At 47.1% G+C, this 143,777-nt stretch overlaps 1 protein-coding gene across 6 annotated transcripts; it reads left to right on the plus strand.

Moving 5' to 3' along the window:
• The first annotated feature begins 11,692 nt into the window (after positions 1-11,692).
• Positions 11,693-50,026, plus strand: STX2 (syntaxin 2). Of its 6 annotated transcripts, none has more exons than XM_068562629.1 (11): positions 11,693-11,908; positions 21,790-22,028; positions 22,126-22,200; positions 24,952-25,051; positions 35,776-35,850; positions 37,199-37,272; positions 37,941-38,049; positions 39,975-40,048; positions 40,178-40,315; positions 42,455-42,565; positions 43,222-44,667. In XM_068562629.1, exons 3-11 carry the CDS (start codon positions 22,180-22,182, stop codon positions 43,426-43,428), a joined length of 909 nt encoding a protein of 302 aa, XP_068418730.1. In that variant the 5' UTR covers positions 11,693-11,908; positions 21,790-22,028; positions 22,126-22,179; the 3' UTR covers positions 43,429-44,667. The 6 variants fall into 6 exon arrangements, with proteins under 6 accessions (XP_068418730.1, XP_068418725.1, XP_068418727.1 ...); XM_068562626.1 differs by lacking the exons at positions 21,790-22,028; positions 43,222-44,667 and adding exons at positions 44,684-44,809; positions 47,946-50,026 and having other exon boundaries at positions 11,805-11,908; XM_068562627.1 differs by lacking the exons at positions 21,790-22,028; positions 43,222-44,667 and adding exons at positions 44,684-44,809; positions 45,195-47,893 and having other exon boundaries at positions 11,805-11,908.
• Positions 50,027-143,777: the final 93,751 nt, after the last annotated feature.

A 143,777-nucleotide genomic window follows, 5' to 3' on the forward strand; every position in this document is an offset into this window, starting at 1 on the left:
ACAGACAAGCAAAAGCTAAGAGAATTCAGCACCACCAAAACAGCTTTACAACAAATGCTAAAGGAACTTCTCTAGGCAGGAAACACAAGAGAAGGAAAAGACCTACAATAACAAACCCAAAACAATTAAGAAAATGGTAATAGGAACATACATATCAATAATTACCTTAAATGTAAACGGATTAAATGCTCCAACCAAAAGACATAGATTGGCTGAATAGATATAAAAATAAGACCCATATATATGCTGTCTACAAGAGACCCACTTCAGACCTAGGGACACATACAGACTGAAAGTGAGGGAATGGAAAAAGATATTCCATGCAAATGGAAATCAAAAGAAAGCTGGAGTAGCAATTCTCATATCAGACAAAATAGACTTTAAAATAAAGACTATTACAAGAGACAAAGAAGGACACTACATAATGATCAAGGGATCAATACAAGGAGAAGATATAACAATTATAAACATTTATGCACCCAACATAGGAGCACCTCAATACATAAGGCAAATGCTAACAGCCATAAAAGGGGAAACTGACAGTAACACAATAATAGTAGGGGACTTTAACACCCCACTTTCACCAATTGACAGGTCATCCAAAATGAAAATAAATAAGGAAACACAATCTTTAAATGACACATTGGACAGGATGGACTTAAATGATATTTATAGGACATTCCATCCAAAAACAACAGAATACACTTTATTCTCAAGTGCTCATGGAACATTCTCCAGGATAGATCATATCTTGGGTCACAAATCAAGCCTTGGTAAATTTAAGAAAATTGAAATCGCATCAGGTATCTTTTCCGACCACAACGCTATAAGACTAGATATCAATTACAGGAAAAAAAAAACTGTAAAAATTACAAACACATGGAGGCTAAACAATACACTACTAAATAACCAAGAGATCACTGAAGAAATCAAAGAAGAAATCAAAAAATACCCGGAAACTAATGACAATGAAAACACGACAACCCAAAACCTATGGGATGCAGCAAAAGCAGTTCTAATAGGGAAGTTTATAGCAATACGAGGCTACCTCAAGAAACAAGAAAAATCTCAAGTAAACAACCTAACCTTACACCTAAAGCAATTATAGAAAGAAGAACAACAACAAAAAAAACCCCCAAAGTTAGCAGAAGGAAAGAAATCATAACGATCAGATCAGAAATAAATGAAAAAGAAGTGAAGGAAATGATAGCAAAGATCAATAAAACTAAAAGCTGGTTCTTTGAGAAGATAAACAAAATTGATAAACCATTAGCAAGACTCATCAAGAAAAAAAGGGAAAAGACTCAAATCAATAGAATTAGAAGTGAAAAAGGAGAAGTAACCACTGACACTGCAGAAATACACAGAATCATGAGAGATTACTACAACCAACTATATGCCAATAAAATGGACAACCTGGAAGAAATGGACAAATTCTTAGAAAAGCACAACCTTCCGAGACTGAACCAGGAAGAAATAGAAAATATAAACAGACCAATTACAAGCACTGAAATTGAAACTGTGATTAAAAATGTTCCAACAACAAAAGCCTGGGACCAGATGGCTTCACAGGCGAATTCTATCAAACATTCAGAGAAGAGCTAACACCTATCCTTCTCAAACTCTTCCAAAATATAGCAGGGGGAGGAACACTCCCAAACTCATTCTATGAGGCCACCATCACCCTGATACCAAAACCAGGCAAAGATGTCACAAGAAAAGAAAACCACAGGCCAATATCACTGATGAACATAGATGCAAAAATCCTCAACAAAATACTAGCAAACAGAATCCAACAGCACATTACAAGGAACATACACCAAGATCAAGTGGGGTTTATCCCAGGAATGCAAGGATTCTTCAATATATGCAAATCAATCAATGTGATAAACCATATTAACAAATTGAAGGAGAAAAACCATATGATCATCTCAATAGATGCAGAAAAAGCTTTTGACAAAATTCAACACCCATTTATGATAAAAACCCTCCAGAAAGTAGGCATAGAGGGAACTTACCTTAACATAATAAAGGCCATGTATGACAAACCCACAGCCAACATCATTCTCAATGGTGAAAAACTGAAACCATTTCCCCTAAGATCAGGAACAAGACAAGGTTGCCCACTCTCACCACTATTATTCAACATAGTTTTGGAAGTTTTAGCCACAGCAATCAGAGAAGAAAAAAATAAATAAGTAAAAGGAAAACAAGTTGGAAAAGAAGAAGTAAAACTGTCACTGTTTGCAGATGACATGATACTATACATAGAGAATCCTAAAGATGCTACCTGAAAACTACTAGAGCTAATCAATGAATTTGGTAAAGTAGCAGGATACAAAATTAATACACAGAAATCTCTTGCATTCTTTTACACTAATGATGAAAAATCTGAAAGAGAAATTAAGGAAACACTCCCATTTACCATTGCAACAAAAAGAATAAAAAACCTAGGAATAAACCTACCTAAGGAGACAAAAGGCCTGTATGGAGAAAACTATAAGACATTGATGAAAGAAATTAAAGATGATACAAACAGATGGAGAGATATACCATGTTCTTGAATTGGAAGACTCAACATTGTGAAAATGACTATACTACCCAAAGCAATCTACAGATTCAATGCAATCCCTATCAAACTACCAATGGCATTTTCCACAGAACTAGAACAAAAAATTTCACAATTTGTATGGAAACACAAAAGACCCCGAATAGCCAAAGCAATCTTGAAAAAGAAAAACGGAGCTGGAGGAATCAGGCTCCCTGACTTCAGACTATACTACAAAGCTACAGTAATCAAGACAGTATGGTACTGGCACAAAAAGAGAAATATAGCTCAATGGAACAGGATAGAAAGCCCAGAGATAAACCCACGCACATATGGTCACCTTATCTTTGATAAAGGAGGCAAGAATATACAAATGCAAAAAGACAGCCTCTTCAATAAGTGGTGCTGGGAAAACTGGACAGCTAAATGTAAAAGAATGAAATTAGAACATTCCCTAACACCATACACAAAAATAAACTCAGAATGGATTAAAGACCTAAATGTAAGGCCAGACACTATAAAACTCTTAGAGGAAAACATAGGCAGAACACTCCATGACATAAATCACAGCAAGATCTTCTCTGACCCACCTCCTAGAGAAATGGAAATAAATGCAAAGATAAATAAATGGGACCTAATGAAACTTCAAAGCTTTTGCACAGCAAAAGAAACCATAAACAAGACAAAAAGACAACCCTCAGAATGGGAGAAAATATTTGCAAATGAAGCAACTGACAAAGGATTAATCTCCAAAACATACAAGTAGCACATGCAGCTCAATATCAAAAAAACAAACAACCCAATCCAAGAATGGGCAGAACATCTACATAGACATTTCTCCAAAGAAGATATACAGATGGCCAACAAACACATGAAAGGATGCTCAACATCACTAATCATTAGAGAAATGCAAATCAAAGCTACAATGAGGTATCACCTCACATGGGTCAGAATGGCCATCATCAAAAAATCTAGAAACAATAAATGTTGGAGAGGGTGTGGAGAAAAGGGAACCCTCTTGCCCTGTTGGTGGGAATGTAAATTGATACAGCCACTATGGAGAACAGTATGGAGGTTCCCTAAAAAACTAAAAATAGAACTATCATACGACCCAGCAATACTACTGGGCATATAGCCTGAGAAAACCATAATTCAAATTCAAATTCAAAACCACAATGTTTATTGCAGCACTATTTACAATAGCCAGGACATGGAAGCAACCTAAGTGTCCAGGACATGGAAGCAACCTAAGTGTCCAGGACATGGAAGCAACCTAAGTGTCCATCGACAGATGAATGGATAAAGAAGATGTGGCACATATATACAATGGAATATTACTCAGCCATGTAAAGAAACAAAATTGAGTTATTTGTAGTGAGGTGGATGGACCTAGAGTCTGTCATACAGAGTGAAGTAAGTCAGAAAGAGAAAAACAAATACCGTATGCTAACACATATATATGGAATCTAAAAAAAAAAAAAAAAATGTTCTGATAACCTAGGGGCAGGACCGGACTAAAGATGCAGACGTAGAGAATGGACTTGAGGACATGGAGAGGGGGAAGTGTAAGCTGGGATGAAGTGAGAGAGTGGTATGGACATATATACACTACCAAATGTAAAATAGATAGCTAGTGGGAAGCAGCCGCACAGCACAGGGAGATCAGCTCTGTGCTTTGTGTCCGCCTAGAGGGGTGGGTATAGGGAGGGTGGGAGGGAGACGCAAGAGGGAGGGGATATGGGGATATATGTATACGTATAGCTGACTCACTTTGTTATACAGCAGAAACTAACACACCATTGTAAAGCAATTATACTCCAATAAAGATGTTTAAAAAAATAAATAAATATATTAACTTAGAGTCACAAATTTTAAAATAGGCAGGAACTTTGCTAGGTTCAAATTCAAACTCTGCAGCTGGCCAGAAATTCACGAACCTGTAATTTTCCATTAAGTTTCCCACCACGGTAATAAAGTTTACTTTTGAATGAATACATGTATTAAGCAAATTTTGCAGCATAAGTTGCTCGACAAATATTTATTACACACCTCCTATGTGCTGGGCCCCATTCCAGGTGTTGGTGAGAATTGCTGAGCAAAGTGGACAAAAATCCCTGCCCTTGATGGAGTGGACTTTTCGGAGGAGAAAGACAAATAGTAAGCAGCATACAAAATAAGTGTGTATAGGACATAGTTGGTCAGCGGGTGTAGGTGTTAAGGAGAAAAAAGAACAAGGTAAGAGGGTTCAGAGTGTGAAGAAGAAATGGCAATTTTTAACAAGGTGGGGCAGGACAGGCCTCCCAGAAAAGGTGTCACTGGACCAAAGTCTTAAAGGAAGTAAGGGACCAAGCTACACAGATATCTGGGGGAAGAGCATTCAGACAAGAACAGCCAGTGCAAAGGCCCTGAGGTGACACATGGCTGGCTGGGAGTCAGTGGAGGGAAGTGCAGAGGGAAACAAGGCTCTGGAGGCCTTGGAGGATGATCAGATTGGACAGGACCTTGCAGGCCACTATAAGGACTTTAGTTTTTACTCTGAGTGAGTAATACTTTATATATATAGGGTTTATAAACGGTCCCATCAATCTGCACAGCATGTTATCAGTGTGCTGTAACCTCCAGAGTGTTGGCTTCAACTTTAGTGTACTGAAGAGTCAACCATTTCTGATGGATGAATCAGGTGGGGAAAATAAAACCGATGGTCTAGATGAAAATTCTAGGTTGCATAGGAGAAGGCTGGAGCCAATGTGCTGGGGTGTACATCACCCTTAACTGTGAGTCTCTGGCCTATGAATTGTCACATGATTCCCACCGTGATTTCAGGAGGCATTCAGTTCTGTTCTAGCTCTCTGTAGGCCCTTCTCACTCTGTGGCAACTAAAGGTATGATTTATTTATTCAGTTCATGTCAACCCAAAACATAGCTATGTGGGTAGCGAGGATAGATAGAAAGATCAGTGTGTCACCATCCTTGCCCTACTCATTCTTTCATTCATTTATTTGTAACACTCCTTGAAAAGGGACACATAATATTAAGATATATGCCCTATCTTCCAGGAGCTAAATTCCTAATTTTAGTAAATGACTATATTAGTTTTCTATTGTTGACATAACAAGTTATTGAAAACTCAGCAGCTATAAACAATATATATCTATTAGCTCACAGTTCCATAGGTCAGAAGTCTGGGTGGCTCAGCTGGGTTCTCTGCTTGGGTTTCATAAGGCTGAAATCAAAGTGTCAATGCCCAGGCCCTTATAGGGAGGTACAAGGAAGAATCGGCTTCCAAGCCCACGCAGGTTGTTGGTAGAACCCAGTTCCTTGCAGATATTGGACAGAGGGCCCCATTTCCTTGCTGGCTGTCAGCTGGTGTCCACCCTTAGGGCCTAGAAGTCTCTTGGGTCCTTGCACATGACCCTACATTTCAGAGTCAGTGATGTGGCACTGACACCTCACATTTGCAGTTTCTCTGACAGCCCCTTCTGCTGCATCTTTTTCATCTGGAGAAAGTTCTTTGCTTGCGAGGGCTCAGGTGACTAGACTGGGACCACCCCTAGTAATCCAGGAAAGTCCAAGAGCCTGCAAGGCCCCTTTTGCCATATAAGGTAACACAGTCACAGGTTCTAAGGATTAGGGTGCGGACATCTATGGGGGGCCATTATGATGCTTATCCCAGTGACTAATGGCCTTTCTCGTTGCCCCTGTTCTCTCTCCCTTCTCTCCTTTCTAAGGTGGCCTACTGTAGGAGAGGATACCTTTTCAGGCCTTGTCTAAGTCCAACTCACAATGACCCCCTTTCTTCGAGAACTACCCCCATCCATCAAGGGGGTGGTAATCAGATTCTCCTTCTTAGGAACATAGGTCTCTTTCAATCTTGATAAGTAGCTGTTTTGAACGCACTACCGTGATCTGACTGATATTTTGACCCCCAGAGACATTTGACTGCCTATGTATGTAAGTAATAAGGAAAAATTGACAAATTATGTATTAGTAGTCACACCCTCATTCTTCCCCTGGCAGGATAAGAAACTTCTGGCTGACAATTCAACATTATCCAACTGTTCCCCATATTATATGCTTTGGAATAATCTGTTGGGGGAGGGGGAGGAAAAGGCAGGGCCAATACTTATTGGAGAGAAATTAACAGTGGTGGTGGATGGATGGAAAGTGCTGACCCAGTACGAGTGCCCTGGTGGGGAAGTTTAGGGGGTGCTGAGTGAGAAAAAGAGTACTCTGGGAACTATAGGGTATAAAAGACATGAAACACTAGAAGACTGTAGAAAGGATTTAAAGAGTGATCTTGGGGGTTACAAATGAGACCTCTTCTAATATTCTTAGGGATAACTTAATAAAGATTGGACTCATTTTTAATTGCTTTGACTGTGGGACTCCATTTTTTCGAGTGAGATACCACAGAAACTGGATGTTTAGATGCCACATTCAGAATCCAGGGAACATTTATGGATAAACACATTTAGTCAAAATTGTTCTGACATCAGTAAGGATTCATTAAGAAAGTGTTTTCCAGAGGGAACCGTGTTAGGGTAAATCAATGCCTTAATTAGCGTTCTACACAGTACAATGGAAAGACCCCAACGTCTTCCTTTTTCATTTCTTGCTGGTGAGTTTATCTTCCCTGGGATGGAGTGGCATGGGGTGGTTATTCAGCCACGCAGAACCCCTTGTCCTTCTGCAGGATTCAGCCCCGTTCATTAGACCTCCATCTGCCAGTGAATTCCGGGAGAGGCATTTCCGGTCCCAGGGAGGTCACATGACCGGGTTTGACCTGTCACAGCCGCAGAGCCACCTGATTGGTGATTGGTTCGGGGGTAGACAAATGACCCCAGTTGATCCAATCAGAGTGAAGTTCGGGAATCTGAGGCTGCAACCCAGAAAAGGTGCTCTTTCTTTTCCCTGGGACTGAATCTGGCTCCCGCCAGAGCCAGAGGCCAATAAAGAGGAGTCACCTGGCGGATGAAAGCTGAGCCCTGACAGCTGTCTGAGTACCTGGATCAGACCAGCCTGTCTGAGTCACTACTCAAACCTGAGTAGTCTACTACTCAGTACACTACCCCTGTACTTTCCGCTGCCAAGAGTTTACTCATTAATCAGCTCTCCAGCATAAAACATTTATTTATTACAGCTTCTGGCATTGGAGAGTATTGGTGTGTGTGCAGATAGGTAAATAATTTTTACTCAGTGCAGTTTCTCCAGGCTTCATTTTGCACATCTAAGGTTTGTTAAGATTTGATGCTTTCATCAATTTTTAAAGAGCAAATTTTGCAGTGTGCATTTTTAGGAAGTTAATTTTATGTTAATGATTCTTTCTACGAAGCCTAATTTTTCTGAGTAAGTTTTTCTGCTGTTGCTAACCAGATATAACTTTTCAATCGGTTTTTTAAATTTGTAACAAATTTTACCATGTGTAGTTTAGATTTCTATTACGTGTTAATTGTTTCTAAGAGTAATAAGCATAAATTGATTAAACAGACATCATTCATACTCATTGTTTGCAATTAAGAGGGCAAATGAGTAGGGTGAATCAGTCTCTGGAGGCATAGTGGGGTCAAAATGGGAAAGTCACAGCCTTTCAGCTTGAAAGCTGCCTTTTCACCACTTCACAGGCAGGAAAATTGAGGCTTAGAGAAATTAGTCTTTTTGTCCTGTTAACCTGAAACAATAAAAGTCAGTTATTTTACCAGCAAAATGGGTTTATTCCTGAGCAGCAAAGAATTTCAATTTGGGATGTGCAACTACGGCAACCTACAAGCAAGTCTGGTAAAACAAAAGAAAGGAAACTCTTATAGAGGAGAAGGGGAACTTGGGAGGGGCTGTTATGAACAAAAAGTCCGTTGGAAGAAACTGGGAATTTGAAACACAGTGGCTTTCATTGGCTGAGGTGTGATGGTCTCTCATTGGCTGAGCTGTTGCCAGGCCAAGAGAAAATCTTCCTCTCGCTGGTGGTAGTAATGTCTCTTCCCACAGGGGATGTGAGGTACCATCTCTTCCTGCTGGGATCTGTATTGACATTGAGTGAGAGCGACATTGAGTGAGAGCACCCCCTCTGGCCTCTTGACTCCATTTTAGTGAGGTTTCCCTTTATCAGTTTTCACAATCCAAAGTTACACAGAGAGTAAATAGCAGAACTGGGATTCAAAGCCAGGACTGGACATCTATTATTATTATTATTATTTTTAATTTTATTGAAGTATAGTTGATTTACAATGTGTTAATTTCTGATGTACAGCAAGGTGATTCAGTTACATATATATATATATTCTTTCTCATATTCTTTTCCTTTATCACAGGATATTGAATATAGTTCCCTGTGCTATACAGTAGGTCCTTGTTACAATATACAATATAAAATTGTATATACAATCCTATATACAATAGTTTGCACCTGCTAATCCCAAACTCCCAAGCCATCCCTCTGCCACACCCCTCCCTCTTGGCAACCTCAAGTCTCTTCTCTATATCTGTGAGTCTGTTTCTGTTTCGTAGATAAGTTCATTTGTGTCATATTTCAGATTCCACATATAAGTGATATCATATGGTATTTGTCTTTCTCTCTCTGACTTACTTCACTTAGTATGATAGTCTCTAGGTCCATCCATGTTGCTGCAAATGGCATTATTTCATTATTTTTTAATGGCTGAGTAGTATTCCACTGTATATATGTACCACATCTTCTTTATCCATTCCTCTGTTGATGGACGTTTAGGTTGTTTCCATGTCTTGCCTATTGTGAATAGTGCTGCTATGAACATTGGGGTGTGTGTATCTTCTTGAATTAGAGTTTTTGAACATCTATTATTTTATTTTACAAATTGTGTATTGAGTGCCTACAATGTGCCTGACATTTTGTAGGAATCGGAGACACAATAGTGAACAAAACAGACCAAAGCCCCTATTCCCCGGGACCTTACATTTCAGAAGTAGCTTACCTCTTAGTCTGTAAATTCTCACAGCAATGTATTAGGACGTCTTCATTCTAAGTGAAAAAACTGAAAATGAAATTCATTGGCTCATGAAAGTCCTGCAGTATATTGGTTCCAAGTACTGCTTGACACAGGAGCTCAAACGCTGTGTCCAGGACCAGGTGTTTTTCTACCCTCACTCAGTTTTACCCCCTTTATATTAACTCCAGTCTCAGAAAAGCTCTGTACAATTACTGCCTCCTCACCCCCTGCTCACACCTCATTTTAATTGCTTAGTCAAAAGGGAGGATTTTTGTTCAACCCATATCCATCAAATTATTGATTTTGATTTAAATTATGAAAAACATAACAAAGTCATAAATTAAGAAGAGACAAATTTGCCCCTAGTCCACCCAAGTTTAAGCCCCTATCTTTGGTTTCTAAACTGTCTAGTCTCTGCTTCCCCTGCTCCTCTACTATAATCCAAGAACCCAGTCACGCCCAGAACCAAATCCAGAATTCCCTGCTTTTTCTGTCTAGACTATTTTCTTTTTTCTTTTTTTCTTTTTTTAAATTTTATTTATTGATTTATGGCTGTGTTGGGTCTTCGTTTCTGTGCGAGGGCTCTCTCTAGTTGCGGCAAGTGGGGGCCACTCTTCATCGCGGTGCGCGGGCCTCTCACTATCGCGGCCTCTCTTGTTGCGGAGCACAGGCTCCAGACGCGCAGGCTCAGCAATTGTGGCTCACGGGCCCAGCCGCTCCGCGGCATGTGGGATCCTCCCAGACCAGGGCTCGAACCCGTGTCCCCTGCATTGGCAGGCAGATTCTCAACCACTGCGCCACCAGGGAAGCCCTAGACTATTTTCAAATATGCTTCTTATGGCTGCTTTCTTTACCTTAGATCATAGCACAAAAGCCACCTATTCAAGGAGGTAGTAAAGAATTGAACCTTGTCCAAAAAGAAGTCTATCCTTTGCTCTCACTCCTGGAAGTAGTATTTGTTTGCCTGGGGGCCTTTGGACTAGCCAGATAGTGACAATGTGATTTAGGATGGGACTTTTGGGCTCCATGGGTACCGGTCAACCTGGAGACCTAGATCAACCAGGAGGGCAATTAATCAATCAGTCATGCCTATGCAATGGGGCCCCAATAAAAACTCAGAATTTGGTGGCTTGGGTGAGATTTCCTGGTGGGCGACTTCGTGTATATTGACACACATCAATGCTTGAAAGTAATGTGCCCTGACTGCCCAAGGAGAAGACAACAGAAGCCTCCTATCTGGTGCGACCGTGTCTCCCCCCATGCACCTCTGCCCTTCGCTGATGTTAATCTGTATCCTTCCCCTGTGATAAACCCTGTCAGCGCTGCAGTGTTTAGTGAATTCTGAGTCCCTCCAGTGAATTATTGAATTTGAGCGTGGTGGGGGAACCCCCGGAACTTGTAGTTGGTGTCAGAAGTGAGAGTGGTCTTGGGGACTGTTCCCTCTAACTTTGTTGGCCTACACTCTGGCGCCTCTCATGCCCACCTTTCTGATGTAGCCACCCCTCTTTCAGCTCTCCTCCAAGTGCATGCCCCTATTTTTTTTGCTTATTTATTTATCCGCTTCTGTATCCTCTTTCTCCACTAGAACTGCATCCCAAGGCCTGAGTCCCTGCATATCACCATCCCATGCCATTTTAAGTTATATTCTTTGTTATGTTCGTTAAGCATTATAGGACTTACTTTATCTCTTGTCCTTTATTCACACAAAAGGCTGGTATGAAGCCTTAAAGAGAAGGCCTATGTTCAGAATATGCATATGCAAAGCTGCACCCAGCTTATCTCCATAGGCTTGCTAAGTTTGTCACCAAATTTACCACGAATTTTTAAAATAAATAAAATGAATGCGAAAGCACAAAAAGGAAAGCAATCAAGAAGGGTAAAAGGTGACTCTAACTGACCGGGCTAAGAGGCCGCCAGAACGCAGCTCGGCCGGGCCCCGCCCCTCCGTGGCCTGCCCCGCCTTTTCCTCAACAGGCCCCGCCCCTCCAATTTCAGTCAGGTTCCGCCCCTTCCCCCACCAGGTCCTGTCCCTGTCCCGGCCTAAGAGGCCCCGCCTCTTTCCCCTCTCTGGCCGGCCCCTTCCCTCCCCGATAGTCCCCGCCCAGCCCGCCAAGGCTCCGCCCCTCCCCGGCGGGCCCCGCCCCTCGGGCCGCTGCATTCCCGCAGGAAGGCTCCCGCCGTCTGCGTGGGCCTGGGCGCGGCGCGGGCCGGGCGTACGCAGAGCGCGCCGGCGCGGTTGCCGTGGCAGCGCCGGCGGAGAGGACGGCGACCGGCTGGCTGAGGCGGCGGCTGGGCCACCGAGAGCCTGCGGCCGGCCGGAGGCGGCGCCGGGCAGGCCTGAGCGGCGGCGCGCGGTGCCCGGCCCGCGGGGATGCGGGACCGGCTGCCGGACCTGACGGCGGTGAGCGGCGGGCGGGCGAGCGGGCGGATAGCGGTTCGGGCCGGGAGCGCTGGGGGCGCGGGCGTGGGCCGGGGCCTGGCGGGAGGGGCTCGCGGGCCGGGCGGGGGCACGGGGGCGGGCGGGAAGGGGAGGCCAGGTCGGGGGGCGCCGGCCTGTCGGGGCGGCCTAGCGGGTGGGGTCGGGGCGGGGGCGCAGGGCTCCCCCAGCCCGCAGCGCCCCTCGTGGGTCGCCGTCCCCCAGTCTCCCGGACGCCCCGACGGCCCAGAGGCGGGCACTGTTCTGCCCTCGCTTCCGCGCGGCGGGGAAACAGCTTTTGAAAGGGCATCTCAGGCCAGCGGTCGGACTGGACCTCGAACCCTTTTTCTGAGCTGGGCTCTGCCGCTTCTCCAGCTTGATTCCTTCCCTGGAGTCACTCCATCCTGTCGCCTGGTTTGAATCCTTGCACAGCACTCAGCACGACCAGAAATTACTTGCTGAATTATGGTCCGTCCCACCCTAGTGGGTGTCAGCTCCTGGGGAGCAGGACTTGTCCCCTCGCGCCCTGTCTCGTCCGTGGGGTCTAAGACGGGACCCCGCGCGGTGGGAGTGAACGCACCTGACGCGCCTCCGGGGGGGGGGGCCTTGCAGGGCTGGATGCTGGGAGGGAGCGGCGAGGCAGGTACGGAGCGGCGCCTTTTGTTTCCCCTGTAAATGGTTTGCTTTGTGCTTGCTTACTGCCGGTAAGCCCAGCTAGTGGAGCGTGTAGGTGCTCAGTGAGTAGCGACAGCAAATTACCGACTATTTTAGTAAGAGGGCAGTGTTTTGTCCCCTTAGGCGTTGGACTCGGGTTTGATGCGTTCCACAGACAATGCTGTGAATGAGATGGAGACGCTGAAGCTGTAGTGGATGTTCATAGAGTGTGGGAGCGTTGAAAAATTTTAGGCCAACAGAATTCATTCTTTTTCTTTAAAAATATTCAATACAAGTACTAATTGTGCTGAACGTTTGCATTTTGTTTCCCAGCGCACAGAATCCCTGGCAGCCTCAGACCTGCGCTAGGCCCACTGCCCTAAGGCATCCATTGAATGTCATGAATTAACTTCTCTTCTTTGCTTCTAGAATGGATCTAGCTGTGCCCCAGGCTTAGGAAGGAGAGAGAATAGTCGGATTATTATCTGTGTTCTGTCAGCCAGATGAGGAGTCTTAGTTCAGAAAGGCAGTGAATTATTCATTCTTAAGATTGTGGAAATTATGCTTTTACAGTCATCCCCAGAAAGTTTCTTCATAGTGATTTTTCTTTCCTTCCCTTTTTGTTAACGGCCAGGTACTTTGACCTCTGCACTTTGCAGGTCAGCACCGTGTGAAACAGCAAATTACTGTTCTGTTATCTCACTCAAGGGAGTATCTTTCCTTGTTAGAATTAGAAACTCAAATATTTGTTAAATGAAGAAATGACGAATGTATCACGAGAGAATAGCCAAATTTATGAATGTTGGGGAATAGTAGAAAAGATCTGTCAGTGGAATATGTGAGCAGCTTTTCTTGGCTTGATTAGCAAAAAATAAAGAAGACAGTTATTTATCACTCTTCAGTGTATGCGTATTTCAGCTCTTATGGCAACAGTGTTGATAAGAACATCTTTTGATCTAGAATTTTAGAGCAAGAAGTGACCTTTTCTGGTCCAATTATCATCTTGCTGTAGATGAAGACTAAGCAGCTGTAGAGCAAGTTAGCAGAAGTTTCTACGTCTGGAGTTGTTGAATCTTGGGCAGAATTTTTAAGCCTCTCAGAACTTCACTTTTCCTGTTTAAAAAGTGGGGATAATAACATCTTTCTTGTCTACTCTCATGGAAGAAGCTGTGAAACATAAAATTATCTGTTGCGTGTGCCACTCTGGGAGAAGATGGGAGAGAGAAAATGGTCTGTAATTACAAGTGCTCTTAATATTTATTAGTTTTTAAAAATGTTTTCAGGAAGTTATAAAAAGGAACCTTCTCCCTGGCATAAAGTATTAAGTTAAAATTGAATTTGACATACTTAAAGTTTAATAACTTTTAAGATTTAAAAACTTGTCTGAAAATTATCAGATATAAAAGTTAATTTTTTTTTCAGGAAATGTGTCCTTTCCAGGTAGTTCTTGGAGAAGTTGACTGTCCTTTCACAACCATGTTTCTAAATGGCTGGTGTTTTTTCCTAGGTAAAGTTTAATATTTAATTTTGGTACTTAAAATGCCTGTGATGTCCACACTGACAAATATTTGTGATGCCTTCTAAAGATTCCTTTATTAGCTGCTAAGGATTCCTCCTGAGAAAAAGATTCCCACTGATAACTACTCAGAAAGGACTTAAAAGTTAGTTCGTCCAGTACAGTTTGTCAAATATAGAGTTAGCTGCTTCTAAGCAGTGATTCTCTTTTTGAGCAGCCAGTTCATCTGGGTGCAGAAAGTTTAAGTGAGTTGTCCAAGATTTCCTAAACTCTAAATCCAGAAAGATGTTTCTGGTTTACAGAAAAATAAAAGGACTACCCATTCAACAGGCACTTGAGTGCCAGTTCTCTACGAGGTAATGTGCTAGGTGCAGGGGACACAGAAATGAACTGGGTGTGTGCGGTGGGTGTGCACAGCCCGGGGAAGGAAGAGTGGAGAAGCAGAAGGAAATACTGTTTAGGAAATAAGTCAATCAGGACGGAATTGCTGTCCTGTAAGATAATGGCCCCAAATATATGTTGATTACCTTTAAGAAAAGTTTGCAAATGCAAATGACTATATTTATTATAGTTAAAAATAGAAAAATTGCAAATTTCAACTGTGGGAATTTGCAGGGTAATAAACATAAACACAGTAGCTATGTGGTATTCATTAGTAGATGTATGAGAAAATTACCTTTTTAAAAACATTTTATTGAAGTATAGTTGATTTACAATGTTGTGTTTAATTTCTGCTGTACAGCAAAGTGACTCAGTTATACATATACATATTCTTTTTCATATTCTTTTCCATTATGGTTTATCACAGGATGTTGAATATAGTTCCCTGTGCTGTACAGTAGGACCTTGTTGTTTATTGAGAAAATTACTGTTTTTAATACCTGGGTTCATGGTGATGAATTGCAAGTATTATTTATTTATTTATTTATTTATTTGGCTGCGTTGGGTTCGCGCGGGCTTTCTCTAGTTGTGGCGCGCGGGGGCTACTCTTCGTTGTGGTGCGTGGGCTTCTCATTGCGGTGGCTTCTCTTGTTGCGGAGCACGGGCTCTAGGTGCGTGGGCTTCAGTAGTCGTGGCACATGGGCTCAGTAGTTGTGGCACACAGGCTTAGTTGCTCCGCGGCATGTGGGATCTTCCCGGACCAGGGATTGAACCCATGTCCCCTGCATTGGCAGGCAGATTCTTAACCACTGCACCACCAGGGAAGTCCCACAAGTATAATTTTTTAAGCGGCAGGAAAAACTGCCCAGATATTTTTAAGGTTCTTTTTTGGCATCTCAGATGGCACACAGAGTGCAGATTGTTACGTAGTAAAGTTTCAGGTTCCAATTTATAAAATAAAAACGTTTTTTTCTAAGTACTTCACTGAAACTTAAAATACTGAGAATTTCATAGTACATGTATAATTTAATATATGACTATATCTATAACTTTGAATATGTTTATGGTTTAGAATTTCATAATTTACTAAATCCTGTATCATCATACAGACAGTTCCCACAGTTGGAATCTATATAGTTTCTCCAGGAACTATAATAAATATCCGTTTGTGTACAAAATAAAAGAGCAAAGCCTGTACATTTCCACAGGTTAGTTACTTCTTGTTTTTAACTTCAAGTCTGTTCATTGTGAATGTAAGGAGTAGAGAACCTAAGCGATAACCAGCACCCTCGCTCCCGCAGATCGCCTTGGTCCAGTCTCTGCTGTTCCCACGCGCCCTTCCGCTCCGGCCCTTGCACAGGCTGCTCCACGTGTGCGTCTCTCTCCCCCTTTCTCTGCCGGCCCCACCCCTTCTTTTGGCCTCAGTTCAGGCATCACCACCAGGAAGTCTTCCCGCCCTCCTTCCCTCTTGTGTCCCCAGAGATCTTCCTGTCTCTGCGCATCTGAACACACACGAGGTCCTGTTTTCTTCCTGTGCCCTCCCCCAGACTCTGCACCGTTTCCAGGACAGATGTGTGCTGTCAGGTTTGCTCTGAAGCCTCAGGATTCTGCACAGAGCACCTGCTAGGTGTGTACTGAGTCGTGTGTTTGCTTTTGAAAATGCCCAGGGTTAGGAAGATGCAGATGACAGTGGACTCTGTCGTCTTCAAGGCTCTTTGGGTTGCAAGGGACAGAAACCCCTTAGCTAAAACAGAAAAGGGAGATCGATTAAAGGGTAGAATGCGGCCTCAGACTCAGGGCGGGCTGTGCCGTGAGACCTCACGAGGGGATGGAACCAGGGCCAGCGAGCGACCAAGATCGCCTCTGTCCTTGACCTTTCGTCTGCCGAGCTGCTTCTCACTGTGTGTGTCTGTGTCTTTGTTTCCCGGGTTCTCTGTCCTTCTGTGTGTGCTTTCTCTCCGCTCCACCGCCATCTCGGTCTCGTCTCTCTGCTCTTCATTCATTCCTTCAGCTGACCTCTGCTGAGTGGCTGCTACGTGCCAGGCACTGTGTCAGGCGTGAGTTATGACAAGACCCTCGAAGTCCTTGCTCCCCTGAAACGTGTCATGAGGGAGGGGACAAGAAACAGCCAAGTCAATGAGCAATAAAATGCCTCTCGCGGTAACTGCTGGGGAGGAAATGAAACAGGGGGAGCGGGTGTGGGCGTGGCTGTTTTGGGCTGGGCCATCAGGGGTCTCTGATCGGGGGAGGTCTCTGAGCTGAGATCTGAATGAGGAGGAGCCAGCCGGGCACAGGTCTGGGAGGTGGGCGCGGGGCAGAAGGCACGGCCAGCCGCAGGGCTCTGCTGTGGGCGCAGGTTGGTGTGGAGGACAGGAAGGTGATGAGTGTGATCGTCAGTGGTGAGCAGAAAATGAGAGATGAGGAGAAATCTTTAAACATGCCTTCGAGAGGAGAAAAGCAGAAGCATCTGTGCAATACAGTGTTATTTATGTAACGTGTAAGTGCCCGCAGTATTTACATAATATTAATAATGGAGACAAATATGAAGTAAAAATATAAAATATGAAACAGTGTAATATTCTACCTAGGGCATGAAACTACGACTGATGACATAAATATATGGGAAAGAAATGTTACTGACATTCGACAGCATAATTACCAACTGGCCGACAGTCAGCTTTTACCTGTTTTTAATTACAAGTATTCGTTTTTTACTGAAGTAATGTAATTTTGAAATTAATGTATTGTAGCAGTAAAGCTACTACAACCATTGTACATATTTCAGGATAATTATTTCCTCACAATTATCATTTGCGTGGAAGGCCCTAGTGTACGTGTATTTGGAGAACAACCTGGAGAAAGAGATCCAGTGTTTTATCCAACTTTGGATTCTACTAATTTGTGATAATTCAGCTTCTGAGTTTTCTAAATGGCATTCCAGTGACAAATGATTCATCTCTGTTAAATAGTCTTTCAACATGGAAGCTACTTGATGTCTCTTCCTCAGAACAGTTTTTACAGAGAGAATTGTATTTTAATATAATGCTGCTTTTAAGGAGAATTGTTTTAAAATTTAACAGAAACGGAATGTTGATATTTGGATGTTTCTCTTGCACTTTGACACTTTGGAAATCAAGTTGGAGAGTACTCCCACTGCTTGTAGTAAATGCTTTGCCACAAGTCGTTTTGTTATATACAGTAAGTACACTGTTGTAAACAGCAGCTATTTATTGTACAGGGATCACACCTTCTCAGCTAGAAAGGTTGAACGTGGGCTTCACTGAAGACGGGGCGATTGTGCAGCAGCTTAAACAGCATTGTTTTTTTCTTTTTTCTTCTTTTTTTTTGGCCACGTTGTGCGGCATGTGGGATTTTAGTTCCTTGACCAGGAATCGAACCCGGGCCCCCTGCAGTGGAAGCACGGAAGCCCGGAACCACTGGACCGCCAGGGGAGTCCCTAAATAGCATTGTTTTGGTAGTCATTTCTTTGTTTCTTTTTTCATGAATGGAAAAGCTAAGACAGTATTACTGGGTCTATTTCCTAATGTCAGGTAATTCTGAGAATTCCAGATAGAACCAAGAAATATAAGTAAAGGTTTAAAAATGAGAAGGAGGAAAAGGCATTAGAGGAAACAGATTCCAAGTCATTGGCTCCCTCTTGGTCTGAAGGTACAGAAACGAATGATTTACCAGGAAGCGAATGACTGAATAAAGGTCACGCATGACACGTGGGCTTCAGCGGCAAGGAAGAATTGAATTTCTTTGGTAACTGTTTGTTCACCGCCTCCTGCACGGAGTGTGGTCCCTGTGTGATGTGATAGTAAAATGACTGACTTCCCGTAGGGAGAGTGTCATGTTGGAAACCTTCTCTCCTGAGCCTGGAAATGAATAAGTGTCTCTCCCGGAGCAGGTGAAGTGGCGGGCTTAGGCTCGCGACCGTGTCACACACACAACAGGCATCTTCGTGTGGGCTTCGCCTCGAGGTGGCCTAGTGCCGCGGGGGTCAGGGGTGGGGCTGGGGGCGTGCAGGTGAAGCAAGACAGGTGTGGATTGACCGTCGTTGAACCCCTGCGATGGACCCATCGAGGGCCCAGTATGTCATTCCTTCCACTTTTGTACGTGTTTGTCATTTTCCACGGCAGAAAGCGAAACAGGCCGAACGCCGAGGCCTCTGAGAACCGCCAGTGGCTGTCGGGGGGTGAGATGTGCGCCCCCGGCCCCGGAGAATCCCAGCCCTGCTAGGCCAAGTTCACGTTCACTCTCTCCCCTCCCGCCTCCCCCGAGCTTCTTTGGTTGAACCTGCAGGGAGTTGGCTACTTACAGTTCAGTCCCTTGAGCCCTACGAGCGCCCCAGCCGAGAAGCGACCGGGTGGGGCGCGGGGAGGGCGGTGACGTGCGGGGCCACTCGAGGAGCGCGTGGAGTCCAAGGCCCGGGCGAGGCCGCCCCGCCCCGGAGCTCGGAGGACAGCTGGGAGGCCGGCTTCGCCTGGAGGACCCTCGTGAAGCCCTTTCTTCCGGGAGGAGGGCGGGGGGCGGGTCGGGGGCGGGGTTAAGAGCATGGGCGTGGGCTGGAGTCAGAGGGGCAGGGCGGCCTCGGCTCTGAGCGTCCAGGGCGGCCCTCCCCTCGAGCATCGGCCCCTCCTGGCAGGGGGTGGGTCGTGAAGGGACGGGAGCGGGTGTGGGAGGTAAGTTTCGTCGCCCGGTGACTGTGAGCCGGAGGCGAGGGCAGCTCTTGCCGTTGGGGTGTGAGCGCAGTGTGGGTTCTGTGAGGTCGAGCCCACCTGGTGCCCAAAGAGGCTGGGTGCTCAGCCGTCCGGGGGGTGCTGTGTGCGAAGCGGGGATGCTCGCAGGCCTCGGGCAGCGCTGGAGGACCGGTGAGACGGCGCGCACCCCGAGCCCTCCTGCCGCCCCGTGCCCTGGCGCGCGGTACCCAGTAGCAGCCGTCTTTCACTTCAGGTGCCCTGGGAGCCCGGAGAAGAGCACTGCGGAGTAGGCGGGCGCATCTGCACATGACTTTCTGTCGCTTGTTAGCCAATTGCCGATCTGCCTTTAAGTGCTTTTTTGCTTGGAGTTAAGATCGTGGACCAGAAACGATTTTAAGAGCATGTTGGGGTATGCACGCCCTGGGAAAACAGCGCCCTTCCGAAACCCACAGCCCCGCCTCTGGGGGCGGGGACGGGATGGGTGTCGTCCCCGCCTCGTCGCAGGTTAGAACCCCGATCTGCGACTCCCGGTAGGTACAGGGTTCTTTCCTCCGGACAGTGCTGTTCACAGGCTGCAGAGTTAAGAGGAGTGTCTCGGTTAGCACGCTTGATTGGAGAAAGGGTGGCGTGAGCGCGCTTCAGCCCTTACTGGTGCGTGCGCGTCCTTGGGCTCTCGTGCTGCGGGCCCGCAGACTGGGGCCTGACCCAGGGAGACGTGCCCTCCCGGCTCTGGAGGCCAGAAGCCAGGGGGTCGCGGGGCCGCACCCTCCCCGAACCTGCGCCAGAGGCCTGCCTTGCCTCTCTCACCTTGCTGTGCGGGCGGCGGTCCTCGGGGGTCCTCGGCTTGTAGGTGCATCGCTGTCATCACGGGCCGCCTCCCCTGTGCGTCTCTGTCTCTTCTCACAAGGACACGACTCACGTTGGGTTAAGGGCCCACGCTGCTCCAGCGTGACCTCATCTTGACTGACGGCATCTTCACTGACCCTTTTTCCAAATACGGGTCCCAGGCTGAGGTCCTGGGGGTTTGCAACATCTGTGTTTAGGGGGCACGGTTGAACCCATAGTGCTCGTCCTGTTAGCGGAGCTCACATGAGACGTTCGCAGTGGCAGCGCTGCCCGACTGCAGGCATCTTTCCCCGCAGCTGGCGCCTGTGAGAGCAGGGTCCCTCAGCTCTGAGGGGCGCCGGGGGACTCCGGCCCGCAGCTGAGGGAGCTTCTGCCGGAGTCCTGCGTAGGTGGGTCTCTGCTTTTCCCTCGGAGACCGCCCCACGGCTGTCCCAGCTCTGGTGTCGCCTGGTGATAACACGTTCTTCACGGTCCTCTCGTAAAAGCCCCTTGCGTGCGGGAGCTCGCGCCTCCCTTAGAGGAACTCGCCTCTTCTCCCTTGCCCTCCTGGATTGTCTCCTCGAGGAGGCCCTGGGGTAAGTCAGGTGCCGAAGCCTTCCCTGGGGTGGTGAGAGATTATTGTTGATTTTTAGGCCAAATCGATTTGCCTTAGCGAGGGCCCTGGATGGTGCAGAGGGAGGCTGCCTTGTGCTTTCTTGACACATTTATTAAATTTTGTAGCTGTTTTCCTAGCTAAATTTAGTGGAATTTTGTTTCCACATTATTCCTGGGTTCTAGATCAGTAGAGCCACACTTCAGACTTTCCGTGGTTAAAGACTCTGATTTCGCGAGGGTTGAGAGAATCCCTGAAATCCGTGGCCGCCTCGGCTCTCGCAGGGTTTGAGCTGAGCTGACCCACCCTGCGTGTCCTGGGGAGACAGTCCCTAACAGTTCCCTCCTCTGTATTCTGGCAGGTGTCTTTCCTTTTTCCTCCCGAGTCCCCAGCTCTCGCTGGTGGATGCTGTGTCACACGTCCTTGACAAACGCTGTGTGATTCGGGTACCAGGTCCCGGGTTCTGACCTTGTCTTCTGTCCCCCGTGGCTGTAGACGGAGGTCGCTTTCTTCCCAGGAGAGACTTTCCACCGTTAGGTTCTTCTGCCTCCCTCGAGGGGTGGGGAGCCCGGCCCGGCAGCATCACCTGGAACTCATTAGAATGTGACGATGTTCCAGACGTTCTAGGACGGTCTAGGACAGTCACGAGTGCGTGGGCTGCCTCGCCCCGGCCCCGCTGAGTCAGAGACCCAGCCCTCTAGGCAGAGCTGATGCCCCTCAGGTTGGAGACCCACTGGTCTAGAATAACATCTCCTCATTCTTTATTCCTCAGCGTTATTTTAAACTGATGGTACCTGTTTGTGTCTACGTGAAAAAATTTAAAACCAGAATTTTACGTTTTATATTTTTCCATTTTAGTGTAGGAAAAATGATGATGGAGACCCAACTGTTGTTGCTGAAAAGGCCCCTCTTATGGATGATTTGTAAAGTACGGTGTTATCCTGGGTCTTCCCAGCGGTCAGTTGCTTTCTTCCTCCGTGTTACTTACTCAGGTCTTCGCTACTGAGTCTTTTCCTTAGTAAAGTGTTCCTTGATTATGAGTGTGGCCGTGACTGGGAGTTACTCACGTAGGGAAAAATGATAAGCGCCAGCTAACATATGTGCAAGTTGCTTGAAAATTATTACGTAGTCTTGAAAAGTGAACTGGTGGTATCAGTATTTTTAATCTTTATAGAGAGTGTGCTGTGTAAGCAGTTTCCCTTGTTGAGGAGAAACCTGGCCTGTGTTAAATGGACGTACTCAGCATGGGTGATTCTACGTCGCTCAGTTCTGAGAGATCTAGTCATCGTTTCCCCAGGACGTGGCTGCTTCTCGGGGCCTGCAGGCCGTCTGCCCGCCTTGACCGTGGCCTGGTGCGACTGTGGCGCGCTTCGGAGTCGTTACGCTTTGGTGCTCTTAGTGAGTTGGGATCTTGTAGGTACCGAACTGCTCTTGTCTTTCAGTTCACTATTTGTGTCTACGTGAAAATTTTTAAAACCAGGATTTTACATATTATATTTTTCCATTTTAGTGTAGGAAAAATGATGATGGAGACACGACTGTTGTTGTTGAAAAGGACCATTTTATGGATGATTTCTTCCATCAGGTAAGAGCCGTTTAATGAAACCCAGACGGACTTTTCTTTAAACATAGTTAAACTAATGTAACTGTGCACTTGTCATATTTGAAATAATACCCAAACTAATATTTTAAGAAGTTGGTGTTTGAATTGCAAAAGTTCTCTAGACTTTTTAGTGCTAGGAAAACATTCTTCCTGGTGATGGACTTGCTCAGGGGGGTGAGAATGGTGATCGTGGGTGTGGAGGGCACATGCGGAGACTGATGCCCGCAGGCTGAGGTGCTGGCCTGGCGAGGAAGGCCCGGGAAGTTGCTGCTGCATGCATGGCCAGCGGTGTTCTCCAGACTCGGGGCGGTTTGGTCCCGGGGAGGGGAAGGCCTGGGGGCGGTGCTGCCCCTCAGCTGGTGGTCAGGTGTGCACGGTACACACAGCGAGGCTTCCCTTGCTTTCCTCCTGCAGAATGGCCGTGAGTCCCACATATCAAAGAGCTCATGTTGTGTATTTCCTAAAATCTTTGATTGAATTTTAAATTCCTCTCCTGAGAAGTTTTCCACCTTTCAGAATACCGGTCTCTAGGTCATATGGACTTCTCTCCTGAGAGGTCTTATCCGTAATCAAAGATACGATTGTGGCAGCTCTGCTCTGCCGTTGCTGTTGGCCTTTCTCTGGGCTGTCTGCGTGTGGGCCGCGCCCTTGGATCTGACCTCACACCTGTCCGTTCCCTCAGGCTTCCCTGCAAGGCCTTTCCCTCTCCCTCTTAGCCCCCCAGGGCTGTTTCTAGGCTGGCATCATGTTTAAATTGTTAACCCTAAGTCATAGCTGATCAAATTTTGCATAATTTAAAATTTTTGAAATTGAGTCAGAGAACAAACATTTTGACTTTGTTACATATGAAGAAAAGAAATGGGTTCAGTGTAATTTTTTAATGATGAAAACTTCATTTGCAGGACTTGTTTTGATTATGCTGAATCTAGTCTACAAGTTTCAGTTAACTCAAATCTGTTGACAGTCTAAACCGGTCTATCAATATGTGGATTTGAAAATATGTAATATGTTAATAAAAAATATCTTAGAAGTTATCTAAGATAACTTTAGAAGTTATCTTAGAAGTTATCAGTTTTCCAGATCCAGTCAGAATTTATTGAATACCTAGTGTAAGAACCTATTCATTGGGTTTCAAGCATTTATGTTAGTTCTTAATCTTATCTAATGGAAAAAACAAATTAAATCGTTAGCTACAAGAACTTACTTTAAGGTACAAAAGAGTTAAGATGGTGGATTTCCGGATTTCACTTTGGAAATGAGACTCTTTTTACTGTCTTTAGCTTACCTACCCACTTTGTAAAATCATTACTTCTCTGATTTTACCCCCTTTACCTAGATGCTTAATTCTTCCATACCAGTTCTCCGGAAAAACATATTTCTTATTTTAAGAATCTCCCAGCATTAAATGTTGTTGTTGTATTTTATAGAAGAATTATATAAATCACTCAGAGTCATTAAGCTGTAGTAACTTAGCTTTGACCCTTTTCTTGGTTTCTTATTTAGACATCCCAGTGTTTCTTCATGTAAATGTTAACATCTGCAAGTTAATCTCTGCTTATTTTGACCTCTTTCTTGCATCGTTGCTAACATGTGTACGTGTTGTTCTGCACCTTGTGGGTATTATTTTTCTCGGTGTGTTTTTAACTTGGTAATATATCCTGGAGATGTTTTCATATCTTTTTTTAGAGTTCCGTAATGTAACCTAACAAGTCCCCTGTTGATGGGCTTTAGGGTTTTCCTCATCTTTTAAATAGAGAAGTTGTGCTTAGTTTCCTAGGGCCGCACAAACTGAGTGGCTTAAAACAGCACAGATTTACTGTCTTCATCTATGGAAGCCGGAAGTCCAGGCTGGTCCCACCGGGATGAAGCCACACTGCCAGCAGGACCTCACGCCCCAGAGGCTCCGGGCAGAGCCCGCTGCCCTGCCTTCCCCACCTCTGGAGCTGCACCGCTGGCGCACCTCCGCCTGCCAGGCCGGCAGCAGACCGTTGTGCTTCACTAGTGTCACGTGGCCGCCTTCTGTCGCCCCATCTCTATCCGCTTCCCTCTTACAAGTACACTTGGGATCATACTGAGGGCCCACTGGGGGATCCGGGATTGTATCTCCCCATCTCAAGACCCTTTGTTTCAGTCACATCTGCAGTTTCCTTTGCCATATAAGGTAACCATCCAAGGTCCCAGGGACTAGGACCTGGACATTTTGGGGGACAGTATTCAGCCTGCCACACTTGTTATGAATCCATCTGGACAGATCTTGCTAATGGATACGTTACATTTTGAAACAAATAGTGAATAATTTAGACTATCAGAGGCAAAAAATAATGACTAGGAAGGCTTGGTCTTATCAGCTGTCAGTACCTCCCCACATGAGAATATGATGGTCGGCCTCTTCTACAGGGTGAGCTCCCTTCTTGACTGCACGGAGACCTGGCGTTGGTAGTAGATGCTTCTAGCTGCCATCATCTGTGGTAATACTGGGTCTCGATTGTAAAACTTCTTACAACCAACAAGGTTTTCCTGGTGGCTGATATTGCCTTAGCCATAAATGTAGATATTTTAATATGACACATTTCCCTTTATTTTTCAAATTAAACGAATGGGAAAAGGTGGTTGTTTCTTTATGTGGTAATTATTCACTTATTTTCCTCTTTTATCCTTCTCTTTTTAGGTAATGGAAAGTGGTAGCAAATGTGAATTTGCCGCAGTGGTGATGACTTTCTCTCTCTCTCCTAGGTTGAGGAGATCAGAAACAGTATAGCTAAAATAGCTCAGTATGTTGAAGAAGTAAAGAAAAACCACAGCATCATTCTTTCTGCACCAAACCCAGAAGGAAGTAAGTTGTTGGTTTTAAAAAGAAGTGTGTCGGTCCGTCTCTCTGTGTGCCTGTCCCTCTTGCTGTCCGTAGCACAGGCCTTAGCCTGGAAACACGTGAGCTTGAGCTGGGAGCTTGTAAAAAGTGCCGGAGGCTGGTGGGCCACCCCTCGGGATTCTCATGCCTCTGGTCTGGATGAGCCAAGGCATCGGTGTGGCTTTCTACAGCTTCTGCGGGATCTGGTGTTCAGCCGCGGTGAGGACCACTGATGTGTGATATCCACGAGAATGCATGGATGTGGCCTTGCAGAACTTTGGGGTCACGTCAGTGGCTGGGCCTTAGATCCGTATTATGTCCACAGTTAAACAAGAGTGATAGAATTTTGTGTTTACATGAAAGTTAATAAGCGGTTGATTTGGAAAACGATACTTGTTAGAGCAGGTTTAAAGATGAAGAACAGACTAAAGCAATTTGAAGTCTTCAGCAAAGGCTTTTGTATGGAGTGTGCTGTTCGTAGTGTCTGTTGAGGGCAGCATGTGAGCAAGTGATTTAACCTTAACTGAACATCAGGGCGTTGTTAGTTATAAGGAGGTGTTTCCTTGATCTGCAGTGACAGATTTTGAAAACTTGAAAGGTAGGATGGATCTGGATAAGCTAGAGACTGCAGATTGGAATCCATACATCATTTGGGGGGATAATTGATATCTTCACAATACTGAGTCTTTTAATCCATGAAAATGGTCTGTCCCTTTACTTACATCTTCTGTAATTGCTCTCAGTGATGTTCTGTAGGGTTCTCTGTAGAGGTCTCACACACCTTTCATGGTAGGTGAGGCTTTTGATTTTAATGCGAACAGTATCTGCTGTAAATTTTGTTTTCCACTTGTTTCCATATATGGAAATACAGTGGGTTTTGTATGTTGACCTTGTATCCCGTTATCTTGCCTAATTACTTAATTAATTTTACTAACTTGTTTGTGGATTCTGTTAGGTTTTTTCTGTACCCAGTCATGACACCTGTGAATAATCACAGTTGTCCCTCAGTTCTTACGCTTCTTATTTTCAGTTGACTTATTTCACTGACTTTCCATACAGCATTGACTAGAAGTGGTGATGGGAACATGCTTATTCTCAATCTCGGAGGAAAGTTGAAAGCAACTTTGTTAGGTTATTTGGTGTGGCCTTACATTGAAAAAATAACTTGGTATTAAATTGAAAAAACTCATTTTGAATATTTTGCATGTCTTATAAAATAATGCTCTGGGCGTCTGTAGATGCCCTGTCTTACGACTTAGAAGGATATTTCCCAAAGGGTGTTCCTGGAGCATGCATCTCAATAGCTAGTATATGAAACAAGACTTCTGTGGCCAAATGCATTCGGAGTCCTCTTCACACCACATCCCCACTTGGAAGGTTACAGAGTAATAAAGGCTCTGAGAAGTCCTGCAATGAAGAAACCTTTGCTTAGTGGAGTGTTTCACAAATGTATTTGCTCACAGAACGTTTTGTGTAACACCTGTTAACATCTTGCTTAATTCTTGGGGAAGTTGAATTTGAATACATATTACTGTATTTTTTTCTTTGGAGAAGTTTACCTCCAAAAAACTTTTGCTGCCAAGTAACAGCGGCTACAACAATGTTGGAGTGAAGTTAGGGCTCTTAACGCTTCGCAGTAGTCCCTTCGGGCTCTGAATAAGACTGTTGCTTCCCGTCTGTGTTTCATAGCAGAGTGTGAACCAGAACGTAAGAAGCGATGTCTCGCTGCTCCCTGAGTTGGTCTCTGTGAAGAGCAACGTGGTTACTCCTGCCCCACGATGCTGGGCCCTAGGAAGTGCCCAGGGTGGGGCAGGGGGCAGTGGGCTGCTGTCCCCCCAGCCCTTTGTCCTGGCGGGTGCGGAGGGGCAAGGTGGAGCTCCAGCTCCTTGGTGCCCTCCCTGCCTGGGTTCCTGGGTGGGCCCGCAGAAGGGGTTCCAGAGCACAGTGGCCACCGGGTGGCGCCACCCCGCGGCCAGGCCCTGGCCCGTTGGCTTCTGCTCCAGATGCAGGGCTGGCTGGCCGGCCAGGTTGTTCCATTAACCTCAGTGACAAGATCCCAGAGACGGATTTGCCTGAGAAGCTAACAGAGGGCCCCTTTACTCTCATTTTTCTTTATTGACTTTACATTTCTGTACTTTCTTTTTTTAAGAGGGCCACTGAAAATGTGTAAGTTTCAGGCCCTCCAAAACATGGACCCACCTGGTGGGAGCCTGAAATGTGTGTTATTCAACTTTCTGGATCTTGCTGGTGATAGTGTCACGGCTGGCATCACCATCAGAGAATGGAGGGGATTTTACTCATCAGTAACATGTCTTGTAGTTCCTTTGAATCAGGAGTCAGAGCCCCTCTTTTCATCCCCTGTTTTAGGTATGGCGTCCTAAGGAGTCACAACCTGTTGCTAACGTTTTATCTGCCCTTCTTTTCCATCTGCATCGTCACTCTCCTGGGCTGGCCTCTCTCGTCTCTGTCTGAGCTACGACGGTTACATCCGGTTGCCTCCCGTCTCTACATCCTCTCCTTCTGTGCATTTTGTGCTTTTCTGCTGGAGTACACGTTTCAGACTCGCTAGAGAACTGTGTGGTCACCACTTAGTGTAGAAAGCCTCTTCGCAGGTGAGCGGTGGGTTCAAACCCCAGTTCCACCGTGAATTCACTGTTTACCTGGGACAGATTGCGCAACGTTCCGTGTAAATGCCGACTGCTACTGTCGTCAGTGTGTTTCCCCCTCATCACCTTGTTTCCATCCCATCCTTCCTCCTGTTTCCGCGTGAGAGGTGTGTGTCTCCTTTTTAAGGGCAACTGTGGTATGTGGCCTTGAGCCGCCTCTCGCTGTACTTCCGCCCGGGCTCCTGGACTGGAAGGCCGCCCGTCTGCCCGTCCAAGCGCGTCTATCCGTCCAAGCGCGCCTGCCCGCAGCCCTGCCTCGCCCCGCGGCGGCTGTTCCTTCCCGAGAGGGGTCTCGCGGGCCTCCCCTCACCCGGCTGCGCTGCAGGTCCTGCCGGCAGCCTCAGCCCTGGTCCTTGTCCTCCCTCCTTAGCGTCCAACCCTGCTGACCGGCTCCCCCGCCCCGCCCCCATCCTCTTCATCTTTTAAAGTTAACCTGTTTTACGTTATCAGAGTTAATTACGTGCTTTATCGTGGGTATTTTGGAAGAAAGCAGAAAGGAAGAAAAAAAAAAACAACGCTCATAACCTGTCCCGTGGTGATCAATACCGTTAACGTTTCGGTAAATACTTTTGTAGCAAAAAATATGTATAAAACATACACTTTAAAGAAGTGTACGGGACTTTGCTGGCGTACAGTGGTTAGAACTTTGCCTTCCAATGTCGTGGGTACGGGTGCGATCCCTGGTCAGGGAGCTAGGATCCCACATGCCTCGCAGCTGAAAAACCAAAACACGTAAAAAGAAGCAAAATTTTGTAACAAATTCAGTAAAGACTTTAAAAATGGTCCACATCGAAAGAAAAAAAAAATCTTTAAAAAAGTGTAGAGTTTGGAGCGCCCGGTGCCTGTTGTCTTACAGCGTGCCTCTTTTGCTAATGAACAGAGCGTTCCAGGACCCTTTTCTTAACGGCTGCCTGGTGGTCGTCTGTCGGCTGTTTCTGTGGGAGCAGAATGGCCTGGGGCCGGATGGCAGCGTGCCTTTTACTGTTTACAGGTAGCTTGCTCCCAGTGTGCGATGGGTATTGCAGGGACCTCGCACTGCTGTAGTGTCATATATGGTTCTTAACTTAGACTTGCCGCTGTGCAGAGCAGCAGGGACCAGGCTGAACACTGGACAGGTGGAGGCCTGTTCATGCCTTGCGAGGCCGGTGCTCCCCGCGGGTGTGTCTGAGAGCTGAGGGTGTTGGGGGTTGGAGAGGGTGGGCAGTTAGTACAGAGTCTCGAGCGCCCTGAGACTGAGCCGGCTCTGCCATCCCGGCTGCTGTCCTGAACCGGTGCCCGACAAGCACCGGGCGGGGCGGCAGGCTCACCCAGCGTCCGGGTTTCACGGTTACAGACCACTCCGCCCCGGGCATCCTCGCCTACCTGTGTGTCCTTGAGTACTTGTCAGCTCACCTCTCGGGCCAGCATTCCTGGGAACATCGTGCTACGTCAAGGGACTCGTCCCATTAAATGTTCTTTTCACATTTTTAGTTTGAAAGTTTTCTAATTTATGGGAAAGTTGCAGTTACGGTACAGTGAAAACTCACGTTCCCTTCACCGAGATTCACCAATTGTTAACATTTCGCCACGTTTGATTTCTTTCTCTTTGTGTATGTGTGTGTATGTGTATGCATATGTGTGCGTGTACACACACACGTTGCACATGTATATATACACACGCATACATACACACACATGTTATTTTTGCTGACTCATTTTAGACTGAGCTGCAGGCCTTGTGACCATCCACCCCTAAGTACGCCAGTGTTTATCTCCTAAGGAGGAGATTCTCTTGTAATTATCTAATTCAGAACATTTGATGTTGATAAAAACGCTGTCTAATCCACAGTCCATATTCTCAGTCAAAAACATCACGTTGATATCCTTTATAGCTGTTTTCCCCTCTTTCCAGGGTCCAATCCAGACACCTAGGCAGATAAAGCCTAGACACAAATGCCTTTATTTTTATTTATTTGTTTATTTATTGATTGATTTGCCTGCGCCGGGTCTTAGTTGCGGCAGCGGGATCTCCGTTGCTGTGTGTGGGATCTTTTAATTGCGGCATGTGGGATCTAGTTCCCTGACCAGGGCTCGAACCTGGGCCCCCTGCATTGGGAGTGCAGAGTCTTAACCACTGCACCACCAGGTAGGTCCCACAGACGCCTTTAGAGTCGTCCTGTCTCGGTGGTGAGTTGAACCTTTTCCCGCAGGAAGGGCCCCTCTCGCCTCTGGCGATGCCGTGTGCCGTCCTGTGCCCTCGCCTGACGCCGACAGAGCTCGACCGGACTCCCTGACTAGTGTGGGTGTGCTATATATTTCCCCATCATTTTTCTTTTCATCTTTCTATATCCTTGTATGTTAGATGTTTCTCTCATCTCTCTTGTAAATGAAATATAGTTGGGTTTTGTCTTTCTGTCCCCTTTGATCATTTTTTGGTCTGTAATTAGCTCTTGTAGTCTGTTTCCTGAAATTATTGATATATTGGGGCTAACATTCATTATCGTATTTGCTTTTTATTTTTCTTGCCTGTGCTATGTTACCTTTTCTCTCTTTTCCTGCTGTCTTCTGGATTCGTTTTTAAGAATTTTACTCTCCCCCATTAGCTTGCTTCTATATTGTATTTACTACTGTTTTAGTAGTTGTCCTGTAGATCTCGGTATGCATTCTTGACTTGTTGAAATCTAATATAAATCTGTATTTTTACTTCTTACAAGTAATAGGAGGACCTTAGGAACCTTTAACCCTGCCCTTTCTTATTGCTGTTATCATCATATATGTACTAGATAAAAATAATGTATATTTATATTTTATATATATATATTTTTAAATTAGTTAATTAATTTTTAAAATTTTGGCTGCGTTGGGTCTTCGTTGCTGCGCGCGGACTTTCTCTAGATGCGGCGAGTGGGGGCTACTCTTCGTTGTGGTGCGCGGGCTTTACATTGCAGTGGCTTCTCTTGTTGCGGAGCACAGGCTCTAGGTGCGCGGGCTTCAGTAGTTGTGGCACTTGGGCTCAGTAGTTGTGGCTCACGGGCTCTAGAGCTCAGGCTCAGTAGTTGTGGCGCATGGGCTTAGTTGCTCCGCGGCATGTGGGATCTTCCCAGACCAGGGCTTGAACCCGTGTCCCCTGCATTGGCAGGCGGACTCTTAACCAGTGCGCCACCAGGGAAGTCCATATATTTTCTGTTATTTTATACAGTTAATATAGATTTGGATCTACCCACATATATACTATACCAGTGCTACTCATTTTTCTGTATCTTAAAACTTTCATCTGAGATAATTTTTTTTTCCTTTTAGAAACTACTGTTCTTTCTTTTAGTAGGGGTATGCTATTGTCTGAAATTATCCTTGCTTGATTTCATTCTTCAAGGATATTTTTTTAGTGAGTATAGGAGTCCAGTTAGCAAGTTGTTTTCTTTCACCGCCTTGAAGATTTTGAAGATAAATTTTCAAAGTCTTTTTTTTTTTTTTTTTAAGTCAGCTGTCTAATTGTAGCTTTTAAGATATTTGATTTTTAGTCTTTTGGGTTTATCAGTTTTACTTTCATGTTTCCAAATCTGGTTTTCTTTTTATTTATCCTGTTTCTTATAAGGCTTCTTGAATCTTCGGGTTGATGTTTTCTGGCAGTGTTGGAAAAATCTTGGCTGTTTTCTCTTCATAAATCACCTTTGCTCCATTTTCTGTCATTTTTGTTTTGAGACTTGAATTATATGTGTTTTAGACCTGTTCACTGTGTCCTTTACACCTCTTGCCCTCTGTTCTCTATTCTCCATTATTCTGTCTTGCTATATTTTATTTTGAAATCTTTCCAATTTGTCTCCTGACCTCTCTTAAGCTATTACCTTTCAGATCAGGGAATCTCTCTTCACCCATGGAGTTATTTTTGGTTAAAATAGTTTTCAGTCCTAGAATTTCATTGGGCTCCTTTTTCTCGTGTCCTGTTTCCTGATAAAATTCTCACTGTTGTGTTTTACCTCTTTGCACGTAATTATTTTAATGTCTGTGTCTGATAACTCTGTTAAGACAGCTCTGTCATTTTTCTTGGGTGTTATTTTGTCTTTCTTTTCCTGGTTATTTTTGATTGAGAACTGGGCTTGGTATATGAAGGCTGTGGCCATAGTATGAGTCCTAGGATAGTATTTTCTTTTTTTTGAATTTTTGAATTTTATTTTATTGATGTTTTTATACAGCAGGTTATTATTAGTTATCCATTTTATACATATTAGTGTATACATGTCAATCCCAATCTCCCAATTCATCCCACCACCACCCCACCCCACACCACCCCCATCCCTTTCCCCCCTTGGTGTCCATACGTTTGTTCCCTGCATCTGTGTCTCTAATTCTGCCCTGCAAACCGGTTCATCTGTACCATTTTTCTAGGTTCCACATGCATGCGTTAACATAACGATATTTGTTTTTCTCTTTCTGACTTACTTCACTCTGTATGACAGTCCCTAGATCCATCCACATCTCTACAAACGACCCAATTTTGTTCGTTTTTATGGCTAATATTCCACTGTATATATGTACCACATCTTCTTTATCCATTCGTCTGTTGATGGGCATTTAGGTTGCTTCCATGACCTGGCTATTGTAAATAGTGCTGCAATGAACATTGTGGTGCATGTGTCTTTTTGAATTATGGTTTTCTCTGGGTATATGCCCAGTAGTGGGATTGCTGCGTCATATGGTTATTCTGTTTTTAGTTTTTTAAGGAACCTCCATACGGTTCTCCATAGTGGCTGTTTCAATTTACATTCCCACCAACAGTGCAAGAGGGTAGGCTCGTATTGCTATAAACTTCCCTCTCAGAACTGCTTTTGCTGCACCCCATAGGTTTTGGATCGTCGTGTTTTTGTTGTCATTTGTCTCAAGGTATTTTTTGATTTCCTCCTCTATTTCTTCAGTGATCTCTTGGTTATTTAGTAACGTATTGTTTAGCCTCCATGTATTTGTGTTTCTTACGTTTGTTTCCCTGTAACTGGTTTCTAATCTCATAGCATTGTGGTCAGAAAAGATGCTTGATATGATTTCAACTTTCTTAAATTTACTGAGGCTTGATTTGTGACCCAAGATGTGATCTATCCTGAAGAATCTTCCATGTGCACTTGAGAAGAAAGTGTAATCTGCTGTTTTTGGATGGAATGTCCCATAAACATCAATTAAATCTATCTGGTCTATTGTGTCATCTAAAGCTTGTGTTTCCCCATTAATTTTCTGTCTGGATGATCTGTCCATTGGTGTAAATGAGGTGCTAAAGTCCCCCACTATTATTGTATTACTGTCGATTTCCTCTTTTATAGCTGTTAGCAGTTGCCTTATGTATTGAGGTGCTCCTATGTTGGGTGCATATATATTTATAATTGTTACATCTTTTCCTTGGATTGATCCCTTGATCATTATGTAGTGTCCTTCCTTGTCTCTTGTAACATTCTTTATTTTAAAGTCCACTTTATCTGATATGAGCATTGCTACTCCAGCTTTCTTTTGATTTCCATTTGCATGGAATATCTTTTTCCACCCCCTCACTTTCAGTCTGTATGTATCCCTAGGTCTGAAGTGGGTGTCTTGTAGACAGCATATATATGGGTCTTGTTTTTGTATCCATTCAGCGAGCCTGTGTCTTTTGGTTGGAGGATTTAATCCATTCACGTTTAAGGTAATTATTGATATGTATGTTCCTATTACCATTTTCTTAATTGTTTTGGGTTTGTTTTTGTAGGTCCTTTTCTTCTCTTGTGTTTCCCACTTAGAGAAGTTCCTTTAGCATTTGTTGTAGAGCTGTTTGGTGGTGCTGAATTCTCTTAGCTTTTGCTTGTCTGTAAAGCTTTTGATATCTCCATCGAATCTGAATGAGATCCTTGCCAGGTAGAGTAATCTTGGTTGTAGGTTCTTCCCTTTCATCACTTTAAGTATATCATGCCACTCCCTTCTGGCTTGTAGAGTTTCTTCTGAGAAATCAGCTGTTAACCTTATGGGAGTTCCCTTGTATGTTATTTGTCGTTTTTCCCTTGTTGCTTTCAATAATTTTTTTTGTCTTTGATTTTTGTTAATTTGATTACTATGTGTCTCGGCATCTTTCTCCTTGAGTTTTTCCTGCCTGGGACTCTCTGCGCTTCCTGAACTTGGGTGGCTATTTCCTTTCCCATGTTAAGGAAGTTTTCTAGTATAATCTCTTCACATATTTTCTGGGGTCCTCTCTCTCTCTCTTCTCCTTCTGGGACCCCTATAATGTGAATGTTGTGTTTAATGTTGTCCCAGAGGTCTCTTAGGCTGTCTTCATTTCTTTTCATTCTTTTTTCTTTATTCTGTTCCGTGGCAGTGAATCCCACCATTCTGTCTTCCAGGTCACTTACCCGTTCTTCTGCCTCAGTCATTCTGCTATTGATTCCTTCTAGTGTATTTTTCATTTCAGTTATTGTATTGTTCATCTCTGTCTGTTTGTTCTTTAATTCTTCTAGGTCTCTGTTAAACATTTCTTGCATCTTCTCGATCTTTGCCTCCATTCTTTTTCCGAGATCCTGGATCATCTTCACTGTCATTATTCTGAATTCTTTCTCTGGAAGGTTACCTATCTCCACCTCATTTAGTTGTTTTTCTGGGATTTTATCTTGTTCCTTCATCTGGTACATACCCCTCTGCCTCTTCATCTTGTCTGTCTTTCTGTGAATGTGGTTTTTGTTCCACAGGCTGCAGGATTGTAGCTCTTCTTGCTGCTGCTGTCTGCCCTCTGGTGGATGAGGCTATCTAAGAGGCTTGTGCAAGTTTCCTGATGGGAGGGACTGGTGGTGGGTAGAGCTGGGTGTTGCTCTCGGTACTATTTTCTTTTGTAAGAGATGATTTTTAAACATTTCTGGTGGTTGGCTGTGGGCACCAGCTTTCTGGACCTGCCTCCCTTTCTCCAGGGTGTGGTCTTCAACTTCAGCTCAGCTTTTTCTTAGCTTCTCAAGGCCTCGGCTGCCTCTGGGTTCAAGCAGCTCCAATCGCTGGGCTCATTTCTCTGGGCTTCCTTCTTTTGAATCTTCTTTCCTGCCTTTATAGGTGTATGACGTCCAGCTCTTCTGATTGTTCTCAGCAGGAGGACTGATAGGAATGACCTAGTCCACTGGAAGAGGAAGTTCCCAATATTGCCCTTCTGTTCAGTGATTTGAAATCCTGCCTTTTTCAAATATAACCTCATGGCCAGCTTCGGTAGCTTGAAGGGTTAAGTGTGGTAACGCCTCTTGTATTTCTCTGATTAATGCTTGAGCCCCTGCGCACCTGTGTTAGCAGGAAGGTCCAGTGATTCCGTCCTGAGTGACCCCCAACCCTGGGGCTTTCTTATCCAGAGAGGTGAGCCCTGCTTTGGAATGTCCCCCTGCACTCTCAGTCCTCAGTTGTGTGTCTGCGGCTGGTCAGCGTCCCTGGCTGTCCCCTGACTCTGGTGCATCGTGTCCTCAGCTGGGTAGACCCCGCACAGACCCTCCTGCTCCACGTGCACTTCCCCTTGGACCCCTTCCCCGACCCTCCTTCCCCACACGCGGTGGCGGGGCCTCTGGGGGTGTGAGTTCAGCCTTCCCCAGTGCAGGAACCCGTGCTCCCGCCAGGAGCCCGCTTTGATGAGAGAGGACAGCAGGAAAGAAATCAAACACGTGGAGGCTTTTTTTCTCCCAGAATATGGTTAAATTTCTGCTTTCCTTTTTCATTCTAGGTGTTAGCACTGGGTTCAGGGAACTATTTCATCAATTAATTGGTGTAAACCAGGTGTCCTCAAACTTAGGTGTGCATCAGAGCCGCCTGGAGGGCTTGTGAAGTCGCGGTCCTGGCCCGTCCAGTGACGTTTCCTGTGAGCAGGTCAGGGGTGGAGTCCAAGAATTTGCATTTCTACTAAACGCACACCTGATAACGGAAGCTGCTGGTCCAGGACCCACACTTTGAGAACCACTGGGGTGATCAGTAGTTTTTCTCAAGAAACAAACAAACTTGACTATTTACCAAGAATATTGTTCTGTTTAGGTTTGTTGAACATTGATGTTGGATATTATAACTCACGTCTTTTTTTTTTTTTTAATTTTGTAGAAATAAAAGAAGAACTTGAAGATCTGAACAAAGAAATCAAGAAAACTGCTAATAAAATTCGGACCAAGTTAAAATGTGAGTGTAAAGTTTTGATTACATGTAATCATTGATGGTGGGAATGTGGGTAATTATTATTTTCTTCTTTGTAACTTTTTATTCTTTTACATTTTCAAAAGTTAAGATTGTGACCACTTTAAAATAAATTGTATGTACTTGGAACAGTAAGTCTTGTTTAAGTTCCTCATTATTCTAGAATTCTTAAACGAGGAGCTAAACCTAAGGGCTGTTAACCCTTAAATTTCAGAGTGAAGCACTAATTCGTGCCCAACAGTAGTAGTAAGCACGTGCTTATAAATTGTTAATCTGTTATATTTTATGACATTTGGGGCTAAACTGCAGATATTTGAGAAGGCAGCTAGCCTTTGACATGAGTTGCCAGGTGCTTCTTGAATGCCCTTGTACTCGGTGAGCTCCTTTGAACCTTTCCGTACAGTTCATCTCGGCTGAAGGTGCCGGGTGGAGGTTCACAGCTTCCCTGTGGGACCGAAACAGACGTGGGTTTTCTCCGTGTGGTAGAAAGACACACTGTATTTAATTTTTACAAAATAACATTCAAATCAAGAATATTTCTGAAGATCAAAAGGAACCTTTATTAAGGAGAATTTCAGACCTATGTCGGGGGAGGGGGTCACCACCACAAGCCCCATGTCCACGCCCTTGAGCTCTGCAGGTCCCAGCGGCCCTCACCCAGCCCAGCTGGTTTCACAACCGATCCCAGACATCTGGGTCTTCATCAGCATATAGTTTTCGGTGTGTATTTCTAAGAGAAGGATTTTTCTCCCCCAAATACAACTATAATACTACTATTATATCTAAGTCACATTAATTACTATTATTTATTATAAAATATCCAGTCAGAATTCACACTTCCCCAATGATCTTTTTATTTTTTTATTTATTTTTTAATAGTTTGTTTGAATTGGGTTCCTTATTTGGACCATATCCTGTGATTGGTTGATATGTCACTTCAGGTTTTTTCACATCAGATTCTCCTTCCATCTTTTTCCCCCCAACACTTTTTTCTTTTGGTTGGAGAAGCCAGGACATTAGTCCGTCAGAAGTTGCCATGTTGCAGAGTTTTGCTGATTTCACCCCTTTAATGTCACTTAACAGGTTCCGCTGTGCTCTGTATTTCCTGTGGATTGACAGTTAAATTCTCCAAACTTGATCAGATTCATGTTGCCTGCTTTGAAATGTGAAGCTGTAACATCTGGTTTTATTTTGTGCTATCATCAGCAACTGACAATTACCAAAACTCATAAATTTACTAGGAGTTGAAAAGATAAGAAAATACATTTGAGGTTAGGCTTGAAAACCTTTCATTTTTTAGTTGAAAAGATAACTCTTTCCTGCTTGTTTCTAGCTATTGAACAAAGTTTTGATCAGGATGAGAGTGGGGACCGAACGTCAGTGGATCTTCGGATACGAAGAACCCAGGTGTGATTATTAAATACACACTTGTCTAGACTGAAGCAATGCTGAAGAATAGGTCTCTTTACGTCTTTCAAATTCAAAATAATTTCATCTTTACCATCACATTAATTCTTTCAGCATTTCTGCATAAAAAAGGCATCGTATTTATAGACTCCCTCTCTAGATTATGAAGAAAAAAAGTGTATTCAGCCAAACAGCAGAATTCTGTTCTGAAGAGCAAAGAATTATCACAATCATTTTAGTGTTCATGGTAAAATCCTCACCTTTCATAGGTTTATGGTGCAGCAAAGTGGAATTTAGTTCACTTAACTCTACTTGACAAACGGAGATTATGTGTTCAGGCTCTGGGGACAGCTTGTCTGGGTGCCAACCTGACCCAGTCAGCCTGTAACTATGGGCTAATTGACTTCTTGAAATGATGGTTTCACTTCTATAGAATGAGGGATAGTAATAGTATAGTAGGGTTACTGTGAAAATCAAATAAGGTGATGCATGTAAAGTTCTTAGCATAGGTTCTGTTATACAGTAAGTTGCTATTAATCTTATTTTCCATTTGAAGGAGTAAGTGGCATATTAGTTTGAATTTCTATAATGTAATGTTTTTATATATCACTCTTAATAGAAGAAATGACCGATGTATATTGATCTATTTTTTTTTTTTATGTTAAAAGCATTCAGTGCTATCTCGAAAGTTTGTGGAAGTTATGACAGAGTATAATGAAGCACAGACTCTATTTCGGGAGCGAAGCAAAGGCCGGATACAGCGTCAGCTAGAAATAAGTGAGTCAGTGAACAAGCTATTTTTGTTAAAAACATATTTTTCTTCCTTAGGGTCTGACATGAAAGTATGTAACTTCAAAAAAGTAATTCCATCTCTGTTTTGGTCAATATTGTAAGCCTAAAGTGCTTTCATAGCTTCCTATTCATTGAATCAACCAACCTATTATTTATTTAAATCCTGCAGAAAGTTCTAGGTGAGTGGACTTTAGATTACTTGTAGAGCATTAATGAGACCTGGAAGACTCTAAACCGTCATTTCTTCATGTATTTTTTGTCTCCCCCAACCCTTCCTGCCCCGTCTCGGGGGACAGTTCTCTGTGAGTCTCGCGGCTCTGCATGTCTGGTGAGCAGACTCGCTGCCTTCTTGCTCCAGGCTTTCTCTCGCGGGTGTCTGTCTAACAGGCAACCTTAGAAGATGGAGCTCATGGTTCCCTCTGGGCGGAAGGCAGTTTGCTTGCCGAATAAAGGTCAGGCAGCTTTGCTTACTCCCCACTGTGGAAGATCAGGGTTCCTCAGCTGTGACACAAGCCCCCTGTGGGTGCACCTTCCACTGGGGCTGCTCTGCGTCTCCCACGGGCTTGGGGAGGGTGGAGCAGCCGTAAACGTGAACCTCATTAAATGACATTTTAGGACCTCCCTGGTGGCGCAATGGTTAAGAATCTGCCAGTGTAGGGGGCACGGGTTCGAGCCCTGGTCCGGGAAGATCCCACATGCCGTGGAGCAGCTAAGCCCGTGCGCCACAACTACTGAGCCTGCGTGCCGCAACTACTGAGCCCGCACGCCTTCTCACCGCGATGGGAAGCCCGCGCACCGCAACAAAGAGTGGCCCCCGCTCGCTGCAACTAGAGAAAGCCCACACGCAGCAATGAAGACCCAACGCAGCCCCCCAAAAATAAATAAATAAATAAATAATGCCATTTTAACATCTTTATTGAGATATAGTTGATGTACCATGTGAATGATACTCAAAGTGTACACTCCAGTGGTTTTTAGTATATTAGCACAATCAATTTTAGACCATTTTAATCACTCCAAAAGGAAACTTGGTACCCATTGTTGGGCACGTCCCATTTCTCCCCTGAGCCCTAGGCTACCGCCAGTTTATTCTCCTGTCTCTGTAATTTTGCCCATTTGGGGCATCCATATGAATGGAATCGTACAACATATAGTCTCTTGTGACTGGTCTCTTTCACTTAGCACAGTTTTTTCAAGGTTCAACCATACTGCAGCAAACACCAGTGTTTTATCCCTTTTTTACGGCTGCATCACGTTCCATTGTGTGGATGGACTACATTAACGTTGTTTACCCATCCATGAGGTGATGGACATTTGGGTTGTTTCCACTTTTTGGTGATTATGAATAATGCTGCTGTGAACATTCACATTAAATGGTATTTTAATTACTATGATGTTTCAATTGGGTTTTTCTAAAATTCTGTGAACCTGTTCATAGACAGCATTAATACATTTAACTCAAGGAAAAAGTATTAACGTCCAAACTACAGAAAGTATTAGAGCCTCTGATGCTAATTTTGCAGTCTTTATTATGTCCATTTAACATATGCTGGATCTAGTTTACCCCCTTTTCCTATAAGCCAGAGTTAAACTTTTAGGAAAACTGATACGCCAACATGTATTATCAGTTTCGTTTTTATAGTTGTTCCTTATTCAGACTAAAATTGGATTTTATTAGTCATTCCAGTTATAAGATTTTTCATGAGTGTTTTCCAGTTCTTCCTACTTCTTAGGCTTATGTTAATTTCTCTCATCGTTAATATTTGCCTAAGAAAATACATTGGAAAGGTTAGAAAAACGTTGGTTGAAAATATTAACAACTCAGATTTTAGTTGCTAACTTATGGGTGCAAAAGTCATTTTTAAATATTGCTGCATTCTGAATGGAGTTTTTAATTGTTAATATTTTAGCTGGAAAAACTACCACTGATGATGAACTGGAAGAGATGCTGGAAAGTGGGAATCCCTCCATTTTCACGTCGGACGTGAGTACGCAGGTGGCTCTGTGGCCTTGCGTGTTTGTATACATACAGATGTTTTTTTTTTTTTTTTCTTTAACTTCCAGAGCAATCGTAAGTTCGTCAGTATTTCTCTTCTGTTTTTGTCTTTCAAAGATTATATCAGATTCACAGATTACTAGACAGGCTCTCAATGAAATTGAGTCACGTCATAAAGACATTATGAAGCTGGAGACCAGCATCCGAGAGCTGCATGAGATGTTCATGGACATGGCCATGTTCGTTGAGACTCAGGTAATCACACACATCTTTACTTCTCCGAGATAGAGAGCTGTTTTCTGTAAAATCTTACATTTGATTCCAGTATACCTGAGAAAGCCATTATTCTGGATGCAGTCTTGTAATTCAAAAGTTGTAGTGTTATTGCCGTGTGAGACTGAAATGCTGTAAACAGCTTCAACTTTCAACAGTGGGGGACTGGTTTACTTAAGTTATGTATGGTGCGTCCATAGGACAGCCTGTTGGGCAACCATAGGCAACATCGACTTTGTTCATGGAGGACTTTTAATGAAATATACAAACGTTATGTGCCAGAATTTCAAGTTGACATAAGAGGGAGGTACTAAACCTTACTCGTGTATGTATAAATGTGAATATGTATACAACACACGCCCTTATACTCCTGTGTGTATGTATATATGGCATGAACTCAGCTGCATGAAACAGTACTCACAGAAGGAAAGAAATATACCAAGCAGTATAATAACAGTGGGACTATGGGAATTTTAGTCTTCTTCTCTAAAATATATGTATTTTCAAGTTTTCTGTAAGGACCATATACTAGAGTAACAATTGGGAGAAATGTATGAAAGAATAAGTCCCAAAGGGGATACACCGTGACGTAACTAGAAGCTTACACTTGCTACGCGGTGTCTAGTACCACCGGCACGGGGTGACGGGGGTGTGAGGAGACCCTGTGAGGAACCGAGGAAGTTAATACAGTTTTTTAAAAACAGAAAGTTCAGTGGAAAAACACAAGCCGGTGGTCGCGGTTAGGTGTGTGGCTGTGCTCGCGCTTCCTCTCGTGATGCTGCACAAGGTCCTCCGTGACTTTGCAAGCGCGCGAGGCTCGCCCTCGGCCACTCACTGATCGGTGGGCCGTTGAGTTCAGCTGACCGCCCTGTGAAGGGGGAGCATTCGTACCAAGTCACCTTAGGAGTCACGTCACACTCAGGTCCTCGCTCCCACGGAGGCTGGTTTCAGGATCTCTTGTGTCCTCTAAGAAGGTTTGGGTCTGACTGGCCTATTTCTCATTGCCTGGGTCACGTAAGGATCACTAGGAAGTCCATCGAGGTGCCGGTCCATCCTCCACGTCGCCACGAACATTTGAAGAACGCTGTTTAGTTTGCGGAACCTTGTCACAAAAACGTGTGCAGAGCTGAGGCGCGGTGCATTGGCGGTGTAGGGTGGGGACGGGGAAAGTTCACCCCTTTCTGGTGGGAGGGCCCGCGCCACTCATGGTGCAGAAGGGGAGAGCTGGGAGTCTGGCTGCTACCCGCTTCTTATTTTCAGGAAGGAAACCAGTTAGACAATAAGAACAGTCAGTGATTAGTTTTGTTATTGCTAAAGATTTTAGAGTACCTTGGACTTTTAGTTAGGATTGTTCTACGCCAGATGCATTGATCGCCATTAGAAAAATTGATGCATTCTTAGCTTTGTTCCATTGCTTCCTTTTAGAAGTCTGTTAGTGCTGCATTATATTGGCTCGTCTAATTCAACATATATGTTTAGTCAGAGCTTACTAGTAAGTTTAAATGTGTGAATGAGTAAGTTAATTGTACGTCGTTCTTCAATGCTTTACCCCACTCACTGCTACAGATTACGTCTGCTGGTGGACAGAAGACCAGGTAATGTGTTTTGTCGCCTAACATTTCACTGGATTCACCTCACTTTACGTTTTTGCTCATTAATTTAGTCAACGTAGTGGCCAACGTAAGCTATTCCTAGTTTACTGTATTTTGAAGAAATTGCAGCAATTTTCTACCCATTAGAAAAGATGCCATTCTTTGCCCACTGTATGTATGTGCATAATAGTAAACATTCGCTTAGCCTAAAGCTAGCCGCCTCCCGTTCACTGCACCCATCTTTAAAGAGTGTTCTCATGTTAAAGCATATCTCAGAGTGTACGTGATATGCCTCCAGTTATCAGCATTGTTGCCCATCCCATTTAGTTCTTTTTATAGTACAAGTTAGATTTTGATTATTGTACATTTATAATGGTCTCATCTTTTTGTAAGTGTGAAAAAAAATTCGGTGTCCATTACATGCACATTATGTTCCTGTGGAAACTTTACTGCTGCTCTGTGGCTGTCTTAAGATACACAATTAAGTCATTTGAAAGTACCTTCTAAGTTTGAAACTTTCTGTTCTAAGGGTGAAATGATCAACAACATAGAAAAAAACGTTATGAATGCCACAGACTATGTAGAACATGCTAAAGAAGAAACGAAAAAAGCTATTAAATATCAAAGCAAAGCAAGAAGGGTGAGTGTGGTCTTGAAGAATTAAAGTGCGTTTTTCTCTGGGTTTGGTTTTGAGTGTGCGTACATTGATGCAAGCCTACTTAAGAGGTATTCCAAGAAATGTAAGCTTCTTACATTAATGTTTCATTTGAAAACTGAAGTAATTCTTTTTGCTAAAACTTTTGAAGTTTATCAGATAAGTTATGTTGACTGTGAACCCTGTTGGTTTTAAGTGATGAAAACCCTTTGCAGCCAAAGTCGGTCTCTCTGCTTTTCTCAGTTGCACGGGTTCCAATTCCAGAGTTCTCTGTTTCTCGGGTCATTATTTGGAGGGACATAACAAAACTCATGGGACTGGAAGTTCTCAAAACCATTGGTTACACATTTTATGCAGTGAACACTTTATTCTTTGTTTACGTTATTTGCTAATCCGTTGGTTTGGAGGAAAGAAGAGAATTATTTGAGACCGTGGACCTAAGATGTTATGTAGCACTCGCACTGAAGCTTTGTAAACGAGTTTTAGTATCTTTATCTGAATCTTAACGTGTGTCGTGTGTGAGTGAAAGCTCTTCTAAGAAAACAGCGAAACTACAGAATTAAGTTCTGATTCAGGGACTGGAAAACTGTGTGTCTCATTGTGTGACCTCACCCATTACTTCCTGGTCCCTGTCTCTCCAGTGTGGAAAGGAGCAACACGGAGCACCAAACCCGTGCTTTCAGGGCCTGTCACTCTCCCACCTGCTGGAAGACGGCTGTTGGGTTTACGATGCCTTTCTCAGTGCCAGTCAGGGGGAGGTTTCCAATGTGACGGCAAAAAAGGGAGTTTCAAAAACTCCTTGTAAAGAGGGAGTTTCAAAACGTTCAGGAAAGATAGTCAGATTCTGAGCACGGATTCACTCGTAACAATGGCCCATGGACGTTCTCAAATAAGATGCACGTCTGGGCTTTAATGTCAGCCTGCAAAGCATCTCACCCTGCTTTTTCTTGGGAATATCTGAGTGTTAATTATCTTTGAGACGTAAGACATGGTTTCTTACATAATTCTGTGTTACCACCTTTTGAAATATTGAGCTTTAAAGTAAAGCAAGAGGGAAGAGATATGGGAACATATGTATATGTATAACTGATTCACTTTGTTATAAAGCAGAAACTAAAACACCACTGTAAAGCAATTATACTCCAATAAAGATGTTTAAAAAAAATAAAGTGAGGTGACGAGGTCCGCGTGTGAGGTGCTTTGGCTGGTCCAGGCACGAAATGGACTTTCACTTAAAAAAAATCGTTAAAAAAGGGCAGTTCCCTTCCTTTCTCCATGACCTAAACAGCACGTCAGTCCAGCGAAAATTTCCGTGAGAAGTTCCCTGGTTTCACAGAGATAAAAGGTGGTCGGGGGGTGCATCTTATCCTGTACCGGCAGAGCCAGCCTCGTTCTGGCAGGTGGCTGGGAGCGGTGCGTTACCCGGAGTGGCCACTTGTCGGAACGTGATGTTTGTTTCAAAAATCATCACCATCTCTCCGACTCAAGGCCTGGCATCTGAAACCACACGCAGCTTGTTCAGCGTCTCCCTCTGCTGTTCGGTGCATGGTTGTGGAGATGTTGGCCGTCCCTCCCCTCTCCTGGTGTCCTGGTTCCATTCCCGGGGCAGCTGAGTTAGCCCCTGAGAGACCAGACGGCACTAGTGGAGTGTGGTTTGTTTTATACAGTGTGGCAGGGCCAGTGAAGGACTTAACGGCCAGTAACAAACAAACACGAAAGAAAAGAGTGTAGCGGCTTAATACATAGGTAACTGATTTCTGGGTTCACTGACCTGGCTACATAGCTCTGTATACGTGAAAAAAAATCAGCTGTGTGTCTCACTCCATCAGAAATTTACCAAAAGAATGTGGTCCTGCAGCTTTCTCGTTGATGAAACCTAATATTTCGAGTTCTATAACAGTTTATCTCCCAGTACTCTGACCTCATTAAATTAAAAACCCCTCTTTATGAGAACTGAAAGTTGTCAAGCAGAATTAATCGATGTCCCATAACTTAGATTTTAAAACGAATTCCGATAGATTCTTTGATTTTAAATGAATGATGTCTTCTAACACGGCGGTGTGGAATTAACCACAATATAATCGGCTTGTTTTTCTTTGACAGAAAAAGTGGATAATTGTTGCCGTGTCACTGGTTCTGGTGGCTGTGATTGCGCTAATTATTGGTTTATCAGTTGGCAAATGATGCGGTGGATTACGTCAGCGTGCATGCCTCTCTGCCGGCGCGGCAGTAAGTAACTAATCAACTAATCTGCTTACTCACTCGCCCAATTAGCTAATAGTGGTGCTTGCCCAATTAAAAAATACTGGAAAGCAATAAAGGGCTGCCAGCGGAGCGTTTGCCTGACTTCTGTGCTGAGAGCAAGCTTAGGCTGGGCGGCCGTTCATTGCTAAACCAGGGTCGCCTCCCTGTTGGTTTCGAAGCCTCCGCTGGGTTCGCCTCTGTTACTAAATGTGACGGCGCGGGCGGCAGCCCCTGACTCTCCAGTCTTCGGTTTTTGGTCCAGGAGGATGCCCTCTTCTTAAAGGAGCCCTTCGTTAGTGGAATAACCTTAGCAGTGAGGATGACTTCTCAATTAAAAAACTAAAATGTAATGTTTAATTTCTCTCTTAAGTTTTAACTCTTCAATGAGTGCAACAGCCGAAAAGTTGCTTTGTGAACTCTGTTTATTTGCTCATCATTTTACTGTGGAATTAGAGGGAATGGAACGAGAGCTGTGAAGAACGAACGCTCTGGAATTAAAAGACTTCGTCTCACTTGTTTCCATTTGTCAGCGTCTAGTTTGTTTTAAATGTGACCGCATTAAAGAGGAGACTTGTGCTGAGTGAGCGTGCCTGTTAATTCTTAACTAAAGGATTTGGAATACAAAAGATATTCAGTTCTTTATTTAGAGTATCTTTATTTTTGTTTATGAGAATCACCCGTCTCCAAACTTCAGTAGATTTTGTGTTTTTCCTCCGTTGTTTTTTATGCATTTGGAATCATCCTTCTTGCGTTAACTCTTAAGTTAGAATGCTGCCTGGTGTATTAAATTTGGAGATACCAGTTATTTATACTAAAACGTTTGTTTGGCATGATCATTGTGATTAAAATTATATCTGGATTGTGACAAGCAGTCGTTGATGAATTCATTATTTTATCGTGAAAGCAGCTGCTGGCTTGGTAGACACTTGGCACTTTCTTACAGAGAAGGCGAGGAGTTTCCCGACGTGAGCGTCTGTGCGCTGAGGACCCACCACAGGCGAGGGTCTCGTGCTGTTCCGTCCCAGCGTCACATAGCCACCACCTTGCACTCGAGGTAGTTCCCGTTAGAAGCTCTGGGATGTTGACTTTGTTAGCGATCCATTTTTTCAGAAGGCAGAAGGAAGGAAGGCTCTCTTTTTCATCAGGCAGGATGTTATGTATCCTTCCATGCTTTCCTATTACGTCTGCTGAAAAAGTGGTATATGTGATTTTCCTTCATTAATAATAATGGTATTTAAAAACTATTTTTATAACTTTTTATGAAGTATGTATTTTCTTAGCTTTTCCTAGTGGCCATCACATGGCTAGTTGGATGTGCTTCCACTAAAGGTAAACTTAATTTTAGATTGGATGCTGTGGTGAGGCGTAGATCGACGGCAGGCTCCTCCCAGCAGGGTTCCCTTCGGAGCCCTGGGCTTGCTCTGTGCCCTGGGCCTGGCCGGCCGGTGGTGTACTTTTGTGCCTTTAAGCACAAATGAACACAAAACAATGCTTGCTAATAAGAAACACATCAGAGAGCACACCAGCAGGTTTTTTTTTTTTGTTTAATACAAATGCAGTGGTTGGTGTCTTTAATTATATACTTTTGAAAAACTATTCTTTCAGCAAGTAGCTCAGCACAGCCCTCCTCTGGGCCTGTAGGCACCGTGTGGAGGGAATCCTACTCCCTGGAGCCCTGCAGCGGGGGCGGGGGTGCCGGGTTTTCTATCCAACGACACTGCTAAGAGGACACGTGGCCCGGGATTTACGTGTAGTAGGTGGTGGCTTGACTCCCAGGGGTGTGCGTGGGGCCACCAAAGAGAAGTCCAGGCATTTGGCTTGAGCTGTGAGCAGGCTGTTGGGCAAGAATGGTCATTAAACCTACGGCACCGAGGGTTCAGGAGCTCAGCCATCGTGGAGTTCGGGGGAGCACCGCCGAAAGCCAGGGGCGGAAGCGAGCACGCACATACGTGCTACCCAGAGACGCGGCCGTGAGAATCAGAGCCTCCTGGTCCTCCGAGGTGGACAGGGGCACGTGGAGCGGGTTCTGGAGCTGAAGGGTGATGCCAGTGGGAAGGGAGGGGTGAGAGGCTGAAGGAAAAAGCTGTGTCTAGGGAGGTGCTGAGAGAGGCTCCCCGGGAGACACGTGAGGAGGCCGCGAGGACGGTCGGGACCAAGCCCTGGCTTTCCAGGAAGTGCACAAGTAACGTTAACCAGTGACAGGAAGTCTGAGGGCGTGATGTCCTGAAGGCAGCGATCCCGGGGTTCTGCATGATCGACGTGGAAGTTTACTGAGGGGCCCGGCTCTGCTCATCTTCATGCAGTAATTGATGGCGCTCGTGGCAGGCCAATACTGATGCAGAGCTGACCAGTTTGAGCAGCTGTGATTTCTCAGATGAAAGTGTGCCATGAGTTCGGAATTCAAAACCATGAATCTCTGCTGTTTACAAAGAGAGCTCGGAGTCGTCTGACAGCGTGGTGTGCCTTTCATCTGTGTGAACTCCGCCTGTTCTCCCGCAGCCGGGTTTCCTGGAGAGACTAGATTTCTTAAGCCAAAGGTTGTTTAGCTTTTCAGCTGTGCAAGGGTGCTTGTTAATTGAAAGCAAAAAGTTGAATGTTACATTGCCTTGCCCTGGGCCGTGGATGCAGCAGAAGACCGAGTTAATGGCTTGTTGATTTCTTACTTGCATCATACCTCAGTGTAAAAAAATGTATAAATAAGGTCTTTTTCAGCACGTGAGAAATAAATCCACTTAAAGTTTTAAAAAGCTGTACAACGCATCCAAGAAATAACTGTTTGGGATTTTCTTGTGATCAATAGAACGTGTTCATGAAGACCCCACCGGGTGTTAAGTAGACATTGCCTTTTACCTCCAAGAGTAAATAGTCGTTGTCTTAATAATACGTATTTTAAGTTATTAAATTCATTTAATATACGATGTGCCTATAACTTAGTGCTTTGCCTCTGGAACTTTCCTTCCCCACCCCTCCCTTTTCTATGACCTGTAGGGGTTCTTTCTTGATGATGGGCTTCTATTTTAAACCATCTCAAATTCCAGGAGAATTTTGTTAGGAAATGACGTTAGTGATTTCTTTCCTTTGATATCTTGCAAATTAATAAGTGTTTTTCTTTATCTTGCAGAAAATGATGTTCATTATTATTTGCGTAGTTATTTTGCTTGTGATCCTTGGAATTATCCTAGCAACAACATTGTCATAGCAACCATGTCCCAAGAGCCACTGATCCTTGGAGTCAGACCACACCTGCAGCAAATGAGCCTCCTCCCATTTCATGAATGAACCCTAGACATTGTGACACGTGGCATTGAGTGCTGACTTTTTATTAGTGAATTCAAGGAGAAAATGCAACCGAATGTATTGTTTGGTGAGAAAAGCAGAATGGATGTGATGAGTTAACCCAAACACCCTTGGACTCTGCATAACACGCCACAAAAAATTAACAACGTGAAACTGCTTTCAGTGGCCTTAGAATAAGGAATTATTGGAATTTTCAATTTTGTTTATATTTCAGTGTTAAAAATGTATGTGAGGTTTAATTAGGAATGTCTTGTGTTATGAAGCTACTAGATGTGAGGTCTAAGACTTTCTTCCCTCTCCCAGCTAACATGCTGATTGAGATGTTTTTGTACTGTGTTTAATTTGTGTTTGTTTATGTTTGCAAAAATTATTTTTATTATCACAGAGCTGTGTTTTGTAAGATATCTATAATTTTAAATGTTTGTAAATTGTTTAATATATTAACATCTTAATTTACTCCAATTTTATATATTAACTATTGCCTTTTAAAAGAAATAGGAAGGTTCATGATATTAGAGCCATTTTTGCACAGTTGTTTACAGAGTCTGCCATTGGCCTAGAAGACATTGGTTGCAAGGTTCCCCAAAAAGCCTTTCTAGTGCCTTCTGTTAAAATTGATTTATAAGGTTTAAATGCACCCAACACCCTGCAGGAAAAGCTCGATTATTGTACTCAGCTCCATTTCTAGCTGTTTCATTACCCAAGATAATACATTAGTTACTGCACTGTAAGGACAATGGTCTCTTCTTTTATTCATAAGGTTTGTGATTCCCTGTTTACACTAATAAAGTCTCAATTTAAGGTGGTGATAAAACCAAATTTTAAACTCAAGGGGATTATTCCCAGACATGAAGTAATTCTTTTAAATTTCAACCATTGTACAGATCACCTAAATGTTCTTGTTCAGTACCTACTCTTCTGCTGAACTTTAAAAGTTAATTCCCGAAGTTTACAGGAATCTATGATAATTAACATTTTTATTACTCATTATTTTTAGTATAATATGCTTTGTTTTTAGACTGTAACATGTATGAAATCTTACTAGTGAATGGACATCTGTAAGATAGCATCTCGTCAAAATTTTAAATGAATATGTGAAGGATACTCAAAATATAGTTAACTCTTGTTACTTCTGTATGTGATTGTGTAAGCACATGACTATTTTAACATTGGCTTGAAAACTAATATAGATACGCTTGATTGCAAACTGTAAGTGTGAATTATATCGGACCGTTTAGAAACTGTGTTCCTTATTCAGTACAATTATGAATTTCACTCATTCATACTTTATACATCTAACTGCTTAGCTTAGGCTTAAGTCTGTATTTATGCATTTTATTTACTTGCTGGTCATCACTGTGTAGTCAGAATTCGTATAGGAGTATCCTGGCTCTAGCATGTGTATTTCTTAAATCTTTAAAAAGCCTGTCAGTGGGACATGCTTTGTGCTTAAGTTGAAGGTGTGACCTGTCCTGAAGGATATTTAAATATCTAGAGCTCGTGCTTGTATTAATGTAACTTTTGTACATCCAAACATTTGTCTGTATGATTATGTCCCTGTGCGGAGGAACTTTGTGCTCCCCCCGTGTCCCACTTTTCCCTTCAAGTTAAGTCTTTTTCGTCCCCACCTCTCTTAATAATTCTGACTGTATTGTTTTCAAGACATTCTTTCTGGATTTGAAGTACTTACTGAATCTGTGTTTTATAGTTGAAGATATGGAAGTGCTTTTTGATTTGTACTTAGGTGTTCAAGTCATCCATCAGGTAACACATTTTGTATGTCTAAGCCTCATGTACCTATTTGAAATCAGATTTTTAAAAATACATATACAGGTTCATTTGTTACTTTTTATCATTTCTTCAAATATTTCATGTTTACATTAAAAAAAAAATCTCAGAGAACCAAAAAAGAAATATTTACTTTATGCCTTGTGTTCACTTCTGAAAAGATTTTTGGGGAGATATTTTATTGCATATCCATTAATAAATTGTTCTACTATGAAAATCACCTCTGGCCATTGTTATGTGTGATGATATAATGTGAGTTAATAATTTTAGGTGTTTTTGATTGTTTTATTTATTATTGTTGTTATTATTACAAGCTTCTGTGTTCGTGTCTCAGATATCAGCAGGACATATTAAGGAACCCACCTGAATTCTTGCTATTGACAACAACTGCCAGTTCAGGGGTTTTGGCGTTGACAAATTGGCTTATGCCAATTTGACAGGTTCTCATTATTAACATTTATTAACAGGGCGAACCCCTCCCCCCCATATTCTGAGTTATTTATCCTCTATACTTTCCTTAATCCTCTTTCAGTTTTTCTTATTAGGTGGAATTTCCTTGATCCATAACCCTTACTGAATTCTGACCGTGTTGGAAAGTGATGTTCAAAATCCAGAATATAAAAAAAGAAAGAAAAATAAGCTAGTCCTGGAGCACGTCAGCCCATGGAGGGGGACCCCGACCCGTGACCTCTAACTGCCTTTTTCCTCTACTTCTTCCGCGGGGACTTTCCTTTCAAGCTGCAGTCTTGATGTGCACGTTCAGTAATTTAGTGCCTTTGTCTATGCTTCTTAAAGAACACGAAGCTTATCGCCTGAATGGATTTTTCGGGTTCGCACCCTTGGGCATTTCCGGGTGGAAAGGTACCCAGAGGGCGGGGGGGGGGGGGGGGGAGGCAGCCCCTCCGGATGGGGAGGCGGCCGCTCAGCTTCCCTTGGGGGCTCTTCTGGGGCACTGCGGGGCAAGGTCTCCGCCTGCCGGCGGCGCATCTCAGAGACACACGCCTTCCCAGGGTTCGGGCACCCACGCCGCGCCAGGGTCTCCACGCCTGCTCTGTCGACGGTGGCCCCGGAGGGTGGAGCGGACATCCGGGGACGGGGCGGGGCCGGCTTCCGGGTCAACCAGCGGTCGCGTCCTTTCCGGGACCTCTTCCAACGAAGTGTTAATTTCTCCCCTAAAGCGAAGCCCACATCCTTCCACAAGTTTAAAGGGTGGCAGCCCGAGGTCGGGGGGCCGGGCCCCCGGGGGTTCAGGGGGCAGCGTCGGGGGCAGGCCGGGGGTCAGTCTGCATCGTCTCATGGCTGTGACTCATGTGCTTGGCGAGGACCCCTGTGACAGCGGAGGCCCCCGCCACCCCCAGGGCTACTCTTTCACTTCACACGCAGCACGCTTCCCGGGGCCATGGCGGTGAGCCTCGGGGAGAAGAACGGACTCCAGAGGGAGACGAGGGCGAAGCCCGGCCTCTGGAGGGCAGCCGCGCAAGGCCTGGGGCGTCTCCGCGTGGTTTCGCAGAGCGCAGCGCACACCGCACCGCCGTTGCTTCCTCCGGCGCCGGTCCCGCCTTGGTTAAGACCGGACGCAGGCTGCGGCGTGGACGGGTCCCGCCTTGGTTAAGACCGGACGCAGGCTGCGGCGTGGACGGGTCCCGCCTTGGTTAAGACCGGACGCAGGCTGCGGCGTGGACGGGTCCCGCCTTGGTTAAGACCGGACGCAGGCTGCGGCGTGGACGGGACGGCGCGCGCCCGGGGCTTAAGCGCGGCACGAGCTCTGCGGAGGCGTCCCGCGTCCTGGCTGCCGGCGGGCTGGAGACGCACCTGCGCCTCCGGAGAGGACGGCGTGTGGACTGCCGTCGTTTCGTCTGCCTCTCGGGCAACACCCCGGTCGTCATTTCCTGACTTGCCTCCCTTGAACGAGCAGGTTCCTAAACCAGGAAAATGGTTAAGGGCCGGCCTGTGAGAAAGAGGTAAGTTCCAGAAAAGGCAGCGTGATCCAGGCGAGCGAGGGCAGGGGGTCGGCAGGTTCAGCCTGCGGGCCTGTGACTGCTGTCGACTGCAGAAAAATGCACAACCTAAAAGTGGAGAGTGGTGTTTTATTTGGTGTCTTTATTGAGGCTGTAAGCCCGGGGTACGGCCTCTCAGATCGCTCTGAGGGGCCGCTCCAAAGAGGTCGGGGAGTAGCCGGGATGTATAGGAGTTTTTGTTGGAAAAAACAAAACAAGGAGTCGAACGTCGGGAGATTGCTGCTAATCACAAAACCAGACATCTCAACGTAATGATTTTAGTGCTTTTCTGTGTATGGGAAATGCAGGAGTGTGGGCTCATTGAAGTGATTCCTTTGATGCGCACCTTAGCTGTCTAGGGCCAGTGTCCTGCTTTTCTCCATCCTGAATCCCCTCAGGGTGCCCAGTCAGGGCGGCCGCAGTGGTGGATGGCTTGATAGTGGGCAACATTAACTGTTTACTGGAATGGCAGGCGATGTATGTATTTTTAATTGAAATCTAGTTGATTTACAGTGTTGTGTTAATACACACTTTTTCAAATATCCTTTTCCACTTTGGTTTATAACAGGCTATTGAATAGTATAGTTCCCTGTGCTCTACAGTAGAACCCTGTTGTTGATCCATTCTATATATAATAGTTTGTATCTGCTAACCCCTAACTCCCACTCCTTCCCTCCCTCAGCCCCCTCTCCCTTGGAAACCACAAGTCTATTCTCTATGTGTGTGAATTTGTTTCTGTTTTGTAGATACGTTCATTTGTGTCATATTTTAGATTCCACGTATAAGTATTATGACGAATATGGTATTTGTCTGACTCATTTCACTTAATATGATGGTCTCTGGTTGCATCCATGTTGCTGCAAATGGCATTACTTTGTTCTTTTTTATGGCTGAGTAGTATTCCATTGTGTGTGTGTGTGTGTGTGTGTGTGTGTGTGTGTGTATACACACACCACATCTTCTTTATCCATTCCTCTGTTGATGGACATTGAGGTTGCTTCCATGCCTTGCCTGTTGCGAATGGTGCTGCTGTGAACATAGGGTGCAGGCAATATTCTTTCCCCACACCTCAGTCCCCTCCTCTGCGGAATGGAGGGTGGGAGTCCTGGAGAGCCTTCCCGGACTGCAGATGAGGTTTACGGTTACCTCACCTAAGTTGGTGCTTCTGGGAGGAGACTGTGGCAAACGCTCCTGGGCAGAAACCCCTATGGAGGTGGCGGCTGGCACGGCGGCAGCGCTCCTGCTGTGCCCCTGTGCCAGTCGTGCTTCCAGCTCGTCATGGAGTTTCCTGGGCAGGTCCAGGCTCTGTCGTCCAAGGGCAGATCTGGGACGATCTAAGATGCCTGGGTTCAATGTCGATGGAGCGGCAAGGAGGCCTGTGATAGCGAACAGCCTGGAGGAGCAGCTGCAGACACAGCCCCGCCTGCCGGGCGGGAGGCCAGGTGGCCAGGCAGCGGGTGAGACTGTGGACGGAGATCCAGCCGAGGGGCTCAGTGTCCAGTGTACCCGCGGGGCGCGGACAGACAGCAAAGGCTGCCTGAAGTGCGGAGCACAGGTAACGGGTAGAGGGGGCTCCGTGAAGACCAGATGGGGCACCGTGACACTCCGCAGCAAAGACACGAGTGATGCGGTGTGGCTAGGGAGACAGGCGGGAGGCCGAGGACGATGGCCACGTGTGGACACAGCTCTCCACCTGCTTCCCATGTGCTCAGAGGGGATCTGCTCACCCTGGGCTCAAAGCCCCCCAAAAGTTCCCGTCTGCAAGCTGGGGTGGCCTTGGGTCATAGTGCTGGGTCTTGCGGGACCAAGACTTGGTCCACGTAGCTCCTGGCACCCCATGTCTTTCTGTGCTTCCCCAGACGTGGAAATCTGAGCCCCTGGCTTGTGCTGGAGGCCTGGGTACAGCGAGGCGGGGGAGAGGGGGGGGGTCTCGATTTGCTTAAAGGGCAGAGGCCGAAGGCCTGGGGTGATAGGAGTGTATTATTGCCTGCCACACCTTTATCTTTTTTTAAGTGCCATTTATTTATTTATTTGGTTGCACCGGGTCTTAGGTTGCAGCATGCGGGCTCCTTAGCTGCGGCACGCATGTGGGATCTAGTTCCCCGACCAGGGATCGAACCTGTGCCCCCTGCACTGGGAGCGCAGGGTCTTACCCACCGCGCCACCAGGGAAGTCCCTTAAGTGCTTTTTGAGGTATAATTTACCATGAATTCATCCATCATAACTGCATAATTCTATGATTTTTAGTAAATCTATCGACTTGTGTGACCATCACAATCTTCCAGCTTCAGAACATTTCCGTCAAAAATGTCCATTTGTTGCCAATCCTTACCTCCCACTCCCAGCACGAGGGGCCTCTGGTCATGCTTTCTCTTTATAAATTTGTCTTTTCTGGACATTTCATGTATTGAATACTTGGAATCATATAGTATGTAGTCTTTTATATCTGCGTCCTTTCACTTAGCATAATGTAATGGAGGGCCATGCATTTTGTAGCTTGAATCAGTAGTTTCTTCCTTTTTATTGCTTTTTATGGTGGACCACACTTGGTTTATCCATTCACCAGTTCACAGACATTTGAATTATTTCCAGTTTTAGCATTTTAGCTATTACGAGTAATGCTGCTATGAACCTTTGTGTGCATATATCTATGGACATCTTTTTTTTTTTTAATTAATTAATTAATTTTTGGCTGTGTTTGGGTCTTCGTTTCTGTGCTAGGGCTTTTCTCCAGTTGCGGCAAGCGGGGGCCACTCTTCATCGCGGTGCGCGGGCCTCTCACTATCGCGGCCTCTCCTGTTGCGGAGCACAGGCTCCAGACGCGCAGGCTCAGCAATTGTGGCTCACGGGCCCAGTCGCTCCGCGGCCTGCGGGATCCTTCCAGACCAGGGCTCGAACCCGTGTCCCCTGCATTGGCAGGCAGATTCTCAACCACTGCGCCACCAGGGAAGCCCTGGACATCTGTTTTCATTTCTCTCGGGTAGGTTCCTAGGTGTAGTATTGCTGGGTCATATGGAAGTTTATGTGAAACTGCCAAACTGTTTTCCCAGCGCTGTACCATTTAACATGCGCCCCAGCGATGTGTAAGGATTCCAGATTCTCCACGTCCTGACATTCCGTCTCGACTATCTTTTTTATTATAGCAGTGCTTGTGGGTGTGGAGTGCTGTCTCACTGTGGTTTTCATTTGTATTTCTCCACTGTTTAATGATGCTACACATCCTTTCATGTGTTCGTTAACCACTCATATCTTTTTTAGTGAAATATCCATTACATCTTTCGCACAATTTAAAAATTGGGCTGTCTTATTTTTGAGTTGTAAGAGTTCTTTGCGTATTCTGGGTAAAATGATTGTTTTACACAATCTTGTGACTTAAAGAAGTTAAGAGAAAGCTGTCTTTGCAGTGCCTTTTATGTTAACACACATATTTACATTTCTGGTGCTTTTCATTTCTCCCTGCAGATTCAAATCACTGTCTGGAATCATTCTCTTTCAGCTAAAAGGACTTCCTTTAGTATTTCTGTAAGACAGTTTGCTAGTAACAAATTCTCTCAGTCTTCCTTTATCTGGGAATGCCTCAATTTCATCTTCACTTTTGAAGGGTACGTTCTCTGGACGTTGACCTCTTGGTTCACAGTTCTTTCCTTCTTTCAGCCCTTTGAATATGTCATCCCGTTGCTTTCTGTCCCCCATTGTTTCATTGGGCTGTTATCGTTTGTTTTGTTTTGTTATTTATTTATTTATTTATTTATTTATTTATTTATTTATTTATGGCTGTGTTGGGTCTTCGTTTCTGCGCGAGGGCTCTTCTCTAGTTGCGGCGAGCGGGGGCCACTCTTCATCGCGGTGCGCGGGCCTCTCACTATCGCGGCCTCTCCTGTTGCGGAGCACAGGCTCCAGACGCGCAGGCTCAGTAATTGTGGCTCACGGGCCGAGTCGCTCCGCGGCATGTGGGATCTTCCCAGACCAGGGCTCGAACCCGTGTCCCCTGCATTGGCAGGCAGATTCTCAACCACTGCGCTACCAGGGAAGCCCTATCGTTTGGGTTTTAATGGCATTGATGCTCCCCTGTATCAGATGTCATTTTTCTCTTGCTGCTTTCAGGATTTTCTTGTTGTCTTTCAAGAGTTTGATTATGATGTGTCTAGGTATGGATCTCTGAATATTTTGGGGAGTTTTTGCCCATTATTTTTTCAAGTATTTTCTCCAGCTCCTTCTCTTCTTTTCTCCTGGCACTCCCCTGACATGTATATTGGTGTTCTTGACGCTCTCCTCCACGTCTGTGAGGGTCACTTCATTTGTCTTCAATACAGTAAGTCCCCTACATATGAATGAGCTCCGTTCCAAGAGTGCGTTCGTAAGTCCAATTTATTCGTTAAGTCCAACAAAGTCAGCCAAGGTACCCAACTAACACAATCGGCTATATAGTACTGTACTGTAATAGGTTTATAATACTTTTCACACAAATAATACATAAAAAACCAAACAAACACAAAAAATAAAAACATTTTTAGTCTTACAGTACAGTACCTTGAAAAGTACAGTAGTGCAGTACAAGAGCTGGCATCCAGGGGCTGGCATCGAGTGAACAGGCAGGAAGCGTTACTGACTGGAGTGGGAAGAGGAGGTGGGAGATGGTAGAGCTGAAGGGTCGTCAGCAATAGGAGACGGAGGGCGAGCTGCAATTTCACTCACACCTGACTCTGATGGACCGCACGTTCGCATCTTTGAAAGTTCACAGCTTGAAGGTTCGTATGTAGGGGACTTAACTACTTAACTATACTTTTTCTTTCTGTTCTTCATATTGGGTAATTTCTACTGCTGTAACTTCAGGTTCACTGATTCTTTCTTCTACCACCTTGAATCTACTATGGAACCCTTGTAGTATATTTTTCTTCATCTCAGTTATGATACTTTTCAACTCTAATTTTTTCAAATGGATCTTTTTTAGAAATGTAATTTCTGTCCATTTGAGACTCTCTCTATTTGTTGACTCATTACTGTCATACTTTTAATTCTTTAAGCATAGTTTCCTTTAGTTCTTTGATCAGATTTATAATAGTTGCTATGAAATCTTTGCTACATTGAAAATCTGGGGGCACCGAGAGACATTGTCTATTGACTGCTTTTTTCCTGAGTATGAATCCCATTTTAATGTTTCTTTGCATATCTCATCATTTTTTGTCTCAAACTGGACCTTTTAGATAATATATTGTCTCTGCATTATATACCTGTTAACTGCATCCTGGTCTCCCACTTAAAGCCTGTTGCTGCTGCATCTCAGTTTGTTTATTTCTTTGTTTCTTTGCTTAGTAACTTGCCTAGGCTGAATCTGTGAGGTCTCACTCTATGGCGTGTGGCTATCAGTTGTTTTCCTTAATTCTTGTCCTTATTTTAAGCCTACTTTCCTGAGGGTTGTCCCTTTGTCTGCATAGGTTAGTGGTCATCCAGTAATTGACCACCTTGATCCAGGAGGGCTTCATCCTCTACCGATGGATCTGTAGGAGAGCAGGCAGTGCGTTCACGGTTCAGGCTGCTCTCAAGTCGGCCTCGGCTTTTGTTTTCTTCTAGGCCCTCCGAGGTCGGTACCTGGGCCTGCTGTTCTCTATCTGTGCCACCCCTGTCCCTCCTCTGCCCTCCTCCTGCTCTACCCCCCAGAGGCTGACCCCTGGGACCACATCATCCGGCCTCTGGCTCTCTGATTTCTGACTAGTTTGTCCAATGGGAAGCACTAGTAGGAGGGAAAGGTTAGGGTATTTCTTCACTGCTCCCACCTTTCTTCAGAACCACATCTCTGTTGACTGTCTTAGCCCACTCAAGCTGCAATAACAAAATATCACAGACAGGGTAGCTTACAAACGAAAATTTATTTCTCAGTTTTGGGGGCTAGAAGTCTACCATCAGGGTGCCTGCAAGGTTGGGTGAGGCCCTCTTCCAGATCACAGACTTCTCGCTGTGTCCTTTGGAAGCTCTCTGGAGTCTCGTATAAGGGCACTAATCCCATCCCTGAGGGCTCCACCCTCATGACCTAAGCACCTCCCAAACCCCTCTACCATCACTTGGGGCACTAGGACGTCGACATGTACATTTTGAGGGGACACAAACATTCAGATCTTAGCAGCAGCTTTGTTGTTTTGTTACAGAACCACACTTGGGTTCACGCGCCACGTGCAGTAAAGCCAGTCTACTGACACCAGGTTGTGGTGAAGGAAAATGTGGTATTTATTGCAGGCGCCAAGCAAGGAGAATGGGCAGCTCATGTTCAAAGGACCCAAACCCTCTGAGTTTGGCTTTGCCTGTTAGGGAAGGGTTTTTAAAGACAGCGTGAGGGAGAGGGTCACAGGGTACGTGATCAGCTCGTGCACATACCTCTGACTGGTTGGTGGGGAGGTAATCGGGAGTCAACATCCTCAGCCTTCTGGTTCCAACCTTTCTGAGGTCTACGTGCTTGTGGGCAGCATGCTGTTATCCTGGTAGCAGTTTCAGTATTTGTAAAATAACTCAAGGATGCGGCTCAGGATGTTATCTATAGCCCTTGAGGAGGAACTAAAGGCCCTTGATTTTGTTTTATGGCTAAACGGTTTTTGTTTTGTCTTGCTTGATTGCTTTTGTTTGTTTCTGCACTTCCTCATTCTCTGATTAAATTTGCTCTTCGGAACTGGGGGAAGGCCTGGGAGGCTAAAGCTTGTCTACAAACAAGAGGTGGGGGACACGTGGGAGGGTTCCTGCTCAGTTACAGTTCCCTGATTACACTTCTCACCATGAAGGGACGCAGCTTTCCTGGCCTCTGGGAACTCTTTTTATCCTCTTACAGGTCTTTGGGCCCCTTAGCATCCGTTGTACGTGTATCTCCCCCGACCTTTCTCTGAAAGTAGCCCTTTCAGTAAAGGCTCTTCATTTAAACCATCTGTCGTAAATCTGTTTCTTGGAGGGACCCTGGCTAGAAGAGAGAGGAGGCAAGGACGGCAGCCAGGTGTTCGGTCCAGGCCAACAGGTGGATGGGAGGCCGTTTGCTCCGAGGAGGAGAACTCAGAGGCAAGTGTGTTTGGAAGCGGATAATCAAGGGTGATGCTTGTTTGGGGCGCCTGTTAGACACGGAAGTCAAGGAGTTAAGTTGGCAGTTGAATATGGGAGACCAGAGCTCAAGAGATGAGGGGCTGGTGATCTAAAACTTGGAAGGCATCCGAGTATTGATGGTACTTAAACTGTAGGCATGAGATCATTTAGGGAGAGGGTGCGGAGAAGTGGTCCAAGGATGAAAACTAGGGTGTTTCCAAGTGAGAGGTCTGGACACGGAGGAGAATTCAGCCCTGGAGACTGAGATGGGGTGACAGTGAGAGAATGAAGAGCGTGACGACCCGGAATCCTGGGAGGAACGTGCCTCGAGAAGGAGGGAGTTATGCTGCTGGGAAGGCATGGGGGGCGGGGACCCCTGGGCTTGGGCGCATGGACATGGCTGGTGAAGGGCTTCAGCAGGAATGGGAAGCAGGGAAGCGGAGCTTCGTTACGAAGAGAGCAGGGAAATTGGGGGAGAGCTGGGGGGGAATGTAGATCCATGGAGTTTTGTTCTGTTCTTTTTTGAATGGGAAATGAATGTAGAGAGAAGAAGTGATATGCAAGAGAGAGAGAGAGGGGTTAATTGTAGCAACCAAGACCTTGACCTTCAGGGTGTGGGACCCGGGGCAGAAGCAGAGAGTGGCAGGGGCAGCGCCTCGGCTGGACAGGAGAGTAGAGCCCTTGTGCAGGCATCAACGCCCACAGTGGTGGGGGGGGGTGATGTTTGGAAGAACAGGTTCCTACATCAGGCACCGCTCTCCCCAGGCTTCTTTGCCCAGACTGACTTCACCTCTTATTTCCCGGAATCAACTGAGGCCAGCAGGTGTGAATCCTCGCCTTTTGCTCCCAAAGATCTAGCCCACCTCCCATTCTCCTGTCCTCCCTAGACAGGCTCCTGCAAAGGTGACTCCCTCCCCTGGGTCCGCACCGCAGAGCATGGCAGGTCGTGTAAACAAGTGACAGGGACCTCCCTGGCGGTCCAGTGGTTAAGACTCTGCGCTTCCACTGCAGGGAACGTGGGTTTGATCCCTTGTCGGGGAACTGAGATCCCACATGCCGCACAGCGAGGCATGCATGCATGCATGCATGCATAAATAAATAACAGCACCACGGACAGGTCACATAGAGCCATGTGATTTTTACATTATGTGCAAGAACCAGCCTCACCTCCAAGGAGAGGCTTTCTCTGCTTTCTTTTTTTTTTATATAAATTTATTTATTTTATTTTTGGCTGCGTTGGGTCTTCGTTGCTGCGTGTGGGCTTTCTCTAGTTGCGGCGAGCGGGGGCTACTCTTTGTTTTGGTGTATGGGCTTCTCATTGTGGTGGCTTCTCTTGTTGTGGAGCACGGGCTCTAGGCCCACAGGCTCAGTAGTTGTGGCTCGCAGGCTCTAGGTGCGCGGGCTCAGTAGTTGTGGCGCAGGGGCTTAGTTGCTCCGCGGCACGTGGGATCTTCCTGGACCAGGGATCGAACCCGTGTCCCCTGCATTGGCAGGCGGATTCTTAACCACTGCGCCACAAGGGAAGTCCCTTTCTCTGCTTTCTTGAACACGCTGCCTTCTCAGATTGGGTATCATTTCTCCACATTTGACGGCAGCGCGTTTCAGGAATGAAGGAACCCCATCTGTACAACAGGATGATGGCTGGTGGTGGGTTAGTCAAAAGAAAATACCGCTAAAAAGGAATAATTAAAAATGATACACTCAGACTATGAATAATTAAAAAGATGTGAGTGTACACACGCTTTCCAAGCTTTTAAGGAATGGCGAACCTTTTCTTTGATTATGGATCTGCTTATAGATTCCTTGGTCTTTTTTGCTTCCCTGAGTCTCTAATCTGTCACCTCCCATTTCCAGTTTCCTTCACGTGGGACGTGAGCCTAAATGTGTTGGGAAAAAGCCGGGCACAGCAAGTTAGATTTTAACTTATTGTTTTCACTTATCTTTCCTTTTGTCGCACACACCTTGTTGGGAGCCTGACACTTTCCAAATCTGAGATTGGGTAGTCCAGGAGGAAGTGCCCAGACCAAGTCAGAATGCCTTTGCCACTGCCTGGCTGGTGATCATGGGTACGTTCCAACCTCATGGTCCAGCTTGTCATCTGAAAAGGTGGGAATTAGAAAAGGTGATGTCCAAAAAAAAAAAGTGTCCAAGTCCCCCCCAGCTCAGTTAGTTATTGGGATTAATAACACAGCAGGTAATCTCAGGAAGGTCCCTTGAAATGCTCTAAATAGCTACTAGTGAAAGAAGATATATTATTCATATAGCTAGAACTAGTGTATCCTTTAGGTGATGCTCTTGGCTGCAGTACTAGAAAACCTAGTTGAAATGGCTTTAAACAACAAGGAAAATGTAGTATTCCACATATTAAGAAATTTGGATTCAGGACGGTTCCTGATCTAGTTAATTTTCTGAGTCTGTACCATCAAGGACCTTTCCATCTCTCAAGCTAGTTCTCCTCATGGTTGCAAAATGGCTGCCAGAGATCCACGCATAGATGGACACAAAATATCTACAGAACAGAAAAGAATACAGTGTTATTTTTCCTGTGTTGTTTAAAAATAAATGTTCCACTCTCCCCAGTTCTGCCCCCAGCCCACTTGCCCCAACATCTCAATAGCTGAATTGGAAGGCATGCCCATTCCTAAGCCAGTTACGGGACAGGAGAAATGAAGTGGCCAGGATCGGCTTTGATCAAGCAAAATTGAGCCTTGTGGGCTGGCTCCCAGCTCCTGATACAAAATCGTGTTCTGACAAGAGTGAGATGGCATGGGAACAGGTAAAAGATCTGCCAGCATTAAGCATAATCAGTGCTCAGAAACAATAGAAATGAAAATATATAAGGAAACAGAGTGTTTAAATAGATGGTTCTTATCTCCTCAGGGGCCACAGACAAGTCTGAGAACCTATTGAAAGCTATGGCCCTTCTCCTTAGGGAAAAAATGCTCAGATATACTTACTTAATGGGACTGCCTTAAGTACAGGCACCGGCCAATTAGAATGCTCCAGCTTAGTGGTGACCAATCAGAATGAGTGCCAACCCGTTACTGACCAATCAGAACAGAGTGTGCTCAGGTACCAGTCAATGAAAATGGATGTCATACCCAAAGGATGACTAGGGCCCTCCACAGTGCATCCTCCTTGATGTGTTCTGTTTTGTCAGTCAGCGTGTACCTTTTCAAAATAATTTGCCCCCAGCATTTGAAATGGTAGCTTTTCACATCTAGAGCCAGATTTCTGCTCCTCTTTACACACTTGAAGATGTGGCCATGCTGGAGCCACCGTGGGAGCTGAGAAATGGTTGCCCCGGAGGAGGTTGGTACTTTCCAGTTTGCCACACTCTCCACCCCTCTCTATTGCCTGTTGCCTCTCCCACTTCACTCGGGTACATGTCCTGCCGGCCCTTGTAGGTACTGGATTTTGCAAATGCTGGAACTGGCCATGGCCGTCTAGGGGGGGAAGGTGTTAATGGGGTGACTGGGTTCATGTGGTTATCACTCTTTGCTCCCCAGTGTGCTGGCATTTGGGAGGGACCAGTTTACTAGTTCCCAAGGGAAGTGCCCTTGACCACGGCCCCGATAATCCAGGCGCCCCAATCCCAGACGTGTACTAACCCCCAGTGAGGTCATTCTCCCCACAAGGAAGAGGACCTTTTTACCCTATGGAACTAGAAAGGTGATTGAGTGTGAAGATCTCAGACTCCGGAGCCAGACTTTCTGGGTTTGAATCCAGACTCTGCCACTTACTTGCTGTGTGATCTTGGGCAAGTTGCTTAGCCCCTCTGTGCCTTGGCTTTCTCATCTGTTAAGTGGAGTTGATAGAAGGATTAAATGAATGGTAAATGTACAGTGCTTAGATTTACACCTGACACATAGTGCACGTGTTAATTATTATCATGTGACTTTGATTTTTTGAACATTCTGAATCTGGACTAGGCTGTTGGCTTTACCTTTGTGTGTAACCAAAAGGCTTACGGAGAGAATTTCCCCCAGACTGGAAACAAACGTCTTCCCTCCGCGATGCATTCCTAAAGGGGATTCTTCATGACCAGAAAAAAAAATTACTGTGGATACTTTGTGGCTGCTTCTGGGTGGCCGTGCAGAGTTTTGGGCATCAGCCCAACTGGAGGAGGAGATTTTTGTGGTTTGTTTCATTTGTCGGTAAGACATAGGGTTTGTTTGCTTTCCCCTGACCGTGGCATCAAGAGCCATTCAGCGGGAGGCGGAATTTTCCATGTCTCTGCTAAGAGGAGTTGTCACAGGAATGTGGACGATGTACACACTGGACTGGGACCCACCCCCCCGCAAGGAGTGTGCCCGGAGCTGGTGGCTGATGCTGAGACAACCCGGAGGACGAGGAGCTGGCAGCTCAAGATGGGCAGCAGGATGGAGACTTCACATAGAAAGATCTGGGCATCTTCCCACCCTACCCGGGCTTTGATGGATTTTTAGGAATTGCTTTTCTAGAGAGAAGATTCTGGGACATCTGTGATTCTGAGCTACAGTTGGTGTCTGGACAATTGTCAACTGCAAGAAGAGAGAGTGGGCGGCGAGTGGGCTCCAGGTGGAGGGGGTGGGGAGAGTCTAGCTTCCGAAGCGGGCAGGGCTCCTGCTGTTCCAGGCAGAGAAGGAAGGTAGGAAACCTCTGCTCCCCCGACTTGCTCCTGGTCCCTGCTCAGGAGTTTTCTGTCTGTTTCCATCTGAGCTTCTAACACAAGAACTGCCAACTCAGACCCTTCATCAGATCCTTCTTCCTCCACCTGGTATGGTTGCCTTCATTATGCCTCTTAGGTTGTATTCTCTTGACTTGGGAAACACATAGCAATATTCTGCCCTCCCACAAGAAATATGCATGCTCCCCTCCTCTTTTATTTCACAAAACATGAAGCTGTTTTGCTCAACAAATACTTGTAGAACACCTGCATGCCAGGCAATATTCTATGTGCTGGGGATACAGCGGTGAATTGTCCGGGCAAAATCCCTGCTCCTGCAGGACTTATAGTCTAGAGGAAGAGGACAGGCAATAAACAAAATGATTAGGTAAAATCTACGCCAGGTGTGAGAAAAGTTTTGGAGAAAAATAAATCTCAGAGGAAAAGGAGTGCTGGGGTGTGGGAGGGCCAGAGAAGGTCTGACAAAAAGATGATCTCTGAGTGATGACACGGAACAGGTCAGAGTGTGGTCCATTTGGATTTCTGGGCCAAGAGTTGCCAGGCTGAGGAAGCAGCATGTGCAAAGGTCCTGAGGTGGGTGCATGCCTGGAGTGTTGAAGGCTGGCGCAGGAGGTGGTGGGAGGTGAGACGAGAGATGATAGTGTGTGAGTGTGTGCCTGTGTGTGCTCATGAGTGTACGTGTGTGCATGTGTGTTGGGGGTGGGTGGGTGGGGAACCAGATCACTCAGGACCTTGTGGCCACTGTAAGAACTTGACTTTCACTATGACAAAAATGGGAGCCATGGAAGAATGCGTACAGAGATTGATTTATGTCTTAGAGGCGTCACCTTGACTCTTGCGTGAGACATATCTAAAGGAGGACAAGGATGGATAGAGGAAGACCAGTTAGGTTATTGAAGTGTCTTTTATCGAATAGAGTAGGGATGTCTTTTATTTATTTGCTTATTTAAAATTGTTTATTTATTTATTTATTAAAAAAATTAAAAAAAAAAATTTTTTTAATGCTATTCTTGTCTGCTTACATTCTTTTTATGTATGTATGTATGTATGTATGGCTGTGTTGGGTCTTCGTTTCTGTGCGAGGGCTTTCTCTAGTTGTGGCGAGCGGGGGCCACTCTTCATCGCGGTGTGGGGGCCACTCTTCATCGCGGTGCGCGGGCCTCTCACTGTCGCGGCCTCTCGTTGCCGAGCACAGGCTCCAGACGCGCAGGCTCAGTAATTGTGGCTCACGGGCCGAGTTGCTCCGCGGCATGTGGGATCTTCCCAGATCAGGGCTCGAACCCGCGTCTCCTGCATTGGCAGGCAGATTCTCAACCACTGCGCCACCAGGGAAGCCCAAAATTGTTTATTTTTATTATTTTTATTGAAGTATCATTGATTTAAAATGTTGTGTTAATTTCTGCTATATAGCAAAGTGGTTCTGTTTTATATATATATATATATATATACATATACACACGCACACATTCTCTTTTAAATATTCTTTTCCATTATGGTTTCTCACAGGATATTGAATAGAGTTCCCTGTGCTATACAGTAGGGCCTTGTTGTTTATCCATTCTGTATAGAATAGTTTGCACCTGCTAATCCCAAACTTCCAATCCCTCCCTCCCCACCCCCATCCCCTTTGGCAACCACAAGTCTGTTCTCTGTCTGTGAGTCTGTTTCTGTTTCATAGATAAATTGATTTGTGTCATATTTTAGATTCCACATATAAGTGATATCATATGATATTTGTCTTTCACTGTCTGACTTACTTCACTCAGCATGACAATCTCTAGGTCCATCCATGTGGCTGCAAATGGCATTATTTTGTTCTTTTTTATGGCTGAGTAGTATTCCATTGTATGTGTATACCACATTTTCTTTATCCATTCATCTGTCGATGGACACGTAGGTTGCTTCCACGTCTTGGCTCTTGTAAATAGTGCTGCAGTGAACATAGGGGGTTGCATGTATCTTTTTGAATTAGAGTTTTGTCTGCGTATATGCCCAGGAGTGGGATGGCTGGATCATATGGTAGTTCTATTTTGAGTTTTCTGAGGACCCTCCATACTGTTCTCCATAGTGGCTGCACCAACTTACATTCCCACCAACAGTGTAGGAGGGTTCCCTTCTCTCCACACCCTCTCCAGCATTTGTCATTTGTAGACTTTTTGATGATAGTCATTCTGACCGGTGTGAGGTGATATCTCACTGTAGTTTTGATTGGATTTCTCTGATAATTAGAGAAGTTGAGCATCATTTTCATGTGCCTGTTGGCCATCTGTATGTCTTCTTTAGAGAAATGCCTATTAGTAGGGATTCTTTTAGATGCATGTGTTGTTCTATAGGAAAGCCATGTCTGATATAAACTGTTTGGAGATCCCTGGATAAATAAAGTGCTTGCTAAGGGACCCAGGAGACCCAGAGCAGCTCTGAGGCTTTTGGTTCGAGGGCGATGGCTGACAGGTCTCTCTCCCCAGTCGGGAAGCTGGTGCCCACGGTGGATGGCCTCCTGTGACCCCAGCTGCTTGGTTTGAAGCACAGTGACTCACGCTTCTGCGCACCCACTTGATGCCCGTCAGAACCCCTTCCTTCAGCAGGTAGATTGGAAAGCAGAGTCGTGAGCAGAGTATTCTGGGCAACATCTCAGCAGAGAAAATACCAGCCATGCAAACACCCCGGGGAGAGGTCTCCTGCAGGATCCGACTTCGCGGCGGAGCTCCCCTCTCCGGCTCCTGGGACAGCGATGGTGCGGAGTCGGGATGGTCCGTCCGGCTGTCGGCACCTCCGGGGCTGTCCAGGCCGGGTGCTTTCCGTGAACAGACACAATCCACCACGACGTGAGTGCTTCCAGCCGTCCCTGACCACCCACCATCCCTCCACGGGGAGAGTTGGACTCTGCCAGCTTCCTCTGCCTGTCATGAGCACGTGCCTTCCTCGCGGCTCCCATTTTTCATGAAGCAGGACAGAGTCAGGGCAATGGGTGGCGAGAAGGGAAAAGACAGAGAGGATGAGAGCGGAGGGGCTTGTGTGCTGACCTGGTTCTAGCACTCTCTGTCGGGGAGGTGGGTGTTGGGAAAACTAGGGTGAAACCGGTGAAGTGGAGAGAAAACAAACAAAAACCCAGAGGCCGCAGTAGTTGAACAAGAGGGGAAGCCAAGAAAGAGGAACTGAAAATTCCTGGAAGCTGGGTGCTAGGAAGGGTATTTTTCTGGGAGGAGTGGGCTAGTGTGGGGAGTCAGTGAGAGGTTTCCAAGTGTGGAGAACTGGAGACAAAGGAAATAAGATGCTCAGAGGAATGGCTACAATGTTTCCAAATCTAGAACTCTTCCAGAATAAAGAGTAGATTTAACAAGATGGCTGTGGATTATGAATTAGATGCCTGAAATCTTTTCTAGAAGCACAAAGATTGGAATTGCTTTTTATTCTGCCTGGTTCACGCAGGGCATCTCCTTATATGCAGCCTGACCCACCAGGGCCCTGGGACCCACGTGGGTTACACTAGAAGCTCTTAATTCTCTGGACTCCCAGAACAGTTAATGTGTTTCTTTCTAAGACTTATCACACCTGACTTTATATTTGGATTCTGAAGGAAAGAATGATCTGAATTAGAATAAACCCCAACCCCTCGTGACACCTGCAGTGTCCCTGGGGTGTGTGTCCCAGCCTCCTCAATGGAGCACATCCTACTCATCTTTTTACCCCTTGTGATACCTGGGAGGTCCCCAAAAGGAGTTCTGAACCTCTAGGCAGAGCCACATAATAATAATCCATCTGCCAGCTACAGAGAGGATTGATAATCTATGACCCTTGATCTTTCTTCTTTTTTCTTTTCTTTTTTTTTTAATTTTTTGGCTGTGCCATGCGGCATGTGGGATCCTAGTTCCCCAACCAGGGCTCGAACCTGTGCTCCCTGTGTTGGAAACATGGAGTCTCAACCACTGGACTGCCAGGGAAGTCCCATGACCCTTGATCTTAGGCAAGTTTCACCGAGATCTTTGTGACCTTCCAAGGGATAGGTTGCGTATTTGCAAAGAAGAAGGGGAGCAGGGGTCAGGCAGTGCCCTGAAATCCTCCCCGCTACCCCTGCCCTGCTAGGAGCCTCATTTGTTTACAGGCCTGCCCGCTTGCTCTTGTGATATATTTCTGATTAATTAAGGTTAATGCATCTGTAGGGAAGAAAAACTTAAGAGAAGTAACCACCTATGCAATGTGTGAACCCTATTGGGATCTTTTTTTTTTCCCCTAGATTTTTATTTATTTATTATTTATTTATTTAATTGATTACTTTTGGCTGTGTCCCATCTTAGTTGCGGCACGCGGGATCGTCGTTGAGGCACGAAGGCTCTTTGTTGTGGTGCCAGGCTTCTCTCGAGTTGTGGCGCGCGGGCTCCAGGGCGCGTGGGCTCTGTAGTTTGCGGCACGCAGGCTCTCTAGCTGAGGCGTGTGAGCTCAGTAGCTGCGGCGCACGGACTTCGTTGCCCCGCGGCGTGTGGGATCTTAGTTCCCCGACCAGGGATCGAACTCGTGTCCCCCTGCATTGTAAGGCGGATTCCTTACGACTGGATCACCAGGGAAGTCCCTCCTCTTGGGATCTTGATTTGAGCAAAATCAAATGTGAATTTTTTAGAGCTAATCAGATAAATTTGAAAATGGAGTGGGAATTAGACGACAGTAAGGAATTCGTGTTAATTTTGTGGGATGTGACAAGGACCTGGTGCTATGTTAATAAAAAGTCTGCCAATGAACCTATCTAGGAAGCAGAAACCGACTCACAGACATAGAGAACAGACTTGTGGTTGCCAAGGTTGGGGGTGGCGGTGGTGGAGGGATGGAGTGGGAGTTTGGGGTGAGCAGATGCAAACTATTCTATAGAGAATGGATGGACAACAAGGGAACTGTATTCAATATCCTGGGATAAACCATAAGGGAAAAGAATAGAAGAAAGAATGTATATATATGTATAACTGAGTCACTTTGTCGCACAGTGGAAACTAACACAACACTGTAAATCAACTCTACTTCAATAAAAAAAAAACCCAAAAAACATAAAACAAAACTAAACAAAAAGCATGGGGAACACCCCCTTCTCCACCTCGTCAAAGGACAAAGCCTGAACGTCAGGGCCCGGGCAGTGTCCCGTCTCGTAGGGCATCAAAGGGAGAGGGAAACCTTTAGGCCTCCCTCTGCCCCTTGCTGTCTTGTACTGTCTCTCCCACTGTGTTCTAAAAAAAAAAAAAAAAAAAAAATCCAAGTATGGCCGCCCTCGGTTTGGGGGGAGTTCCTGATTTGGGCACACGGTAGACAGCACGATCATGCCTGTGAAGAGATGGGCATGAATGTGGGCTCAGCTGAGGGGACCCGGCCAGGGTGCCCCGAAACGCAGCACCTCCAGTCTCATTGCCCCCTCCCGGCTCTGTGGAGGCCCACTCGGGAGGGGCTCTCAGTGAAGCATGGGCTCCCCCGGGCTGCATGAGGGGGAACTGGACGCGACTTCCTGTGAAAAGCACAGTCACCAGAGGAAGGGCGGGAGAGGGGGCCTGGGGGTCTGCGCCGGGGAGCTGCTTCAGGCTGGGAAGTGGCTCCTTTGCGACGCTGCTGGTGATGGGTCACCAGCTCTTAGGGACGTCCTGGTCCATCCCCGGGGCGGGGTGGGGTTGTCCTCAGAGCTGCCTAAAGCTCATCTGGAAATCCAGCCACTTTTTCATATATGTATGCATATATATTGAAATATATGTTATTTTTATTGGAGTACAGTTGATTTACAATGTTGTGTTAGTTTCTGGTGTACAGCAAAGTGATTCAGCTATACATATACATGTATGTATATATTCTTTTCCAGATTCTTTTCCATTATAGGTTATTAGAAGACATTGGATATAGTTCCCTGTGCTACACAGTAGGACCTTGTTGTTTATCTATTTTATATGTAGTAGTGCATATCTGCTAATCCCAAACTCCTAATTTATCCCTCCCCCCGCTCCCCCTTGGCAACCACAGGTCTGTTCTCTATGTCCCTGAGTCTGTTTCTCTTCCGTAGATAAGCTCATTTGTGTCGTATTTTAGATTCCGCATATAAGTGTTACCACATGGTATTTGTCTTTCTCTTTCTGACTTAGTTCACTTAGTATGATTATTTCTATGTCCATCCATGTTGCTGCAAATGGCATTATTTCATTCTTTTTATGGCTGAGTAAGTATTTCATTGTCTATATGTACCACATCTTCTTTATCCATTCCTCTGTCGACGGACACTTTGGTTGTTTCCATGTCTTGGCTACTGTGAATAGTGCTGCTGTGAACATTGGGGTGCATGTATCTTTTGGGGTTTAGAGTTTTCTCTGGACGTATGCCCAGGAGTGGGATTGCTGAGGAAAACCCAAGCTCTTTTCTTTGCTACGGTGTATATGTGTATTATTTATATGTATGTGTATGTGTATTATTTATATGTATGTGTATGTGTATATTTATGTGTATGTGTCTATGTGTATGTATATATGTATGTGTATGCATATATTTATGTTTGTATGTATGTTTATGTGTATATTTATGTGTATATGTGTAAGTGTATGTATATATATATTTTTTTTCTTTTTACAATAGGGACTGATTAAAAATATCTTGGTCTCTGAATATTCCCACATGTCTGTAGCTACACGTGACACCTCAACATGTTTGCCCTTTTCTGTGTCATTCTGGAGACACCACCGGGCCCGCTTCACCATGATCTGAGGTGGCTGGAAGCGACCTTACCTCCCCCCGAATCTTTCCCAGACGCCTGGAAATTTCTCCTCGCCTCTTTGGGAGCCCCCTTCAAAGGACATGCCTCCCATCTTCACGCCGGGTTAGGGGCACACGTGGGCCCCGGAGGCCTTGGGAGAGGGCAGTACACACCACCAAGGGAGGCAGGGCCCAGCTGAGGCCAGCCGGTGGGTGCAGGCCCCGCTGCGAGGAGGCCGTGTGCTCTCCCTCCTACCCGCAGGGCCGCTGTCCCGGGCTCCTTGGCGTGAGTCCCCTCTACTCCTCACTGCGGCCACTGTCATGTCACCGAGTCCCATTCCCAGCACCGGCGCTGTGCTGGAAACAAACGATGTGCTGCCGGATGGCAGAGAGCCTGTTGCCTGATGTCAGCGGCCAAAACCCGAGACCCGAGGTTCGCAGCCAAGAGAGGGTTCGTTCGCAAGGCGGCCAGGTGAGGAGCCAGGAGAATGAGTCTCTGATCCGCCTCCCCGAAGGAGGCCGGGGGCTGGGGAACTTACGGGATGAAGAATAAAGCAGCAGGGTGGGCGTGGGGAGCCTGGGGAAAGGTGATCGGGAAAAGGTGCATCATTGTGTTTCTGTGCAGGCGTAGCTAAGCTACGTTCAAAGCTAGGTGTGCTACTCAGTACTCTGTAATGGCCTATATGGGAGCAGAATCTACAAAAGAGTGGAGAGACGTATATGTGTAACAGATCCACTTTGCTGTACACCTGAAACTAACCCAACACTGGAAATCAACCATACCCCAATAAAAGTGTTTAAAAAACGGACGCGCTTAGCATGATCTGAGGGTGGAGTTTTCAGCCCTCTGATGTGAAAAGGTCACCGAGTGACACCCACACGTGCCCGGTTGGAGGGCGGTTGGTCCCATCCAGTCGTAACCGGCTTGAGCTCAGACTGGACACCGCCGGCTCCAAGTTCCTGGAACGCAACTCAGGGAACCATCTCACTGTTTAGCAGACGTGATGCTGGGGGGACCCGCCAGTCTTCAGACGACCTTGATCAGTGAAGGCGGGCGAAGTGGATGTGACCGAATCATCACCCCCGGTTTCAAGCCCAGAGAGAGGAAGCCGTCAGCCGAGACAACGGCGCATCCCGTCCGAGGCCGAGAGGACCCAGGAGGCCGCTGGCCGGCGGTGCTCGGCCCACAGCACTTGGGAGGCCAGCCCTGGGCAAGGTGGACGGGCGCCCCTGCCCCCGCTGAGCCGGGGGTCCGGGGAGCGAGGCGGACAGAGGCTGCGGAGAAATGGAACCCTGGTGCCGGGAGAGAGCTCGGCCAGGTGGGGTGAAGGTCAGAGCGGCGGCCGCGGCGGCCAGGGTGGGGCTGTCCGAGGAGATGACCCTGGGGCTGAACGAGGGAGCGCACGATGACGCCGGGGAGGGGAACGACCCTGGCGGGGGGTCCGCGAGGGCAGGGCCACGCGCGACGCGGGCGTCAGCTCCGCTCCATCAGGGTGTGCGGAGAGGGGGGCAGCTTGGGGCGGAAGTGTGGGGCCTGTCAGGTTTGGGGGGCAGGCGGTGAGGGTCGGGGAGGGCAGGGAGGGACTGAGGAGCGAGGCCGCATTTAGGGGTCATCCGGGAATCAGGGAGCAGAAAAGAGCCTGGGCTACCAGAGCGAAGGCCAGAGGTTAGGTGGCAATTTTTTTTTTTTTAATTAATTTATTTATTTGTCCACACCGCGCGGCACGCAGGATCTTAGTTCCCCGACCAGGGATCGAACCTGAGCCCCCTGTAGTAGAAGCGCAGAGTCTAAACCACTGGACCGCCAGGGAAGTCTTAGGTATCAATTTTAACTCCTGAAAAGTAGAGAAAAGGAAGGGGATCCTGATCCCCAGGGAAGGAGCTGGTTTTGGCAGCCAAACATTTTAAAGAATTGTGGTGAAATACACATAAAGTTTCCTGTCTTTAAGCCTTTTAAGTGTACAGCTCAGGGGCCTGAAGTACATTCGCATTGTTGTGCAGCCATCACCCGCGTCCGTCTCCAGGACTCTTTTCGTCTTCCCAAACTGAGACTCTGTCCCCATTAAACACTCACTCCGCATTCCCCGTTCCAGTATCTCCGGGGGCGCGCGCCCCAGCTCGGTGGTCTTGCAGCCCGCGCGGCACGGAGATGCTCATCTGGTAGAAGAAGGCAGATTCGTGCTTCCCCCGCCTCCCCCCATTCACACTCCAGGCACATCAGCACCACGAAAAACTCACACTTAAGGTTCTGTCAGATTAATCAGGACGAAATTGTAGACTCTGCTGTTTTACATGACCGCACAACATTTTTTAAAGTTAAGATATTTATCTCGCTTTAACTTCTTATTTACCTGTGATACTGAAAAAAATTCCAGTAGTAGGAATTGAGTGTTCTGTGAATTCCTCCCATGGAATTCCTTTCGTATCAAGCTATCGGGCAAAACAAAAGTTGTTGAAAAATCACCGAGATGACCCTCTGGGGTGAGTCACGCCTATGCTTGCAGGACCAGAAGCGTCACATTATTCTATCAAAGAGGCCCAGGTCTGGAGCTTGCCCAGGGATGGTTGGTCTATAAACGGATTAAGGGAAAATCACATCTTCTTTCCACACGTGACCCCCAGACAGTTCGGCGTGAGAAACCCAAGGGTCCGAGGAGGTGAAGCCTTCGGGCTTCATTCCAGCTGAAGTCACGCTGATGCCCGGGAAGGGCTGGGTGGTTCTTAGTTAGTGGGGCTCATTGGAATCATTTGGGGCAGCTTTTCAAATACAGGTGCCGTACCTGACCCGGAGGATTCCTACTCAGAAGGTTGGGGTGGAGCGTGTGTATTTTGGAAGGATGGCCCAGGGGATTCTCTTGTGCAGGTCAGGGTCACAGACCTTTCAGGAAGGCTGTCTCATCTGCCAGGGGAGCTGCTGGACGCCCGGGCTGGCCCCGTAAAGACGTTTTGAGCCATCACAGAAATGCGATGGGAAAGCAACAAAGTCCGCCTCCCAGATCCCTACCAAGGAAAGTGGATCTCGTTAGCCGAGGGCTCGACTTTGCCGGGAATGGGGATGGGCTTGCATCCTTCCCAAGCCCAGACTCTCTCCTTAAATACAGAACAAATGTTTAAAGACTACTTGTCAGAAGAGGTGCCAGTGGTCAGCGTGCCCAGGGTCTGTGTGTCCCTCAGGCCCCTCCCATGCTGCATCCGTCCCCTGGCCCAGAGGAAAGCTGTCCTGTGAGTGTTGCTGAGGCCTCTCTGGGTCCCTTTCCTGGTCCTGGGAGGACCTGAAAGTGATTCTTGTGTTTCACCCGCGTGTTCTTGGTGTCTTACAGGGCACGCTGAATGTCGGCCACGAGGGGGATGGCAGATGGCCCCAGGCTGGGGTGCGGGTCCCATCGCTGCCTTGGGCAAGAGCTTGGGAGATGGGTGAGTGAGGGGAGGGCCCTGGTGGCTGGCCACAGCTATAGCCCCACGTTTTGGTGGCTCAGAGGAGTGGTCCCCACCTGCGGTCTGGGAGGGGGTGGAGGGGAATTGTCAGGGACCCTTTTCAGAATATTGAAAAACCTATCAGAAATGATACATTTCCCTAAGATAAACAGAAATGATTCATTTACTTATTCTTTTACTCTAAGAATCTATATTTAACAGGGCTCAAGATTTTCATAGATATGATTGTCTTCTTTCATCTAAATTCTCATCGTTGTTCATATCTAAAAATTTAGTATCTTCAATTCTGACGTTATAACACGGGTTTTTTTTTTTTTAATATGCAAGTAGAGAAGTTTGGTTGCTTGTTTAAAGAAAACTGAGCTCTTACAAGGGATGTAAAAGGAATTTGAAATAAATGAAGATAAACATCATAATTCTGGGTAGAAAGACTCCATATTTTAAGAGGAAAATGTTTCCTCCAGTATCTTTGAAAATGTCATTCACTGATTGTCAAATTCATCTAGGAAGAATAAAGAGGACATTTCTGATAAAAAAAGAATAATAGGGAAGGACTTCCCATAAATAACGTTGAACTGTGTGCGACATAGTCATAGAACGGGTGCAGTACTGGTGGCAGAATCCACGAGACCAGCGGCAGAGAATAGGGAGCTGCTAGGAAATCAATATGAATGGAAGTTTCCAGCAAAGAGTGTTAGCAGAGCTTGATAACCTGTTCCTCTCCTGTCCCGTGCCAGCCCGAGTCCCACAGTGTGGACCTTCCTCAGGCCGCCCCATCCAGGAATCAGAGCTAATGATAACAGTACCGTCCTTGCAGAGCGGGGACTGAATTTGCGAATATGAAACATCCTGAAGGGTGCAAACAGTAGGCGCCCAATAAGTATTCTGTCTTCAACTCTACTTTGAGTTCTTCTCTGTCTTGCACAGCCTTTTTTTAAAAAAATCATTTTATTTATTTTTATTGAGGTGAAACTCATGAAACATAAATTCAACATTTTAGTAATTTTATTAACCATTTAAAGTCTGTAATTCGGTGGCATTTAGTAATTTACAACATTGTGCAAACACCACCTCTGCCTAATTCCAACACAGCACCCTCACCCCAAAAGGAAACCCAATGGTGGTGACCTCCCCACCCAGCCCATGGCAACTACGAATCTACCTTCTGTCTCTGTGGGTTTGCCTCTTCTGGATGTTTCAAATCATACGACATGTGTCTTTCTGTGTGTGGCTTCTTTCACTAAACATAATGTTGTCAAGGTCCACGCATGTGGTAGCATGTGTCAGTGACTCGTCCCTTTTTGTGGCTGAATAATTTTCCATTGTATGGATAGACCGGCAGTGAGTTTTTTTTAAAACCTCCTGGCCAGAGGATATCCGGCCAGAATTGAAAACACTTTTTAAGGAGTTTATCGCACTGTCTCTTGCTTTGTGTAGCAGACTCTGAAGAGATAAGTTTTACAACTTGGGCCCTGAACTTCACATCCTTTGGGCCAGTGGGCAGCTGTCCATCGATCCGTTGGGTCAACCACATGGGAACTGCCTGCTCTTAAAATAGCATCGTGACTGTGCATTGGTCAGTTTGGTGGTCTGACCTCGGCCTTCCTCACAGACCTCATTTCCCACGGTCATCCCCTCTGGTCACTCTCCATCAGCCTTACTTAGGACTCCCCTCTGTTCCTCTGACCTCAGGGCCTTTGCACCTGCCATGCTCTTCCCTTCTGTCTTTGCGTGGTCGCTTCTTTCTCATCATGTGGGCCTCACTTAAACGTTACCGCCTCGGGGCAGCCTTCCCCACCACCCCGTCTAAAGCAGCCACTGCCCCCGACGCTTCTACCCGGCTTGTCACCACGGCGCTCGTCTCTGTGGGAAGTTGTTTTATTCGTTCATGAGTTTCTTGTCTTCCGTTTCCCTCCGGAATGTAACCTCCACCAGGGTGGGCGCTGTTTCTGTCTCGTTCACTGCTGTGTTCACGGTACTGCTTACAGGGCTGGTGCTCACTGGAAGATCTGTGATGGACGGACAGACAGAAGGAATGAAATAGCGCTGAAAGTTCTCTACCGCATTTTCTAGTTTTCGTGGCTGTTTCCTCCTGGATCTGCTCTAATAGGGAAGCTGCTAGCCACAGGTGGCTATGAGAATAAACTTAAAAATAAAATAAAAACCAGCTTCCCAGTTGCGCCAGCCACCCAGCAGGTGCTCAGGGGCCGCGTGTGGCTGTGACTGCCCCGTTGGAACGGTCCCACCCCGGCAGCAAGGGCTGCCGGGACCCCCAGGAAGGGGCAGGTGCTGCCTTTGTGCACCTTTCTGTCCCCGGGCCGGCTCCACCTCCTGGTGCCTGGTGGGTTCTCCGTGGCTGTGAAGTGAAGGAAACACTGCTCAGCTGATGAACAGGCAAGTGCGAGTAACGGCGTGAATGACCCCCCCGGGGACTCCAGGTCTGTCTCTAGTCGGGCGGGCATGCCTGGCTTGATGTAGCCGTCCAGCAGATGCGCTGTGGCCGCCTGCTCCGCACCAGGCACCGTGCCGGCGGGAGGGGGCGCCGGGATGCTGTGCTTCACTCGTGCCAGCGCGGCGAAATGAGCTGTGGGCGGGGAGGTGCTGAGCGCGTGCAGGGCGCAGGCCACAGCGAGCTCGGGGGGGCGTGTCTCTGTTTAACTTGGGGCGGGGGCGGCGGTGATGTGCTCGACTTCTCCAGAGCCCGCGTGGGCCATTCACTAGTTCATTCATTCACCAAATAACGATTTCGGGTGAGGCTGGTATCAGCTCCACTCAGCTGGACCAGAGACGGTTTGGGGAGGTCGGTCGCAGGTGGGAGATCAGAGCGCTGGGTACCAGAAAGGGAGACTGTATCCCGTGCGAGCAGCAACGCCAAACAAATGAAAGGACACACAAAATGCACACCGACTGTCCACACGGAGGGCTCCTCCCCGTCCTGCTGTCTCCTTGGCCCCCAGAAGCGCCCTGATCTCCTGAGGGACCAGGGTCTTGGGGTTTCTGGGCCACCAGACCTAAGGCTTCCCTTGCAGACAAATGACCTCCCTTGCCATCTCCCTCTAAACATTTTCTGTTTTTGCCAGGATGACTAGTTGGGTGGGCGGATGGGCACAGGAGGAGGGAGGGAGCAGGAAAAGCAGGAAAGCTGTGTCTGCCCAATCTGTCTTCCGGGTGGGAGCAGCTGATTAGACCTCGGGTGCTCTGGGGGGATGGGGAGCAGCTGCTGGCTGGCAGGGCGACGAGGGCCGTGGACCCAGAAAAGCCCCTGAGAAGCTGTCGCCGTCCCCAAATCCAGCCTCGCCGTCTTTGTATTAATGGGGCTGGTTTGGGTGGAGGGGGCAGGCCACGTCCCTGCCTTCCTTCCTGCCGGGGTCAGCCACCTGACGCATCTGGCCAGCGAGGGGCAAGCAGGAGATGCCAGGTGGGCTTCTGGAAGGTCTGGGCAGAGCACAGAGGGCGGGCTCGGCTCCTGCCTCTGTCCTCTGTCCTTCGCCCTTCCCACACTCCCTCCTGCAGCCGCTTGTAACCATGGAAACGGGGTTGCATGCTCAGGATGGTGGGGCCGGGAGACGGGGCCCCTGGGACCTTGATGGCCCCAGGCCTGGGCCCCATTTCACGCGGGAAGTCATGGGGAGGCCACTAGTGTCCATAGAGCTGAACACAGTCCAAGCTGAGCGTCTTCCTCGCTGAGCTTTAAACTTGGACGAGAAGGGAGAAGTCAGGACAGCATTTTGTTTCTGGAAGCATAGATGGAAGTCGAAGAAATGGACTGGTGGGCATTTCACAGCCAGTGTGGTACGTTTCACTGCATCCCCTAAAAAGATAAGTTTATGTCTCAGCCCCTGGGAGCCATGAACGTGGTCTTATCTGGAAATAGGGTCTTTGCAGATGGTTAAGTTTGGAGAAGGCCACGCTGGAGTAGGGTGGGCCCTGGTCCAACGAGTGGTGTCTTCGTAAGAGAAAGGAAAGGGGAACTTGGACGCAGATGCACCCGCACAGAGGAGACACGCGGGGAGGAGGCCGGGCGAGGGTGGAGGCGGAGGCTGGAGTGACGCATCTACAAGCTGAGGAGCCCCGAGGATGCCGCAGCCCGGGAAGCCGGAGAGAAGAGGGAACTTCCACGCCCGAGCCCCCAGGAGGGACTGCCCTGCCGACACCCGACACCTTGACCTTGCACTCGTGGCTTCCGGAGCCGTGAGAGAAGACATCGATGGTGATTTAAGCCCCCTGTTTGGGGTGTTTTGTTACGGTGGCCCTAAAACCTCTTGCAGCCACTCTTCCATTTGTATTGGCTCTGCCAGCGGTGAGGGGGACGAGGCACAGTAGAAATGGGAGGGGCAGCTGGGGTCTGGTCCGTCGTCTTGGAAACCCAGAGCGCGGGATGCGTCGCCCAGACGGGCCCTGGGCAGAGCCCAGGTTCTCTCTCCCTGATTTGGTCTGTGTCGCTCAGGGCACCTTTTAGTTCTACACGGGCCAAATAGTTGAGTCAAAGCGGCGTCAGCAAAAGAAGGGGATTTTTTGGGCTCACGTAACTGAGAAGCCCGAAGAGGAGTCCCGGTTTCAGACACGGCCAGATCCCGAAGGGCCCGACTCTGGCCGCTGGTTTCATCTCCCCCAACCCGTCCGGGTCCCCCGGCTCCTGCAGCCCCTCCTGTGTTGGCCCTGCTCTCAGCAGCTCCTCCCAAGGGCACCGACGACTCCAGGCTAGTGTCCCGTCAGGAGAGCCACCCTGTAACTGTGGCGCCTCTTGCACCTTGAATTCTAGGGGCTGAGACTCAGTCCCGGCTAGACCTCTGAACACAGCACCACGGCCAAGGGACTCTGCTCTGCCCGCCTGGGTCGTGTGCTCAGCCCTGGAGCTGGGGATGGGGTCGGCACCCCCTGCGCTCATGGAAGGAAGGTGACAGCGGTGGTTCTCAGAGGGAAGATGGAAGCTGTTTCCAGAAGGAAGCGGAATGGATACTGGGTGCAAAAGAAGGAATGTTTGTGTCCCCCTCCAATTACGTTGAAACGTAATCCCACTGTGGTGGTGTTTTGAGGTGGGCCTTTGGTGATGAGGTCATGAGGGGGGAGCCCTCGTGAACGCGATGAGTGCCTTTTTTGAAGAGACCCCAGGGAGCTCTCTCGCCCCTCCCACCAGGCGAGGACACGGTGAGAAGACTATGAACCCGGAAGCTGGTCCTCACCAGACACCAGATCTGCCAGCACCTTGATCTTGGGTTTCCAGCCTCCAGAACCAGGAGAAAACCGTGTAGAAATACCACCCGTCTGTGGTGCCCTGTTACAGAAGTCTGAATGGACTAAGACGTCGGGCAGTGAAAGCCACACGGGCCCACTTTGCTGTCGCCTAGTGCCCTCCTTCCTGTGTGTCTGTTGTTATCACCGTGTCACAATTTACCCCCAAACCAGGTACCTGAGACCACAGCAGTCATCTCATCATCCTCTCCCGTGATTCCGGGGTTGACAGGGCTCCGCGGGTGGTTCCCGCTCTGCTCACTCACGCAGCTGCAATCAGGTGGTGCCCGGGGCAGTGCGGAAGCTCCATCCCCCTCACGTCTGGTGGTCTGTGGTGGCCAAGCACCTGCACGTGGCCTGTGCACGTGTCCTGGGCTTCCGCACGGCACGGCGGCTGGATCTCAGAGTGAGCGCCTCCGGAGCACCAGGCAGAAGCCGCATCCCCTTTTACGAGCTGGGCTTGGGAGTCACATCCCAGAGGTGGGATGTGAACCCTTGGCCTCGGCTCCCATGCCCTCGGTCACCACACCCCTCCCCGACGCCGAGCTGCTTCTCGGAAACACAATCCTCTCCCGCAGCCTAAAGCAGCCACCCGGAGCCAGCCCGCAATCGGGAAACCTTTGGAGAAAGAAACATCCCTTTCAGGTGGGAGAAAGCCAGGCCCCCGCACTTCCCGGCTCTGCTGGGCCAATCAAGGTACAGTCATAGCCGAACTGGTGAATTCTGAGGTCACGTGGCTTGATCTGGGCTTTTGAACGTTCTGGGAATGTAACTGCTGGACCGAGAGGGGAGAAGGTTCCAGGAGGAGAGGATGTGACAGCTGTCGGAGGGATGACGGGCGAGCACGGAGGGAGCAGCGCGGTTCCTCAGCATCCTGGGGAAGACGTGGAACGAGGCAGGAGGGGCGGGCCGATCATTCAGAAGGCATCCGTTAGAATCTCTTGACGGAGGAGGTAAAACACCCACTCCCATGAGTTTGAGAGAAGCTCACGTTCATGAAAGTCCGGGGAGAGGATGGACTCCAGGTGCGGCTGGGGCTTCCTGCTCTTACTCTGGGCTCTGCTTTCCATTCTGTTGATGGTTCTCAAAGTGGGCTTCCTGGGCCAGGGCCATCGGCGTCACCTGGGAGGTCACTGGAGATGCAGATTCTTGGTCCCAGCCCAGAACTGCTGACCCACGGACTTCGGGGACCGGTTTAGCCATGTGTGTTACTCAGCCCCCGAGATGATCCTGAAACACGTCAGAGCCTAAGAATGTCTCCCCTCTGTTAGTTCTTTCTCGGTCAGGCCATCTCCAAGTTCATTGTTTGTCCCTCAGAACTCCCAGGAGTACAGGCGCTGTCCAGGTCGGGTCATTTTCCCATCCCTGTGTCTACCAGGCGTGGCCGGGGAGATGGGATGGTGATGGCCACCTGGATAGCCTGGTGCCCAGAGCTGGGGCAACCCCCCAAAGAATGCACATGGTGAGCTGGGGGTGCCTCCCACCCAGATCAGAGCGCCATTAGCCGAAGAAGGGAAATGCACGCTCAGGAGGCAAAATCAGGAGGCGTCCACGAGTGGGACTCGGAAGCCAGCAGGCCGGCCTCCTGGGTGAGACCGGTGTGGGCACACGAGGCCCCATACTCAGGAGGGCCTGTGCGGGGGGTTCAACGCACGGCAGTCTCTTTGTACGTGTCCCGGGGCGGCCGTGACGAAGCACTGCAGAGCAGGCAGTTTGACCAGCAGGAAGGAATCCTGTCACGGGGCAGGTGCCGCAGGGCTGGCTCCTTCCGGGCCCACGAGGGAGAATCCGTCCCGGGCGTCCCTCCTTGGCCTGCAGACAGCCCCGTGTCCCCCCGTGTCTTCACAGTCTTCTTCCTGCACTCCGGTCTGTGTCCAAATTCCCCCTTTTCCATAAGACACCAATCCTGCTGGGTTAGGGGCTCACTCAACCCCAGGATGACCTCATCTTAACTAATTCCATCCGCAAGGACCCTATTTCCAACTAAGATCAGATTCTGAGGTCCTGGGTGCTTGGCGGGGGGGGGGACAGTTCAGCCCGTAACACTTGCCATCTTATAATTCTTAATCATTTTGTTTTTGAGCGGGTGTCTCGTGGGTCCGATGGGACAATGGAGCTTGCGCTGGGGGGTTGGCTGTGCCCTCAGGTGGCCCTGCCTCTGCCTCCTGGGACGGGTCCTCAGGCGCCCAGCCCTCACCCCCGCCACCCTGCATGCCTGGGCCCTCCCTGCTCACCCTCGCTCTGTGACACGCAGCCTCCTGCCTACACCCTCCTCGGGGGCGGGGCTGAGCACAGGGAGTCGGGGCCAGGTGCACGCGTGCCGCGGGGTCTCAGGCGGGGCCTGGCAGTGGCTGCCGGGTGACTCAGCGGCTGAATCCTCACCTGCCCCAGTCCAGGTACCGAGTGCATCCTGGCCTGGAGGTTGCCAACTTTTGGGGGGGGGGTTGCCATCCAATGTGGGCTGGGTCAGTGGGTCCCTGGGGAAGGGGACTGGGTCCGGTGGCCCTGCCGGGTCCAGTGGCTGGTGGAGGGTGAACTGCGTGCCGAGTCACAGGACGGGGCTCCCAGAATCTGTGCGGGTCTGTTCTCACCTCGAGAGTATTTTCATCTCCCAGGAAGCATGACATTAGGTAGCAAATAAAGACACCATGATAAAACACCAAGGTCCTACTGTATAGCACAGAGAGCTGTGTTCAGTATCTCGTGATGAACCATCATGGAAAAGAATATAAAGAAAAGAGTGTATGTATATGTATCACTGAATCACTCTGCTGTACCGCAGTAATTAACACAACATTGGAAATCATTATACTTCAATTAAAAACATAATAATGAATTGAAAGACTCATAAAAAAAAGCAACAAACCACCAGGAGGGGTCGAGAACGAGACCACACAGATGGGGCAATGTCCTATTTTAGTGTCTCTAACGGCACTTTTTCCTGCTCCCCGTTTCCATTTTATACTTGGCCCTACACCTTAGACAGAAGCCAGAGGGAGGAGCTGAGACATTCACGTGACGGGTCATGGGGGCAGCCCGGCCCCCACTGGGGGGTCCACGTTGCCCTCTTCCGGACAATGCCACTGACCTTCTCAGTGATGGCTTCTCCCTTTGAGGCCTCTATACGAATTGTAACCGTAGAGACTGCAATTGGGGGTCTCCAGAAGTCCGCGGCAGGGGCTTGCCAAGGGTGGAGCCATGGGCTTCGGAGGAGAGGACAGACACAGGGGTGTTTAGAAGGAAGCGCTGGCAGAGCCAGGGGACCAGCCAGGTATCGGGGATGAAGGACCAGGTGTCTCCATTGAGGGAGAAGCTGGGATGGGGCCTCGCTGTTGTGGAGCTGAACCCCTACTGGGGACGTATTTTCGTTTGAACAGGTAGATGCCAGGCTTCCCCTCTTTTGAAACCAGTCTCGAACAGCACAATTTCAGATGACATCACCTGCTGTTTTCACTGCCTGCTCCGTCAGTGAATACGCTTGATTGAGATCAGTTGAATGATCAGTTTTCGTAGATCCTGAGACACGTTTCATCCCATCACCGTCACTTTGATGATGGTATCTTTTCTTGACTCTGCTTTCTTCTCTGGGCCTCGATCTCCCCATATGTAAGAAGGATGTTGGGTTAGCCAGTGCCTGAGGAGTCGGGAGAAGCGTCTGGGGTGCTGAGACGGGACCCGTGGAGGACACGGAGCTGCCCCTCTGCAGGAGGGTCCATCACAGGAGGACACGTCCCACTGCACATTCGTTGCTCATCTCAGTATCGAAGCTTCGTGACAACCCCTGCAGGTCATCCTTGTTGACCAGAGCATTCCCGTGGAAGGCCTGTTCCAGGATTTCAAAACAAGGCCCCAGGAGCGGGCCCATCCCACTGTCCTGGGGAATAACAAGAAGAGCTTCTCTTCCAGGGGTGTCAAGCAACCACAGCTCATGTGGCCTTAAAAACACTTAGACAAAGACAAGTATCATATGATACCGCTTATATGTGGAATCTAAAAAAACGGTACAAATGAACCTACTTACAAAACAGAAATAGTCACAGATGTAGAAATAAACTTACGGTTACCAAGGAAGAAGGGGGGAGGGATAAATTGGGAGATTGGGATTGACGTATACACACTACTGTATATAAATAGATAACTAATAAGGACCTACTGCATGGCACAGGGAACTCTATTCAATACTCTGTAATGACCTATATGGGAAAAGAATCTAAAAAAGAGTGGATATATGCGTACGTATAACTGAGTCACTTCGCTGTACACCTGAAACTAACAGAACGTTGTAAATCAACTATACTCCAATAAAAATTAAAAAGTAAGAACACAGTGCCAATTAGCAACTGATTAAAATTTTGTGACTGAAAAAAAAAAAAACCACACTTGGAGAAATCATCACTTTAAGTATCTGGCAACCATTGCCCCTTTGGAAGGTTCGGGGGGAGGAGAGCTTCAGGTGCGGTGGGTGGAACCCGCACCATTTACCCCAAATCTTCTTGCCTCCCAGGCTCTCATCTGTTAAATGTTCAGCGACGGTTCTAGCAGGTGAAACGCATCTTAGTTTGATTCAGTTTTCCTGCTTCTGCTCATTCATGACAAAATGAACCATTTCCGTGAGAGGGAAACTGCATTTCCTTGTGAATGACAAGTGAATGGATCATTGGAAGTCAGCGCCAAGGCCTGTTAGGAATAATTCCATCACGTGCCAGCCTTTGCAGAAGTTATTTCAAAGCTTGGCACTTTGGTGGAAAAATCCACCCTGGATTTTTCTTGGATGCTGTCGAACTGGCCGAAGTCTCTGAGACCATAGACCTCAGACCTGATTTGGGGTTGTGTTACATCACACAGCAGTACTTTGAAACCTACTTTTGTCCACGGAAATGAGTATTTTTGCTGAAGAATAAAGGACGAATAATTAACAATGAAACTTTGAAAGTTACCGTATGGCTTTTAAATTACCTTTGGCTGAAGCAAACATTTAGAGTGACGTGGTGGAAAATATCCCAGGAGAAAAACCTCCTGGGCTGGGTACCGGGAGGAAGCTTGTCCTGGGATAAACGTTGGTCAAGGTTAATATCAACATGGATAATTAACATTCAGATGAGGCAGTCTGCCTGCATCTCACGAGCCATTGCATGTGTATTTTGGGGGCCATGTACTGGACTTGAACTCAGTACCTGTTTGTTGGAAGAATGAAATAATCAAGGCTCAGAGCCGGGAGTCACCAGCTCAAATGCCAGTGGCATCACAGGGGACCCAAATGAGTGACCTTGAGCAGGTGGACGAAACAGAGACATGGCCTTTACTTTCACAGGGGAAATTTGTTTTCTCCCATTTTTTTCTTCAAATACTCTCTAGGACTGGTTAGTTTCCCAATTTTATTCTAACCGTATGATTAAAAAAACCCAGTGGGGCACATGGCAATGGCCCTGACCTCAGGGATGCAGAGGCAGCAGGAAGTGGTGTGGACTGTGGGGACCAGGACACAAGGCTCGTCTGAAGCAGCAGATGCCACCCAGCGCCAGCTGACTGCCGCCGGCCAGGAGCGCGGGGCAGGCTTGCCAGCACATCCCAAGTTTTCAGGAGAAGCTGGCCATCCAGGTCTTCATGTGAGACTTATTTGCATTTATTTTATTTATTAAAAAAAATTTTTATTTACTTATTTCGTTGTACCGGGTCTTAGTTGCGGCAGGCGGGGCCCTTAGTTGCAGCACATGGGCTCCTTAGTTGCGGCATGCATGTGGGATCTAGTTCCCTGACCAGGGATCGAACCTGGGCCCTCTGCACTGGGAGTGCAGAGTCTTAACCACTGCACCACCAGGGCATTTAAATGTTGCAGCTGCAAGTGAACTTATCTACAAAACAGAAACAGACTCACAGACATAGTGAACAGACTTGTGGTTGCCAAGGGGGAGGAGGGGGAAGGGAGAGGAATGGACTGGGAGTTTGGGGTTAGCAGACGCAAACTACTACATTTAGAATAGATAAACAACAAGGTCCTACTATATAGCACAGGGAACTATATCCAATCTCCTAGGATAAATCATAATGGAAAAGAATATTAAAAAGAATGTAGGGACTTCCCTGGTGGTGCAGTGGTTAAGAATCCACCTGCCAATGCAGGGGACACGGGTTCGAGCCCTGGCCCGGGAAGATCCCACATGCCACAGAGCAACTAAGCCCGTGTGCCACAACTACTGAGCCTGCGCTCTAGAGCCCGCGAGCCACAACTACTGAGCCCGCCTGCCACAACTACTGAAGCCCACGCGCCTAGAGCCCGTGCTCCACAACAAGAGAAGCCACTGCAATGAGAAGGCCACAAACCGCAACGAAGAGTAGCCCCCACTCACTACAACTAGAGGAAGCCCGCGTGCAGCAACGAAGACCCAATGCAGCCAAAAATAAATAAATTTATAAAACAAACCAAAAAACGAAAACAAAAATAAATAAAAAGAAGCAATGGGATAATATAAAGAATGTATATATGTGTATAATGAGTCACTTTGCTGTATAGCAGAAATTAGCGTAACATTGTAAATCAACTATACTTCAATAAAGAAAAAAATTTCGCAACTGATTTTATTTTTATATATATATATTTTTTTAAAGATTTATTGATTTATTGATTGATTGATTGCTACGTTGGGTCTTCGTTTCTGTGCGAGGGCTTTCTCCAGTTGCGGCAAGCGGGGGCCACTCTTCATCGCGGTGCGCGGGCCTCTCACTATCGCGGCCTCTCTTGTTGCGGAGCACAGGCTCCAGACGCGCAGGCTCAGTAGTTGTGGCTCACGGGCCTAATTGCTCCGCGGCATGTGGGATCCTCCCAGACCAGGGCACGAACCTGTGTCCCCTGCATTAGCAGGCAGATTCTCAACCACTGCGCCACCAGGGAAGCCCCTATATTTATTTTTTTAAATTAGTTTTTATTGGAGTATAGTTGATTTACAATGTTGTGTTATTTTCTGTTGTACAGCAAAGTGAATCAATTATACGTATACATATATCCACTCTTTTTTAGATTCTTTTCCCATATAGGCCATTCCAGAGTACTGAGTAGAGTTCAGTAGGTCCTTATTAGTTATCTATTTTATGTATAATAGTGTGTATATGTCAATCCCAATCTCCCAATTTATCTCTCCCCTCCCTTATCCCCTGGTAACCATAAGTTTGTTTTCTACATCTGTAACTCTATTTCTGTTTTGTAGAAAACGTCCCTTATGTGGGTCAAATATGGGGCAGTGAGAGGGGGAACCTCTTAAGTGCACTTGAGCCCCCAGAATGGGGAACAGGTCCAGAGAAAAGGATCCATCGCTAAGAGGCGGGAAGCAGGCGTGCCCGGGCTGTGATGGCCAGGACACAGGGAAACTAAAAGCCTCCTACTTTGTTGGTGGGCGTGTAAAATGGTGCAGCTCTTTTGGAAAACAATTTGGCAGTTTTTGAAAAAGCTAAACATAGTCTTATGTGACCCAGCAGTTTTACTCCTGGGTATTTACCCAAGAGAAATGAAAACACACGTTCACACAAAGACTTGTCTACAAATGTTCTTAGTAGCATGATTCGTAAAAGTCAGAAACCCAAATGTCCACCAACAGGTGAGGGGATACACGAAACGTGGTAAATCCATACAAAGGAATACTATCTAAAATGTTTCCATTTTATATTGGAGTACAGTGGATTTACAATGTTGTGTTAGTGTCAGGTGTACAGCAAAGTGAATCAGTTCTACATACACATGTATCCACTCTTTTTCAGATTCTTTTCCCTTATAGGTTATTACACAGTAGTGAGCAGAGGTCCTTGTGCTATACAGAAGGAAGACTATTGAACCCTGCAGCAACATAAATGGACTTCAGAATCATTACATGACGTGAAGGAAGCGGATACAAAAGCCTGCTGACTGCAGGATTTCATTTATGTGAGATTCCTAGGGTGGGCAAAACGATAGAGGCAGAAAGCAGCTCAGTGGTTTCCTGAGGCTGGAAACTTTCCCGGGTGATGGGAACATTCCAGAACCGGATTGTGGTGATGGTTGCGTAACTGTAAATGTACTAAAAACCGTCCAACTCTACCTTTACAATGGGGGTGTAAGTCATAGCTCAATGAAACTGCATTAAAAAAAACTCATGGTCCCTCTCCACGCAAGGCTTGGGAGGATGAGGACATTTAGCTGGTCCCGTGGCCTCTGCAGTCTCTGGGTTTTTCTCTGCATTTGCTTTCACGGCCTGCAGAGCACTGAATGAGCAGCAGAGGGCGCTCTGTCACAGTCCCTGAGTCCAGGCTCTTGGCCCAGCTGTGGAATGCGGCTTCTTTTTCTCCTTGACAACTGTTCTTAAAATCCTTGGGTCAATAGAATCGGTGTCAGTCAAATCTCATTTCTCACTGACCTGTGCGACCCTTTAAGAGCTGTTTATCATCGCTTCTGAAGGCGGGCCCCTTCCGACTTCAGGCCTCCAAAGTTAGCAGGACATGAATAATCCGCAGACAATGGTTACCTGTAGGACGGCACCGTCTAAAGCTTCCCCGCCGCGACTGCTTTTGTAAACTAGAGCCTATTCAGGCCTGTGAAGGATCCCAAGACAGCAGGGGGCTCTCTGGTCAATAGGTGGAATAAAACACCGGGCCTGGGTTTTCACAATCAAGGCCTCCTGAGAAGGGAATTGGAGGGAGTTTCCCACAATGCTTAGTGGCGTCTCGTAATCCTATTGGAAACGGGGAGCGGGGCAAGGAGGGAAGGGATACCTAGGTGACCAGAGCAGGAGCCAGTGATTTAGCCGTGAGCTTGTCCGCAGGCCCTGTGGTGGCCTGAGCCCCTGCGGAATCCCCAGGCTCATAACCATACAAACCAACCACCTGTGCCATATGAACTTCCTCTGCCCCGGCCCCTGTCTTGTTAATAATTCTCCCTCGGGAAGCTGAGGTCGGCCAGATGGTGAAAGAGTTTGACCTTGATTCTTCAGTGGTGTCGTGTCCTGAGAGGTCGGACCCGGTGCTTGCAGTGCGGACGTGCGATGGGGTTATTTTATTCTCGTGGACAGAGGGGAAGGTGGTCCTGGGACGCTGCAGCACAAACGATGCCAGCGCTGGGCTGCGAGCTGCAAGGGAGGGTTGGAGTGGGGCTGGATTGGGGGAAACCTGAGGCTCTTTTTTCTCAATTCAACTGAAGTTGATTTACAACGTTGTGTTAGTTTCAGGTGTACAGCAAAGTGATTCAGTTATATATATGTGTGTGTGTGTATATATATACATATATATTATATATACATTTTTTTTCAGATTCTTTTCCATTATAGGTTATTACAAGATATTGAATGTAGCTCTCTGTGGTATACAGTAAATCCTTGTTGCTTATCTATTTTATATAGTATGTATCTACTAATTCCAAACTCCTAATTTATCCCTCCCCTCTTTTCCCCTTTAGTAACCATAAGTTTGTTTTCTGTGTGTTTCTGTTTTGTAAAAAAGTTAATTTGTATCATTTTTTAGATTCTACATGTAAGAGGTATCACATGATATTTGTTTTTGTCTGTCAGACTTACTTCACTTAGTACGATAGGTCCATTCATGTCGCTGCCACTGGCATGATTTCATTCTTTTTTACGGCTGAGTAATATTCCATTGTGTATACATAGAACTTGAGGTTCTTGATGGTAACGGTGCCTCTGGTTTTGATCTGGTTGAACTTGAGGTGCCGCTCCGGTGTGTCAGGGGAGGGCTGTGCATGGCTGTCAGTGTCGGGTGGCCCTCCCTGAAGGGGCGGGTACTGGAGACAGGTGTGTGGGCCGAGGGATGGCTGAAGCCCCCAGGGCCATTAGTCTTTTGCTGGAGGAAGCAAATTTACAAAGGGGAAGGGTCACAGGCAAGACCTCATGACCCCAGCACTCAGAACTCAGCCAGGGAAGACAGATATGCTCAAGAGACCGAGGAATCTGCTTGGTCAGAGAGTGAAGAAATGAAATAATGTCTCAAAAGCAGCTCCCGCCATTAGTGACTTTTAAGATATTTGTCAAACACATAAAAACGTGGACGAGTTGTGCCATGAGCACCGGTATGCCCACCATCTAGATTCTACAGTTAGCATTTTGCTATATTTGCTTTAGCTCAAATGTGTCCACCTCCCCATCATACTATCTATCTATGAATTCATCTTGTTATTATTATTTTTAAATCAGAAGCAGCTTTTCAAATTCTAAAAGACCATACAATTGAAAGTTATCCCTTCAGGTTAGTATCCTAAAGTCTTTTCTGCTCCACTGGGTAAAATGTAGATCAAATCTTCCTAATGGTAAATGTCAGAGAAACCAATGTTGCTCACAAATAAATAATATTGTTTCAAGAGAGCTGCTATGAGCTTGGGGTAATGACACCCGTCCAACCGAACATATTGCTGAGAAATGCAGCCCTTCTCTAGTTAACCGAGGGAAACAGTGAGAGCGACGTTTGCACTGCCCTCTGTGTGAGCCGGTGTCCTCGGGGCTGTCCACATATTGGCTCATTCCAGACTCACACAAGCCCAGGAGGCATCACTACTCCCTTTATTCCCATTGTACAGTCGAGGAAACTGACGCACAGAGAGGTTAGGTGACTGGCCCAAGGTCACACAGCCGGTCCGTGGCTGGACTGCACTGCCCCCCAAGCAAATTAAAGCAAAGAGGTGCCATTTTAAAACATACCAAGTGGGCTATTATTTTTAACAAATGATAACACCAGATGTTGGTGAGGATGCAGGGAAAGAGGCGCTGCTTGTGGGGATGCAAATTGGTACATCCTAGATGGCAGTTAGGCAGTGAGAAGCCAGAGCCATATAAAAACCTACAGTCGGTGGATTCGGGGATTTTGTTCCTAGGAATAAATTGCTATGAAATCATGAAACCATGGAATTCCTAGCAAGCAAGTTTGTATCCAAGGATATCATGCAGAATCAAGTGAAATATCAAACAATGGGAGGTGGATATTACACAGTCACGGAATGTTTCTATGATGACAATGTTCAAACACCTCGACTTAAAAGAAAAAGTTATTTTGTGGGAAAGTGTGTATTAAGTAGAACCAGTCAGGTTACAGAACAGAATCTAGGAAAAACAAAATAAAGGAACAATAATCTTCCCCTAATGTTATATGTATAGAGAAAATACATATAATAAATATAAGATGCATATAATACACATAAGAAAATAATATCATAAGATAAACTGGAAAGGTTGGTACCAAAAATAAGAACAACGGTTATTTCAAAGTGGGGCTTTATGGGTGGGAGGGCCTTGCTTATAGTTGGGATTTGTCTTTGGGCTGTTTCTGTGTTTTCTACAAAGGGCAAGCATGAATGTACCACTTTAGGAATCAGAACGCCATCTCTCCACTCCCACAATTGTTATATTGATAGAAGAGAATGCGACCAGTGCAAAATCGTCCCTTTTTTCTGATTTTTGAGCCTGAGGAAGCTCTGGGATGGAGGGGGAAGAGAGCCAGTAGGTGGCGCCAGAGGGCAGCAGGCGCCTCAAGCTGCGGCCAGCCCGGCCCAGGTGAGTCCCATGTCCTCGGAGACCTCAGGTTCCTCCCGCCGGGCCGCAGTTTGGGCATTTGTGTTGGCTCAGCTCCCTGTGGCTGGAATGGGGGAAATTCCCAGCGACACCAGGACGAATTACTACCATCCACTGCACCCAAGTGCACCTAAGGCTTCATAAACACCTGCCCTTAAAAATCGGCTGGGATTGACATGGACACACTGCTATATTCGAAATAGGTAACCAACAGGGACCTGCTATAGAGCGCAGGGAGCTCTGCTCGATATTCTGTAACAAGCTAAATGGGAAAGGAATTTGAAAAAGAAGAGACACGTGTATACGTATAACTGAATCGCTTTGCTGTAGCCCTGAAACTAACACAACATTGTTAATTAACTATACTCCGATATAAAATAAAAGTTAAAAAAAGAAAAATTCAGCCTTCAACCCCTCAAAAGGCCTTTTCAAACTTTACAACTTATGCTATTAGTGTTACATGTGATTTGTTCATGAACAGGCATCACTTATGAGCCAATGTTGTACCTAAAAAAAAAGCAAACTGACTTGTCTCTCTATTTCAGAATTAGAAAATAAAAAGGCATTGAGAACCACAATAAACTCACAATTTCAAAAAAAAAAAAAAATCAGCTCATCTCAGGCATGTGGAAACAGTGAGAAGAGGATCTGCAAGACGGCCAGAGAAGTTATTGTTGGAGAGAGAAACAGTGGAAAGTTTCGCTAAGAATTTTGCGCAGCTTTATTTTCCGAGGAGAAAGAAGATGAAGCGGGAGGATAAAATCAGATCTTACTGGCCTAGATCCCGACCTGTAGAGGAGATGTGAAGAGTAATAATAGTCATAATAATAACAACGACAGGACAGGTATCATCTACACGGTATAGTCAGTTGAAGATGCTGTGAGTTGGGACACACAGCCCAGAGATCGATGGGTTGGGCCTCTCAGAGGAAATACAGTAGATTTTGTTCCCCATTAATGAGAGTAGGTAAATCTAGTTCAGCTAAATTCTAAAAGTGTTCACTGAATACCTTTGAAATGGTAAAGATGATGATAATAGTGACTACGATGATAATAGCCCCTGACGGTGGTATGGGCTTTCCGTGTCACTGTGCATTTCTGTCCCACTGCAGTGCTAGCAGGCGGGTGTGATACTATCACTCCTGTGTCACAGACGAGGAAACTGCAGCTTCAAGAGATGGAACATCTCCTACACTGTTGGTGGGAATGTAAATTGGTACAACCACTACGGAGAACAGTATGGAGGTTTCTTAAAAAACTAAAAACAGAGCTACCACGTGATCCAGCAATCCTACTCCTGGGCATATATCCAGAGAAAACCATAATTCGAAAAGATAGATGCACCCAAAGTTCATTGCAGCACTATTTACAATAGCCAAGATATGGAAGCAACCTAAATGTCCATCAACAGATGAATGGATAAAGAAGATGTGGTACATATATACAGTGGAATATTACTCAGCCATAAAAAAGAATGAAATAATGCCATTTGCAGCAACATGGATGGACCCAGAGGTTATCATACTAAGTGAAGTAAGTCAGACAGAGAAAGACAAGTACCATATGATATCACTTATAAGTGGAATCTAGAATATGACATGAACGAACCTATCTATGAAACAGAAGCAGACTCACAGACATAGAGAACAGACTTGTGGTTGCCAAGGGAGGCGGGTAGGGGAGGGAAGGATTGGGAGTTTGGGATTAGCAGATGCAAACTATTGCATGTAGAATGGATAAACAACAAGGTCCTACTGTATATAGCACAGGAAACTATATCCAGTCTCCTGGGATAAACCATAATGGAAAAGAATATAAAACAAGAATGTCTATATGTGTATAACTGAGTCACTTGGCTGTACAGCAGAGATTAGTACAACCTTGTAAATCAACTGCACTTTAATTAAAAAAAATTTCTGTGGGATTTCAAAAGACAGGCAGGAAATCATCACGGTTGGAGGCCACTGTCCAGTCTTACGGAAGGAGTAACTCCGAGCTAGGCCTGGGTGGGATCAGAAGGTGGGCAGGACGGTCACTCCCGCGGGGAGGAGAGGCAGGAGCCAGGCGCCTTCAGGCTCTAGGCCCCCAATAGGCTGGTACAGCCTTTCATCAGGCCATGTGGAATCTAAAACAAGGATACAGATGAACTTAGTTACAAAACAAAAATAGACTCACAGACATAGAAAACAAATTTATGGTTACCAAAGGGGAAAGGTGGGGAGGGGAGGAGGGATAAATTAGGAGTTTGGGATTAACATATGCACACTACTATAAATAAAATAGATAACCAACAAGGACCTACTGTATAGCACAGGGAGCTCTGCCCAATATTCTGTAATAACCTATATGGAAAAAGAATCTGAAAACGAATGGATATATGTATATGTATAACTGAATCACTTTGCTGTACACCTGAGACTAACAGAACATTGTAAATCAACTATACTCCACTATAAAATAAAAATTAAGTTAAAAAAAAGAGATGAAACAACTTTTCCAAAGTTACCCAAAGCTAGATTTATCACACACTTCATAGGAAGCATGTAGAATCAGTCAGGATGGGTTAGCTTATGCTGCTGTAACAAAACGAATTGCAAATCTCAGTGGTTTAAAAATATGTTTATTCTTGAATCATGCTTTTGCCTGTAACAGGTCACCAGGGGGCTCTGCTCATTGTAGTTCTGAGGGACCTGGGCAGAAGGGAGATCCATTTCAACGCATGTTTCCATGATTGTGGAGGAACAGAGAAACAGAGAAAATAGCAAACCAGAGGTGACGCTTAAAGCATTTCACCTGGAAGTGACACACACACAAACTGTTCCCAGTGCGTTGGCCAAAGCAAGAACGTGGTCCTCCTGGGTCAATAGAGAGGATGTACGTGTACATTCCTCTCATGAGAAAGGGGGCCAGTTATTGTGAAAAATATGCATTATTTCATTTAATTCTTACCATGCTACGTGTTAGGTAATATTAGTTCTGCTTTTTAAATGGATGTATAGTTGATTGACAATATTATGTTACTTTCAGGTATACAGCATAGTATTTCTGTTTCATGCAAGAAAAAACAGAGTTTACACAACATACTTTAGGACACAGAGCTTCGTAGTGGAGGGTGTGAGATTCAAACAGCGCTGGGAGAATCTGGAATCCCAGCTCTGAAATTTCAGTCGTATCCCACCCAGTGTCTCACCCGTAAATATGTTCCCGGAAGTACACTTGTTGGTTTTTAATTCCAAATTTCATTATATATATGTATATGCATATATTACATATATAATGTAGAATATAGTACAGGTATATGATATAAATATATCACTTCTCAGATATGTATTTAAAGAGAAATATAAATTTTGGATCCCAAGATTCAAGATGGCATTTTAAACAAAATGATAAGAGGACAAATTTTCAACGTATACTCGAAATACAGGTGGTAGAACTTCAAAATCAAGTGTAGATATTTGGAAAGGCTAAAGGGCCGTGCAGCTCACATATCCCAGAGGTACCGCGTCCAGAACAACTGTGTGACAATTGTATGAATTGTCTGATAGTCAGGAATTGATGCTGTAAGATTTTTACCTGCTCCCAGGACAGTTTGTTATGTACAGGTAGGAGTTTTACTGCTTTTTTAAAGTTACATTTAGGAAATTGGTTGGGGCATTTGGGTTGACGTGTAACGTGTAATAACTTTTTCAATTTGAAATAGTAGAAAATAGGATCCTGGAAAGCAATTTCCCACTGGGCTTCTGATTTTCTTTCAGGATTGTTGAGACATTAAGTGAAAGATGCTTGTACAACGGAGTGGCATATACGATACAGTTGAAAAACAGAATAAATTCCTGAGTCCCTGACATCAAATAAAGGAAATAAGACATACATGTCTGTGTGTGTGTTTTGGAGGTTGTCTATTTGATTTTGTAAAACAAGGACTAACCAGGACCGCGTGTGGGACTGAGACCCCCAGGCGCCCTGAGAAACAGCCACGGCAGGCTGGGGGTGGTGGCGGCTGAGGACTCTGTCATGCGTGTTGTGATAAACCAGCGAGCAGCTCATTCCTATGTTAACTCACATGTGTAGACACGTGTTGGTGATACACATGGATATTCAGTCTATGAAATTATAACGGGACACCCTGGGGTAACCTCCCATGCGAAGCGTAAAATCTCTTGCGTTACCATATAATGATTTTCTTTCTCTCCAAAGGCAGATGGGATTAATAGGCTGCACGGATTGACTATTGTTCTTGAGCACAGATCACAGACTTCTCTGCTCCCCTCTGTGACATGGGTAGCCCATCTTCAGCAGGGGAAGCTAGTCATTAGCGACTGCTGCGTAACAAACACCCCCAGGTCTCCGAGTCAGAGGAGACAGCACATGGCTTCTCATATCAGGGTGTGCAGGTCAAGTGAAGCCCAGCAGAGTGGGCCGGGCATGCATGGACGGCTCTGCTTCAGGCTCGGGGTTCAGCGGGGTCTCCTGTAAATGTCTCACTCTGGGGATCGGGCTGCAGGCAAGGCTACTGCCAAGGGCGTGGCCATCTTATGATGGAGCAGAGGCTGAACAAGGGGAAGGTCAACTGTGCAAACACCTTTCATTCATGTGATACAGTTACACCTCCTGATGCTTCCAGGATTGCTGTCAGTTACACCTGTCCCCCTCGTATCCCCAGAATCTGATAAGTTGGTGCCCAGTCCCCTGGTGTCCCCAGGGTCTCTCTAAGTGATGCCTGTCCCCTGGTGTCCCCAAATCTCTTTTGGTGAGACCTGTTCCCTGAATCCCCCATCCACCCCCAGACCTCTGTCAGTGTTGCCCATTCCCTGGTGCCACAGGAATCTCTGTGCAATGCTACCTTCTCCACCTGATACACCAGGTTCTTTTTCTGCTTTCACCAGAAGTTACCTCTTCTGTTGCCCATTCCTCCATGGCCAGCTCTGTGCAATCTTTTATAAAAGTACTACAAAGCTGCTGAGGTCTCCCGTCCCCTGTAATCTATCCAGAAAAATGTCCAATTGTTTGGGGATTTTGGAATCATAATATCCTTTTTTTTTTTTTGGGTTTTTGTAATTTTTACTGAAATATAGTTGATTTACAATGTTGTGTTAGTTTCTGTTGTACAGCAAAGTGACTCAGTTATACACATACGTACATTCTTGTTTTATATTCTTTTCCGTTACGGTTTATCCCAGGAGTTTAGATATAGTTCCCTGTGCTATACAGTAGGACCTTGTTGTTTATCTATCCTGTATATACTAGTTTGCATCTGCTAATCCCAAACTCCCAGTCTGTTCCTCCCCCTCCCCACCTCCCCCTTGGCAACCACAAGTCCTTCCTCTATGTCTGTGAGTCTGTTTCTGTTTTGTAGATAGGTTCATTTGTGTTGTACTGTAGTGGAATCATAGTATCTTAACCCAGATGAATACTTTGCAGCTGTAGAATTTTTGAGCTGCGGGAAATAAACTGTTGACTGAGCCACATTGACCCTGATATTTCATCCTAGAGCTTCCGCTGGTGCCCAAGTCTCACTTTGCTGTTTCTGCTCCCAAGAATCTGTTGGTTTCTCCTGTCCCAGTCTACGCGTTCTGGTTGCTAGCGTTTCTGGATCGTGCACGAGGTCTAGGGTGGGCAGTAGGCAGAGGCTGGACCCTTTTCTGTGCCCCATCCTGAGTCAGGCTGGAGAGAATCTGTTTCTGGAACTCGTCTCCCTCTTTAGATCTGTCTTGACAAACGAACCTGACACACAGCCTCTTGGCTGGTGTTCACATTTGCCATTCCCCGTGGAGTCCTGGGCTCACAACTCCTCCGAGCGTTATCCTTATGATGATCCTATCAACTGGCTGGGCAAACAGACCAGGCAGAAGAGCTGCCAGCAAAGCGAGAAGCGTGTGGGAGCAGCTGAGCAATGAGGGGAAGGCAGGCTGGAGCAACTCATTCTTTATTTATCAGCGTAATGGAAATCCTTGCTAGAGTTTTAAATATACTTTATGCTGGGGTCGCATCTTAAATATATCTGCAGCATATTAGTAATTAAACAGAAGTGGAAAATGTTCAGTTTGGGGAAGGAAAATAGGAATCTTCAGCTTTATGCAGAGAACCCTCCCCGTGGGACTTTTGTCTGAATCAGGACTGAAGAGTTAAGTCCACAGTTTAACTGAAAATTCTCTTCTTGTGGGAGGGGGAACAGGAAGGGACCCCAAGAGAATATCATGCAGTATATTTTATCACAACTCTTCTCTGGAGCCTGAGATAAAAAAGGGAAAGATTTATTGTTATATCAGTTAAAAATGGGTTTTGACAAAAGCAGTAGAATACACAACTAACAGTGTCTTAAACAAATAAGGCTTTATTTTTTCTCACATGAGAAGTAGGCAGCTGCTGGCCATGATTCAACGGCTCAAGGATGGCAAGGCTGTCATTATGAGCCTCCTGGCCTTTCCCTCATGATTGCAAGACTGCTGCCACAGCTCCAGCCATCACATCTCTAATCAGGACAGTAAATAGAATGGGGGATAACACTAACCTCATCTACTCCCCTTTATGAGGAAGGCAAACGTTTTTTCCAGAACTCTTCCTTCCTGACCCCCAATCAGCACAGCTCCTTGGCCAGAACAGCATAACATGGTTACTTCTGCAGAACCTGGGTACATTGCCACCTAAATAAATCGGTATCTTGTTAGTACAGGAAAAAGGGATGAAGGACATTAGAAAGGATTAGCAGCAGTATAGGCCACACCAGCCAAAGCAAAATTTGTACAACTTTCAGCATCTCTCTTTTTTTGTTTTAAGAGAACTAACCATGCTGTGTCTCATCTGGGAAAAGGGCAGCACACTCTAAAGGCTGCTTTCCACTGGATCCAAAGGTCATTAAGTTCCATGGAGAAACCCAGCCCCTGCAGCAGGTACCCAGGGAAGCCAGGCTGGGCAGGCACCCAGAAATCAGTACCTGGGGGATGAAGAGGGGGCACTCGAGGGACCAACCTGGGGGCCGCAGGGTAAATCCACTTTGCGTTTTTGGCCTGAAAATAAATGAACCCAGAGGGCATGAGCTGCCAGGAATGAGTCAAAGACAAGCGCTCTGCCCTTGGGGGTGCTTTTGGGGATTTTTGTCCTGCATTTTAAAAAGTCTTATTTTGACATAATTAACACTTACAGAAAAGCAGCAAGAATAGCATAAAGAATGCTTTTGTATCTTTTACTCAGATTCATCAATTGTTTATATTTTACCCCCATTTCTTTATCATTTTATCTATCTCTCTATCTATCTATCTGTCATCTATCTATCTATCATCTATCTACCAATCATCTGTTTATAGACACACACACACATACACACACACACACACACACAATGGGAGAGGGAGAGAGATTTTCCCTCAGAACCATCTATCTGACAGTAAATTGCAGGTATATTGTCCATGATCCTAAAGTATTTCAGTGTGCTTTTTCTAAGAACAAGGACATTCTCTTACATGACCACAGTTCAATGATCCGCAGATTTAACACTGATGCATTACTAGTGTCTCACCCACAGCCCCTGTGCAGATTTGATAAGTTGCCCCCATAATGCCCTAAACAGCCACTTTCTTTCCTGGCCCAGTGTCCAGTCCAGGACACATTGCATGTTGTCATTATGTCTTTTCAGTTTCCTTTAATCTGGAACAGTCCCCAGCCCCTCCCAGCCTTGTGTGACCTTGACACGTGTAAAGAGGACAGATAGGCCAGTCATTCTGAAGACTCTCCCTTGATTCGGGTTTGCTGAGTTTCCTCACGATTCGATTTAGTTTTGCATTTTTGGTGTGATTGCTTCCCAGGTGATGCTGAGGTGGGTGATCTCTTTGGGCGTTATCCCAGGACACACGTGATTTTGGCCTGTCCTTTGTGGGAAGATATTTGAAGCTATATAAATATCCCGTAACTTAGCTGTATAATAGGGCTGCATGGTCCATACTTTTTATCAGTAGGGATATCTGATCAAAAAGTTTGGAAACCTTTGACCAGGGAATGCAAACTTTTTCTGTAAGGGGTCAGATAGTAAATATTTTAGGCTCTGCTGGCTGTATAGTCTCTATTGCAATTCCTCATCTTTGCGATTTAGAGCGTGGAAGAAGCCATAGACTTCATGGCTTCATGGTTTTCACTCATGTGAAAACAAATGAGTAGGACAGTGTTCCAATAAAGCTTTATTTACAAAAACAAGTGGTGGGCCAGATTTAGCCCATGGGCCACAGCTTGTTGACCTGTACCTTGTACCACTGTCAGTGATCTACCCCTGAAACCCAGGAATTTTCCCTTATGGGTGATATTCTTACTTTATAGGGTCTGACCTCGAAGCTTCAGGGTCTTAATTTTTGGTGCACAGATTTTCAAAGGATGAATCAAATTATGTAGCAGCTGATGTACAATCTCAAAGTTGCTGTGACATCAACTGAGGTTTGAAAGGCCAAGTCCCCTTTAGTTCTTTTTTAAAAAAAATATTTATTTATTTATTATTTATTTGGTTGCACCGGGTCTTAGTTGCGGCAGGCGGGCTCCTTAGTTGCGGCATGCATGTGGGATCTAGTTCCCTGACCAGGGATTGAACCCGGGCCCCCTGAATTGGGAGCTTGTAGTCTTAACCACTGCGCCACCAGGGAAGTCCCTCCCCTTTATTTCTGTCAAGAAGTTTTCCCCTAGAAACTGTCAAGAAAGACCCCAGCCAGGAACCATGATTTGTTTGCTTTGCACACTTTGAAGTTAACTGAAATTATTTTTGGTGGGGCTTGAACTCTCCCAGTTACCACTTCGGACATGGATGGGTTCACTTGACCCTGAAATCATGTTTCTTTTCCTCTCCTTTGTGAAGTGTTGACAATTAGGGAATAGCTTTCTAGAATTCCTATCTCTTGTAGGCATAGAATGCGAAATCCCAGGTGGAAAATTAACCAAATCAGGATGTTTATATTTAGTGCCCCAATTAGCCACATTCCAAGGAAAGAACCTCTGTCATTGTTAAGGCTCCCTCCAAGGAATTTGATAGCTTTGGAAGGATGTAGTTATTAACTTAATTTGTTTAGCTCTGTTTGGTTCTGCAGATTGGGTAATCTGGCCTGAAACAGGCAGGCCAGTTCTGGATCACAGTATTTGTACTGGTAGCTGATTCTGGGAAGTTCAAGAGCCCCAGGTTTCTAGTTCCAAGCTACTTGTGGGGGATGGGTGTAAGCGATGTCTTGGGAAAGTAGGCTTGAGTGTTGGTTGGGGACAGTCTGTTGGTTTATTTCTCAAGGAGGGAGGTTTGTGGAAGATTCCCATGTGGGACTAGTCTGAGATTACTATCCCCCAGTGGTAACACCCTTCAGACTGGTTCTACTAAGAGTGGGTCCCCAGTGGAGAAAGCAGGGGTGTGACCCCTTTTTAATCTAACAGGGAGGGTCATGGTGAGGGGGAAGTAAAGATTTACATCTTCATCCGCCTCTCTGTACTTTGATTTTTTTCCTTTCCAAAGGGGATCGAAACTTAGTTCTAGAAGTTAAAATGGATGCTTCACCCTGTGGCTTTGATTTCTGAGTTTTTGGAATTGTCCAGAAAAAGCTGAGTTGATTCCATTAAAAAACCCAGCTACAGATTTTCTCATCCCAAGAGAATGTTCCTTTCACAAGACAGCTGAGAGCACCCAGAAAGGGAAGAGAATCTTCTTAGGAGGAAAGGTCAAACTGGAGTCAAGTGTTAGAGACAGGGTGGGGTCAGATGGAGGTCAAGTTCGGGGCGGGGGGTGGGGGGGGTCTCTCTCCTGGGCTTTCTGCCACGAGGTCTTCTCCGAGGACAGGGGTCCCTTGGTTTGTCTCCCTCCCCACGGGGACACATCTGTTTTCCTTCTGTCTCTGTTGTATGATATGCTGTATCTGTGTGATCTGCCCGTAAGTTTGGCAGGGGTCAATGGCCTTAGGTCATGTGACTCAGAGCTCAGAAACTCACATGCTCCCAGGGGCCAGGCAGGTGGGACCGAGGCGAGCAGGAGAGCTGGTGACCTGAGAAAAGTGAGCGTCCACTGCTCACACTGTCAACTCTTGACCTCAGGGCGTCAGGGCCCCTGTCCGTCAACCTAGTTTTTCAACAGAAGTCAGAAATCTAGATTTGGTACATGACGATGGAGTTAGAGTCTGTCATACAGAGTGAAGTAAGTCAGAAACAGAAAAACAAATACAGTATGCTAACACATATATATGGAATCTAAGGGAAAAAAAAAAAAGGTCATGAAGAACCTAGGGGCAAGACGGGAATAAAGACACAGACCTACTAGAGAATGGACTTGAGGATATAGGGAGGGGGAAGGGTAAGATGTGACAAAGTGAGAGAGTGGCATGGACATACATACACTACCAAACGTAAAATAGATAGCTAGGGGGAAGCAGCCGCATAGCACAGGGAGATCAGCTCGGTGCTTTGTGACCACCTAGAGGGGTGGGATAGGGAGGGTGGGAGGGAGGGAGACGCAAGAGGGAAGAGATATGGGAACATATGTATATGTATAACTGATTCACTCTGTTATAAAGCAGAAACTAACACACCATTGTAAAGCAATTATACTCCAATAAAGATGTTAAAAAAATAAAAATTAAAATTAAAAAAAAAAAAAGAAATCTAGATTTGCATACGGTTTAAAAAATCGTGTCATCACATTCAATTTAAAAAGTTTACGGGCCCTTCCCTGGCGGTCCGGTGGTTAAGACTTTGCCTTCCAACGCGGCGGGTGCAGGTGCGATCCCCAGTCGGGGAGCTAGGCTCCCACATGCCTCGTGGCCAAGAAACCAAAACATAAAAACAGAGGCAACATTGGACCAAATTCAAGAAAGACTCTAAAAAAAATGGTCTACATCAAAACATAAATCTTTAGAAAACAAGTTTAGGGACCAAACACAAATAACGGAGACCTCGGGGCAATCACAGAGACCGTGATGGGGGTTAGGGGATCTGACATTATCTCTCCACTGAGAGCTTGGCCGATACTCTCCCCGTGGGCTGGACCCAAACCCCATCTCGTCTGTCTCAGGTTGTGCAAGTTTGACGGTTGTTTGCCATGTGTCGTGTCCTCTTGACCCGTCGTGGGCCGGGGACGTGGCCTTGTGAGATCACAATCCTTGTTGCTATGTGCTCAAGACCCTCTGTTCTAGGAACTCTGGGAATTCAGCTCGGGTGCACGCTCACCCGTGACTTCTCCGATGAGTGCCCCTGTTCCCCCTTTATCCAGGGCCCCAGTGGGGGCTGTGAGCGCCCGTGGCTCGCCGGGCTCCCTAGTCGTTTTCCCACCGTGGTGCTGCCAGGCCGGGAGTGTGACAGAGTGACTCAGGTCTGAATGACCCTTTATCAGTCATCTCTGTCACTTTAAGTGAAACTGCCCACCGGGGACCTACACGGAGTTAAAATCACGGGAAGACAGCAGATGGAAATGCAGGTGCCCGGTGTGTCCTGCAGAATCAGAAGATCAGGGTCCCACAGGGCGACCCTGGAACACCCCCCTACACTGACCCCCGCCTGGTTGCCCTCAGCCCATCCTGCACGCCCAGGTGTCCTTGCTCAGTGGCTCCAGGGGGGCTCAGCCAAGGGGAGGGGCACGGGCCAGAGACGGGGGAGCAGAGAGAAGCCAGCGGATTCTCCCACTCCCCTGCTTTGAGACCCACGTGTAGCCGTGGCCGTGTCTCTGTGGCTTCAGCTCCCACCAGACACTATCTCCTTTCGTGGCCCCGACCTCTGGGCAGCAGCTGTGTCCTAGGGGCCTGGCGAGGCCACCTCCCTGTCCCCGCCCATCCTGGGTGTGGCAGTGACTCCTAACTGATGCTAAGCTCACCGTCCCTCACTGTTGTGGGTTGGATTGTGTCCCCCTAAAGGCATAGGTTGAAGTCCTAACCCTCAGTACCTCCGAATCCTGATCCAATCTGACTGGTGTCCTTACAAGAAGAGATTAGAACACAGACACGCACAGAGGGAAGACACGGGGAGAACACAGGGAGAAGACAGCCGTCGGCAGGTCAAGGAGAGAGGCCTCACCTTGCTGACACCCTCATCTAGGACTTCCAGCTTCCAGAATGGTGAACAAGTACATTTCTATTGTTTAAGCTACCAGTCTGGGGTACTTCGTTATGGCAGCCCTAGCAAACGAATGCCCTCACCGTACTCTATTTGGCAATGGATGCTAGTTTCCTTCTATTAACTTAGTACCTAACTATTAACACTATGCCACGTTCTTACTGTTTATATTATAGTAGAATTTTTTAATCATTTTTATTATAGTAGAATAAAATGAAAGTGACATATTTTAAATACCCATGTCTCTATTAAAAGTAGGAGCCTAAATGTCCATCAACCGAGGAATGGATAAAGAAGATGTGGTATGTATGTATACAACGGAATATTACTCAGCCATAAAAAGAATGAAATAATGCCATTTGCAGCAACATGGATGCACCTAGAAGTTATTATACTAAGTGAAGTAAGTCAGACAAAGGCAAGTATCATATGATATCACTTATATGTGGAATCTAAAATACAACACACATGAACATATCTACGAAATGGAAACAGACTCACGGACATAGAGAACAGACTTGTGGTTGCCAAGGGGGAGGGGGGGAGGGGAGGGAAGGACTGGGAGTTTGGGGTTTAGCAGATGCAAAGTAGTATATATAGGATGGATAAACAACAAGGTCCTACTGTAGAGCACAGGGAAGAGTATTCAATATCCTGTGATAAACGAGAATGGAAAAGAGTATGAAAAAGAATATATATGAATAACTGAGTCACTTTGCCGCGCAGCAGAAATTAACACAGCACTGTAAATCAACGATACTCCAATAAAATAAAATAAAAAAAGTCGGACGATACGGATCTGTACTGGGAACCTGTTTCTCACCCTCAGTACCTTTGCTCCCTGTAGGCATCTGACTCTGCAAACCCTGATTTAAACTTCAGGCTGTTCTATCAATACTAAAGCAACATCTAAGGAAGATCAGCACATTTCATCTTAGCTTGTTGGGTTCCCTGATTTTCTGGACCATCTCTGTGCTCGGCAAGATACACAGTTTTGAAATTCCTGATAGGAGTTTCCCAACCAACTAAAAACACAGTCACGAACTCACTCTCTACTCCTTGCCTCTGCTCTTGCGTGGGATATTCGTAAATATTTTTTCACGGGAGGCAACAAAGAGGAGGTGAAACGATTCACGGCTGCCTAAGACAGCCTGAAACGTCCCCCATCCAGGCCCCTTCAGGGGCCATCAGTGCCCTGTATTGTGGGGTGTCAAGCAACGCTTTCTGTAAGCTTTTGGAGCAATTCCAGCCGCTGGAAACCACTCTCAACTGGGACTCCAGAGAAACACGCGCTCAGAGCAGGAGAAAGATAAAACGGGAGAAACCGCAGCTCTGGGATCTTTGGGTCTGAGCATTCCGTCTTAGCGGATGTGAGAACAGGGGCTGAGCCAGCGAAGGGCCAGGCCAGCGGGTTCTCAGCAGGTCCTTTGGCTCCTCTGCTGGGGTTGGACAGCAATGCTGGGAAAACGCCAGCCACCTCCTTCCCGCCCATCACTTCTTTTTTTTTTTTTTTTTTTTGGCTGCGTTCGTTGCTGCGCGTGGGCTTTCTTTAGTTGTGGCCAGCGGGGGCTTCTCTTGTTGTGGAGCACGGGCTCTAGGCGCACGGGCTTCAGTAGTTGTGGCTCGTGGGCTTCAGTAGTTGTGGCTCACGGGCTCAGTAGTTGTGGCTCGCGGGCTCATTAGTTGTGGCTCGTGGGCTTAGTAGTTGTGGCTTGCGGGCTCAGTATTTGTGGCGCACAGGCTTAGTTGCTCCGCGGCATGTGGGATCTTCCCGGACCAGGGTTCGAACCTGTGTCCCCTGCATTGGCAGGCGGATTCCTAACCACTGTGCCACCAGGGAAGTCCCCCCGCTGTTGCTTCTGACACGGGAGCCCCAGCAATCTTGCTGCTTCTTTCGAAGATTCCTTCTCTCTACACTGGCTTCTTTCTTGGCCCTTATTAAATTCTGTAAACTTGGAGTCAGTGGAGGAGAAGGGGATGTGTGACTTTCTGGCCCCCGGGCATGGCCCTCCCACCCGGGGACTATTGGGGTGACCTTCTGAAAACAGAGGACATCAGGTTGTGCGCCTGTGCTCAGAACCTCCAGTGGCTGGCATCTCACTCAGAGAAATAAGAGTTCTTGCCACGTCTAATAAAGTGCACCTGGTACGGCTCTCCCCCCACCTCCAGCCGCCGTCCTGTGCCCCCTCCAACAGCCCTGGGCCCTGTGCACTCCCCAGCCCCCTGCCTACGGCAGGCCAGGTGAGTTCTCATCTTCCCACTGGCTGTGCCCACCTGGAAATGCCCCTCATCTACGTCTTATTCCCTCCCTCGCCTTAGGTCTCTGCTCTGCTGTCACCTTCTCAGAGTGGACATCCTGACCGCCCCAGCCTACCTCTGTCCACCCCCCTTAGCTGCCTCAAGTGTCTGTTTTTTAAAAATATTTATTTATTTATTTGGCTGCGCAGGGTCTTAGTTGTGGCACGCGGGCTCTTTAGTTGCGGCGTGCGGGATCTAGTCCCCTGACCAGAGATCAAACCCGGGCCCCCTGTGTTGGGAGCGCAGAGTCTTAACCACCGCACCACCAGGGAAGTCCCAAGCTTCACGTGTCTTTGTGGCCCCATCACAACCCACGTTCCAGGTTCCTGATCTCTCTGTGTCTGTGCGTCGGCCCCCTCCCTGTCCTGAGGACACGTGCACCGTGACAGCAGGGACTGGGTCTCCTCTGGGTGTTCTGAGTGCCTGGAGCAGGTCAGGGTGCACAGAGAGAGCTGGAAAGGATTCCTCGAGGGAGTAAACGCCTTGAGTGGACGCATTTAAACAGAGACCAGGCCGATCCTTAGATACATGCTGAGGGCATGGAAATACTGATTCTCTCCAGCTGGGTATTCACTCTGCAGCTCAGAACAGCTGGTGGAGGGCATCATGGCTACAGGCAGAGTTTCAGGGTGGTGGAACGCTCCCTGCAGCCAGGGCTTGTCCATCCCTCTCCCCTTCTCTGTCTGTCTGTCTGTTTCTCTCTCTCAGAGCCCCAAGGGTCATTTTTGTCTTAGCTGCTTTTTTGCTTATCTTTCTATTGCAGTAGTTTGATGTGTTCAGTCTTTAGGTTTATACAGGATTATGGGGTAAACCTGATGCGAAGAGTAACAGTAACACATATCAAATCTAGTATAAATGTTTTAGAGTTTTATACTACCCTGCATTACCTCTATCCCTATTCAATCCAGTAGCTAAAGTATAGTGAATGTTAAATAATGGGCATTTTTTTCATTATGTCCTGTGTGTGTGTGTGTGTGTGTGTGTGTGTGTGTGTTAGTCGTGTGTGTGTGTGTGTGTGTGTATATATATATATATACACACATACATATATTAATTTACTATATATTTATTACATAATATCTTTTTAATAATCATGTTTTAAAATATCTATATTTTTAATTTTAAATACAGCTAAATTTACCCATTTTAGGTTTACAGTTCATTGAGTTTTAGTGAATAATAGCACTTGGAGTAAAAAAGAAAGCAGTATCTGCACTTGGTAAACAATTCACACTGCACCAAAGTAACAGAGAGCTTTCACTCTCAAACCCTTAGTCCCTAGTCTGTCTTTCAAGAGGCAACCACTCGTACGTTGTAAGCTTTCTGAAACAGTCTGTGCACATATAGATGTTCCTTTATTATATGCAGGCTAGAGAATGCATACACACTATTTGCTTTTTTCTTTCTTCACTTAATATGTTTTGGAGATTGCATTGTGGCAACACGTCATCATTTTTTTTTATTGGGGGGTGCTGAGCTGTGTATATACAGCCTTTGCCAAGTTTTCAATTGAACGGTAGGTCTTATTGATTTGTAAGAGCTCTTTTTATATTCAGGAATTTAGTCCTTAGCTTGTGAAGAGGCATATTTACATGAAGCCAGTGAAGTCTAAGCTTCAGTTGTCCTCACCTGCACAAACCCTTACAAGACCCTGAAAGGATCCTAGCAACGTGTTCACAAAATTTACTCAGCTAAGTTATTTTAACTGCAATAATTTAAGACAACTATATCTTTTCATTGAGAGTTTCCCTCATGCTCGTTTTGTTAACCAGACTGTGGGTGCTTTTGACATCTAGCTAAGAGAAAGTCCAGTTAAGATTACATTTAATTTGGGTTTAATGAGATATGTTAAATGGGTTTCTGCCATTTCTAGGTATAAATTATCACTGGCCATCATGGTATGTGATGGCTTCCTGGAATACATCTATTGCCCTCCATACTGAATTATCCTTCATCACCCTGTGTAGCCAAAGATCATGTCATAATGTGAGCATATCTTAGGCATTTGACACTGGAAGCATGTGGGGAGTGGATGAGACAAGGGGTTTGAAATGTACAGAGATGAAGGCCAGTCCATGGAAAATTCTTCCAGTTCTCAATGTACAACTGTAAGCAGAGAAGCCTTTCTCACCAGTGCATGACAAACAGGAAGTTTTCCTGTCTGAAGTATCCTCAGTAATCCAGCCAACACCAATATAATCCATCGTACATTTTGTTTTCTTTTTTGATGGTAATCAAATAAAATAAAGTTGATCAGAATTCCTCTGCTTTTTGGACACATTCTGGAATAGTAGTTCAGGAACTACTCTAAAAGTTAGTTGTATGTGGAATAAATTCGTTAAAGAAAAGTTAAAAAAATTTTTTTAGATACTTTATTTTTTTAAATTGAAGAATAGTTGATTTACAATGTTGTGTAAATTTCTGCTGTACAGCAAAGTGACTCAGTTATACACATACATACATTCTTTTCCATTGTGGTTTATCCCAGGATATAGGATATAGTTCCCTGTGCTCTACAGTAGGACCTTGTTGTTTATCCATCCTAAATGTAATAGCTTGCCTCTACTAACCCCAGACTCCCACTCCGTCCATCCCCCTCCCCCCTCCCCCTTGGCAACCACAAGCCTGTTCTCTAGGTCTGTGAGTCTGTTTCTCTTTTGTAGATAGGTTCATTTGTGTCATATTTTAGATTCCACATATAAGTGATATCATATGGTATTTGTCTTTCTCTTTCTGACTTACTTCACTTAGTATGATAATCTCTAAGTCCATCCATGTTGTGCAAATGGCATTATTTTATTCTTTTTTATGGCTGAGTAATATTCCATTGTATATATGTACTACATCTTCTTTATCCATTCATCTGTTGATGGACATTTAGGTTGTTTCCATGTCTTGGCTATTGTGAATAGCGCTGCTCTTGAACATAGGGGTGCATGTATCTTTTTGTGTTATAGTTTTGTCCAGATATATGCCCAGAAGGGGGATTGCTGGAACATATGAAGAAAACTTTTAAACTACCAAAAAAGCTTCTAAAAAATCCCCAAATTTGATGAATTATGCTGGGAAAGAATTTTTCTTTTATTCTCTCAAAAGAGAATAATGCCACAAAATCATTGTCATATGGAGAGGTCATTAAACATTACACAGCTAATAAAATATTTTAAAAAAAGTATTATAGAGGTATCTCAGGCACTTAATTCAACAAACATAATATTATTTTTCTAGATTTTGTGATATTTATGGGATTCGTCAGCTTTTTAAAGTCTGGAATTCGTTGTGATTTATTTTCTCATTCTTTAGATGTGATCATATTTGTACCATTTTGCATTGGTGGGTTTGTTTTTTGTTTTTATTTTTCTTAAACAGGGTCCCCAAGTTGAACAAACTCCAGGTCCCACAAAACCTGGACCCATACCTGAGTCTGAAATTTGTGTTGCAAATATTTTATCCTGGTTTGTAACTTATCTTTTGATTTTATTTATGGCATTTTTTTTTACTGTGCAGAAGTTTTAAATTTCCATGTTGTTAACTTTAATCAGCCTTTCCTTTCATCATCCCTGATTTCCTGTCTTGGTTAGAAAGTCCTCCTTCATTTTAAAATAATGAAAAAAATTCATGATTTCTTCAAAGATGTCTTATTTTTCCTTTATGTGTTTAAATACTTGATTCATCTGGAATTGATTTTTGTGTAAGAATTTAAAAAAATTTTCCCGTTTTCTGAATATCATATATTGAATAATCAGCCTTTTCTTATTGATTAGAAGTGACACTTATCATATAGTAAATGCTGTTATATGATAGGATTTATTCATCCAAGTCTGTTCTATTGATCTATCTGTTCATGCCCCAGGACCAACAATTTTATTTATATATAATGTCTGGTAAGGCTGGTATTCTTTCCTTACTCTTTTCTACCCTAAAAGTTTTCAGGTTATACTTTTGTGCCTTTATCTTCATACAAAGTTTAGAATCAGCTTCCATAGGTCTAAAAAAATCCTGCCTGTATATCTTGTGTAATCACATTAATTTTTAAGATTGATTTAGGGAGAATTTTATAGAATTTAAGCATCCCATCCAAGCATAGGGTATACTTTTCTCTTTATTCAATTTTCCTGTTTTGTTCCTCAGTTTTCTTCATATATTTCTTACATATTTCTGGTTCAAATCATTCATAGGAATGTTTTTCATTTTGCATACTGCTACCATAAATGGGATTTTTTTCCCTTTCCATTATATTTCCTAACTGGTTGTTCTTCCTATACAGGAAAGCTATTGATTGCTACGTATTATTAATATTAAATGCAATAATATACAGTTTTTTTCTGGGAACAAAAATAATATATGATTGTATTCTATTAAGGAATACATGAAGAATTTTTCTATTCTGTTGTATTCTATACTATTCCATTCCATTCTATTCTTATTTGTAACAGTTTCTTGGTTCACATGGGTTTTCCCAGTAGACCATCATAACATCTACAAAAGCGACTTGAAAGCGACTTAGGTGAGCACGCCTCACTGCTGGCCTTGGAACTGGCCTAGTGGAAAGCCCCCTGTGCTTTGCGGCAGCTCAGGGCCTGCTGAGACCCTGATGTTCAGGACCGATTCTTAGCTCCACGACGATGGTAGATTCTGCTGCTTTAATGTTGAACCCTCAGAACCACATTGCAGCCGACACCTGGCATTTCCTTGGAGAGCCGGTCCAAATGTGCTCTCTCCGGCTCAGCTGTGCTTTCTCCATATATACGACTGTAAGGCTCTGGACAGCAGTTATGCAACTTTGCATCTGGTGCTTCTCTGTCGTCTTGCAAACACTCTTTGCATTCGGGATCAGATAAACAAACGGCGTGTTATTTATAGCAGCTCGTAACGGCTGAACAGGCCCGGTTAATAGGGATGCCTTTGTGGGCTCTGTCTTTTGAGTTGCCTCCAATAAGTGTCGAAGGGGTGAGCTTCTTTGATTTCTGCAAGGAAGCGAGTCTCGGCCCTGGCAGCCCGTCTTCCAGACCTCGGTGATCCTTTCCCGCTGTGTCTTCATGCCCTCGTTCTTCACAGCGGCAGCATGGCTTCCTCTACATCGTGAGTTACCCAGGAGCCTGCCTATGAAATTCTCTGCTTTGTTACATTTTCCAGTGTCTTAAGCCCAGAACTCGCCTGGTTTTTGCGAAGTTAGAACATGGTACCCAGAGGTGGAATCACTACCTTCCTTTTCTTTTCTTTTCTTTTTTAAAATTTTATTGAAGTGTGGTTGATTTACAATTTTGTGTTTAATTTCTGCTGTACAGCAAAGTGACTCAGTTTTATATATATATGTATGTATTCTTTTCCATTATGGTTTGTCACAGGATATTGAATATAGTTCCCTGTGCTATACAGTAGGACCTTGTTGTTCATACATTCTATATATAATTCTTTGCATCTGCTAACCCCAAACTCCCAATCCATCCCTCCCCCACCCCTTCCCCTTGGCAATCACAAGTCTGTTCTCTGTGTCCGTGAGTGTGTTTCTGTTTCATAGATATGTTCATTTGTGTCATATTTTAGATTCCACATATAAGTGATCTCATATGGTATTTGTCTTTCTCTGTCTGACTTACTTCACTTAGTATGATCATCTCTAGTTGCATCTATGTTGCTGCAAATGGCATTATTTTGTTCTTTTTTATGGCTGAGTAGTATTCCGTTGCATATATGTACCACATCTTCTTTATCCATTCATCTGTTGATGGACACTTAGGTTGCTTCCATGTCTTGGCTATTGTGAATAGTGCTGCAATGAACACAGGGGTGCATGTATCTTTTTGAATTAGAGTTTTGTCTGGATATATGCACAGGAGTGGGATTGCTGGATCATATGGTAGCTCTATTTTTAGTTTTTTAAGGAACCTCCATACTGTTCTCCATCGCGGCTGCACCAACTTACATCCCCACCTGCCTTCCTTTTCTGATTGGACAGGGGTAGTGTCCTCTCCTGGCCTCAGCGTGCCTGGTCCTCTAAGTGGGCTCGCACAGAGACCCTCGGGTGAGCAACTTCCATTGACATGAAATACTGTGAGAATGATTCTGGAGTCTTAACAAGGCCGGTTCAAGTGGCTGTAGCCCAGCGTGGGGAGGATTCAGCATCTTAAAAGTATGTGCTTTTATAGGTGAATTGTTTCAGAACCTTGGACTTTAGGCCTGTCTGATCTATGGATTGCTCCAAAACGACCTGCTGAGAAAAGAGGGGGAGAAAGCCATATTCATACCATTGAACGGCCTTCTCAAAGAACGAGTTCTTTCTAAGGGGGAAGAGCTTTCTTTTCTTCCGTCAACCCTGTTCTTTTTCTCCCATGATAGCCCCCATGGGTGGATGCTCTCTAAGAAGCAGATATGATACTTTTGTAGCTGAGGGAACAGACTGACCTGCTCAGGGTCACACAGAGTCAGGATTTAGACCTTGGCCAGCGTGACTCCCAATTCATGTGCTTTTTTTTTTTACTTTTTTATTTGAGATGAGGTCCATGTAACATAAAGTTAACCATTGTAAAGTGAATAATTCAGTGGCATTAGTGCCCTCACAATGTTGTGCAACCACCATCTGTGTCTAATTCCAAAATGTTTTCATAGCCCCCAAAGGAAACCCTGTGCCCATTAGCAGCCCCTCCCCCTCCCCTCTCTCCCCCTCCCCTCAGGCCCAGGCGGCCGTCCCACTCATCTCCTCTCTGTGTCTGTGGCTTTGCCTATTCTGGACATTTCATCTACGTAAAATCAGATGACACGTGGTCTTTTGTGTCTGGCTTGTTTCCTTACCAGCATGTTTTCAGCTAACCCACACTGTAGCCTGTGTCTGTGCTTCCACCCTTTTGACGGCTGCATAGTATTCCACTGCCTGGACAGACCACTTCTGTGGATCCAACTGCCCATCAGCGGGCATTGGGTTGTCTCCACCCACTGGCTGTTGTGAAAGGAGCTGCTGTGAACAGGGGTGTACAAGCGTTTGCCTCCTCTTCCCTGGTCGTGGTTACGGGGAACGGATAGCTCTGCCTGCAGAATGAAAAAGGGAATGGTGTACACTTCATAAAGAAAGTTAAATGTCAAGTTCCCACATGACCCGTTAATTATATTCAGTAACGTTAAGAGCAGCATTTGCAAATTGCTTCTGTGCCTAGTAGTTTAGAGTCTGGTGACAAATTTATGATCTTGACCCTCATGATTAAATTACTTCATTCTAAAAAAAAAAAAGGAAATTGTGGGGTGGTTTGCTTCCCACTCCTGAAAGGGGCACAGAGCTCTTGGTTCAACAGAAAGAGGCTGGGACTAGCGTACACAGGGCTGTGGGAAGCCTTCCGTCTTGCAGGCAAATGCAGACGCTCTCCATCCTCGGGGAGCAAAAGTGGGTCCTGATTAGGAAAACTTCTGCTCCGCCTGTGTACCATGGTGACACAGAAGCTGTTTGGGGAAGGAGTGTCCTTCTGGCCAGTTAGCTTTTTATTTTTTATACTATGTTTATTTATTTTTTAAGAAGTTCAAAAATTTTTTTAATTTTTGGCCACGCCACTAGGCTTGTGAGATCTTAGTTCCCCGACCAGGGATCGAACCCACACCCTCGGCAGTGAAAGTGCGAAGTCCTAACCACTGTACCGCCAGGGAATTCCCCAGTTAGCTTTTAGCTCATGGTGGTTTGTGTCAGGCAAACAACCCAGCCACCGTGGTGGAGGGCATGTTGGATTTTCCCAATGCCCGTTCGGTAAGCCTGTTAATTGGAGAAGCAACAGAAGCCCTCTCGGGAGACCCTTTCCTTTTTGCACAAGGGACCTGCAGCTAGTGTATGCCTGCCTTCCACCCCGTGGTCCCCGTCCAGGCAGGCGGCACTGGGTCCCCTCAGAGACACAGGCCAGGTTCATGGGACCCAACACGGGGCTTTCCTTCCACAAGCTAAATTATTTAGCATCTTTAAATCACACATGATGGGGTTTTCATCCCAGGGAACAAACTGTGCGTGCCCGTGTGTGTGTGTGTGAAGTCCACGCACATTTTCCTATTTTGTCACTGTCTCTGCCGCGTTGCTAGGTAGCTGGTACCTCTGTGCGAGGGTCTGAACTTCTGCGAGGACGAAGAGGACACATGTTATTTTCTTTGGATTCGGGAGGCTGGGGGGCGGCGGGGGAGCCAGACCAGAGGGTGCAGACCCGAACAGCTTGGGTGGTTGCACGTAATCACTTAATTGCTGGCTGCGCTGGAGTTTCTTAGCTTTGTGGGGCGCGCGAGGGCAGGTTTTCCCTCCCCTTGGCAGCCCAGAGGGCCGGCTGGCTGCAGGAGGCCCCCGGCAGCCAGCAGGGGAGAGCTAGTGCTGTTATTCCGGGGAGGGAGCGTCACCCACCGGACCCCAAGCCCTGCTGGGCTAAGAGGGCTGTTTCACCTTCCTTTCTGGCCCAGCTTTTGGCCGCAGCTCGGTGGAAAAGACACTGGCAGGGAGAGGAGAGCCATCTTGGGGTGTGTGTGTGTGTGTGTGTCTAAACACTGATGTTTCCGAGGCTCTGGGTACCGCTGCATGGCGGATGATTCCTCCCCCCGCCTTTCTCTCTGTGGGCCTGCTTGCCTGCCTGCAGAAAACTAATGAATCATTTCTAGCCGAATCCGAGCAGGGCAGACACACCAATGCCCTCTCTCTCTCTCCTCCTCTCCCCCCTCCCTCCCCGCCCTCCCTCCCTCCGGCCCCAGTTTGTAATCTGACACAGCAGACTGCAGTTGTCTCCGGGTGAACCTCCCAGTCTTGGCACTGCTGCTTCTAAGGTAGGCTGAGATTTATTTTTTTCTCCTAAAAATAGCTTCACGTTTCCCTTTTCACCCCTCCGCACGCACCCGGCGCTGCAGCGGCGGTGATCTCCGGGCGATAGCCGGAAACTGTCTGCGCTGACAAAGTTTATTTTCCAGCGGTTTGAGGATGCCCTTCAGCACGGGGTCCCGGTACCGAGCTGCCATGGACGCCGGGTGCAGGAGAGCCGCGGGGAGGGGGGGCACCGTTTCCAGACGATTCCTTCCGCGGATGTGGGGTGCTGCTGCTTGGTCCCCATGGATCTTGTTTCCCAGGGCAGGGCTGACGGTTCTCTGTCACCGTGGGGTTCTCGGAGACCCCTCCCGCCCCCCTACCCCCCAGCTTTGCAGAAAAGCCCCTCTGCGCGAAGTTGGACATCACACCAGGCAATGCCTTTCGAACCCAGAAGTGTGAGCTTGGATTGTTTCACATCTGAGCCTCTGGGGGCTCTGGAAGTGGTCTTCCTGGGGGTCAGGCTGGAAGGGGGAAGGGGTTGGGGGCCAACAACTAAAAAATAAGAGTTGTATCATCCACAGCTCGGCTCAGATTTGACATGCATTGAGCCAGGAACTTGCACGTTGAGAATTTGTCAATTCATGTCCCACAGACTGACTTGAATAATATGTTTGTCAAAACAGATGTTCTCGGCAGAAAGTGTGTGTGTGTGCGCGTGCGCGGGTGTGTGTGTGTGTGTGTGTGTGTGTGTGCCCACGGCTGGTGGTTTGCTGGGGCAGACTCTCCCCCTGGAAGCCGTGTTTTCACCTGGAGATCCAGTGTTTACAGGACGACCTGCCCAGAGGGAAGTTGGGTTTGGGAGGTCTGGTGGGGTCAGGGTGCGGCTTGCTCTCCTCAAGCGGAGGCCTTGTAGAGTCAGGTTTGCTGCTGTCCCCAGGGTGTCCCCACGGGCTGTCCGCAAAGTCCGGCTGAGGGTTGGGTGGACGCAGCTCAGCACCGGGTCGTTGGGCCCAGGGGATCGGGGCTGCTGGGGGATCCTGCAGGGATGCGGGGCAGGGTCTGCGTGCCCCCAGGTTCTTAGGATGGCCGGCTGAGCGAGGAGGGGAGGGCCTTGGGGAAAGGGGTCCACCCTCACCTCTCTCTGCATCATCGCCTTTCACTAGAGAGACCCCACCTCATCAAGGGACAGAAAATGTCCCCAGAGTGAGCGGGCTCTGAAAATGGAAGACGGGGTGGAGCGAGGAGGGCTGTCCCGGCTTGCGAGCCTCTGAGTGTGTGGGCCGTGGACCAACTCTCCTCACGTCCAGTTTCTGAACCAGGAGTGAGCGAGGTGCCAGCAGGAGGGGAGCCCTGCAGGCTCAGCCTGATTGCAAGGTGGCCAGGCCCGGGGGCTGGGGACCCTCTGGTAGGAACCTCTTCCCCATCCCAGACGCCCCAGCCCTGCTCCGGGATCTCCTGGAATTTGCTTCTGTCCCGGCCCCAGCTGCTGGTCCCTGGTATTTGGGGCTTCGTATCTTGGAGTGGGGTGTGGGCTCCTGTGACTCTGGAGCCTCGGAGCGGGCAGTTGGGTACCATCCGGGCTTGTGTCTCCGGCACGGGTCTGTGGTGTAGGAGGTGGGCCGGCAGACGGCCCGGGTGACTGGGCTGGGCCTCAGGGTCTAGGGCTGCTCGGCCAGCCCTACGGCACTGTACCCGGGACACAGAGCAAAGCATTTTGAGGTTATTTCAGGGAAGTGGCCGGCAGCTGATATTACCACCCTCCCCTTCTGAGAAGATGACAAAGTGGGTCAGGGAAAGGTTGGTGCTGTCGGCGTGCCAGGGGAGATGGTGGGACCGTAGGGGCCAGACGCCAGCCAGAGGTCTGTGTCCAGCTCCCCCCAGCCCCAGCCTGCGAAGACGGGGACCCGGCCACATCCGAATCCCAGGTGGGGGGAGTCTGAAAGCTTCCCCACGTGAGGCCCCGTGCAGACTGGGCTGAGAACTAGCAATTAAAAAAAAAAAAAAAAAAGAAAAGGCAGCAAACCAATTCAGCTGATTCTCTCCACTGTGGGTTTTAGTCTCATTTCTCTTGCTCGGGGCCTGGTTGGCATCTGGGAGGAGAACAGCGTGTGCTTAAAGGGCAGGAGGAGGGGCACGGAGCAGGGAGGCTCTTTCCTGAGCTCCCACTTCCAAGCCTCCCTCCTCTGTGTCTTTGGAACGAAGCTGGAAGTTTTCATTAGTGGGGGGGCATCCGAGCCATCGGAGGCAGGGCGGTGGGAATGGTCTGTTAGCAGAGCGAGGGAGGGGTCCCGGGCTTGCGTCTCTCAGTTTCTGGTGCTAACGCTGCTGGGACCTCCTTCTGAGAAGCGCCGGGCTAGGGTGTGACCCCTCGGCGGTTAAGCATCCGTGGGAGGTGTCCTCCGTGCTCTTGACTCTGGTTGCGGATGTAAAGGAGGTGTGACTCTGGCATGGCCCTTGCCCCTCAGGTGGGTCTAGGCTCGTAAATGCTGGAACTTCCTTTGTGCCGAGCAGACACCTTTCAGAGCCACTCGAGCAGCTGCTCCCGTGGAGGAGGTGGAGGGTTTTACCGCTGAATTTCCCAGCCTTTTCCGTGTAGCTGGAAGGTTGGAATCTGTGCGGTTCTGAGAGCCCAGTGAAGGATGCACCTGCTGTACTGGTCTGTGGTGGATGCACTGGAGTGGCTGACACCGACTTCTAGAAAACTCTGTTCTTCATTTCTCTGGTTCCTTTTGAATTAGCTCGTTATGTTCTATGAGCAGCGTTTCCCTAACTTCTCTTCGCTTGTGCCCATCGGTTTGAAAAGCTGCCTGATCTTGTTATGGCATTTGCTCCAAGCTCATCTGGGCTTCGTGCTGAGAAGCAACGGCCTGTTGATGTGGGTGCTGCTGCCTTTTGTGAAAACCACACTCCTCGGTCCTTAATGTGCTGTCATTACAGGGTCTCCTTTTCCCTTTCCCCCTCTCTCTCACCCTCTGTCTCTGTCTCTCCCTTGCCTCTTCCCTTTCACCCCAGTCTCCACATCCTTTACCTTCTCCATCTCAGCCAGTCCCTTTAACATGTTTGATATCTACCCTTGAATTTGCATCTATGTGAAATATTAGTGCTGCTGTATTCGCAGGTGTTCTGGCGAACGTAAATCCCGTTGTGCCCCAGACCTTGTTCTGCTTCCTGCTTCTCTCACGCAGTCCTGTCCCTTTACAGCCCATCCGTGTGGCTGTGTGTATTTCTGGTTCGTTACTTCTAACTGCTGGGAAATATTCCATAGAGCCCATGGACCACGTTGTGCTTGCCCATCCCCATCGAGGGCACCAGGTTGGCCCCAGAGCCCTGCTGCACAGACGACGCTGCGGCAGAATCCTCGCACGTGTGCCTTACGGTCCCACGTGAGAATCGTTCTGGGTGCGTCTCAGAAGTGGATCGCTGGGGCGGAGGGGACGTGTCGACTTCATTTCAGCAAGTTCTTCCAGCTTGCTCTGCAGGGTGGGTCCTCTTTCCCCAAGTTCTTGCCAACACTTCACATTGTCCGACTTTCTAATGCTGGCAATGGCTTTTTCCAGCCCCTGTAGATCCGGTCCTCCCTGAAGATGTTTGGGGAGTGGGCATTCACAGACACTACAATTCCAAACTAGCATCTGTGGGTGGCAGGGCGGGAGGGTGGGTGTCCCGGCGACTGGGGTGTATCTCTTCTTACGTCTTAGGAGGCCTGCCCTGTGTCTCAGGCTCTGTAGATAACGGGTCTTCCTCTTTGAGAACCGGATATGGTTCCCAGGGGGATCTGGGAGGGCCCTTTTGCCCAGCCTCGCAGTGGCAAAGAGTCTCAAATTAACCCTTGACATTCGAAGCTACGGTTTCAATCGCCAAGATCCACTGAGAAGACTGCAAGAAGAAGTCATTTATCATGCGACCTTAAACCGTTCCCAGCAACTGGACCACCCACCTGTGTGGATCCATCTTCATAGGTCAGTCATATTGCACTAGAGTCTGTTGGGTTATAGTTAATGTATTATTAATACATTATACATTATATGTATACATTAACACATTATACATTAATGTATTAAATGGATACCTGAAAAGTAACAATTTAAACCTGTCTTGACATTTCTTAGTTTTTCACTGGGCCACGAGGCTCCTAAAATGGGAGAAGCTGGGTCTCCTCTGGGATTCTGAGAGGCCAGACAACCTATTCTTTTTTTTTTTAATTTATTATTATGTTTAGTCAAAGTATAGTTGATTTACAATGCTGTGTTAATTTCTGCTGTACAACAGAGTGACTCAGTTATACACGTATATACATTCTTTTTGATATTCTTTTTTATTATGGTTTATCCCAGGATATTGAACGTAGTTCCTTGTGCTATACAGTAGGACCTTGTCAGATAACCTATTCTTAATGTTCACCCACCCGGGAAAGAGATGTCACGACTTCCAGGGCCTGAGGGGCTATGCAGGGACACAGATGTGTGAGGTGGCAGAGTCTGTGGCAATCGGGGGTAGTAGGGCTTGCGGAGAAATGGAGAGAGCAGGGTGGCCTAAGGACATTCATCTGAAAATATCTTATTTGCTGACATTTTTATGGTCTGTTTTTCTGCCCAAGCAAGCGCTTTGCACATAGTAGGTGGTCAATAAATATTTTTTTGGAAAGAATGAATGAAGGAAATGAAATGACCTATAGGATGCCCCAGGGTGGGGTGGGCACCCCTCCCCTTGATCTGGTTACTGCCTGTACATTGTTTGTCTCTTCACCATCACCACAATCTATACAATTATCTGTTACCATGACGGTTCTCTCCTCTAGAATGAAGTTCCTGGAAGGCAGTGATTGTGACCTTTTATTTTTGTATGCCTAGTGCATTTGCTCATTCATCCAACAAACATTTGAGCACCTATTAAATATTAAGTAGCATTTTATCTATTTATTTTTTATATCTTTATTGGACTATAATTGCTTTACAATGTTGTGTTAGTTTCTGCTGTATAACAAAGTGAATCAGCTATACGTATCCCCATATCCCCTCCCTCTTGCGTCTCCCTCCCACCCTCCCTATCCCACCCCCCTAGGTGGTCACAAAACACCGAGCTGATCTCCCTGTGCTATGCGGTTGCTTCCCACTAGCAATCTATTTTACATTTGGTAGTGTATATATGTCAGTGCCACTCTCTCACTTCGTCCCAGCTTCCCCTTCCCCACCCCCGTGTCCTCAAGTCCGTTCTCTACGTCTGCGTCTTTATTCCTGTCCTGCCCCTAGGTTCATCAGTATCATTTTCTTAGATTCCATATATGTGCGTTAGCATGCGGTATTCGTTTTTCTCTTTCTGACTTACTTCACTCTGTATGATAGACTCTAGGTCCATCCACCTCACTACAAATAACTCAATTTCGTTCCTTTTTATGGCTGAGTAATATTCCATTGTATATATGTGCCACATCTTCTTTATCCATTCATCTGTCGATGGGCACTTAGGTTGCTTCCGTGTCCTGGCTGTTGTAAATAGTGCTGCAGTGAACATTGTGGTACATGTATCTTTTTCAATTGTTTTCTCAGGGTATATACCCAGTAGTGGGATTGCTGGGTCATATGGTTTTTAAGGAACCTCCATACTGTTCTCCATAGTGGCTATACCTTCCCACCAACAGTGCAGGAGGGTTTCCTTTTCTCCACACCCTCTCCAGCATTTATTGTTTGTAGATATTCTGATGATGGCCATTCTGACCGGTGTGAGGTGATACCTCATTGTATTGCATTTCTCTAATGATTAGTGACGTTGAGCATCCTTTCATGTGTTTGTTGGCCATCTGTATGTCTTCTTTGGAGAAATGTCTATTTAGGTTTAAGTAGCATTTTAGGGGCTAGGCACAGAGCAGCCAGCAATATAGCTGAAGTCCCTGTTCTTATGGAGATGACATTAGTGTGTGTGTGTTTGACAACAAGCAGGTGAATAAATAACAAACAAGTGGAGGTAACACCATACAGAGGGTTACAGCAGCCTGATGTGAGAGACTGTGGTGGGGTGATCCTGGAAGGACTCTCGGAGGAGGTGACATTATGCTGAGCCCTGAATGACAAGAAGAATCCAACTGTACAGATACCAGTGCAAAGACCCTGAGTATTTGAAGGAAGGAAGGGTGTCTTCATTCCTTTTAGATGGCTGTGCAGGAAGTGCTGACAGGATGTCTCTGGAGCAGGTGGGATGACAAGGGTCTGGAGTCCCCAGGCTTTCACCCATGGACCCTGAGCATGAGCTGTGAGCTCCCAGGAGTGTCTGGAACCAGTGGGCGGGTGTACTTTGCCAGTTCCATCCTCAGGGAGTTGGCTATGGGGGGGGGGGTCCCTCTGTTGAGGCGCAAAGCTTCCCCTTCTCCCTTCCTCCTGTCCCCACCCTGCCCCATCCCCCATCCTATGCCGCCAAAGAAAACCCAGTTGTCTTGCTTTTGGAAAAGAGGCCTTTTGAGGGCGGCTTGTAGCTGCCGATCTGGCGGTGGGACTTCGGTAAGATTCCCTCGGATGAAATGTTCTTGTTGCCAAAACATGGATGCTGTGATAACAGTATTTAGAATTGTCTGTTGCAGTTGGTTCAACAGAGTTGGTTTCCATTGGGATGTTACGGGTGGTTATTGTTGACTGATTGTTTCTAACACAGAAACACTCCCCATCATGTTGCTCCGTTGTTACTTCAGACTCAGAGATGTAGAGAAAAAATAGGGCAATGGTTTTGTTGGCTTCTTTCTGATGCTTCCCTCCTACCTCCCACCCACCCCACGAAGGAGCCCTGGAGTATTAGGAAGTTATGTTTGGGTTGTTAGTGCCAGGTCTTTAAAGAGCTCAGATTTAGCAGCCCAGGATCTGATCTGTGCATCTACCTAGTTAGCTGGGACCTGCTCCGGGGCGGGGATGCCGGTGAGCTTGGAGCCTGGGGATGCCGGTGAGCTTGGAGCCTGGCGCTTGGACAGGTGACAGGGGAGCCTCTGTTGACATCAAAACCGCACAGACAGTCCCTACCCAGCTCACGGCATGGGTTCTGCAAATTGAACTTGGTTTTTTTTAATGACATCTTTTAAGTTTTATTATGAAAGTAATGACTGTTCATTGTGGGAAAGTTAGAAAGTATCAAAAAAAAGAAAAGCAGGAAGAAGAAAATATTTATGACTCACAGTTCTGTCACCCAGACACAATCATGGTTAATATTGGCATGGTTTTCCGTTTCTTTTCTCTATGAGGATTTTTATTCCATTAACTGTTTTGAATTATGTTTTTAAAACATTTTACATGATAAGGTTGGCATTCTTCCATGACATAAAAAAACTGCAAAAAACATACCTTAGAGTAGCTGCATATACTTGAACAAGGCTGTCCACAGCTTACTTAGCATACATGACTACTCAGGCTGTTTCGATGTTTCCTCATTATTACAAACAACAGGCGGCCACCACACCCAATCTGCTGTCCTTCTGGGTAACACGCGGGGCTGGCCGTTTGGAGGGTCGTGGGCTGAGTTTTACAGCAGGGTCCGCCACGGCACAGAGCAGCTACACGGGAGAGTCTCAAACTGCCTGTCAAGGTAGATTAAAACCTGGTGACCACCGACCTCATCTTCCCTCCCAAACCTCCACTGCCTCTGGAAATCTCTGGACATCAAAGTGAATAGTGCCACCTGCCACTCAGACACCCCATCTTGAGGATTGGGGGTCACTTTGGACTTCTCCTGGCCCACCCCCATCCAAATGGTCCCGTGACTTTGCTTGAACGTAGCCGTGGCCAAATCCCCTGTGCCAGCAAGTGACTGACATGTAGTAGGTGCTCAGCTGACACACAGCAGGACGGGCTGGGTGCCTTTGTCACCCCCAGGCTCTGGACAGTCCCCAAGCCCATCAGCTCTGGGTGGTGTCCCTTCTTTCTAGTTCTGGGCCATTTTTTAGGCTGAGAATTCATAAGGGAACTTGTGTGAACAGTTCTTGAAGCTGCAGATGCAGTAATACGTGTGCCGCTGGCTGGACGTCTCCGCATGCCTTCGCTTTTTACATGTGCGACACCGTGGCTTCACGAGGTGGGCCTTGGTGCTAGTTTAGACCCATTGTACAGACAAGACAATCATCTAAGAGAAATGAAGGGACCCTTCCAAGGTCGCACAGCTGGGGAGGGACGGGCCAGGCTTCAAACCTGGGTCGGCCAAGCTTGGAAGCCAGTGGGTACCCACCGTGTGGTGCTGCCCTCGCGGCCCACCTTTTCCTTCCTCGAGGGAGGACGAGCAAGCTGGCCGGCGTGTCTGGAAGGTGCTGGGCAGCAGGATGAGGGCATGGTGGCGATGGAGGTGGGAGGAAGCAGGACCGGATCACGCAGTAGTGATCGGAAGGGCCTCAGATCCGTTCCCGGCGAGGATACAAGCGACCAGAAGGTTCCCAGGGGGTGGCATGGTCTGCCTGTTTTCAGCAGGATGCTCTGGCTGCCGTGTGTGGGGGGGCTGTAGGACAGAGACGGACAAGGAGGCGGGAGGGGCCGACACAGCCACCCGGGGGTGAGTCGGTGGGGTCTCAGCTCAGGTCAGGGCGCAGTAGCGGCCATAGTGAGGAGAGATCAGACTCGGGTTGTGAAGGGAAGAAGAGGGAATAAATCGGAGGGAACAAATCTAGGGTACAGCTGAGGAGGGAAGAGGAAGCAGGGAGGAGAAACAGTATGGGATTACACACGGCTCTGTTTCCAGCAATGGTTCTCAGATCTTTTAAAAAATATGGATGCCTGCTGATGAACAAAACTGGTAGATCCATACATGGGAATACTATTCAGCTGTAGAAAAGAGTGACGTTCTGATGCCTCCCGAACCATGGGTGAACCTCGAGAACATGATGCTAAGGGAAAAGAGACAGACACAGAGGACCACCTGTTGTATGATTCCACCGGCATGAAATGTCCAGGACCAGAAATCCACAGACAGGAAGTGGATTCGCGGCGGCTCAGGGCTGGAGGACTGGGGGGGATTGGGAAATGATAAAGGTGTAGGGTTTCTTTCTGAGATGACGAAAATGTTCTAAAATGGATGAAAATGTCCTGAAGTGTACTGTGCTGATTGCATGTATCTGGGAATAGACTAAAAACCACTGAATTGTACACTTTAAATGGATGAGTTCGATGCTATGGGAGCTCTATCTCAATAAATCTGTTTTAAAAATACTGATGCCTGTGCCCCATCCCAGAGCACCCACTCCAGGAGGATTGAGTGGGCCCCGAAGGCAGGTCTCAAAGGCTCCGGGGACTGTGGGGTGGCTCGGGGCTCCAGGAGCTGGTCTGTTCTGGTCCGGTTGCCTGTGCGGCTGTATCCCCCTGCAGGAAACCTGTTTCTTCCTCTCTCCTCGAGGGCGGGGCGGGCTCCCTTTGTCCTGGGCCGCTTCCTCTGGCCTTCCTTCAGGTGGTCACTATTCGGAGGGTGCATGACCCCTCCAGGCATGGGTGTCTCCTCCCGGCCAGCCCGGCATTCCCTGGAGGGCGAGGCCTGGGTGTGCAGACAGCGGCGTGTGCAGGGTCAGAGCGGCGAGCAAGGCAACTGCACTGATGTGGGTGGCATGTGACTCCCGAAGGTCCGTGGCACCCGAGGCTGCTTTCTTGTCTGTAACTCAGCTTGTTTTAGCTCCGCTTTTCCTCAAGAGCAGGAAAGTTAATCTTATCACCGGAGGATAAATTCAGTTACTTTGTGTTTTCTCTAGCATTTCAGGATTTCACAGTTAACTTTTCTTCCACGCGGGGAGGAGCATACAGCTGGCCGGGGTCAGCTCTGCCATCAAAGTTGAGCCTAAGCAGAACCGGTCCAGAATACTCTTTCCCTCTTCCCTGGGGTGCAGGAGGTCCGGGGTGAAGGCCTCCACCACTATGTCAGAATACGGTCCTGCCGCGTTGGGGGCCATTGGTGTTTTCTGAATCATTCCATTATTGATTAGTAATAATCCATTATTGATTCACAGCTCCAGTCGTGATTAGTCTGTTTGGGGTCAAGTCATAACAGCGGTACTAACAATAGCTAATGCTCTAGGGCGGGAGCTGTCATTCTCCGCACCTTGAAGGTGGGGACTGAGGCCAGGGAGGGGAAGTCACTTGCCCAAGCTCATGTGGCCAGTGAGTGGAGCAGCCGGGGTTCACCGTGGCCCTTTGGGCAGAGCTCACGCCCTAACCACCTTGCCACACTGCTGCTGAGGAATGAGCTGACCTGGCCCTGCACTTATGTCTCTCCCTACGGCACCTGCAAGGGGAGTTAGTTCCACAAATGGGACTGTCTGAAATGACCTTCAGTAGGTGGCACTGGCCGTGGTTAGAGTCTTGAGCCAGACTGGCTGGGTCTCATCTTGGCTCTGTGATCTCCTGGCTGTGTGACCACGGGTGTGTTTCTTAAACTCTCTGTGGCGCATTTTCTCATCTATAAAAATGGGAGAACGATGGTATCTACCTCCTCCTCAAAGGATCGAGCTAACACAGGAAAAGTGCTCAGAACCTGGTAAGCACTCAGTAGATATTAGCTATTACCATTATTCTCATTCAGACGGGGAGACTGCAGATGGGGCGTTTGGATGATTAAATGAGTTAAATGATGTGAAACATTCAGGACGGGGCCTGGCGTGTAGTGAGGGTTCAATACCTGCTGGCTAGTATCATCACTGCTGTGATTCTTGGATTCTAAACAGACCAGGCAGTAAAATGACAATGGAATTAGTAGGCTAATATCAACAGGACAGGATCCCACCTGATATATTAACGGGGACCTTCTCCCCGCACTCCCTGCACTGGATGGGGGTTAGTCCCCGTAAGCTCAGCTGACTGACGGCAGAGCTGACCCCCTGCACAGGCCCCCCCTTCAGCGGTGCCCTCTACCGGCACGGGATGAAAATGTCACATTCTCCCCGCTCTCAACAACTTGAATGTTTAAGCAGCCACGTTACGTCTTGGTGACGCGCGTCCTCTGCAGAAACGGCCACGTGGAGGGGAGGCTGGGCTCTCGTGTGGCTTCTTTATGAAATGCCTGCTGCCGTGTTGACCTGGGGAACAGCTCCTTTAAAGCCCGGACCCCCGGCTTAGTTCATGTCAAAATCAGGCTTGACGTCGGGCTCCGCAGTTCTGATCTGTTTCAAGAGCCCAGAGCAGAGGTGCCAATTGCACTGGTCCTTTGAAGTTTGTCTTGACTGTTGTCTCCTGGGCAGTGTAACCTAGATTTTTTTAGTAGATTTTTCTGCAGTTTATTTATTTTCCTTTTCTTGTGAGCAGAGCTGCCTAAACTGCGTGGGAGGGAGAGACTTGTGCACGGAGTGACATCCGTGTGGCCCTGCCGGGGTGGATGAGCTGTGATGGGCTCGGTCTCCCTTTGTCTATCTCCTGCATGGGGCCTTGGGGTAGATGCTCGCGTTTGGAGCCCTGCCCAGGTCTGGGCAGACAGGACGTTTCTGCAGCTGGGGGAGCCCAAGCCTCCTTCCTTCTGCCCTGCACAGCGACCTGGAGGCCTGTAGAAGCAAGGGAGAGGGAGAAAACAGCGGGAGCCTCAAACACAGTAGCTAAGGCAGGAAGTGCCTTCATTGATTTTTCATCAAGGAGGAGCACATCAGAAGCAGGGGTGCCCACGGGGGGTTAATCGGTGCTCCTGGCCCATGGGACAGCTGCGTCCCCTCCGGGCCAACCCCACCCCCAGGATGGTCCTGTGGCTTACAGTCTTGGAAAAAACAAATGGGGGAAACATAACTCCTTTCCCCCCAGCAGTAAACACGCACTGGAAAACACGGGTTAGCTGCCCCAGGAGCCCTGGGTTCTGGTCTTTGTTCTGCAGTGAACAGGCCGGTGCCACGGTTCCAAGGTGGAGATAGTAATCTCACGCCCGTGTTTCCCAAACTCGGGTCACGCAGGCATCCTCTCCCCACCTCGTGCACCTGTGTGTTGTGAGCTATCGCAGCGCTTTGCTTGCTCCTTTATCCCTGGAGCGGGGTGGATGCACCCCCTGCCCCCCGGAATGCCAGCTTTGTAATTTCTTTTTGCCCCCGTTGTTGAAACCTATGCTCTTACTGACTTAGTATCTGTTTCAATGGACTCGTTTTCCTTTTTAAATGGACTCGTTTTCCTTTTTAAAGACATTTATGGAGGCTAAAAAGAAACAAATACAATTTTATGTGATTACCATAAATGAAATCTTTATATCATCTTAGATGAAATAAGCCTAACAATGAAAATAGTAAAGATAAGAGAAATCTAATATTTTCTAGGCATTTGCTCCTGCTTGCCTGGGCTCGGCTCTCGAGGCCTGCCCTGTTTTGGTAAAAGAAGGATAATAATAATACTAACAATAACTAACGCTGTGACAGCTGACAAAGGCATTCAGCTCTCCCTGGGTGCCAAGCAATGTCGTAGACACTTGGCAGGTTTTAGCTCATTAAGTCTTCCTAGCAGCCCTACAGGGTAGGTGTAGGGGGCTGAATGCATCTGTGTCCTAATCCCTGGAATTGTGACTATTGCCTTATATGGCAATAGAGTGAGTTTTACCAACATGGCAAAAGATGGGATTACGTTAAGGACCTTGAGAGGAGGCGCTTATTATCCTAGATGGTCTGGTGGCCCTGAATGCCGCCACCCGTTCAGACACAGAGGAGGAGGCCGTGGGACCACGGGGCAGAGATTGGAGGGATGCGGCCACAAGCCAAAGAAAGCCTGGGGGCACTAGAAGCTGGAAGAAGCCAGGAAGGACCCTCCCCCACCAAGCCCCGGAGACCTTGGTTTCAGACTTCTGGCCTCCAGATCTGCGGGAGAATGAATTTCTGTCGTTTTAAGCCACTCAGTTTGCTGTAATTTGTTACTGCTGCCACAGGAAACTCATACAGTAGGCGTTGCTACTATCACCATAGTGTAGACAAAGAAACTGAGACACAGAGAGGTGGAGTAATTAGCCTGAGATCACACAGCCAGGAAGTGGCAAAGCTGGGATTTGAACCGGGGTGGATGGACCGCGGAGTCTGGGAATCTCAGACCTTCCAGAGGCTGCTCACTGCTCGTTGGTGGGCCTTCCCTGCTGTGGGAAGACTGGAGGCCGGCAGGCAGATTCATCACCGGGAGCGCATTTAGGAAGCAGGTCAAAACGTGGAAAGCGCCACATAACAGAAGATGACTCCGGGGTTTAAAGGCTGCCTTCTGTAGGTGCGTTTGTTTATTTTTCAGAGAAGAGGCTGGAGCTCAGCCTGTCTGAAAGCCCACGGGGGGAGGGGCTTGGCCATGACCGAGGACCTGCAGAGGCGGTTTCCCCTCACCCCTGCCTCTGGCGGCTCAGCCCTCCTTCTGGCCCTTCTCAGCACCCTCTCCCATAGTCCTGGTGCCAGGGGAGGGTCCCCGTGGCCACGAGGTCCCCCACCCACTCTCCGGAGGTCCCTGGGCCTCTCCAGTGCCGCTCCAGCCAGGAGGGGGCTCAGCTGGGGCGTTTGGGGCACAGAAAGGGGAGATTGTAGGAGGACTTTGCCGATGCTCCTGAAAATACAGCAAAAGCGGAGCCGTCTCCTTCCCCAGCGTGTGACAGACCCAGTACACCCCAGAGGCACGCCCTTCCCCAGCGCTCGGGCCCCAGGCCTCTGCCTTGTGCTGAGTGACCTGGGGCTGTGATTTCTCCTGTTGCTTCTAGATCTTTCTCTCCTAACCCAACCCCTCCTCCTACCCCCGCCTCTGCATTTCCTACACTGTCCTATTATGGGGTGCTATTTTATTTTTCTTTCTTCTCCCCTTGGAATCTCCATTTACACACACACACACACACACACACACACACACACACACAAATACTCCACCAATTAGACTTGTTGAATCTTATTCAAAATGTGGAAAGTCAACGTGAGCCCAGAGCAGGCTGCGGGCCGCAGCTTATGGCTGGAAAGTTAATCAGGGCCAGGAGGGGTCAGCCCGGTCACGTGAGGGCTAATGCCTCTCAGATCCCGATTACCCATTACTCTGGGCATCTGACGTGGCGCCCCACCAGAGCCAGGCAGGCAGAGCCCAGGCTGGGGCTGAGTCAGGATGGGGTCCGCCGTCCCCAGGCCACCAGGGCTGGGTGGCGGGTGGCTCGGGGAGAGGATGTGGGATGGCAAAAGGCATGTCTACGCTTTTAAAACATAATGATCGTTTAAAAATACCCTTCCTGCCTGACTTCTAAAGGTAATTTTCAAGCACTGACACTAGGCTGTCATTTTCTTATCAGCGAATCAAGGATTCTGGGGCAGCCTGTGTAATAAGTGAAGCCCCCACGCGCTGGGCAGTGAGGGGCACCGGCATGATGACTAGTGGTGACTGTAAACGGCAGATGAACCAGGGCGTGAATGGTGAGCCTCCTATCCCGGGTTAACTGGCTGCCCCGGTGGTCCTGGTTCCGACCCTCTGGCACCTGCAGCAATTATTTTAGGCTTCGAGACAAACGATCCAGCCTGTGCCCACTGAGGTGACCCAGTGACCTGCGAGCATTACCGGGAAGATCCTATTATCGCGAACTTCTCGGGGCATCTAAAGCGAAGCAGCAGCATTTACTGAAATGAGAGAACTGCCGGAAATCAGCGTCTCGTCGTCTCGGCCCGGGAGAAAAGGAGGAGAAATAGACGATGATCCTGCTGTCGTACAGAGCCAGGTCCTCTTCGACGCTCTCTGAGTTTTTAATTTGACTGAATTTCCACAGCCCTGTTACGAATTCCGGTTTTAGGGACGGGCTTTGGATGAGGCACCAGGAATTTAAGTAAGTTGTTCAAAGTCACACAGTTTGTAACTGGGGGTGGGGCTGGGGGCAAGATTCTAATCTAGGTCATCTGATTCCAGAGCCTTCTATCTTAAGCAATGTGCAGTGTTTCTTATTGGAAGAAATTGATAGCTGAGAAGACATTCTTTGAACGCCGGTGGGGAAAGGAAGGGCAAATACACAGAGTCTCTCTCTCTCTCTCCCTCTCTCTCTCTTTCTCTTTCTCTCTCTCTCTCTCTCACACACACACACACACACACACACATACACACACACACCCCCCATTTCCACCTGTTTTCTCCTCCAGCTCCTTGATAACTGACTATTTCATTGCTGAGTTTGGTGGAGCCCATGTTGGAATGCACCTAAAATCATTCCCAAGGGTTCAGCTATGAGTTACATTTTTCTCCCCACTCTAATGCGAATAGTCAATCCCATTCTTTTGTTAAGAAGAGCGGTTGTTTGGTTAACTGGAAGTCTAGAAATTTCTCGTACTGGATTATTGGCTGAAATCAGCGGGAACTAGGAGCAGCGCTGTCAAGGAACTTCTAGGCCGTGTTACTATTAAAGGGCGCTTCTGCCTGCAGTGCTCTTTCCTACAGCTCCCGACCCCCTTCAAGTGCATGTGTGAGGGTCGAACGTGCAGCCAGCAGGGCTGAGCGGCACGTGCCCGGCAGAAAGTGCCGCTGGCCGGGAGCTATGGGGGGGGAGAGGCAGGCTGCAACAGCTGCACCCCCCCCCCTTCTTTGACTTTAAGGTCACAGAGTCAGTTGTAAACCTATTTTGCCCACTGAACTTAAGGATCCATTATTAAAAGACATACTATTGTTTGGCCCAAAGATCTTGGAGAAAAACGAATGAATTCTGCAGCTGCCCATCAGGTATGAGTGATTTGGGTTCTGTTGCTTTCAGGGCCTGGAATTAGCAAAATGCTCTAATGCTCGGTACCCCTTTCAGGAACCTTGGAACCCGAGGCCCCGTGTTCTAACCCCAAGCCAACCGTGAAGCTTTCCCTTGAGTATTCTCCACCCTCCAAACGTGCTCTACTTCCTCTTAGCTACTGTTATTCCTCTTTGTTCTTTGGAGCCCTTATTTCTTCAGGGGTTGTGTTATGGGCTGAGTTGTGTACCCACCCCCCCCAATCCGTATGTTGAAGTCCTAACCAGGACCCCCAGGACCTCAGAACATGACTCTGTTTGTTCTTTAAAGGAGATGGGGGCCTTTAAACAAGTAACTAAGTCTAAAGGAGGTCATTAGGGTGGGCCCTAATCCAAGAAGACAGGTGTCCTTATAAAAGAAAATTGGGGACACAGAGAGACACCAGAATTGTGTGCACGCACAGAGGAAGCCCACGTGAGGACCCAGCGAGAAGGCGGCCGTCCCCACGCCAAGGAGAGAGGCCTCAGGAGAAACCAACCCTGCCCACACCTTGATCTTGGACACCCAGCTTCCTGGGCTACGAGACAATACAATCCTCCCTCCCTCGGTGGTGTTTTGCTCTGGCAGCCCAAGTGGATCAAGCCAAGACAAGCAGTTAAATGTGTGACCCAGGCAAGGCGTCGACAGAGGTGACACGACCTGCCCGGCTGGTCTACATCTTTACAACTCTATGCGGGCATCCCCACATGGCTGTACCAATGTACTGATGAAAGGCTGTACCAATGTACTGGGGGCCTAGAGCCTGGAGGCGCCTGGCTCCTGCCTCTCCTTCCTGCGGTAGTGACCATCTTGCCCACCTTCAGATCCCACCCAGGGCTAGCTCGGAGTTACTCCTTCCGTAAAACTGGCCAGTGGCCTCCAACCACAATGATTTCCTGCCTGTCTTTTGAAATCCCGCAGGAATTTCTTTTATTATTTTTTTGAATTGAAGTATAGTTCGTTTACAATGTTGTGCTAATCTCTGCTGTACAGCAGAGTGACTCAGTTATACACATACATTCTTTATTTTTTATATTCTTTTCCTTTATGGTTTATCCCAGGAGATTGGATATAGTTCCCTGTGCTACACAGTAGGACCTTGTTGTTTACCTATTTTAGATGTAATAGTTTGCATCTCCCGACCCCAAACCCCCCGTCCATCCCCCTCCCTGGAAAACCCGCACGATGAGGTTGGAGATGAGGCGGGGCTGGACTGCAAAAGCCACAGTCAGGGCTGTGGACTCGCTCCTCGAGGCAAGGGGCAGCCTCTGAAGTCCTTTAAAGAAGAGAGTGACACAATCAGATGTCCATTTTCCCAGGACTGTTCTGCCTTCTCGGAGCATGAATTAAAGGGAGGCGTGGCTAGAAGAAAGACCACTGAGCGGGCTGGTTACATGATCCAGGGGGAGATATCGGTGGCCCGGATGAGGATCGCAGCATGGAAGGAAGCAGACGGATTGGAGAGTTAATAGGAGGCCACCTTGGCAGGACGTGGTAACTGGCTGAGTGACAGGAGAGAGCTGAGTCGGGAGTTCTGGCTTCCTCGTCTGATCGGCGGGCAGGGCTGTCAGGGTTGCTCTCCTGGAGAACCTCGCTCAAGGATTACGGTTCTTGCAGCATGGAATGGCCCTCTGGTCCATGGGTGTCCTAGATCCATCATTCAGGATTACGCTCAGTTGCATGTTAAAGAAAATGCAGTGCCTCAAACAAGATACGGCTTTGTATTTTTGTGGCTTAAAAATGTCAGATGTGGGAAATCCAGAGCTTCCAAGTGTGTTGGCTTCCTGGAATCACTGGGGACTCAGGGTCCTAGGTTGCTGCTCTGTCATCTTGATGACAGTGACCCTCATCTTGATGCTCTCAGGATGGCAGCTGGAGCTCCAGCCAGTACGTCCGCATTCCAGGCAGGAAGAAGGGGAAGTGGATGGAGGGCAAGAAAAAGTGAGGGACAGTTGAAGCATCCCCCTTTCATGTGTGTTCTTGGGGACACCATTCAGTGACCTCTGCTTATATCTCATTTGTCACACCTGCCAGGTGCCCAACCCAAATTGCACCAGAAGCTGGGAAATAACAGCTATTTTCCTGGGGCGAGACCACCTCCAATAAAACTTGAGTTCTGTGAGAAAGAAGAAGGGTAAGTGCATACTGGGTAGACCAGTGATCTTCAAAACACCTGCTCTCCTCACCCAGTGTACATTTATTTTCTGGTCCTTAAGCCTCTCTTGTGATGGACCTATGAGTGGATTCTCCGCACAATCCTTGGGTTTCATTGGCCTTGAGGGTCACTGCATTTAAAGGGAAGCACATATGATAAATAGCCATCACTTTTTGTGGTTCATCTAATTTCACTGGGTTGATCCTCTCTTTTGTAGGTTGTCATTATGCTAGAATGGCTTTGTGTGTGTGTGTGTGTACTCAAGACTTTTCCCAATTGTCTAAATTATCTTTAAAAAGAAAGCTTGGGACTTCCCTGGTGGTCCAGTGGTTAAGACTTAGCCTTCTAATGCAGGGGGTGCAGGTTCGACCCCTGGTCAGGGAGCTAAGATCCCACGTGCCTTGTGGCCAAAAAACCAAAACATAAAACAGTAGCAATAGTGTAACAAATTCAATAAGACTTTAAAAATGGTCCACATCAAAAGAATCTTTAAAAAAAAAGAAAGTTCTAGGAAGTGCATTTTAAAAAATAAATTTATTTATCTGTTTATTTATTTTGGCTGCGTTGGGTCTTTGTTGCTGCGCGTGGGCTTTCTCTAGTTGTGGCGAGCGGGGGCTACTCTTCGTTGCTGTGCGCGGGCTTCTCATTGCAGTGGCTTCTCTTGTTGCGGAGCACAGGCTCTAGGCATGCAGGATTCAGTAGTTGTGGCACGCAGGCTCAGTAGTTGTGGCTCGTGGGCTCTAGAGTGCAGGCTCAGTAGTTGTGGCACATGGGCTTAGTTGCTCCGCGGCATGTGGGATCTTCCCAGACCAGGGATCGAACCTGTGTCCCCTGCATTGGCAGGCAGATTCTTAACCACTGCATCACCAGGGAAATCCAGAAGCACATTTTTAAAAGAGTGTTATCGTTGGGTGACTTCATCCTTAAGCTGCCCTCTTGGGTGGGGATGAAAAGGTATAATTACATGAGTCCCTTCAGGATGCAAGCTTCTGTCATTGCTGATTGTTTTAAGATTGGAGGTGCAAGAAAAAGTGGACAAATGAATTTAGAGATCACCCTCTGCATTTTCTTCACATTTCATTCATTCTTTCAATCAAATTGGTGCATGATGATTGCATATAAAGTCATATCACATGAAGCTTACAGGGAGAAGGGCAGTCAGATGTGTAACTTTTGAGACTGCTATAATAAAAATCCAGGGGGGGGGCAGCTTGAGAGTTATAGGAGACAGTTCTGTGTTTAAATCGTGTCTTAGCTACTTGCTTATGGAGTGACTTTCCCTCTGTTTCCTTGTCTGTAAAATGGAGATGTTAATAGTTCCTAACTTGTAGGTGAGTGTCTATTCAATTTCATCCCATCCCATCCCCTTGTATGCTATTTAAACAAATGGTGTTAAGACCTCCTAAATCGATTCCACAATCCAATCGGTCATGCCTTGACGTTTGGACAACTCCCTTCCTGAACCTCATGTTTGGCCGTCCTGGGGCGAGATAGGGAATGGGTGGGGCTGGGATCTTGAGAGAGGAGATGGGGCCGCGCTTGGGAAGTGGGACCCACCCGGAAGGAGACCTCCAGGGTCTTTGTGAGATTTATTTCTATGCATCAGGACAGGGCGCCTTTAATGGTTTTTAATTACAATTTAATAAATAAAACAGAGAACAAAGGACTCATCAAATCATTCTTCGTTGTTCGCTGTTCAACACCCGCTGCTCAACACCAGTCAATTAAGAGGCTTGGTCATAAAGCAGCAGTGGGTGGAGGGGGAGCAGGCAGGAAGAGGCGTGGAAAGGACACGCGGCACAGATGAGGGTTTGGGCGGCAGGTGAGAGCTGGACCTGGGTGGGTCCCGTGGCACTCGGGCCGCCGCCGTGCATGGGAGTGTGTCGCCCAAATCCCCCTTGTTCGGGGACCCTCTCTCTCCCTTCCCACCTTCTCCAGGAGGGCATGGATTTAAGGCTTCCAGCTGTGAACCGACTTATTTCCTGCTCTGTCCTGAGAACCCTGAGGCTTTCTTCCAGAAGCAGGAATAAAAGCCACCCCTTGTCTCCGGGTCTGGAGGACTCTCCCCGGGGGCTGCCCTTGCTGCACATTCAGCTGCCCTTCAGCCCAGCCAGTGCTCTACCGAATGCCTTTCTCGCTGGTGGGTGTCTGAGACATGGCCAGCTTCCTTCTTTCTGTGCAATCATCAACAAATAGATTCTCCTTTTCCATCGTGGCGGCATCCGGTACTGGCTTCCTAGACCCCTGGAAGCACCCACAGACCACGTCTCTCAGTTAATGACAAGCTCCCACTCACCCGGGGAGCGTTTATCGGTGACCTGCCGCGCCCCAGACACAGCTGCAGCTACCTGCGGGGTCGCGGTGAATAAAGCACCATTCACACCATGAAGGAGCCTTTAACTTCCAGCCGATCGCTACTTAAAAATAGTTTTCGACCACGTCCGTGCGGCACACCGCACGCTTGCTGTGTTGTTTTTCTCTCCTGAGAGCTGGGGTGGGTCCCACCTAATACAGCTTCTTAAGCAGAAGGGGCCTCCGGCAGTTGCCCTCCTTCCCCCGCCCCCCCTCCGTCCTGGCCTTTTAGGAAGGCTGGATGGGAAGCGGGAGGGAGGGAAGGATGCGGATGCCGGGCTCTGCTTCCTTGCGGGCAGGCTCTCTGCACACGGAAGCCTGGAGCCCCATTCCCTTCGCGTCTCCACCATCTCCATGGGAAACCTGCTCGGACAGTCACTCGTTTGCAGCTTGACGGAATCACAGGCCTCCTTCAGGTCCTGTGTGGAGTTGCCGAGGCCCGGCAAGGATGCCACGGTGAGCCCTGCCTCCTGGGGGCGCTGTCGGCCTCTCACTTTATACTTACCCTGAGTCCGTGGAGAGGGGACGGCAGGCGGTCTGAAGAGCTCACCTCCGTTGAAAGCGAAGTCCATTTACACCTTCCCTCGGACAACAAACACACCCCTTTCATGGGGGACCGCGTGTGAGTTACAGAGCGCCCATCTGGGAGGAAGTCATCCCTGCGACCCTCTTCCCCGTGGACCATGGGGTTCCTCAAGCATCTCCTAACGACCGACCTGTGAGGAGTTCCAGCAGTGGGGGGGCGGCCCCGCCCATGCGCTCCTGACACGTGAGATCACATCCTCCCGGAAGGAGAAACTCAGCCTTTTTTTAATCTTCCTCTGGAGTTTCCAGTGGTGGCCGTGGCGTCTGAGTCACGCGGCCGCTCTCCAGCAGGAATATGCTCTGTCCGTCTCCTAAGCGTGTCCCAGGTGCCTCCTGCCAGACCTGGTTACAGGTGGTGACAGGTGCTGTGAAGACAGGGACGTGAGAGAGAGAGTGGCCGGCATGGGCTGGGTGAGGCCCTTAGACGGGGAGACCTGAATGGGGAGTGGGGCCCTGGGAGGGAGAGTGTTCCAGAGTGTTCTAGAATGTTCCATGTGTTCCCTGATATCAGGGCTAGCTTGGTGTGTTGGAAGAATGAGAAAGCCAGTGAGGCTGGGAGGTGGGGAGAGGAGTGTGGGAGGGGATGGGTAGATCGCGTGGTACCCACCGTGGGTTCTACTGTGCAGGCAGAGCCCCAGCGAGTGCCGTGACGTGACTGATGCATTAAGGGACTGCGTGTTTGTGCAGAGAACCTGCCGGGCAAGATGGTCAGGGGTCTGGCGTAAGTTCCAGGCAGGAATAATGGCTCAGACCAGTCTGGGAGCTGGGAACCACGTCTGGGATGGCAGCAAAGCCTGATGGGAATGTGCATGATTTCACAAGACGTCTAATTACCCCTATGGCGTGTCCCTTCTTCCCTCGGTACGAATTGGGTTGAACAGTTGATGTAACCGGTGGGCTGAGATCGTGTGGCCCTTTGGGCTTGTTCTGTTGGGTCTCATGGTGGCGATTCTCTAAAATCACGCTTTTCTTTGAGTGCTATTTTAATTCATTCCTGGGTATGTGTTGGGGACTAATTGTTGGTCTTTATCGTGCTGTGGAGACTCTCTCGCGCTCTCTCTCTCTTTGAAGCACACGCCCAAAGCATGCTAGACGTTCAATAAATGTTCCCATCAATGAATTAAACTAGGCAGTTAATACGCTTCTCAGTAAAGGTCCATGTGTTTCCACACGGGAATATGGGCAGAAAGTGTCTGGACGTCTTATGCTCTGGATGACAGGAGGTTCTTAGTTTTTAACCTTTTTCCTTCTTACCTTTCCATTTTGCCTAAATTATCTCGCTTTGAGAAAGCATTGCTTTTATTTCCTATTTACCTCTTTTGTCCAAAGTCCAGTCACCGGGAGGCTTTTAGTAAAAGAAACAAACATCTGGTAAAATAAACACCAGAAAACCACATGGAACAGACACACAATAATCACCTTTTCACGCATATTCTTTCTTCCTTTAATTTTCCTGTAGTTCACGAAAAACAATTGCAAACGGAAATGTGCGGAGACTACGACACGTACGTGTGTGTGTGCATGATTTTTAGCGTGAAAATGATATTTTCATCTTTATAAAGGTAACATTAAGGAATTAGCGAGAAGGAAAATGCACACTCTCCGTCCAGGGCGATTTCTCCTGGAAGCTGGTCTCGCATCACCGCGTCGCCGGGGTTACGGGCATCATCCGCGTTCCGGGCTGGTGTGCGCGGAAGGTTACCTGTAAATGGCATCGTGGAAACTGCGGCCCGTCCCTCCCGCCCGTCTCCGCCGTCGCGGAGCCCCCTTCCTCCTGGGCAGCGCCTCTCCCCGCCACCATTTCCAGTTCACACCCTTCTCCTCCGAGTCACCAAAGCCACCTGGTTCCCCAGCCCCTGGCCGCCGAGGCGCCTCCCGTGGGGTCCGGCCAGCTGGCAGGTGCCCCTCCGGCTTGTCGGGTGGTGTTGGAAGATGCAGCGGGGCTCCCGACAGCTCCCGACGCCCCCGCCGGTGTGCAGGCCTGTGGGCTCCAGGCCAGGGCCGCTGTGCCAGCAACTTGCTTCATCGGCAGCTCCGCATCTTGGCCTCAGACTCGGCCCCCTCCTGGCACGGCGAGCGCGTTTAACCTCAGCAGGGATTTAAGTGCAGAGATCAGCTCATGGGTCCAGCAGAGCGTTGTGACTCCGACACCAGGGCCCTGGTGTGGATCTCCTTCCCGCGCGGGATGGAGGTGGCGATGGCTTCGTGGATCCTGTCTGTGCAACAGTTTCGGTGTCCTGGGCTCCGAGCAAGCCCGCAAGAGGTGTGTAGCGTGTGCCGTTCAATCCGCCGAAGAGGACGATGAGAAGCAGAGATGATTCTTCACCGTCTCGAGCCGAGCGACACATGGAATTGGTGATGAACATAAAATAAGCAGCACACCTGGGCCTTGTAAGGAGGCATCACTGGAGAGGATGCTGGCCAGGGGGGCAGCAAGGGGCCACTGCAGTCGGGGGGCTCCGAGCGTCGGTCTGCAGGTGGCTCCGAGGGCAGGCAGAAAGGGTTTTCCTTTACTGGGAGGAGAAGGTGCTGGATGTGGGGAGTGGCATCAGCCGGCAAGATCCGGGTGCAGGTGAGAGAGTGTTTTATCCCTGGCCGGGCTGTCCCCAGCAGGGCTGTCAGCTGGCAGGACCTGGGGGAAAACAGCCCCCGAACCAGCATTTTGTTCTGCTTGATCTGTGGGCACAGATTTCCCGTGATCTGTCGCTGACACCAATCCAAGGGATACAATTCTCAGAGGGAAGTTTCCGGGGAGAACTGTGAGGGTTCATGGGAGGCGTCCGGAACTCAGTGAGGGGGGAAGGAGAGGGGAGGAGGCCTGGGGAGGTTGCAGGGCTGAGGAGAGGCCAGGCTGTGCGGAGGAAGGTCCCTCCCGCTTCCATGCAAGGCCAAGGGCGCCTGGACGGCGCGGCACTGGGGGCATGCGGGAGCCTCTGAACACAGGCACGGAGGTGAGGACCAGCGTGCCTCGGGCAGGGAGCTCAGCTCAGCCGGGAGGCACTCTGCTGGCGGGGACGAGGGTGGAGGGAGCGGACTGGGGTGGTCATCCCCGTACAGAAGCTAGAAGCGCCCACGGTCCCTGCCCGGCCAAATCCACCTAGTGAGAAGCGCAGGGCAATGCGTTCGTCCTTCTTTCTACCACTGTTTGGGCACCACCTGGGCGGTGTTTCAGGGAGACCTGGGTTGCAGCCCTGGCTCTGCCGCTCAGAGTTTGTGTCTTTGGACCAATGATCTATTCTGGAACTTTGCTTCTTATCTATCAAATCTCTAAAACGTGTATAACAATCTCGATCTATGAAAATGGGTGAATGAGAACATTATGTAAAAATCCTACTACACGCCCATCAACACATGAAGGGATAAACAAAATGTGGTCCATCCACACAGTGGAACATTACTCAGCCATAAAAAGGAATGAAGCACTGCCATGTGCCATAACATGGATGAAACTTGGAAATGTTATCTGAGTGAAAGAAGCCAGACACAAAAGGCCACGTATCATGATTCCATTTAAATGAAATGTCTGCTTCTCCAAGGAAGACATACAGATGGCCAGTAGGCACATGAAAAGATGCTCAACATCACTAATTATTAGAGAAATGCAAATCAAAGCTACAATGAGGTACCACCTCACACGGGTCAGAATGGCCATCATTGAAAAGTCTACAAGTAACAAATGCTGGAGAGGGTGTGGAGAAAAGGGAACCCTCCTACACGCTTGGTGGGAATGTAAGTTGGTGCAGCCACTGTGGAAAACAGTATGGAGGTTCCTTAAAAAAGTAAAAATAGAGTTGCCATATAATCTAGCAATCCCACTTCTAGGCTAGGCATATACCTGGACAAAACTATAATTCAGAAAGATACATGCACCCCTATGTTCATAGCAGTGCTATTCACAATACCCAAGACATGGAAGCAACCTAAATGTCCATCGACAGATGAATGGATAAAGAAGATGTGGTACATATATACAACAGAATACTACTCAGCTATAAAAAAGAACAAAATAATGCCATTTGCAGCAACATGGATGCAACTAGAGATGATCATACTAAGTGAAGTAAGTCAGACAGAGAAAGACAAATACCATGTGTTATCACTTATATGTGGAATCTAAAATAGGACACAAATGAACCTGTCTACAAAACAGAAACAGACTTGCAGACATAGAGATCACATTTGTGGTGGCCGAGGGAGAGGGGGTGAGAGAGGGATTGGGAGTTTGGGATTAGCAGATGCAAAGTATTATACATAGAGTGGATAAACAACAAGGTCCTACTGTTTATAGCACAGGGAACTATATCCAGTCTCCTGGGATAAACCATAATGGAAAAGAATATAAAACAAGAATGTCTATATGTGTATAACTGAGTCACTTTGCTGTACAGCAGAAGTTAGCACAACATTGTAAGTCAACTATACTTCAATAAAAAAAATAAATGAAATGTCTAGAATTGGCAAATCCATAGGGACAGAAAGCAGATGAGTGGATGTCAGGGGCTGGGGGAGAGGGAACAGGGTGTGGCTGCTAGTGGGGGTGGGGGTTCTGTTGGGGGTGATGGAAAACTTCTGGGAGTAGATGGTGGTGATGTTTGCGTGCAACATTATGAATGGACTTAATGTCACAACGTTGCACACTTTCAAATGGTTAAAATGGTAAATGTCATGCAGTGTGTATTTTATCCTAATTTAGAAACAACCTACTGGAGTAAGTACCACCAAGTAAATGTTAGGGATGGGTACGATGACCTTGGGGACAGGCCACCCTCACTCCTGGTTAATCCGGCCTTGCCGATCAGGTCCGGTGCCCGGGTGGGCACAGGTGTTACCAGCCATCCGCCCTGGCTCTGTCCCCTGTGTGGCAACCATGCTTTGTGTGGCCACGTCCTCGTCCCAAAGAAAGCTCTGTTCAGTTTTTATGCAGCCACTTTCCTCCTGGCTGGAAGCTGGACTTGTGTCGACCCATATGCTTTATGTACAAGCCCACCTGTGTTTTCCTTCCAGACCTCAGTGGTCCACCGAGCGCTGACTTTTCCCAGCCAGTGAAATGATGAGCTGTTGGGAATTCATTCATAGCATAGCGATGACACGTTTCCACACTGCCTCGGCCGCTTGGTTCCAGCTTGAAGTTTGATTTGGGGTGTGGATCACTTGTCCAGGGCTTCACCAAATGGGCTTTTGGCCTCTTTGTGCCTGGGGTAGAGAGAGGGATGCCTGCTCCAGGTTGACATGGTAGCACCCGGGGAGGCAGGTAGTGCCCAGCTCCTGGGGTGAGATGGGTTTTTCCGGGCTGGGTACCCACCTCCTCTGCTGACAGCAGTTCCTGTACTTTCCTGGGAACCCAAACAGAGAGCGGTTTTGTGGCTACTCTAACGATTTAGCCCCAGGTACATTTCTCTATAACGGTCAGGTGCAGGCGCTGTGATTCTTAGATTCCCAAGTGGGAGCCGTTCCTTTGAGGAATCTCGTGTTCCTTTCTGCGATAGACTACCCGTTCCTTGGGGACTTCCTTGCGTGTCTGAGGGCAGAACAAATTCCTAAGTGAGAAGAAGGAGGTGAGTCGAAACTGCCTCTTAAGGAATGAAGGTATGTGGGAAGAAAAAAGGTGAGGACCACAAAGGATTGATCTAAATGCCCTGCTAAGGTCTGCAAACACACTGTGTTTTCAATCTTGAAGACATGGCCAGTGTTTAAAATAGGCGCCAACATTTCTCGTTGATATTCCAGATTCCTGACAATTTTCTTGAAAAAAGTCAGAGGCTCTGGCAACACTCTCTCAGTTTCTGCGTGGCCACAATCAGCTTGCACGGGGGAGCAGCAACTCCTTAAATTTAAATTTCCCCACCAGCCTGCTTCTTTCACCCCCACTACCAGCCTGCCTTCTGCGTTCGGCCCCTGGCATAGGATGTACCATTAAAACTCTCAGGTTGTGGTTCTTGCTCTGTTGGTAACTTGGCCAAGCCTTTGAACTCCCTCCTTCTTCCATCTCCCGCCTTCCAAAGGAGCCACTGCAAGGCTGTTACAGGAGATGAGGTGCCCTGGGTAAATTTGAAAGTGCTTGGGAACCTTAAAGATGCGTCAAGAAATGGAAGGTTTGGTTCATCCAAATGAGGTGCCTATGAGCTCAACTCACCCCGCCAGTTTGGAGATGGTGTTTAGCCACGCTCAAACTTGCTGATGGAAAATGATTTCTTATTTCTGTAAATAATCCTGCCAAGCAAGTGAATTAATTGATTTAATGAGTCGTATGGCGAGAATCAGACCTGGCCAGGAGCGTGTATTTATTTCTGTCTCCATCTGTGGAACTTTCCTTAGAATTAGAGCAGTGCAGTTTTAGTGAGGGATTTGAGGTTTTAACTGGAATTATCTTAGGACTCTCAGAGCGTCGACTGAGAGACTTGGAGACACATTCTGAGCCGAACAACCATGGCGAATCTGTGGAATTCTAAGCTTCCATTGGAGGTGGGAGAGAGAAAAATGCAACCCTTCTCCATCCTGAAATCATATCACCTCCCATCTCCAATTATGTCAAAGGACAAATAAGCAAAGAGGCTGGCCCATTGACCATTATATCATTTGATTCCTTTGATGATAAATGATTTTCTTCTAAGTGGCATTTTCTCCTGAGATTCTATGATCTGCCAGCATCTCATAGGGCATAATTTTTGTGTGCACTTACAGAAGGCCATTCGTTCATTCACTCATTCATTCATTAAATCAGCGGTTCTCAACCAGGAGATTTTGTCCCTGGGGGACATTTGGTGATGTCTGGAGAGGTTTTTGGTTGTCATAGTCTTGGGGCCAGGAGAAGGTGTGCTGCTGGCAGCCAGTTGGCAGAGACCAGGGATGCTGTTAAACATCCCACAATGCACAGGACAGCCCTGTGCAATGGATGATTCTCCAGCCCCACACTTCCATAGTGCTGAGGCTGAATATTAAACTAATATTCACTGGGTGTATTCTTTTTCACAAGCACCGTTCTAGGCACTGGGGATAAGGTGGTGAATAAGACAGAGAATATTCCTGATCTCATGGAGCTTATACTCTAGCTGTGGGGTAGAGGAGGTCAGAGAGGCAATAAAGTAACAAGATAACTTTAGTTCCTGCAGCACAGGAAATGAATCAGTGTCACGTGGTAGAGATAGCTGTCTGGAGGGGACAATGTTGGTTAGGGTAGTTATGGAAGTCCACTTGGGTGAGGAAATAGATCAGTTAGGAATTGTATCATCTAAAATAAGAAAATGTCACATACCATGGCTGAAACAAATGAGGGTTTAATTGCTCACTTAATAAGGAGTCTGGAAGCAGGTAGCTGCTGATACTGATTCAGGGTCAGGGTCTCTGTAAGTCTCATGTGTTTTTTTCCCTCAAGGTCACAAAATGGCTGTTGTAGCTCCAGACAGCACATCTGTGCACACAGTGGGGAAAATGGCACCAGCCCCATCTAGCTCTCCTATCAGAAGAGTAGAAACCATTATGAAACCTCCCTCGAGAGACTTCTTATGAGCTGGTGGGCAGATCTAGGTCACATGACAACGAGGGCTGCCAGGAAGGTTGGATAAGTTAGTATTTATCCTTTCTAGCCTCTCTAGTGGGAGAAAGGTGTTGAGGATAGGTGTCAGGTCAGCCAGCTTTAGGGTGCTGGCACGTGTGACATTTGAGCTGAGATCTTAGGGTGTCCCCGAGGGAGGGGAAAAACACGTGTAGGGGCCTGGAGGCTGGGGCCAGAAGAGCAAGAGAAATATTGATGCTGTTATGAGATTCTCCATCACCCTATTCACTAATTTCCTGAAGGAAAGTGCCCACGCAATGGTCGCTGCCAGGAAGATCTGCTTCTCTGAGCATCCCAGGGGCTGTATGAGCTTCCTGCAGCTGCTGTAACAAATGACCGCAATCTGGGTCATCTGTGACCAGTCACAGCTGGGTCACAAACTGGCTTGAAGCAACAGTTCCTGCTGTCAGAAGTATCAAGTGGCCAGAAACCCAGGTGCCTGTGGGACAGCACAGTCTCCAGAGGCTCTCGGGGAGACTCCATCCTTTGCCTGTTCCAGTGGCCGTCGGCACTCCTCAACCTGTGGCCCTGTGACTGCAGTGTCCCCCGCCGTGGTCATACCGCTTCCTCCTCTTCTGTCTGTGTGTCTGTCTTCTCCTTTGTGGAGTGACTGGATTTAGGGTCCACCTGGATAATTCAGGATGAGCTCATCTCAAGACCTTTAACTGCACTTCAGCAAAGACCCCTTTTCCAAATAATGCAACGTTCACAGTTTCCGTGGTTTAGGATGTGGATACATCTTTTTAAAAAATTTTTATTGAAGTATAGTTGATTTACAATGTTGTGTTAATTTCTGCTATACAGCAAAGAGTCTCAGTTATACATAGATATACATTCTTTTTTATATTCTTTTCCATTATGGTTTATCTCAGGATATTGAATATAGTTTCTTGTGCTGTACAGTAGGACCTTATTGTTAGTGGATACATCTTTTTGAAGGACAGCATTCAACCCATGACAGATCCTAAGTACAGGTATTTGGAGAGAAATCTTGTTACCTCTTGAATGGTTTTTACAGTCAGCATCTAAGCTGTTCAGAATGAAGAATCCTATTAAAATTTGAGAGGTTATTCCAAACACGAGGCATGGGGGGGTAGGCTGCTGTCTTTCCTGGTACATCTTCCCTCTGAGCTCCTCTTTTGACGTCTAACCTAATATAGTAAGTCCCCTACATACAGACGAGTTCTGTTCCGAGAGCGCGTTCATAAGTCCAGTTTGTTCCTAAGTCCAACAAAGTTAGCCAAGGTACCCAACTAACACAGTCGGCTACATAGTACTGTACTGTAATAGGTTTATAATACTTTTCACACAAATAACACATAAAAAACAAACACAAAAAAATAAAGAAAACATTTTTAATCTTACAGTACAGTCCCTTGAAAAGTACAGTAGTGCCGTACAAGAGCTGGCGCACAGGGGCTGGCATCGAGTGAACAGGCAAAAAGAGTTACTGACTGGAGGAGGAGAGGAGGTGGGAGATGGTAGAGCTGAAGGGTCGTCAGCAATAGGAGACGGAGGGCGAGCTGCAATTGCACTCACGCCTGACACTGATGGCACAGGTGCTGGTTCCTTGCTGGATTCAATTCTATCCACCCTCTTGAAAAAATGACCCAGTGAGGTCTGGGTAGTACTGTACCAGCTACATCACCATTGCTTTTATGCTTGTTTCTGGACATTCTGGACTTCAAATAAAGATACTGTACTGCTGTACTCTACACAGTACTGTACAGTACGGTACACAAAAGCACAACCACTTGTAGAGGATGCCCGCACGTGACAATGTACGCCAGACACGTGAACTAACTTACGTGATTGGACATGCAAACGCACGTTCACATCTTTGAAAGTTCACA

This window comes from Eschrichtius robustus, chromosome 14, assembly GCF_028021215.1.
Source record: "Eschrichtius robustus isolate mEscRob2 chromosome 14, mEscRob2.pri, whole genome shotgun sequence".
Classification (NCBI taxonomy): domain Eukaryota; kingdom Metazoa; phylum Chordata; class Mammalia; order Artiodactyla; family Eschrichtiidae; genus Eschrichtius; species Eschrichtius robustus.

Excerpts from the sequence above, each read along its gene's own strand:
- STX2 (XM_068562624.1), top strand. The coding sequence starts at position 11,879 with ATGCGGGACCGGCTGCCGGACCTGACGGCG. Across the intron at positions 25,052-35,775 it reads TGCACCAAACCCAGAAGGAA|AAATAAAAGAAGAACTTGAA; the intron begins GTAAGTTGTTGG and ends TTAATTTTGTAG. Across the intron at positions 35,851-37,198 it reads AATTCGGACCAAGTTAAAAT|CTATTGAACAAAGTTTTGAT; the intron begins GTGAGTGTAAAG and ends GCTTGTTTCTAG.